Source organism: Corvus hawaiiensis, chromosome 24 (genome assembly GCF_020740725.1).
Source record: "Corvus hawaiiensis isolate bCorHaw1 chromosome 24, bCorHaw1.pri.cur, whole genome shotgun sequence".
NCBI classification, from domain to species: domain Eukaryota; kingdom Metazoa; phylum Chordata; class Aves; order Passeriformes; family Corvidae; genus Corvus; species Corvus hawaiiensis.
The window spans coordinates 8,078,404-8,211,852 of record NC_063236.1 but is presented as its reverse complement, the minus strand read 5'-3'; the positions used below and the strand labels follow the sequence as shown (position 1 = coordinate 8,211,852).

At 57.1% G+C, this 133,449-nt stretch overlaps 3 protein-coding genes and 2 long non-coding RNA genes across 9 annotated transcripts; 1 reads left to right on the top strand and 4 right to left on the bottom strand.

Moving 5' to 3' along the window:
- Positions 1–2,291: 2,291 nt before the first annotated feature.
- On the bottom strand, positions 2,292–5,898 carry LOC125338035 (promotilin-like). Its single transcript, XM_048328345.1, has 4 exons — positions 5,741–5,898; positions 4,303–4,425; positions 2,956–3,152; positions 2,292–2,295 (listed from the first exon to the last, which is right to left on the bottom strand). Exons 1-4 carry the CDS (start codon positions 5,855–5,857, stop codon positions 2,292–2,294), a joined length of 441 nt encoding a protein of 146 aa, XP_048184302.1. The 5' UTR covers positions 5,858–5,898.
- A 12,175-nt stretch (positions 5,899–18,073) lies between these two features.
- On the top strand, positions 18,074–22,410 carry LOC125338063 (green-sensitive opsin). Its single transcript, XM_048328400.1, has 5 exons — positions 18,074–18,646; positions 20,239–20,407; positions 20,680–20,845; positions 20,952–21,191; positions 21,352–22,410. The coding sequence occupies exons 1-5, from the start codon at positions 18,286–18,288 to the stop codon at positions 21,481–21,483; spliced, it is 1,068 nt and encodes a 355-aa protein (XP_048184357.1). The 5' UTR covers positions 18,074–18,285; the 3' UTR covers positions 21,484–22,410.
- Positions 22,411–23,942: 1,532 nt separating this feature from the next.
- LOC125338085 lies at positions 23,943–30,516 on the bottom strand. Its single transcript, XR_007208178.1, has 3 exons — positions 30,427–30,516; positions 25,342–25,442; positions 23,943–24,055 (listed from the first exon to the last, which is right to left on the bottom strand). It is a non-coding gene; the product is annotated as an uncharacterized LOC125338085 (long non-coding RNA).
- Positions 30,517–68,671: 38,155 nt separating this feature from the next.
- LOC125338084 lies at positions 68,672–96,989 on the bottom strand. 2 transcript variants are annotated; one of them, XR_007208176.1, is made up of 3 exons: positions 96,819–96,989; positions 71,886–72,122; positions 68,672–69,233 (listed from the first exon to the last, which is right to left on the bottom strand). It is a non-coding gene; the product is annotated as an uncharacterized LOC125338084 (long non-coding RNA). The 2 variants fall into 2 exon arrangements; XR_007208177.1 differs by lacking the exon at positions 96,819–96,989 and adding an exon at positions 82,105–82,552.
- Positions 96,990–97,612: 623 nt separating this feature from the next.
- On the bottom strand, positions 97,613–133,063 carry GRM4 (glutamate metabotropic receptor 4). Of its 4 annotated transcripts, none has more exons than XM_048328382.1 (11): positions 132,962–133,063; positions 125,961–126,737; positions 119,728–119,944; positions 113,183–113,318; positions 111,109–111,263; positions 110,545–110,685; positions 107,018–107,218; positions 105,903–106,039; positions 104,518–105,453; positions 99,698–99,944; positions 97,613–98,451 (listed from the first exon to the last, which is right to left on the bottom strand). In XM_048328382.1, the coding sequence occupies exons 2-11, from the start codon at positions 126,477–126,479 to the stop codon at positions 98,402–98,404; spliced, it is 2,739 nt and encodes a 912-aa protein (XP_048184339.1). In that variant the 5' UTR covers positions 126,480–126,737; positions 132,962–133,063; the 3' UTR covers positions 97,613–98,401. The 4 variants fall into 4 exon arrangements, with proteins under 4 accessions (XP_048184339.1, XP_048184341.1, XP_048184340.1 ...); XM_048328384.1 differs by lacking the exon at positions 132,962–133,063 and adding an exon at positions 131,953–132,058; XM_048328383.1 differs by lacking the exon at positions 132,962–133,063 and adding an exon at positions 130,619–131,076.
- Between the last annotated feature and the right edge of the window lie 386 nt (positions 133,064–133,449).

The following is a 133,449-nucleotide window of genomic DNA, read 5'->3' as shown; positions in this document are numbered from 1 at the left end:
AAGTTTCTGCTTCTCCTGCTCAGGCCCCTAAGGGTGGAAGGAATTTACTCCCAAAAGCTGAAGGTGTACTTTGCTGCGTGTTTGGACAACACAGTTGGTGCTGCAGGACAGGACAGGGGTTCCTGTGGTCTCTGTCACAACCTGCCCTTACATCCCGAGCTCCTTTATAGCTGGGACAACTGGGAAGAGCCACTGGAAGAATCCATGGCCAGGGTCAAAGCCGGCCCCTGCTTCTGCAGCTTATCTGGGTCCATAAGAGCAGAGGGAGATCTCCCAGATCTCCCTGCAGAGTCCCACACTGGATCTCCCTCTGGAATTTTCCACAGCGTCAGCCCCACCACCACCCCAGTGGGAAAGGGTCCAGGAAGCAAATCCAAGAGGCTCATGTTCACTTTCTTGCCATCACTGGGAAACTTTCCTTCCTGGGTGGCACAGGGGAGCTGTCGGCCTGGAAAATGACAGAAATGAAGGAGCTGGGAACAGGGCACACTGGAGGGACAGCTCTGACCCACGCTGGAGCTTTTGGAGGGGGTTTGGGAGCAGTTTGCCCCTCAAGGGGGAATTATCCTTGTTTTCATGAAGCAGAATCAAACCTGGAGTAAAGGTTTGGGTATCTCTGAAGTAACAAGGCAAGAGGTACCCTCTGAAGCAAACAAGCCTCTGCACACTGGTGTAAATGTGCCACAGCTCCTCGGGTGATTCCCATGCCAGCTCTTCCATGGATATCACCCCTCTGCAGACTGAGCTCCTGCAGCCCAGGCTGCTCTCACTCCCAGCCTAATGGAATGTGTTATTTCCCATCTCCTTCCCACTCAGAGTCATTACAGTGATTCCACAGCTCACACTGCCTCAACAATACTGGGAGCTTCCTGGAGCTGAACAGTCCCTGGACAAGGAGTGTGCCTTTGGATCAAACATTAGAGCTGTAATCTACTCCACGCTGTCTGTTCCATTATCCCTTGGGAGCTTTCTCCTCTCCCGAGGGCTGCTTACGGCAGAGTGCTCCGAGGGGTGTTGTTCCAGCACAAACAGAGCTCTTGGAACGAGCTCAGCGAGAACAGAACTCGTGTTAGGTTGGGAGGATAAAATTGGATTGGAATTGGATATATTCACGTACATACCATTGATCTCATCCACCCGTACTTTACATATGTTGGATTTCCTGCTGCCAGCAGAGAGGAGTAGTTCTCAGATAAGCCAAAGGTATGGAAATGGAGAGCAGGATGTTCAAGTGGAATTAGGGTTTCACCTCAGGGTGTGCTTGAGAGGCAGGAGAAAGGGCAGAGTTTGGTGCTGTTCCCTCACACTGTGCCTGGCACAGCTGTTCCTCACCGTGCTGGTGGATTTATAGCAGCAGGCTGATAGGAGAGGTTTGGGCACAGGGAGGGGCTGCTCTCAGGACTCCTGCATTCTCCAGCGGCGTGGGAATGTGCCAGAGTGTCCTCCTGGAGCAGGGAACTGGGTTAGGGACACCCAGGTCCCCCCTCAACATTGCTCACCTCGTGTCACCAGTTCGGCTGGGAGATCTGGTAAAGGTTTGCCTCAATGTCCCTTATTGCCAAAAATGAGGGCTAAAACTTCCTAGTCCTCAAAGATTAATTCTTTGGGCTTTGACACACACTTTGACAGAATCCCAGAATTCCTGAGGCTGGAAAAGCCCTCCGGGATCGTCGAGTCCAAGCTGTGCCCGATCCCCACCTTGTCACCAGCCCAGAGCTCTGAGTGCCACCTCCAGGCCTGCCTTGGACACCTCCAGGGATGGGCACTCCAAACCTCCCTGGGCAGCCCCTGCCAAGGCCTGACCAACCCTTTCCATGAGGAAATTCCTGCTGCTGTCCACCCTGAGCCTCCCCTGGCCCAGCCTGAGGCCGTTCCCTCTCCTCCTGTCCCTGATCCCTGGGAGAAGATCCCAAATCCCCCCCGGCTGCCCCCTCCTGTCAGGGAGTTGTGCAGAGCCACAAGGTCCCCCCTGAGCTCCTTTGCTCCAGCCTGAGCCCCACCCCAGCTCCCTCAGCTTCTCCCAGGACTGACTCTCCAGACCAGTGCTCAGGAAAACAGGGATATTGTCCAGAACCTGGAGCCTTCCCTCTCTCCTTTCCCACACTGGGCACCCCCCATCTGTTAGAGAAGCTCGCAGGACAGAAGACACAAATCCTCCATTTAATTACGCTGCACATTTATTATCTCACCTCAGATTTTGTTAATCTCTCTCACAGATTTCATTTACATAAAGTGGAGTCTATCAGCTTGAGCAGCTCCAGCGCTTTCTCTTCTGATCCTGCAGATATCAGTCAGCTAAAGAGAAAAGAGAGAAAAGCACAAGTGTCCTTAAATCTGGCATTCAGTGTTTCCAGAGCTTTATGTGTTGTTTCCTCCTCCTCATCTCCCCGGCTGAAAGCTCAGAGGCGAACTGGGATCAGCACAGGCAGAGCAAAACAATCCCACAGGGACAGCGGGACCCCCTTTCCTGGGCTTGAACATCCCAGACAAGGCACAGGCGCAGCTCCATCCCTCAACCTGCAGGCAGGAAGAGCTGCACAACAGCCTGCCCCTGGATATTTGCTGCTGCAATTCCCACACACAATTTCCCAAAGGAAAAGGAGGATTTGCAGCAAAGTGGAGCATAATTAAGTGTCAGTGTTAAGCCCCCGTGCAGGCAGCGAGGTGTTCTGAGCCGGCTGCACGTGCTGAGCTGCCTTGCAGGTACAGCTGCTGTTATAAGCTCTGCTGGAAATTGTTCCCTGGACACTGAGGACTTTTTGGGAGGAGGAGGACGAGGAGGAGCAGGGAAGTGGCAAACAGAGCTGCTGGGAAGGGTTGTGCTGCTGCTGACAGTCAATATCAGCTCTAGGGCACAGGCAGCACCTTAGGAGGGAATAACCGTCCCAGAAGGGTGCACACGGGAGTGGTTGGGATCTGAGGGCTCCGCAAAGTGAGCAAACATGACACAAAAACCCTTCTGGAGAATATAAATATCTCTGTGCTGATGAGCTGATGAGAAGAAGGAAAGGCAGAATTCCCAAGGCAGAAATCAACCCTCTGACAGTACCGTCTGGGGTGTCCTGTATCAGCTCTGCCAGCAGTTTCTCCAGGACATCTTGGTATTTTTCCAGCTGCCTTGGGGTGAGCCAAGCTCTGACAGGAAGGGCCTGCTGTGGAGGAAGCCAGAGAAGTCGGAAGAAAAAGCTGAGTGGAACAGAGGGAGGGAGGTTGGGGTGCTTTCACCCCACTTGGATCGAGTTGGTGTGGAGGGTTTAGGGTGGAATTGGAGGGAAGAAGATGATCCTCATATGGGAAAAAGCAACATTTTGAAGGCAACACACTCTTGAGTTGTTCAGAGTGCTGTTGCATAACCCGTGGGCTGGCTCAGAAATCCAGATAAAGGCACCTCCTGGCAGCAGGGACTCCAAAGAAAATGATTTCTGAACCTTCTAATCCTCCACTGTGTCGCACATCGACCCTTCCAGCCTGAGCCTGCAGAGCTCCTGCCCCAGCAAGAGCTGAGGACGAGCCGTGATCCTGCTCCAGCCTGCTGGACTTGGAGCCAGCTGTGGCTCAGATGTGCCTGAAGCAAAGAGCTCTGTTCTGGTGCTGGTCAGCTCTGGGGATGTGCTGGGTATTTCACACTTTGAACTGGGCCTTTCTGCTGTTTAAATCCTGTTACCGAGTGTTGGTTCATCACGAGTGCACATTAAGCTGTGCCTTGGCCAAATTCCAGCCTGGCTGGTCCTGCTGCCTGCCCCACTGGCTCTCTCCCTGTTTGGGGGATCTGCACCCTCCTTTTGGTGGCAGAGAATGGCCGAGCTCCCCGCAGGAGTGGCTGCCCACACAGGGAAAAAGTTCCCTGTGCTCAAGTGGAAAAAGCACAATTTTCAGACTTGGCTCACCAGGTAAGACTGCCTTTGAGGGCTTAGCCTGGCACTTAAATCCCTAAAATTGCCCATTTTCTGCTCTGTATACAGACGTTGGGCCCAAATTTTTAAATAAGGCCTCTCCAGTGCAGAGAACTGTGGGGTCAGAGGTGACACTGAGCAGGAGCTGAAGCAGAACTGGGAGTTCCTGCCTTGCACCTGGCTGGGCTTCACTGCCTGGCACAGACCGACCTCGAGCTGTTCCCATCTTCCTAAGGGAGAAGCAGTTGGGTCTCAGTGGTGACCTGGCTGCTGAACAACCAAGATAACTTATGGGGTGGAGGCAAACTTCTCTCTGATGTAACCGGGCAGGCTGGCAGAGGACATCTCTTGGACTCCCTGTCCCCTGCATGTGCTCGTGGACTTCTCGGAGTCAAATGGCTCCACGTACCTGGAAGGTCTTGGCTGCGGTGACATCCACACCGGATTGCTCAGAGAAACCTTCCTCCTCCAGCTGCTGCAGAGGGCTCAGGGATTTCTTCTGCCCTGCCTTGTTCCTCTCCTTTTCCTGCAGCTTTGGAGCAGAGAGCAGAGGGGGCAGTTGGTGATGCAGGGTCCCAAACCTGCTCTGCACTGTCCCCACAGCCAGGAATCCACAGTGCTGGGCACAGAACCAGCGGGATGGGAGCTCTCTGCACCGCCCAGAGCCAGGCTGGAATCCTCTTGGGAAGGGCCCATCAGCTGTGGCCAGAGTGGCCTTTGGGGACTGAAATTCAGCAGCGTTGGGGGCAAGGTTGGGTGATGGGGTGGGGTGTGAAGGTTGCAGTAAACAGGACCCGCGTGTGGGGGGATCTGTGCGGGGGAACCCTGTCAGCAGGACAGGGGAGCTGACAGCACTGGGACCTTACCATGGGAGCTGACAGCACTGGGACCTTACCCAGCTGTCCCCAAGAACTTGTCCTGGCTCTGTTCTGGAGCTTTGCAGGGGAGTTGAACTGAGAGAGAGAGCCCTGTGCAGAGCCCTGTGCAGAGGTCACGTTTTCCCAGCCTTTCTGCAGGTCTGTAATGTCAGCCCCTTCCCATTTATGGGGCTAAACTTGCCTTCAGCACCCTCTGGAAAAAGCCAGAGGTGTTTTGGAATATGACAGACGCAGCAGGACACGTCAAACGTGGCACAGGCCATGCTCAGCGTCCAGTGTGCGAGCACAGGAGGAGCAAGGACAGCCTTTGGGGGACAGATTTCCCCTTTGTTCACCCAAAAAACCCCCAAGTCCTGGCAGACATGGAGCTACAAGGGCTGGGGGGTACAAACATAGCCCGTGTGGGTCCCCATCCTCCTCACGGACACGGAAGGATGCCTGTGCTCCCCAAAAAAGGCAATTGTTATCCAGGGATGGGTGTTGGAAATGGGATTTCTCCCGGTATCCACGGGCTCGGCGGTGCGGGGGAAGCTCGCTGGGGCTGTGTTTCAGAAGCTGCCGCCTGACACCTTTCAACGGTATTTGTTTCACTTCAAAAGGAAAAACGTTCTCTCGGCAAGTCCCAGAGGTGACAACCAGCCGGGGGATGGTTAATTATTTGTTACAACAAAAGAGCCATCACTGTGCTGATGGGAGGCTGCAGCTGCTCTGGAAGAATTCCAGCACCGAGGAAAGGGAAAGGCCCCCCCAGGGCCTGCAGGTGACACCCCAAAGTTGTGTCAGACCTTTGGTGGAGGGGTCCAGGCTCTTCCTTTCCATCTCACACCTTAAAAATGATCTGTGTCCCCCCAAAGCCCTGGATTTTGGGAGAAGGATATCACCGTGTCTCCTGTTGATGGTGTGCACTGGCAGTTTGGGTGATGAGGGTGGGAGAAACCTCTCCTGGTTTATTCATTCCAGAGGGGTTACCTGCATTTTCTGGAAGTCACTCTGGGTGAAGAAGGGCATGAAGCCTTGGGTCTGCTCAGCCAGCACGGACAGCAGGGACACCAGCAGCAAACTGGCCACCACCTTCCTGGAAACCATCCTGAGAGCCTGGACAACACGGGAAAGGAGACACCGGGGCAAGAGTGGAGAGGGAGGTTTGACAAGAAACGCCTTTGGCTCCGCACCAGCTGCAATCAGCTCAGCCCCAGCCCACCAGAGGGATATTTACTCTTCCAGTTGCTCCTGAGCTGAGAATAGAAGTGCCTTGACTGACAATTCTCTTCTCAAACCTGTTTGTGTAAACAGATTTGTTCTTGAGCAACATCTCCAGAGATTTCAAGCCCAGCCCTTCAGGACTGCTCAAGCCTCCCTGAGGTCTCGAGCTTCAGCCCTGCAGCTGTGTTGGTTTAAGACCTGCACCCATCCAGAGCAAACCCATCAATCCCAGCGCCAGCACAGGACACAGAGATGCTGCAAAGAGAAAAACCTTCAGACAGCTGTTTTGTTAATTTTTGTTTTGATTTTCCTCACCACTGGAAACCTTCCTGGATGGACTGGATCTTTTAAGAAGTCTCATTGAGTCCAAGGGAGATGGGAGAGGCATTTTCTAGCCCAGCTCTGTCTGAGCCTGGAATAAAGGGCTTTAAAAACCACCTCTGAAGTGATCTAACTGTGACTTCACGTCAGGAAAGGACTTATGTAAACATTGGATGTTCTCTTTAAATATTAAATTATTCTCTCTGGACAGACTTAATGAAGTCTGGTCCCACAGCTTAACTTCTCCACCTGATTGGAGCCTGATCCTTAATTAGTTTCAGCAACCTCTTGGTTTGGGCATTATTGGGAAGACATTGTTAGGTCAGATCTGACTCCTGAATTAGATTTCCCATAAATATCAGCTGGTACTGAACTGAGGGCCAGTGGAAGTTAATGAAAATTCCCTTTCCACAGCACCCGGCAGCCACATCCTCTCCTTTCCCTGGGCACTGCTCAGGGCAGCACTGGTGCCATCTCCCCTGCCCACCCAGCCTGGGCCACCAGGGCCACCTCCTGCCCCGGGACATCCCAGGGTGTCCCAGCCCTGTTTCCTGCAGGGTTCCAGGCAGGAATTCTCAGGCTCTCCCCTTGCAACACAACCTCAGCAGCATCAATCTTTTGTGCTTTTTCATTTGTTCCATTGCTGCAGTAAATAAATAAATAAAATACTGCTGAATACAGAGAAAATAAACCAAATCACCTCCTTCATCTCATCTTGACTATCCCTTTGGGAATTGAATCGCTCCCTCTTCTCCCAGAAGAACACCCACACAGACTTCTCCACTCAGAAATATCCCTGCTGAATGGTCCCCCCTTGCCTGGCAAGCAGGACCTGTATTCCAGCCCAGAGATCTCTGGCTCAGCACCTCTCCAGGCGGAGAGCACTTGGTGGATTTGCTTCCCAGCTCCAAAGGGAGAAGAAGAACGCAGGAGGATCCCGAGTTCAGCACTGTGGGCACACAGGGCTGGGACAGCGGTGCCAGCTCTGCTCACCCCCCAAAACCCAGTGCCAGTGTGGGGGCTGGAGGGGTGGGCAGCTGGCACAGCAACAAGACAGGACATTCACCTACCGAGCTGTCTCCCAAAAAATCCAACCATTCCTGTCACTAGGACCTGTCTGAGAGTCATTTTCTGCCTGCTCAGAGCAGCTCCCTGAGCGCAGAGGGCACTGGGGCTCCCCACGGCTCTGCAGCAGTGCCCAGTGTCTGCCAGGTGCCCACAGGAGGCAGGAGCTGCTGGAATCGATGCTCCTGAGATGGGGATGAGGAAAAGTCACCTTCCTCCTTCTTTCAGCATCGGTTTTGTTCCCTCCTCCTCCTCTGAGCTGGCTCTGCTATGGCCAAGAGGTGCCAAGACCTACCTGGGGAGTGCAGCCACGGGACGCTGGAGGTCGGAGCTCTTCTCCCTCCTGACACCCCTGGATGCTCCTGCTGGTTCCCCTCCCTTTATAAACCCGTACAGGCACTGAAGCCACTCACCGGTGACCCTGTCCAGCTGCCTGGCCTGCATGGAAACGGCTTTCCCAGGCAGGGAATGTTGTTATCTGCACTGGAGTTTGCCGAGTTCCTCGTTTCCAGGCAGATCCCCTTTGCTCCCTCCCCAGCTTCTTCGGCTGTTCCCAGTGGTCCCACAGCTGAGGCAGATCTGCTGCTGCCTCAGTTTCCCCACCTCTAAGATAGAGAAATTCCTCTCTCCTGGCTTGTGTTTTTACATCCTGAGCCTGCAGGACAAGGTTTTTAGGATGTGAATGTCAATTATATTTCTAATTGTAATTGCAAATCACAATAATTTCAGAAGTTGCCACTTTGAGTCTTCAAGTGGCCCCTTGTCCCATCCTCACTGAGCCTGGTACTGATCCCCCTCAGGAACACAAACCCTGCACTGTCATCCCTCTCCAGACAAACGAGGTGCTGAGAGAGGGAGGGAATTGTGCAAGAACTCATCCGTGCTCTCCTGGGACCATCAGCCAGGAGCTGATGCCAGAGGCTTTGGGATCAGGCCAGGCACATCCCGGTGCTGTTCCTGAGGGAGTCTGGGAGCAGCCAGGTGAGGGGAAAACGAGTTGGGAAGCCATGAAATGCTCCTGCCTCAAACGGGATCCGTGGGCTGTGAGAGCGGGGAGCGGCAGCATTCCTGCCTGCCTGGGGAGGGATATCGGGAACAGCGGTTGCCCAGCCTGGGGATGCCATTTGCCCCCTGGCCCCATCGCAGCCAGTCAATAGGACACGGGCACACCAGGTGTCACCAGGGGCCTGCTGCTGTCACAGCCGTCAATAACGCTCGATTGGGGCCGCAGCCCTCCCGAAAACCTCATGTCCAGCACTCAGGTGCTTCCCGGATCCCTGGGCATTCGCTCCGGCTTATCACCCCCTGTGCCATGGAAAGCTCCCAGAGACTCCAGCACAGCTTTGCTCCCTGCAAACCTCCCTGGGAATGTGGCAGAATGGAAAGGATGTCACCCACAAAATGTGGGGTTTTCCCCTCCCTTCTCTAAACAATTTGCACCGACCCCATCTGACAGCGGTTCCCATTTTAGTTGACTTTTCCAGTCCTTTTTTCGCATGGTGATGATGGATGCAGCTGACGAGTCAGCAGATGGTGCTGGGAAGTGACAAATTAGTTACCAAGAAAGGTCACTTTTCCAAAGCACTAAACTTTCCCATGTCTTGTCCTGCTGTCCCTCCAAGACGCGTCCGGCTGGCAGCTTTCCATCCATCTGGGATGGAGCCTTCTGCCTCGGGAAGGACAACCTTCCAAATCAAACAGAGGGATGAAAATTAATCATATCTGTATTAGCTGCGTGCAGCCTGCCAGCTTCACCTCTTAATTATGCAAGAGTGCTCCGACAGCAAGGAATCGTGGAGCTGGAAATAAAGGATCTGACTCCAGGTCTGGGAGCACCAGGGCAGGTGGGAGCAAGAGGCACCTCCTGCCTCTGGCTTGGCCCAGCCCATAAAGGCAGCTTTTGGCACATCCTGGTTGCAAAACAAGGATAAATGAAAATTAAAAAATCCCAGCTGGAGGTCTCCCTGCCAGCGCTGTAATTCCAAAATTCCATCCTGCTGCATCCCTGGCACAGTTTGCAACCTGCAGCCCCCGAGACTCCCCTTTGGGCTCCGGTGCCAAGTGGCAGCAGAGGTTAGAGGCTCAACAAAAACATGATGTGCAGGATGGGCTTGTGTGCAGTTCTGCTTGGTCCTAAAGTGAAACGTTTGGAATAACTGGGAGTCGTTTTCCCAGGAAACTGGCACTGGAAGTGCAGCCCATTAGGCCTGGTACCAGCTGCAGTGTCAAGGAACAAGGGGCAGAACGAGCTGCCCGTGCCAGCAGCACGGAGCATTTGTCTCCATGTCTGTGCTTCCCCCTCCAAGCTGCTCCAGGCTCGGGGTGTTTGCCAAAGGGATGCAGGAGGGCAGGAGATCGGAGCCTGATGTGGAATTGGAGCCTGGGGAAAGCACCTGGGGGAGTGGGGAGGGCTAAAATCTCACCCAGGCAGGCACTGGGCGTCCCCAGCAAAGCTTCCAGTTCAGGGCTGAGCATCAGAGCTCCAAGAGCCACCAAGGGCCACATCCTCCTCTTCCCCCACATCCAACACTGCTTGGATGGAGCTGGGAATGGGGGACAGGACTTTGTGCAGGGCCAGTTGTTCCCACAGCCCTGCCAGACCCACCATTAGGCTTGCAAAAATCCCATCCGCTACCCCCAGTTCCCTTCCTGGAGCCCACAGGAATCCATTCTCACCCCACTCCCATGGAATTATTTTTGCTTGGAGGCAGATGGGTCCAAAACCTCGCACAGGATTGAAGGGCTGCGGTCACACAGCGAGGTCAAGTGGGAAGGAGCTCATTTTGGGCTGAAACCTCCTTCTCCCAGCCCAGGCACATCCTGCAGCTGCTGCCCCTGCGTGGATGTGGTGCAGATTTCACAGGCTCCTGATGAATAAAGCACCAGTGGCAGATTTTAATGCCATTTTCCAAATATTAATGCCAGATACACCTTTGCAGAACCACAGGCTTAAAGCACGTGTTCATTTGCAGCGTGAATGTTTCAAGGGCCCGGATTTCCCCCTTCCTCTCCCCATCCCACTTGGATTCCTCCCCACAGCTCTGGTGTAAATCCAGGTAATTCCTGGCAATTCCTGGCTGGGTGAGGATCAATAGGAAGGATTCAGCTCCTGCTGACTCCCCAGACCAGTTCAGCTCCTGGTTCTGACAGCAAAGGATGATCTCAGATTAATGGGGAATTTGTCTCGTGGAGTTTCTCCCTCTCCCACTCTGGAGGCTCCAGGGGCTGTGGGCACAGGGCAGGGCAGGTGTGGGGAAGCAGGGGAAGGTTTGGGGGAGCAGCAGAGGGTCAGGAGCCTGTCAGGGGCAATGATCTCACTTCTACCTGTTCTTGTGGCCCCTCAGCACCTGCAGCTCCCAGAGCTCCCCCGAGGAGCAGCTCCGCTGCAGCAGCTCCATCCCAGCAGGACTGGGATTCACAGCCCAAAATTCACACCAAAGCCTCTCTGGAAAACCTGCCCTGAGGTGACCTGGGCACCCCAAAACTGGGGAAATTCTGCCTGCTGCCTCAGCTTCTCCATGGAAGTACAAAAGAGAGGGAAAATGGTTTTCTGGACAGAGCCTGGGTGGTTTTGGCTTCCCTACAAGGGCTGGAGGGGACAGGCACTGACCAAAATGTCCTATCCCATAACAATCCTCTTCCACTGGAATTAACAAAAAAAAACCAAAAAACCCCACATTTTTAAAAACCCCTTTTTCTAATAAAACAAATGCGCTTATAAAAACTTTCTCTTGTCTCAAACAAGGAAAAAGAAATAAACAGGAGAAAAACATTTCCTTGCCTCGTTTCTCTACATTTTTGGTCACTTCTTTGCCACCCGCTCCCGGATCTGGAAGAAGTGAAGAGAGAAAGGAGAGGAGGTGAGAAAACACGACGGGATGCAGCTCAGCTGTTCCCATTTTGCTTTTCAAATCGGAGCCACCCGGTTTTCACTTGAGGGCTCAGGAATATTTTTAGGAATGGTACAAAATGCAGCCTCACGCCCAGGGAGGGGCTGTCACTGGATTGTCCCGTGGGGCTGGGTGATGTCCCTGGGCACCCCACTGTCCTTTTGGGGTGCTGTGACCCCAGGCAGGCGATGGGGGAGCCCAGCCAAGCCCTGGGCTGAGCTCAGAGGCAGGGAAATCACTCAGATTTCAGCCGAAGAGATCCCTGCCGTGCTCACAGGGGATATTTATTCGATTTGATGAGTAGGAATTCAGCTTTTCCACACTCCAGGCACCCACTGACCTTTCATTGCCTCATTCCCTCCTTCCCCTGCCCTGTTCCCATATCAAACACCAGTGGAGCAGGTTAAGCACTACAAGACAACACCAAGGCACCAGGAAAAGCCCCAAATGCTTTTTTGGGGGGCTGCTCACACCATCCCATCAGCAGGAGGAGGATGGACGATATTCCTTCTCCTCCATGGGATGCCAAGTCCAGCCCCATGCAGGTGAAGGGCTCAGAAAAGGCCGGGCTGGCTGCTGGCAGGTGTTCCCCTGGCAAAGGGGAGGTGGGAGCAGCATCCAAGCACCGGGATCTGCGGGTGCTCACTAGGGACAGCGGCCACTCCTGTGCCCATCGAGGGGGACAGAGGGGCAGGGAAAACAGGCAGGAGGGAATAAAAGCAGGGAAAGGAAGGAGAGGGGGGACAGAAGGGCAGGGAAAACAATTGGAGAGGAAGAAGAGGAGGGAAAGAGAAGTGGGGGGAAGAAAAGGAGGGGGGAAAAGGAGAGGGGGAAAGAAAGGCAGGGAAAATAATTGGGGAGGAAGAGAAGGAGGGAAAGATAAAAGAAAGGGGAAACAAAAAGAAAAGGGAAAACAAGCAGGGGGGAATAAAAGGAGGGGAAAGAAAGAAGAGCAGGGACAGAAGGGGCCCAGCCATTGCTGTGCTCAGCAGTGCCAGCTGCCAGCAGTTTTCCCAAGAGTGGATGATGCCCGATGCCCAGGATTTATTTGGTGCTCTCCCTGGAGTCTCCCTGTTCATCCCAGCACCCCTCAGCAATCAGGGGCCGTTTATCTGCCACAGAGGAGAAGGGTTCTGGCTCTCAAGGCACCAATTCATCCTGGGAGGAACAGGGAGGCAGAGTTGGATGGCTTTTGGAGTGAAAAAGAGACTCAGACGTGGCAGATCAACGAGCTCCCGGGTGAGGGATCCCGGGAGAGACCTGGGGACAAGGAACAGCAGCACATCCATCCTGGCTGGGGTATGGCAAAAAGATCTGCAGAGCCACTGGGGCCTGGGCAGCCAGGCCTGATCCCAGCACAGGGCTCACTTCTGATCAAATGCCCGTTTAATCCGTGGATATTTTGCTTAGGCGCGGAATAGCAACCTCAGCGCAAGCCTCTCAACCACAAAAGCTTTAGAGAGCTAAACTGTAAAGATTGGGAATTAAGGGGAATAAATATTAATGGAAGGGCTGGGAAAATCCATCATTTTTCCAGACAATCCTGCCTGTGCTCCTCTGCACGAGGCTGTGGCATTTACGGCTCTCTGGAGCAGGAGCTCCACGTGCTCGGAGGGATCGTGCAGGGATGGAACTGCGGCACGAGCCACGCAGAGGCTGGAGAGAGCCCACATCCCACGGGAGAGGGAAAAGGGAGCCAGGACTGCCCAAGAAAAGGGTTGTTGGGCCCTTGTATGGGACTCAGTGTGCAGCAAACCCTGCGCCAGTGTCGGTGGCTGCGGGTCAAGCCCAGAGCGGCGCAGCCGGAGCCAGCGCCGTTACATAAAGGGCTGGAGAGCAGCCCGGCCTGGGCTGGATGGGAGAAATGAATCCAATTACAGGATGAAGGGCACAGGGAGAGGATGGACACATTTGGTCTGGAGCAAATCCCTAAAAGGCTTTAAAGCAGGGATGGCAAGAAGAGGACGAAAATGAATCGCGGTGCAGGACACGCGGCCACCACCAAGAGGAGTTGGGGTCTTGGAATGCAGCAGGAGGCAGGAAGGGGGCTCTGCACCTGGCTGAGGGAAAAATACCACCAGGATGTGGCTTCTGTGGGAGTTGGGACACCAGTTAGGCTGTTCCTGGGGATGTTGGAGCGAGGAGCCAGCCCAGCCAGGCACCAGGGAACAGCCCTGCTGGGAAGAGGAAACAAGCAGGCAACCCCCAAATTTCCTCCATGCTGATTCCCATAAAATTATAACCCAGCTGCCCGTGTCACAGCAGGCTCCAGACTTCCACTGAGAAAACCAAGGGTTTGTATTAGAAAGAGAAAAAAAACCAAATTGACCCAGTTATGACAAAACGAAGCAGCGCGTTCACAGCGTCACTGTGGAGGCCCATGAGCAGCCGCAGCGAGGCCCTCGGGAGTAGCAGGATTCCACTTCAGATGAGATTTACAAATTAAAAGAGCTGGATTATTTCTGTGTGCCTGAACCCCCTTTCCTGGCGGCTCAGCCGGGCTCGAGCAGACACTGTAGGCTAAGGGGTGGTGCCGTGCACGTGCATTCCTCGGGAATGCGGGAAAAGCCTTTCCTTTGCCTCTCTGACTTTGCAGTCCAGCACCTGCCCCTGGTCAGGCAAAGGAGGAGAGCTGGACACAGATCCCTGACCCCCATCTCCCCTGGCAACTCCTGCCCAACACCTCAGAGAGCCCATAAACCAGCCCAAAATCCAGACTGGCTCCAGTTTGCAGACGGGAAGATCAGAGCGGCGTTTTTGCCATCGCCCCTGGCAGAGCACGACTTGCTCAAGGAACAGCCCCGGGAGCGGTGCCGGAGCTGCCGGGATTTGCCGGCTGTGCCGGCTGCTCCTCGCTGCAGGGCCGGGGGGACTGTCTTGCACACCTGCCCACTCTGCCACAGCCCCGGGTTGTCACCGAGGGAGAAGTGTTGACAGCACCACACGGAGCGGAGCGGGTTAGCAGCTGAGCCGGGATTGCTCAGCTCCTTGGCAGGGAAGTGATGGGGCCCAAAGAGCGCCTGTGTCTCCAAGGAAATCCTACAGCGCTTGGAGAGGCATTACCTGGATCAGCAGTGGGAGGAAAAGGCTGGGAGATGACAGAGCTTGCAAATACCAGGAGAAGAGGTTGGCGTGGGGGAGCTCTCCCCACATCCCAGCTGCTTTATGGCTTGGGGGGAGAGCCTAGAGCAGGATGGAGATGGAGAACCTGCATGGAAAACAGGAGCTTGGGTCCCTCCTGCTCCAATTTTGTGCATGAGAGACAGGAGACAGCCTGCTGTGCACGCTTATTTTTTGGGGCAGAAGCGAGGGCACCTCCCCATGCACCCCCAGCCCCTGCCCTGGGTGGGTGCTCGGGGCACGGCCACTGAGCCACCGAGCCACCAGCCATGGCCAGGTAATCCCTGCTGGGGGAGGGCCGGCCCAGCGAACCCAATTGTAAATACATCAGTGTCCTCCTTCTCCCTGCCACACGTTTAAATCTATTTGATCCACTCTAATGGATTGATCTACAAGTTTGTGCACACACATCCTGCTTTGGACGGGCGGCTGGCAGCGCCTCGCCCATCACGGCCTGTCAGCTCCGCTCAGCCTCACCTCCAGCGCAGAGCGAATCCAATTACAGGATAAAGGGTTTTCTTCCCCTCCATATGGTCTCTATAACGCTCTGGCTTTATCTTGCCTTAACCCCTTTCCTGGCGAGGGAGCTCACAGCCCGCCCTAAGCAGCTCAGCGCCGCAGCCCTGGGTGGCTGCTATGTGATATGGGAAACGGGGTCTTCCCAGGGCACCCAGCGACACCTTCCTCCCTCTTTTCCTGCCCACTGAGGAGGAATGAGCCCCCACAGGAGGGAGATTCAGGGCAGCACTGGTTACAAAACCAGCCAGAAGCACAGGAGTGAGCTCAGCCTCGCAGGCAGCATCGTGCTCACGGCCGGGGTTCACGGGGCTGTGCATCAGCCCAGCACCACGAGCTCAGCATAGATGTTCCCTTCATGACTGATTTGTTGTGCTTTTGCATTTCCCTCCACCTTGCTCTGCCAGGTGTTCCCCAGGTGCCCCTGGGCAAGCAGCTCCTGTGCCTCCTGTGCCCAGCAGGGCTCCGGGAACCCAGCTCTGCCATGTGAGCTCTGCCTGTCGCTGATCCCTGTGAACCGAGCGTGTCGGCTCTGTGCAGGCCGGTTATTTGATTATCATTATCATTCCTTGCTTTACACAGGACATGAAAGCCCAGAGCAGCTCAGGGCCCCCTCACGCCGCGCACGAACAAGCAACAAACGAGAGACAATCTCAGCTCAAAGCGCTTGGCAAAGCAGGAAGACCTGCAAGGGGCAAGAAAAGCCTTTTCTTGAGGACAAACACAGAGGCAGCAGAGCTCTCCTCCCGCATTAGGCAGGGCCTGGAATTTGCTGTTGTCACAGAGTCAGCGCGGAAAACAACCGGGAGCTCTCCAGGAGAGAGAGCAGCCCATAACTTTCCCCGCTAAGAGACACCAAATTAAAGCCGTCTCTGCAACAGGGCTGCGGCAGGAGCCAGGTTGCATTCAGGACACGTCCTGGAGGGACCAGCCACCCTCACCGGTGTCATTCCCTGCTCTGGGTTTATTCAAGGCCTTGGCCATTGCTCCGGCTGCGCTGACCTGCCCAGAGCTCTAAATCCAGCGGCCTCGGGGCAGTGACCCAAGGGGACATGTCCATGAGGACAGCTGGGAGGGGACAGCCCTCTTACAGAGCACAGGTGACTCAGGCTTACCTGCTCCACAGGCAGCTCCCAAAAAGGGGAAGGGCCTGGTCCAGGTCTCGTTGATGGTCAGTTGACGGTTCTGGTCCAGTTGTCCCTGTGAAAGATGTCTGGGAACCACCCACGAAGACAAATCTCCTCCACACTCAGCTGCCAGGGTGAGTGGAGAGGATCTGCTGAGCCACGAAAGGTCCCTCTCCCAAAAAGCGCAGCTGAGTGTTCCCCCAGCACCCAGACTCCGCGTCCCTCTTCCCCCCTCACCTTCCTTTGCACCACCCTCAACTCTTGACTCTTTAGGAGAGGGCGGGACACCCCAAAGGGGTGCCAGGAACGGATGGGAGGTGACAACTTTCCCATGGGATACCCACGTCCACATGCAAAACCTTGGAGAAGCACCAGAGCTTTGGGCTGCTGGTGGCACTGGTGGCGAGGGCAAAGTGTTTTTGAAGGTGGGGCATCAGAGTGAGATATTGGAGCTGGAGAGTCGCCTTCTCCCATGGGAGTTGTGAGGGACACACTGGAACTGAGGTGGATGCGCAGCTGGTTGTGTGGATTAGAATTTCTGGACTCTCCTTTTGGTATTCAACTCATTCTGCAACAATGTGCCTGATTTTTGTACATCTGGAGCCTGACCATGGCCAGGAGGGGCAGGAAATTCCTCCAGGGAAAGCTTTGTGAGGTGTAAGGCCATGGCACTCCTCTGCTTTCCACTCATGCCCTCAAGGAAGACCTGGAGCAGAATTTCATGGTGAGATGATTCCAAGAGTCACATCCATCCTGTGGGGAGCCCTGGTCCCGGGGCACCTGAGGCTGGCGTGACCCACTTCCCTGCACCACGTCCTACTTCTGCTCCCGCTGCATCTCCGCAGGCGGATCAGGGATTAGGACACCATCCATCCCAACGCCCCCTTAGCCTTCCGCTCCTGGCCTCCAGCTCGGAGACGCTCCAGGCGTGCAGGAGACCTCATTCATCCCACAGGACAACGGTGACTTTTTCCATGGGCCGTGCCTTGGGGAGGGCAGTGAGGAGGAGGAGGCCCAGCTTACCTCGTTATCCGATCAGCTCCCTTAACGCCCCACATCCCCGGGATTAATGGAAGAGCTTCCCTAAGGCGCCTTAGGCAGGTCCCCTGGAGAAGGAGCACCCATGACCCAGAAGGAGGAAATGGTGAAGAAGAACTTGGATGAGGTGGAGCGTTGGTGCTCCAAGCTGGCACTGGCTCTGCTGGGAAGGGTTTCCCGGGCTCGTGTGTGCTGGGATGGGGATCCCACACTCCGTGCTGAGAGCCTGGGAGAAGCTCCCTTCCATCCCTCTTGCTCTCGCAGGCTGGGCTGGTCTCTCTGCACTCCCTGGAGGGAGTTCAGGACATCAGCGGTGTCCTTTGCCCCAAGGCACAACCAGGGGTGTGATCAGGTTCACACAACCAAGAGCCCTGCCCCAAAACGCTACATTTCCCAAAAAAATTACCAACTGCATTACCTTTGGATGGGGAGTGCTTCCCCTCCTACCTTTGCCCAGCTCCAGGCCCTTGGCTGTGTCAGCAGAGCCTGGATTTTGGATGGGGACACCCAGCAGCCCCCACACTGAGCCAGACACCCGAAACAGAGCCCAGCCAAGAGCTCAGACCCACAGAGCTCAGTCCAGTCCTCCCCCAGTGACCTCCTCCCCAAGTGGGGCAGAGCTGGCCACTCCCCAGTCCCCAGGTGGTCACACGGAATCCTTCAGCCACCCAGGGACACCCAAACCTGTGACACACCGTGGGCCCCCAGCACAGCCCCATTTCCGCGGCAGCCACTCCCAAACTCCCCACTGCTCCTCCCACCTTTGCCCCTCTTCCCAAGGGCTCCCCACCCCATCCCTTCCTGCCCCCTTAAACAACATTAAACACTTAATGGCAATTAATACGCTTTAATGCAGGTTTTGGGGCCAACTGGCTGCTTAGAGGGTGCTTAAACCATCAACCCCTCTCAATCCCGTTGCCCTTGTCATACAAAGTTAGCCGAGCCCCTCGTCAGCCTCCCCCCTCCCTCGAGGAGGCCGGAGGGTATAAAACCACCCCGGGGCGCGGCACCGCCAGCCCCCAGCGCGGCGCAGGGCAGGGCACCACCTCCATCCCCTCACCTTTTGCTGCTCCTCGTAATTCATTCATTTTTGTAGATCGGAGGGGAATCCTCTCACTGCGCGTTTTCCGCATTGGGAGGGGGTGGGGCTTCCCTTTTTTTATTAATCAGGGTCAAAACGCAATTCATTGCAGAAAAACCCCTCCGGCAGAGCAGCTCCCGTAGCGAGGGCAGGATGAACGGGACGGAGGGGATCAATTTCTACGTGCCTATGTCCAACAAGACAGGGATAGTGCGGAGCCCCTTCGAGTACCCGCAGTACTACCTGGCCGATCCCTGGAAATACAACCTCGTGTGCTGCTACATGTTCTTCCTCATCTCCACCGGCTTCCCCATCAACTTCCTCACCCTCCTGGTCACCTTCAAGCACAAGAAGCTCCGGCAGCCCCTCAACTACATCCTGGTTAACCTGGCAGTGGCTGACCTGTTCATGGCCTGCTTTGGCTTCACCATCACCTTCTACACTGCCTGGAACGGCTACTTCGTCTTCGGCCCCATGGGCTGTGCCTTGGAGGGATTCTTCGCCACGCTGGGAGGTAAGGGCTGGAAATGGGGGCTTGGGGCTTCTTTCTCCAGGGCTTTGGGAGCCCGGTTCCATCCCTTCGTGGCACTGCTGGGATGTGAAGCATCGTTCCCCCTCATGTGGGGCTCACCCTGCTCTTAAAACTGGGGAGGAAAACAGATTTCTGCGTGTTTGACCTCCTCCATGGCATCGTGGCAGGGAAAGGAAGCCTGGGAAGGGATCCTTGTTTGCAGGATCCAGCCTGGGGTCACTTGGCCCTGCTGGTCACTGGGGTGTCGCACCAAGACCTGCCAGGGATGACCGCAGCATGTTCCTGAATCAGCGCCAAGCAGCTTGGACCAAGCACAGGCTTGGACTTGATCACCTTAGGGGTCTTTTCCCAACTTTCACAATTCCATGATTATTTCTTTGCCCAAAGGCTTCCCTTTTTGGGGAAATGGAGGGTTTAGAAAGGGAAGAGAAATCCCTCAGGAAGGGAACCCCACGGAAGAGCTCCAGGCAGGGAGAGATGAGAGAGCTCAGAGCTTCTCCAGGAGCAGAAGGAAGGGGAGGAGGATGCAGGGGGGTTCCCAAGCTCCCTAGGGATGGCTCAGCTCTTTCCCAGCTGCACCAAATTTGGGTGCCCTTGGGATTTTCCTCAAGGCATTTCTCAGGGACACAATTACCGCCAACACTTTGCCCTGTGGAAAAACAGGGAAAATTCACTCGGCAGCCAGAACCCACGCAGCCAGCCCTGCCCACGCCACACCTCGTGATGGATCTGACAGCCAACAGTCCTGGTTGGAGAGATCCAGAGCCACCACGGGGACTTTGCTTTCCTTCCCCTAAACGAGGCCACTTCCCACAATGATGCTGCTCTGAAAATACACATTTTAAAAACATGGATATCCTGCCAAAGGCACAGCTGCATGTCCTGATCCAAGCCAAGGAGCAAAGAAAGGCTTGGTTTTGGGGTCAGAAGACCCCAAAGTCTGCCCCATTCCTGCTCAGCGAGCCTCTTGTACCTCTCAGAGGAGGAGGAGGCTCCTGTTCCCAGGGAAGGAAGCTGGCTGGGAAGCAGCGGCTGTGCGAGCAGCAGGTCCCCAGCGAATCCCAGCACAGGGTGTCGTTATCAGCAGCTTATCACAGCTGGGGGCATTAGCAGGCTTACAGCACCAGCTAAACGCTCCCAAATCCCCTGAAGTTTAATTATCCCTCATAAATACATGTGCAATTTTGCCCACCCACGCAGCCTCCCCTCCCTGGGCCTCCCCCTGATCCAGCGCCAGCGGAAGGCTCGTGAAATGCACATTTAAAGGAATCAACAGGTTTGGAGGCATCTGGCAGCATTGCTGGGAATTGTGCTTCCCCACGCCCAGGTGGGATTCACCCCCTTGATTCTTAATTTATTGAAAACCCCACGGTGATCCCTCCTCTGCTCTGAGCATCCCCTCGGCTCCCAGAGCTTTTGCACGTTTCGGGTGGAGGATTCCCAGTTATTTAGCAGGATGCTGCTTATCCCACGCCGATCCCCAGCTCCCTCTGCTCTCTTCTGGGAGCACCAAGGGAAGGTGGGGCCCAGAGGGGCTCTGACCACTCCGTGGGCTCTCCTTCTCCTCCCTGCAGGCCAGGTCGCCCTGTGGTCCCTGGTTGTCCTGGCCGTCGAGCGCTACATCGTCATCTGCAAGCCCATGGGCAACTTCCGCTTCTCTGCCAGCCACGCCGTGATGGGCATCGCTTTCACCTGGATCATGGCCGTTTCCTGCGCCGCCCCGCCGCTCTTCGGCTGGTCCAGGTGAGTCTGAGGATCCCCAGCAGCTCCTGGATCCCTCCATCCACGCAGAGAGCAGGTGGCTCCTGGCAGGGAAGCGCTCGGCCTCGGAGGAGGGAAATGAATGCCCCGTTCCCGTGGGAGAGAGGGAGCGTCACAACAAGCTGGCACTGCGCGCTCGAGTGGACCCAAACCACCTGCGCCACCCTTCCAGCATCCCCCGTCCTCAGGGAATTCCATCCCTGTTGCCCCCAAGGAGGGTCCCGGAGCAGATCCCAACCTTTCTCCCTTGCCAGGTACATCCCGGAGGGGATGCAGTGCTCCTGTGGGCCCGACTACTACACCCACAACCCTGACTTCCACAACGAGTCCTACGTGCTCTACATGTTCATCATCCACTTCATCATCCCCGTCATCGTCATCTTCTTCTCCTACGGGCGCCTCGTTTGCAAAGTCCGGGAGGTAACGGCCGGAGGGGACCGAGGGGGGCAGGGCAGGCGGCTCGGGCAGGATGGGGGACGTGGGCCAGGGGTGGAAAGCTGCCCCTCACCACCCTCTCTGTCCACAGGCAGCTGCCCAGCAGCAGGAATCGGCCACGACCCAGAAGGCGGAGAAGGAGGTGACGCGGATGGTGATCCTCATGGTGCTGGGCTTCATGATGGCCTGGACGCCCTACGCCGTGGTGGCGTTCTGGATCTTCACCAACAAGGGCGCCGACTTCACGGCCACGCTGATGGCAGTGCCTGCCTTCTTCTCCAAGAGCTCCTCCCTCTACAACCCCATCATCTACGTGCTCATGAACAAACAGGTGAGATGCCCCGGGGCTGAGCAGCACATCTGGGGGCTCCTGGGGCACGTTGCTCCTTCCCAGAAGGGGTTGGATCTCAGTCCATCCAGGGACTCCTGGTCCTGCAGCATGTCCCTACTGGCCCCCCAGTGCCACCATTCTCATTTCTCTCCCTCCCCAGTTCCGTAACTGCATGATCACCACAATCTGCTGCGGCAAGAACCCCTTTGGGGATGAAGACACCTCCTCCACCGCATCCCAGAGCAAGACCGAGGTCTCCTCTGTCTCGTCCAGCCAAGTATCACCTGCATAGACCATGGACAGTTTGAACTGGGGTGACCTGCCAAGCTCAGGGACCCAGACAGACGCCCCACAGACACTCCCTCGTGCCCCGGCCCCATCCCCTGCAGGAGAATTTAGCTGTGCCCGTCCTGCCGTAGCATCCCCCACGCAGACCCCACCCCACACATCCACAGGGACCCACACGTGGCACTCTGAGCTCTGCCACTCTGAGCCCGGGGAGCCCAGGGCCCTGCCCCAGCTCCCAGGAGCACGTCACCTCTGGGGGACTGTCCCTACCTGTCCCCATTGGGTTCAAACAGCAGCGGTCGGTGGGGACCCCCAAACCTTTTCCTGCCTGAGCCCCACTCCCCACCAGCATCGCCCTTCCCTGGGCTCCAGAGGCTGGCTCAGGAGCATCCAGCCCTCTTTTGCAAAAATCTGAATATTCTGGCAAAGCCCCAGGAGCAGGACCCTGTGGCCGGGGTGGCCCCACCTGCCCCTCACCAGGGCACAAGCCCAGGGCTCTCCGGAGCCGCGCTCCCGCCCAGGGATTCCCAGCAGGAATCGATTCCCGCAGTCTCTATAAATCAACATAACAAACGGAGCCACGAGCGGGCTCCGCTTCCAGCCCGACTCCCTCTATCCCCAAGACAACACTGTAGATATATTTTTTTGTCTTGGAACCTGTAAATATTTGCTCATGTCCTTTGAAGTCTCTATCCCTCTCAGCCCTTTCCTTTCTCCTCCTCTTCCCGATTCCAAGGCAGGGAAATCCCCTTCCACCTCTGCTCTGGCTGGACAGGCACAGCCAACCTTGGAGGGTGGGGCCGGGACCGGAGCGCTTTCCTGTACATATTTTATAAATAAATAATCTCGTGTCAGCACAAGGACGTCTGCAGTCAAGGAGTAGGGATTAAAAAAATAAGAAATAAACAGAAGCAGCACAGAGAAAAACACAGATGCTCAGTCCTTGTCCTTTCTCTTGGGCTCTGGGGACAAGATGTTGGTGGCCAGCTGGGGGAACACGAAGCTGCTCTTGGAGACACAAGCCTGGAGCTGTCCCAAAAGCCGTGGGAAGGGGGATCTGTGGGTGACACCATCCCCACAAGGTGACAGCCCCGTCAGCTGGAGCGCCAAAGGTGTTTAGAGGCAAAAAGAGACAGAGAGGGCACAGCCCTCACTGCCCGGCTGCTGGTTTCTATCCTTTAATATTTAAGGTTTCCCCGTGTAGCCTTAAATGAAGCTTCATCTGAGAGCTTCTCAGGGAGTTCGAGTTCTCCTTCCTGCAGGGCCCTTCCAGGCAGCATCATGATGGAATTGGCAGAGTCAGGGAAAAATTGTTCCCTGTGTCAGGGAATTCGTTCTGGAGTGGCTGGAGAGCGATCCCCGTGCCATCGCTGCCAGAACCTCGCCCTCCTCCCCTCTCTTCTCAGCTCACACCTGCCCTCTCCGGTGTTTTTCCTCCTTTTTGGGTCCAAAGCAACCAAAACCAGCGAGAAGCCCCTGGGATGGGAACACAGGGATAGGAACCACCTTTTGCCCCAAAGCAGCAGGGCCTGGGGAGGGGGAAGGGGGCAGCCCCAGGCCCGGCTTTCCGGACACCCTCCTGTCTCTGCACCCACCCAAATTCGGGGTTCCCAGCCAGGATTGCCCCGGAGCAGCTCCCACACCTGTGCTGAATAATTCATGGCCACTCTGCCCATCCCAGGAGCCTCTTTTCCTTCCCCACAAAGCCCCGAGCCCGTTTCCTTTAGTTCCTTTAGGGGCACTGGGGCTGTTTCATGGCGAGCAACCGAACGTGTGGAGGAGCCCTCGGCATCCCTTACCTCCCCTCGGACTCCGGACTAAAAAGTGTCCCAGGAACAGAGCCCTGGGCCTCCTGAACGGGCCTGGCCATGTATCCCCCGTGTTTGGGATTGTTTTTAAATGCTGCAGCTCTAGCCCGGGGCTGCTGCCTGTGGCTGAGGGCTGAGGCGCAGCGATGCTGGGAGGACCCCCAGGGAATCCACCAGGAATCCACAGGGAATCCACCAGGAATCCACACGGCCCTGGGTGAGGATAAGAGCAGTCTGTGATCCCTGGCAGGGAATTCTGGGTAGCCTGGGAGTGGGCTGAGGCTTTGCAGCCGAATTCCCATGGGCAGGAGAGGCAGGGAGCAGAGTCCAGCCCCGTGGTGCTGCGGCAGATTCCGGCAGCGATTCCAGCAGCAATTCCAGCAGCGATTCCTCCTGGCTGTTCCCACCTGCACTGCCCATCCAGCTGCTCTCCAGATGTGCCACTGCCCACACCACCATGGAGAATTAACCCCAGCAGAACAGTTTTACCTCCATGGTGCATCTGTCCCGCTGCAAGGGACATTCCCAAGGTGGATCCTGCCTGGAGTGTGCCCGGGATGGAGTGAAGAGGGGATGGAGGTGTCCAAGGAACGCCTGGATGTGGCACTCAGTGCTGTGGGCTGGTGACAAGGTGGGGATCAGCCACAGGTTGGACTCAGTGATCCTGGAGGGCTTTTCCAGCCTCAGGGATTCTGGGATCCTGTCGCTCTCAGCAGTGCAGGCAGGTTGGGCTCATCCATGGTGCAAAGGAGCTGCTGTGTCTGGAAGCTTCGATGGGAGTAGAAAAATAAACCTGTCCTGAGAGAAGGACCCCTCTGCAGCAGCCACTGAGGATGAGGATGGAACTCATTCCCCTTGACCAAATCCCTAAAAAACCCCAAAATATCCAAGCTCAGAACTGATTTCTTCAAACCATGGGGGCAGGGGAGGAGCAGCCACCAGACAACCAAAAACCCAAACCTCACCCAGCCCAACAGACCCAACCCTTCCATGGCACAAAGCATCTCCTTCTTTTCCATGGATGTATCCGGACACTGCATTTGCAACCAGCAGGGCCCATCCAGGCACCACCCCCCCAGAGCAGGCACCACCACCTGCTCCAGCGCCGCTGGCCTGGCCCTGCTGCCACCAAAATTCAGATGCAAGCTGAGGAAAGCAGCCAGACTTATCCAGGGAACTGAGACAGCTGGAATCTGGGGCCCAAAGGGCACTTCAGTGTCTGACTCCCATCCATCCTTCTGCAGCTGGGATCGTTCCTCCTCATCCCAGCACTGCCGTCAGCTGGTTTAGGAAAAGTGCAGTAATTGGCTCAATTCATTTTAAATCAGTTCTCGTTTGTGCAAGCAGCACTCGGGGAAAAGCGGCTCGGAGTTAATAACATCCTGATTTGGAGCATCCTCAGGGATGAGGAGGGGAGTCTCAGTGAGGAGCTGCTCTTGGTCTTTGCCCCATAGCCCTGGGCACAGACAGAACCCCCAAAAAAGGGGCAAAACAGGGTCCTGGCCCAGTGCTGTTCCCCACAATCCTCATCCTGCCCAGGGCTGACCCCTCCAGGCTGGAATGGCACTGCCTGGATTTCTCCCAGGACATTTTTATCCCATCAGTGTAGAAGGAACAGCTCCGTGCCAGAGGGTCTGGCTCTGCCCATTTGTCTCTGCCAAAGGAAAAACATCTCCTTGTCCAGCCACTCCAGCAGCTCTGGGAACAAGATTAAAACCCTCAAACACTCCCCCCTTCCCTCTGTGCCATCACACACAGCGCTGGAGGGGCCAAATCCCTCTCTGGGGTGCCCAGATGCTCATACCAGGGGGAAAAGCTGCTCCTTAAGGGAAAAACTGCTGGAATTACATCTTGGGAGAGGCCAGGATTTCCCCTGACAGGGCCAGGGGGACCCTGCACAGCCCCAGCAGCCCAGAGAGACCCAGGCAGAATTTGCCTCCCACCCAGGAGGGTGCACGAGCCCCCACGTTTGTGTCACATCCCCAGCCCGAATCCATCACGGCCGCCTGTGTCACGTTAGCAGCAATAAAAGGATTCAAACAGCAATTCCTTACTTTTATGAACAAATGGCCCTGGCTGGATGATTCAGGCAGCATTCAATTCCCAGCCAGAAAGTGTCAGCAAAAATCCCGGCCCCTCGCATGTAGGTGGATAACTGCAAATGAAAGGAGGGAATTATTAGCACTTAATGCTCCGTGGGTTTGCACTCCCCGGTGCTCCTCTCCGGGAGATGCCAAACGCTCCGGTGCTCCAACAGCTGGGGGGGCCTCCCAAGGGGGGCTGCAGGGATTGGGGTGATGCCTTTGGGCACTGGGATCGTCCTCATCCCACTGCCAGGGCCCTGCTCCAGTTCAGCCCCTCTAGAGCCCTTTTCTCCTCCAGACTTTCCCTTCCAGAACCCCTTTTCTCCTTCAGCCTGTCCTTTCCAGAGTCTCTTTTCTTCTCCAGCCTGTTCCATCCAGAGCCCCTTCCTCCTCCAATCCATCTCCTCCAGAGCCCCTTTTCTCCTCCATCCCATCCCATCCCATCCCATCCCATCCCATCCCAAACCCCTTTTCTCCTCCAGCCTCTCCCCTTCAGAGCCCCTTTTCTCCTCCATCCCATCCCATCCCATCCCATCCCATCCCATCCCATCCCATCCCATCCCAAACCCCTTTTCTCCTCCAGCCCATCCCCTCCAGAGCCCCTTTTCTCCCCCCACGCCCCCTCTTCCATCTCCTCCTCTCCCATCTCCTCCTCTCCCATCTCCCCCTCCCCACCCTCCCACTCTCAGCTCGCTGCAAACACCACAGGAGCCTCAGGGACCCCAGCCCCTTGGTGGGACAATCCCCCCAGCTCCAGAGGGATCCAGGGAGGCTTCCCCATGCCCCTGGGGCTGCTCCTGGCCGTGGAGAAGCACGCTCCAGCCTCCTCCAGACTCTCCATTTCTCCTTCACCCAGGCTGCCCATATTTTTCTTGTTCATCAGACTGACAAATGGGCAGAAAACAGACTCCTGGCGATTTCCTGCATAGGCTGCCCACTCCTCCTCTCCCCTCGGTGATGACTGAGAGCTGAAAAAGCAGGAATAGCATATGAATTCCCTCCCTGCTTTAATAAATACCTCTATTACCTTGTGCTTTCCCCCAGCTCACTGTGCAGCTCCTGCTGCCCTCCAGGCAGACGTGATAAACCAAAACTCGCATTTCTGCAGGGAATCAGCAGCAGGGCTCAGGCAGGCTGGCAGCAGCAAGGGAGGGGTGAACCTCCCACCTCGGGGGTCTGGCTGCAGCTTTGCGTCATCCCACGGGGAGATAAATTAATTCATTTATTACTGAAGGGGGGCTGGAGTCTGTCTGGGCCCTTTTTGGACACCTTGTCCTGGTCCCGGCTGGAGGAGGGGTCCCACCATTCCCAGGGGCTTGTCCCAGACACCTCTGTGCCCCTCAGGGTGAGCCTGGGGTCTCCTGGAGGAAGGGAATAAGGACAAACCCTGCTAAAATCTCACCCAGAGGGTGCAGGGGGAGCAGAAGTGTGGAGGGAAAGCTGTGACAGCAGTGATCTGTGCTCTGGGCAGAGCCCCACGCTGGATTTCTCCTCCCTGGGCCTCCTTCTGATCCCAATCCCTTCCTGGGGCTCTCAGGACACCCAGGACAGGACGTGTCACTGTCCCTTGACCAGCAGAGCCCTGAGAAGTGCAGGAACAGCCCGAGCATCCCAGCGGGATGCAGAGACCTCGCTCCATCCCCACCCCACCTGAGGGACCACAGGTAAAAACCACCGGCCTTTTACACCCCCAGCGCTGCCAGGAGCCCCTGGGGGCACCTCTGTCCCCTCTGCCACCCCCAGCTCAGCCTGATCCGGCCCTGCCGAGCGGGCAGCGCCGCTGTCCCCATCCCCCGGGCACGGAGCTACAGCCACGGCTCCTCCTCCCCCAGGGCTGGATGGATGGCGGTGCTTTGCAAAGCCGGGGGAAAAAAACACCTTCAAAAGGAGCATTAGGAGGTGGCAGCCACCCAATTTCCCCCTCAGCCAGCAATTGCTGTGTCTCATCCGCTTCCTGGAGTCTATTTAACTTCTAAATTTAACAAGCTCCTAAACAAGTGGCAGCAGCAAGTGGCAGCGCCCGGCTCCCACCCTGCGAGTGGCATTTGGGGGTCCCGCCCGGGAATGGGAAATTTCTCCAATGTCTCTTTGATTTATGGCTCTCGTTAATTCTCCAGGAGGGCCCCCGAGCTGCCCCGAGCGCACCGAACCTCCGAGGGATAAATAATTTACCAGATGGTTAAATATTCTTTAAGGTCTAGAGAACATCAGCAGGAGCGGGGATTTCAGGGCGGGGAGCGACACAAAACTACAAATTGAGCACAAAAAGCAAGGGGGGAATGGCCTGGAGCAGGGAAGGGAAGGACTGAGACACCCCAGGATGGGAAGGACCGGGACATCCCAGGACATGGAGGACTGGGACATCCCAGGACGGGAAGAACTGGAACATCCCGGGACATGGAGGACTGGGACATCCCAGGACGGGAAGGACCAGGACATCCCAGCGCTGCTGCAGCGGGATCAGCACAGCGGGCAGTGGGATTAGCTGGGGGTTTTGGGGGAATATCCCACCCAGATGTGCCCTGCCAGCTGTGCAATGCAGATGTGCAGTCCTGCCCTGTCCCTGCAGAGGAAAGGATGAACTGGGGAGCAGGGAGGGAAGGGAGGGGCCAGCAGGGAGGTGGCCTGGCCTTGCAGGGCTCGAGCAGAGCCTCGTCTGGTGCCGGGGGATGCTGATGCCCCAAACAGGCACTGCCTGGTGCCCTCGGGGGCGGTGCTGGAGGGACACAAGGTTTTGCCAGCAGAGCCTTGGTGAATTGTGGTGCCAAGGGGATCTTTCCACCTCCTTTCCTCTTCCTCCTCCTCAGGGATCAGGGCAATTCCCAGCGAGGAGCCCTTGGGCTGATGCTGGAGGGAGATCACAGAGCAAAGCCAGCGCTGGCTGAAGCTGAGGTTGGAAAGGAGAACCCAAAAGCTCCTGCTGCTCCTCGCAGCACATTTCAGCCTCGGCTCGGGATGTTTTGGGCTCCCCAGCGCAGCGGGGCAGCCCCGAGCCCCGCGGCTGCCGGCGGAGGTAGATGGCAGCAGAGCCTGCTCCTTGCGGCAGCCGGGATGCGACAGCCCCGGCCCCGGGCGCTGCTCCGCCGCCCCCCAGCGCTTCCTGCCACCCCCCGAGCAGGGATTTACAGAGCCGGCTTTACTCCCAGCTCCTTTTCCCCGCGTTTCTCTCCTGCAGCACAGTCCGGCGCTCAGGACTGAGCTGGATTTCTCCCTGGTTGGGATGTGTCAGGGGTAGCTGAAACCCTCCTGCGCCCGGTGCCTGGCTCTGCCCTGCCTCTCCTCCCTTCCTGCACCCCTGGACAGCCCCACAGCAGCCAAGCTGTCACCCTGGGCTCAGATTTGGGGGTTTGGTTTTGTTTTCTCCGCTGGTCCTTTCGGGGAACACACGGAATTCTGCCACAACCTGTCCTGCTCGTTCCCCCCTCCCTCACAATTCCAAACCCGATCTCGGCCCTTCCCGGTATTTTCCAGGTGCCTGATGAGGCTCAGCAGGTGATTAACAAATTAAGTAATGCTTTAGGGAACACTTTTCCCCCAAAATTCCTGCCAGAGGGGCCCCACGGGATCCCTGCTCCCTCCGGGATGATGAGCAGGTAATTTCCCTGCTCAGTCCCCATTCGGTCCCTGTCCCAGGGGTTCATCTCAGCTGCCCCTAATAAATAGATAATTAATAATTCACTGCTGGCTTTATGAAGTATTCATTGCCCTCGAGCTTCCCGGGGTAATTAAGCATCCTGCGAGCCCACCCGGCCACAACCCCTGCTCAGCCCTTCATTCATCCTCCCCACACCACTCCCTTTAACTAAAGAGGAGCAAATGCCAGAAGAAAACTTTCCCCTCCCTGGGACCCCCTGTCCCCCAGGAGTTTCATCCACTGCACCCCCAGGGATGCATTTCCAGGATGGGACTGGCACAGGCAGGGACAATCCACATTTCCCAGGACAACGAGGGATTTTCGGCAACTGCCTCAAGAGAAACAACTTCCTCAGAGCTCTGGGCAGCCCCATCCTGACATCCTGGGGCACCCTCGCCCCCAAAACAGAGCCGTGCAGGGGGGCCCCAGCAGAGAGCCGAGGCTTTCTCCTTTCCTTACACAAATAATTCCGAATTTTACCCCTTCTCCCCACCCAGCAGCAACGCCCCCACCACTGAGTCACCCTCTGCAGCTGCCCAGCTCATCCATGCCCACCTCGGGCTGCCATCACCCCTCCGGACCCTCCCACCCCACATCCCTGGGCACAGGCAGAGCTGAGCTCAGGTGTTGGGCTCTGCCCAACTTCGGGCAGCCCCACAGAGGCACAAAGCCCCTGGGGCAGTCCCCATGGGCGGTCCCAGCACGCGGTGACACAGCCGGGGACAAGCCCAGGCGGGAGCGGGACCCGGAGCTTTGATGGAGGTGTAAAAAGTCCCCGCAGCCTCCGGGGCTGAGTCAGCCCCTCTGCCGTCCGTAATTCACAGCAATAAACTGAGCGGAGCGAATCCGGCCGGCATGGGGGACGGCAGCTCCGGGCACGGCTCTGGGAACATCCCCCAGCCAAACCCAGCACTGGGGGCTCTGCACGGGTCGTGCCAGCCCCAAAGGAGCGGCTCGGCAGCCCCACAGTCCCCACACACCTCCCCCGGCCCCGGGTGTCCCCTCCTTGCTGCTCATCCCTCCCTCATCCCATCTCCGCCCTTTCCACCGCTGTTTCCCCCAGCTGGGCACCCTTCCCTGGCTGCTTCTCTTCCTTCTTCCCTTCCCGGCGGCTCATCACCATCTTTTCCTTGGTTTTTTGGAGGCAAGCAGAGCTGCCAGGCTTGTCACCCGTGCTGCTAAAGGTTCACATTCCCGGGATCAGGCCTTACCCTTTCCCGTCTCTCCCGGTGCCTCCCCGGCACAGCCGTGACCCGGCTCGTTCCTCGGCTCGTTCCTCCTCGCCTCTCGTTTCCCCTCGCCTCGTTGGGTGCCTAATTGAATCCCTGCCCTGGTCCCACCACCTCTGCCTTGCAAAGCCTGGGCTGCAATCCCTGTTTTCCATGGGGGCCATCCCGGTGATCCCAAAGTTGGATTCTCACCCAGGATGGGGTGGGCGATGAGACCCCAAACACGGGGACGAGGCACGTGCTGGTGGCTCCTCCAAAGGGGCTGAGTTGTGGCCTGGCACAAGTGATGGTGACAGGAATGGACGTCCCCGAGCTGGAAAACCGATGGGGTTTTATCTGCAAGCACTGGAGCATCTCCAGGGACGGCATCCTGTGCGTCAGGAGAAACAGCAGCTGCAGCTCGGCCCCTTTCCATCAGCACGGGAGAGGGGCTGTCCCCAGGGAGTCACTTCCAGCACAGCAAATATCCCCTAACAGGGGCAGCACGTGGGCAACAGCCAGAGCCGGGGATGCCGGCCCCGGGCTCAGCCGTAATTCCCCTCCCGACTCCAGGGACGCTTGTCCTGGCTGCTGGAACCGTGTTGAGGAATAAATGTAATAAAACTGCTACACGGCAAAGGAACAGCGCTGCTGCTCGGGGGGGGAGGGCTGCCCAGGCAGTGTCAGGCAGGAGGGCCGAGCTGCACATCCCAGTGGGAATGTGGGATGGAACTCCAGTGCTGGAGCCAGGACACCTGTCATGAGTGGGTCTGGGGACAGCAGGGCAGTGTTCCCAGGTGTCCCATCCCATGGCCACGTGTTCTGCTGGTGCCAAAATCCTGCTGGAGCCAAGCCAGGACAGCCTCCAGAGGCTGGAATTTGCTCCAGCACGGGACACACCATTCCCATGGGATGGCATCAGCGCTCGGCTCCAGTGCTGGCAATGTCACCCCTCATCATTTCCAAGAAGCCTGGAGGGCTGTGGGGATGAATCAATACAAATAACGGGTTTAGAATCTCCACATCCCGTTCCCAACAGCATTGGGGCTTTAATTGGAATCTCAGGAAGGAGGAGCTCAGGTCAGGTGTCCCCATCCTTTTTCCTCTCGTTGTCCCAATCCCCCACACCCCCCAGTGACGGATGCTGGGGGTGAAGCAGGGACAGGAGCTGGAGCTGGGATGGATCCCTGCTGTCCAGCCTCAAAAAGGAGTCAGGGAAGAGGAGCTGAGGCTGCAGCCAGGACAGACCCCGGACCCACTGGAGCGGGAGCCTCGTGCCCAGGGATTGAGCCCCACGCTGAGGGCTGTGGTGGGGAGGGGCTGGCACGTGGATTTAGGGCTTAATTAGAGCCTGTTAGAATTCCAAGGGTTTATTCGGATCTGTGCCCGAGTGTCAGAGAGGAGAGGGACCCTTGGGGCCGAGCTGGGACAACAATCCCGAGCTTTACTGAGTCCTGCCCGTTTAAAGGACCAAAGAAAGGGGGGGTTTTCCCTAATTCCCATCCCAAGAACCTGCAGGGAATTGAGGGAAGGGTCTCATTCTGCCCCTGCCCTGAGTTCTGGGGAGTCCTGAGGCTCCTGAAGCCGGGGGGTCCCACGCAGGGGCAGCTCCCAGCATCGGGCAGTGGGGGCTGGATAGATCCATGTGGTGGGCACGGGAAGGGACCAAGGGCCGGCCACTGGCACATGGCCAGAGCAGGACTGGGATGCTCTTTTTTTTTTTTTTTTTGAGGGCAGCCGCCTCCTCCTTTTCCTCCTTTTCCTCCTTTTCCTCGTTCTCTTTCTCCTCCCTCTCCGGGCTGCAGCGCTGGGGCTGCTGCCTCCCGCCTGCGGTGCAGATGGCCCAGCATATGGGCAGCCTCCCCTCGTGCTCGCACCTTGTAAGCAGATTCTGTCAGGTTTAGAGAGGAAAAGCTTAATTAAGCAGTTGTGTGTGTACAATTATGTCCTTAATTATCTCCGCGTTTCACTTCTTTGTTGTTCCCCGTTTGCGAGAAGTTTGGTAACAACCACAGACCACCGTGCCCTGCAGCAGGAGCTTTTCCTTCCCTGCTTTCTCTTTTCTCTCTCCTCCTGCCTCATTTTAGGGTTTTTCTGGCTCAAGGGAGCTGCAGGCCGAGCCCTCCCTGGCCGGAGAGCCGGGGCTGGGATTCCTCGACCCCAGCTCGGTTCGCAAAGCAGAGCAGGTTTCCAGCAGCGCTGCCCACACAAAGTGCGAGGAGCTTTTTAGCTGCTCAAGAGCTGCTTTAGCCCAGGTTTATCATCTCCCACATTTGTGCTCCAGCAGCCCCAACACCCTCGGGAATAAACAGACCCCGTGAGGGCATCATCAGGGTGATGCTTAATTGCTGCCACACCCCGGGATTGCCACCCTGCCTAATTAATTCCTCTAATTACTCCATTCCCTCCCCCATTTCCCAGCTTGGGCAGCAAGACTGGCACATCTCCAGGGGCATCCCGGGGTGCCCTGGTCCCCTCCTCACTCTCGGTCAGGATCTGGAGCTACCTGCAGAGATCAGGGACGAGAGGTGGCACAAACAACCGGCTAATTTGTGGTGGTGCTTTTATTTTATGCTCAGAGCACTAAACAGCCATAAACATCCCGAGCTGGATGATGGAGCTGGGAGTGTTTTTATTGTTTGTAAGTCCTTGAAATTTTGCCATGAAGCTTTTATTAAAAGTAACCCCGAACTCTCGTTTCTCTAATTGAGGGTATTTCAAACCCCGCACGCCTGCATTTGTACCCAGGTATGTTTCTATCACCACCAGTTAATTTTTATTTACCTTCCAGTGAAACTCATCTTCCTCCTTAATTCCCAAGCCCGTTATTTGCTTTCAAATCAGATTTGGACCCAACAATCAGCTGCATATTTAAGGTGCCATTAAATCCTCAGCTCTGCTCTCACACCTTCCAAACCAGCCGGCTCCAAGCACAGCAGTGACCTCCCCCTCCTCCTTTTCCAGGCATCCCAGCGGGGAAAATGAATCTTCATCCAGCTGAGAGGTGGCAAGTGCCGGGAACGAGCCCGTGGAGAGCAGCGGGAATGATGGGGGGATGCGAAGGGAGGGGGTCGGAGGAGTTTGGAGGGGAAGAGGAGAGGAACAATCGGTCCCCTGGGGGCACTGAGAGGGATAACGGGGACGGAGGGATTTGGCTGGCTGGGAAGGGAAGGGAAAGGAAGCTCTGCGGAGGGTTCAGCGGTGGAGGGGGCAGACGGGGGAGCTTCAGGAGCAGGCAAAGCTCAACCTCATTCATCCCTCACCCCTCCGGCCCCCTGCTCTCTCCCATTCCCAGGCAAAGCTTTGTGTCCACGTCCAGACGTGGCAAACAGGGTTGGGGAGTTGACCAACCCCTTCCCCATCAGCTTGGAGGGAAGCCGGAGGGGCTGAGGACTGCCTGGTGTTCCCTATTCCCGAGTTTCCACCAAAATCTGCCAGTTTGGAGGGGCAGCAGGGAGCTCCCGCCGCTCCGGTGGTGTGTCCGTCTGTCTGTCTGTCCCTGAGCTGGCCCCGGGGCCGAGCACAACGTCTCCAAGTGGGGCTGGCGCAGCTTCTCCCCCAGTTCCCTGTTCTGCTCCCCGACTCCCTTCTCCGCTCCCCAATTCCCTGTTCTGATCCCCAGTTCCCTTCTCCTCCCCCCAGTTCCCCGCTCCGCTCCCCAATTCCCTGCCCCGCAGGGAGGAGCCGGCGTGCGGGGAGCCCCGGGCAGCAGAGCCTTGATGTCGGTGCGGGGAAGCCGAGGACAGAGGCGGCTCGCGGGCGGTAATTAAACACCCGGCGAGGAGGGCTCTGCCGCCGGAGCGCCCTTTCGTCCCTCTGCCACAGCGCGGCTTCCCCAGGGATGCGGGGAGGCACCAGAGCCTGGAGGCTTTGGAGGTGTCTCCCCCCAGCCTGGCGCTGGTTTTGGGGTGCAGCGGGGAGAGGATCCGGCAGCATCAGCATCGGGACCAACACAGCCAAGTCTCTGCTGCTTCTACCCAGCCCCAACATCCCCATCGAGGCAGTTTGGGATGCGGGGCATGGCTGGAGCACAGGGCAGGGAAATCCCCTGCACCCCAAACCCACATCCGTGAGGATCCTGACGAGGCAGATTCGGGGAGACCAGGGCTCACCTGGCCCCGCTGTCTCTCGGTTATTCCCACTTCCCACTTGCTGTCCAGCAGGAATTACACCCTGCAGGAATTACTCCAGGCAGCGCCGGCAGCCCAAAGCAAACACAATATTTTAAAGTCCTTCCCAGCCTAACCATCCCCAGCGCTATTAATAACACTTGTAAGGAGTTGTTCTTGAATAGATATGATTTTTATCTTGACAGCGTCTCCCTAAATCATTTTTATCCCCACGAAGTTTGCGAGGAGCGGATTTTCTGAGGGCCATTTATCTTGGCAAATATCCCCACCCCTGTTCATTGCTCACTCCCCCGTTAGTTATGGACGGGGCTGTTCCCCACCCTCAGCTCCCAAACCCTCCCTCCCTCCATCCCCCCTCCACGTGTGTTTTATTGGTGGCAGCAAAATGAAATCAAATCCTCAAATCTCTGTGGCTGAGAAGCTGTAGGGAGGTGGGAACGGGGTGTGAGCTCGCTGCCAAACATCCCCCTGGCCTCCCTCCCGCCGTGTCTTCAGCGGGAATTGCAGGGCGTAAAAAGGCACAGAACTCCCCTGAATTCCCAGTTTTTCCCGGCAGAAAAGCGGCCGCAGCCCCCTCGTTGTGGCAGATGGACAGAGGCGCCGGAAGAGCTGGAGGCAGGGAAGGCAGTGGGGGACATTCCGGCTGTCACATCCATCCCTCGCTTGGGGAAAGAGCCTTTTCTAAGAGGAGAACTGCGGGGAAAGGAGCAGATTCTCTGACAGAGCTTAGGGAATACCGATTCTGCTGGCAGATGGCCCGGGCTGCTCCCCCTGGGGGGATGGACTCACCCCGGGGGTGCTGAACTCACCCGAGAGGTGCTGAACCCGTCCTGGGGAATGCTGAACTCACCCCAGAGGTGCTGAACTCACCCAAAAGGTGCTGAGCTCTCTCCAGAGGTGCTGAACTCACCCCGGGGATGCTAAATTCACCCAAAAGGTGCTGAACTCACCCCAGAGGTGCTGAACTCACCCAAAAGGTGCTGAACTCACCCCGGGGATGCTAAATTCACCCAAAAGGTGCTGAACTCACCCCGGGGATGCTGAATTCACCCAAAAGGTGCTGAACTCACCCCGGGGATGCTGAATTCACCCAAAAGGTGCTGAGCTCTCTCAGAGGTGCTGAACTCACCCTGGAAATGCTGAACTCGCCCCGTGCTCGGGCTGGCACCCGGACCCCTAAGGTGGGTGGAGGTGCCTGTTGGAGCAGGGTTTGGGCTGCAGCAGGAGCAGGGACAGCACCGGGACCCTCGTGGGTTTCAATGCCTGAGGGCAGAGCATCCCCTGGCCTGAAAGGTCCCACCCAGCCCCTTGCCCTGCCCTCCAGCCCTGCCGAGCTGGGGAGAGGCAGAGCAGAAGGTGGAGCAGCCCCAGGCGAAAGCAGCACAAAACTGACTCGGAGCGAGAGGGGAGGAGGGAGGAAGGAGCAGCTGAGAGCCAGGAGTGATGAAATATTCCAGAGCTCGATTAAGAAATGCCAGGCAGGGCCGGCGGAGCGGCAGCTGAGCACGCAGTCCCGCTGCAGCTGGGCCCGGAGCAGGCGGCTCCAGCGGGATTGGCGGGGTTTTATGGGATGTGGCACTTTGCCATCCCGCTGTGCAGATCAACCTGTGCATGACTGGAGCCAAGCAACCCCGCTCCTGTTATTCCCAAAGGCTTCTCAAACCCTTTAAAGGAACACCTGTTACCAGGCCCCGGTTAAGGGCTCTGCTGGGGAATGCTGGGGCTGCTTCCACACTTAATCGCTTTTGCAGGAGCAGAGGAGGGGAGCCAGGAGAGCCCAAGGGCCTGCAGGCAGCAGAGCTTGGTCCCCACGAGGATTTGGGGGGCCGGCCCCGCAGAGACCACCTGACACAGCTGGAGCTGGAGCCTTGGGAAGCTATTCCCAGCCTGCTGCTGGCTTGGAAAGGCTGGAAATTTCCAGATGTGACAAAGCCCGGCCTCCAGCCAGCCCGAGGGGGCAGCGCTGACCTTTGCGGCTCAGCTGGAGCCACAGAATGAGACTCGTTCTCTCTTCCTCCCTGACAGGGGTTTTGGTGGAAGACAGGAGTGCCCTGAGCATCCACATGGCCAGGCAGGGCTGACCCGGCATTCCTGGGGCCGGCAGAGTTTGGGGTGATGCAGCCGCGGCGTTCAGGCTCCGTCTCATCCCACTCCTCCTGCCAAAAACCCTCTCCCGGGAGTGCCACCAAGAGCCAGAGGCTTGGCTGCAAGTGCCACACTGACAGAGCTGCTGGAGAGCTCCCGTGGCTGTCGCTGTGCCGAGGACATCGGTGCTGGTGGAGTCCCCGTGGCTTTACAGGATGGAGCCTTGGCGTCCCCCGTAAGGAGCCACCCACACTGGGATCCCTGCAGAGCCGTGCCAGGAGCTGGCAGGAGGCTCTGTGCCACAGCCACGTCCTTTAGGAAGGGCCAGAACCCTCAGGAAAGGGAATTCAGTGATCTGGACTCGCCCCCCTGGCCCGTGGTCTGGAGGAGCAGAGGGACGAGCAGGGCTCTGCCCGGGAGCAGCCAGTGGGTGCCCTGCGCAGGGAACGGGAATGGCTCCTGCTGGAGGAAGCTTTTCCTCCCCAGGTGTGGGCAGGAGGTCCCTCCCGGCTGTCAGCAGCGCTGCGGTGCCTGGCAGTGGGTAATTAAGCCTTTTATTCGGTGCCTGGAGGCGCGAAGGCATCAAGGGCTCTCATCAAAGCAGGAACCCAGCGGGGCCGGCTCTGTGCGGAGGAGAGGGAGAGATGCCAAAGCTGCCTGGAAGAAAGTTTGGGCTTCATCCTCCTCTCCCAACTCTTTAAAACCACCTTGTGAACAGCTAATCCACGTTCAACCGTGTTTCTGCAGCTGGGCAGAGCCAAACCCTCCTGACAGCCGGGGCAGCCCCAGCAGCTCCATGCTCGGCACTGCTCCTCACCCTCAGCCCTGCCCTGGCTCAGGATCCGGGGCCAAACATCCCATGGATCTACGTGACAGAGGGAATTTCTCTCCCTCACCCCAAACACCGCCCTCTGCATGAGATGTGACCCAGGGGCTCCTCCCACCGGCTCTGCTGTGACATCTGGGGACACCCAGAGTGAAGGGACAGCAGCGGCCACTCACAGAGGGCAGGAGGGGCTGTGCCTGGGGATGGGAGGACGAAAACCACCCCAGAAGTGCTGGCAGAGGTCCTGGCTGCAGCCCTGCCACACACACAGCTCAGTGCACGGAGAGGGGACAGGTCCTGGCTCTGCCCCAGCCCCCCAGGGGGATTGGGGACCCTCTCTGTCCCCCCAGGAGCCCCCGCCAGGCCAGGGCTCTGCCCCCCTCGTGTTTTGGGGAGCAGGAGAAGCACCGAGGGGATGTGACAAGAGCTCCAAGGCGGAGTGAATTTTCCAGCTCTCGGATACAAGGAAGAATCATAACGTCATTTATCATCTTTAAAGATACGCAGAGTTGGCGAGAGAATGAATTCTTCTTCATAACCCAGTTCCCAGGATATTTTTACTGTGCATCATAAATTATAATACCTTTTTATTTTTGCTTTATGGCCTGTCCCCCGCCAATTCTGGTGATCTACATCCTCATCCCCCCCAGTGCTTTAGGAACAATCCCTGCCTGTCTCTCTCCTCCTCCCATCAGCTCCCCAATCTCTATCCTTCCACCAGCATCTCTTTTTCCCCTTGTCCGCCCACGGAGCCGGGGCTGGGGAGCTGTGGGAATCACCAGGAGTGGACAGCGACATCTCTGAGCTGCTGCAGGTGTAGCCATGGCCACAGCTCTGCCCCACGGCCCTGGCAGCAGCAGGGAGGGCACCGCCGTGTCCTGGCAGTGCTGAAGCAGCCCAGCGGCTCTCTCAGACCTCCCTGGGTGGCCGAGACAGCCCTGAGCACCCCCTGCCCCGTCACAGATGGGGACAGCCCCGCTCCAGGTGTTCCTGAGAGGGGGACAGCTCTGAGCTTAGCCTGGCCCTGCCCTGATGCAGCCCTGTCTGGGGAAGGGTTTGGGGTCCTGTTTGGGATCCTGGCTTCATTTACACCTGAAATTCCGAAGGGAGCAGCCCAGTGCGGGTGAACTGACACCGAAGGATGCAGCCCTGCCTGAGGCATCTCCAGACATCCCAAACCCTGGGGCTGACCCTCCGAGGAGATCCCACCTGCCCAAGGCTGCCCTTCGCACCACGCCCATGGTTTTTATCCCTGCAGGAGCCCAGGGAGATCCCACTGCCTGCCTCAGCATTCCCATGGCATGGGACCCTCCATTCCCAGCAGGACCAGCTCGGCTGGAAGGTGCTCAGGGCTGTTTCCACAGCTCCTTTCTTTGCAAAACCTCCTCCCTTTAAGGAAAAATCTGTTTACAAACCTCGCTGGGTGGGGAACCCCCCGTGAGAAAGAGGGGGGACAGTGGCCAGGACTCCTTCTGTGGCCTCGCACCCCTCCCGCAGCTCCCGCGGGGGGAATCCAGCCCTAAAGCAGGAGCCGGGGAGGAGAGGTGAGTGTTTATCCCTGAGAAATGTGGAGATTTGCCGCGATGAGGCTGACTAAGAACATTACACTCGCCACGCTAAGCCGGAGAGCCTCGGGGCTTTGCGCGGGGCTCAGGCGCTCGGCTCCCGGCAGGGAGAGGCTTTGGGCATGTCGGGATTCACAGGAAAACAGGCGTCTCTTGGGAAGAGCCGGCACGGCTGACGGCACAGACAGCACCGCATTTCCCCGTGCTGGGCAGTGTTTCAGGGCTGGGACTGCGTTCCCCGGGCCCAGACGGGATTTTTAGGGCTAACAGAAAATCCTAATCGTAGTCATTCCCGTTTTCCAGCGTTTTCGCAGCAATCTGCAGCCTGAGCTCAGCGCCTGGGTGTGGGATGTGTCTCCTGCACAGCCCCACGTGGATAAACAAACCTCCTGTGCCCCCAAATCCGTCATGGGGGTGGGCAGGGAGGAGCAGGAGCCGCTGGGTGTGCGGCCACACTCGGAGCTGCGCTTGGCTGCCGGTCCCTCCCCCACCGCATCTGGGGCTTCTCTGGGAAAAATGAGAGCAGGGGAGCAGGTTAACAGCCGGGAAAATGATTGCTAACAACGCGGCCAGGGGCTTGTTCCGTCCCGTTTTATTGGAGCCTGAGTGATTACTCGCAGGTAGTTAAAAGGCAGGGCCGTGTGTTACTGCCGGGATGCTCGGCAGGGATGGGAGGCTCATTAACGAGCAGCTCCGCCGGCTGCCGGAGCATCCCCAGGAGCATTCCCGGGGCTGTGCTGGAAGCTGGAGCAGAGCAGGATTCAGGGAGCGTGTCGAGGGGGTGGAGGGGGCTGGGAACGGACATTCTGCTCCGCCAGCGCCGGGGCTGAGGTGCCCGGGGCAGGGAAGGGACACGGGGATGGGCTGGGGAACAGCTCAGGGCAAATGAACACCCAAAACCTGGGAAGAGGAGGATGGAAAAGGCTTGGTGGTGTCTGCCAGGGGGGTTTGGTGGGGTGAAAGTGTCACCCCAGCCTTGTTCAGCCCTGGTGCACCAACGTCCGTGTGCACTGGGCTCCGGGGCTGCCTCTGAGCTCGGCCAGGTCTGGGGTCCCAAACTGAGACGGGACATAGGGAGGGGACAGAAAACAGCTCTGTGCGTGCCTCAGGGCATTTCCAAGCGGATGGAGGCAGAGCAAGGCCCGTGGTGCCCGGGGACAAGGGGGCACACCGGCCGTGAGCCCTGTGAGGAGAGTGGGCCGGACGAGGGGCGGCTGGGAACAGGGCAGCGGTGACAAATGAGTTTAATTCCTGGGCAGACACCGATGAGAGGGGGTGATTAATGAGCCCAGCACCTCGTCGTGGCCGCGGGAGCTCAGGGAGATATTTTGGCGGACGGTGGAGCAGCAGGGACTGGAGGGTGGAGGCGGCAGCTGAGAACTGAGACCAGGCAGGAGGTGACAACCACCCGCAAAGTCACTCTCCCTCCTGCCCACACTGTCCCTCTGACCATCTCCCAGGTCTGGGTCCTTCCCAGAGGTTAATGGGCAGGATTAAAACCCTTCCATCATTTCTCCTGTCCTCTCCTTCTTATCCCATCAAACACAGAGGCTGGCACAGCTGCTGCTCCAGGGATGTGTCACGGGGCTCCTTCCCCAAGCCGATGTGCCAGCACTGGACTCTGCCCCTTCCCTCTCTGCCTCTGCCAGCAGGAGCAACGCAGAACTGGTTAAACTGGGAGCTGGGCTCCTCTCCTGCTGCATCCACTGGGAAGGATCAGCATTCCCAGAGATGCCACGGGCACCAAGGACCACCAGGAGCCTGGCTGGGAGCCTTGGCTCCAGCCCTCCTCCCCAGCCCTGTCTGGAGCTGCCGGTGCCCCCTACTCCCCGCCGGGTGTTTCTGACTCCCAGCCCTGGTCTGGGTCCAGCTGGCTCCTCCAGCCGAGCGTGGAGCCGGCCCTGGGCTGCCGGGCGTGTGCCAGGAGCAGCCCCTGGTGCATTGGGCACAGCAGCTGCTGATGCTGATTAAAAAGTGAGAAACCCAGTAATTACCAGGCTGTGACAGCCCCTGCTGCTGCTGGGGACACGGCAGGGGAGGGGCCGGCCAGCCCGGGGGGAGGCTGGATCCCTAATTCCTCCCTGGATCCCACAGGGGTGTGGCCGAAAACGCTGCGTGTGCTCATCCCACACTAACCGTGCCCGCAGGATGCACATTCCAAAGGCAACAGGCTCCGTAACGGGATGTCCAAATCCACAGGGATCCAGCACCACGGGGGCTGTGCGTGGCTGCTCCCGAGGATCCGGCTGTGCCACACGGCAGGAGCAGGGACACGCTAAGGACACGAGTGTCACCCTGCGTGCGCCTGGCTCTGAGCTCCTCCACCCCGCACTCGTGTCTCTGCCAGACGGGACACACCTGGACACGTGTGCGGCTTCCAACAGATCCCAGGGAAGCACATGGACACACCTGAAGCCCCCGGGAAGTCCCCAGGGATGCACACGGACACACCTGAAGCCCCCAGGGAAGCCCATGGACACCTCGTCCCCTCAGAGCTCCGAGCAGCCTCCCCACCCAGCCCAGCCTCCCCTCATTGATATCCACGGGTGAATTATTTATTAGAAACAGATGTTAGAGTTTAAGGAGCGTTAAGAGGATACCCTCGGCTAATCAATTTATTTTTAACTAGTTTATGTGTTTATTACTGCCAGAATTTGGACTTCAGCTGCCGGTTGGAATTATCCCTCGTTCATCACCTTGCGCTGCTCAGATGCTTGTGCTGGGTCCTTGGGGACCAGGAGAGAGCCATAAATCTGCTGTTTCCTGGCCAGGGGCTGGGCTTGTTTATTCCCTCGTTTCCATATGCTGCATAAAAACCCAGGCACGGAGCTGGAACACGCTATGAGCTCCCCAAAAATGAACTTTGCCTCCATGGGCAGCAGCCAGGCTGGGCTGGGAGAGGAGGGAATCTCCTGGGAAAGGTGAGGAGGGAGGAGTGGGGTGAGGTAGAAGGACTCCAGGCTCTTGGGAAGGAGTAGAGGTGGACTCTGAATGTCTCTCTCCATCCCCCCTGCTCTCCGCAGCCCTCCAGGCAAGTCCTTTAATCCTCTGGGAGCACCCTGGACGTTCCCAATGCTCCCAGTTTTATGGGAATGTGGCCCCTAAAATGCTCTGAAGGAAACTCTGGGATGAGACCACGCAGAAGCCAGGACACATTAAGAGGGTGCAGTTTGTGCCCCACAGGTGCCCGGTGCCAACAAAGCCCAGGGGTTCTCCAACCCCTTTAAAACGGATGAGCAATTTGGGAAGCAGGAGCAGGGAAAAGGAGCATCCTCCAGGCTCCAGCCACGACCTGGAGCTCCCAGTGCCACCCTGGGCTGTCACACCTGCCCTGGGACATGTCTGGGAGGTGCTGGCCACAAAACACGAGGGCAAGGAGGTGAACACACAGCCCTTATCCCATGGGATGCCCCTCTGGAACGCAGCCAGCTCTGTGCTCCCTGCCACAGCCATCCCAAAGCCCTGGGGAACCCAAAGGATCCCCCAGCCCGTTCATCACCCTCCGAGAAGCACCGAAGTCTTAAAGAACCTGTCAGCCATGAGGGACTCGAACATTTCAGCTTGTCACCATTTCCAAGAGATATTGGGGGAGAAAAAAACCAAGGAGGGGAGATGCTGGAGGAGGAGGAGGAGGAAGATAAATTGTCCCGGGAAGGAGGCGGAAGGAGGGAGATGGGAGCCACAAAAGCGAGGAGGGGGTGAGGCTGTGCTCGGAGCGCAGCAATTAAAGCCACCCTGAGCTCACCCAATTAAACCGACTGGAGAGAGGAGGAATCCCAAAGGAAAATTTCCCGGCAAATTGCTCGTTTGTCTCTCTCAGTCTGTGATGCCGGAACGCTTTCGTGTCAGCCAAGCCACGGAGCTGAGCCCTGGGGAGAGCAGAGAGATGTTGGGAATTCAGCAGGCAAAAGGCATCGCTTCCTACAAAAAGTGCCATAAATCCGAGTGAATCTGATCCAGAGCTCCTGCAGAGCAGCGAGAAGGGACCGGAGCAGGAGGGACGGGGGTGGATGGAGCACCTGACCCTGCCTGGTGTCGGGATGGAATTCCTGCCCCGTCACTGCGCTGGTTGCGGCTCTGGGGACAGCCACCCCCGTCCAGGGAGCAGCAGGACGGTGTCGCCAGCGTGTCACGCACGGCGTGTGCTGCTCCCGTCCCTCTGCACGAGCTCCTCAGGCATTCCCAGCCCTCACCCCCGGCCCTGGCCGCTCCTCCTCCGGGCTGCCCATAAAGCCAGGGGCAAACACGGACCGGGCGGTTTTCCCTGCTCGGTGCCAGTGTTTAAACCTGGAGCTGTGGGGACCAGGGAACGCAGGAACACCGAGCTGGGCACGCCTGAGCAGAGCAGAGTTGTGGCTCCAGGGAGTTCGAGGAGATGCAGAACCCCGGAGTGCCAGAGCCGAGCCCAAAGCACGGAGCAAAGGGAGGAGGCAGAGCAACAGCTCCGAGGAAAACAACCCCACCCCTGAAACAGCAACCCCTGCAAAGCCAGCGCTCCACGGCAGGCGCTGAGGAGCTCTGGGACACCCGTGGGATGGGTGGGAGCTGGGTCACACCCTGAGGCTCACAGGGTGCAGCCAGGTGTCCCCCAGCAGCTCCCACAGCGGGCGGGCAGGAGCGGGGGAACAACCATGCTGCCCCTGACCCCTTCCTCAGTCCTTCTTCCCCTTCTTCAGCCCTCATTCCCTGCTCCCCAGCCTTCATTTCCCCCCTCCAACAGCTCCTTCTCCATCCCCAGTCCTCCTTCCCCTCTCCAGCAGCTCCTTCCCCATCCCTAGTCCTTCTTCCCCCTCCCCAGCCCTCATTCCCTGCTCCCCACCGCTCTTTCCCGTCTCCCCTCATCCAACACCGGTGCCCAGCGGGCTGCAGCCGCTTTGCCAGCGCCGGGCAGTCACTCAGGGCATCAGCCTGGCAGCGGTAAAGGGCCGTGCCTGTGCTCCTGCCAGCCCCAGCACTGCCCCTTGTCACCGCCCGGGCCCCGATGCCGCAAGATTCCGGGCATGATTTCCCCAGCCGCTGCTGGAGGCGTCGGGAGCCGCTGCTCCGACGCTGTCCCGGGGGTTTCGCTCTGTTGTTCGCGGTAAAAATCTCTTTTTATGCTGATTTTTCTGTATTTATTCTCCTTCTGCTTCTCCGAGTGGTTCCCCCTCCGTGGCTGGCAGTGCCCTCATGGACCCTCTGCCAGAAAGCATCAAACGAGGCAGGTGTGGAACAAGGGCGGGGGGGGGGGCTCAGCACTTCTGGGAGGCTCCAGCCTTTTGGCATTCCTCATAATCCCTGGCCTAGCCTGGGATTCATCCTCCCGGCCCCTCTGCTCTCCCTCCAGCCCCCAAAATGCCCAGGGAACTGCCCAGAGCCATTCGCGTCCTGCTCCTTGATCAGAGAGGAGGAAAAAAGCCCTTTTCAACCTGCACAGAGCTCAGGAAATAATAATAACAATAATAATAATAGTAATAATAATAATAATAATATGTGGGGATGATCTATGGGAACTTGATTGAGGCAGGAGAACCTCCCCAAGAGCTCCACGGACCCCGGATCGCTCTGCCTGACCCTAATGCGGGCACCCAGGGGTGCAGCACGGCGGGGTTGGGCTGCTCAGGGCGCACCCACACACCCAGTGATGCCATCCAAGGGTGCCCATCCAGGGATGTGCTCCCGCAGCCCCAGGGAACACCTTAATTCACCTGTCCCTCCACAGTGCCCCGGGGGGCAAACCCAGGTGCTTGCAGGAGATTAATGACCTTGGCAAAATGTAATTACGCCCCGGGCCCGCGCCGTTAATGAGCGCGTATTCTCCCTGTCGATGTGCCTTAATTGAAAATGAGTGGGCGACTCGCGTGGCAGTGGAGTTGGCTGCAAAGCCTCGGCGCGGTATTAATTGTAGTAATTAGCAGTCACTTTAGGCTGGAGTCAGCTATAAATAGGGGGTCCATTAGTTTAGCACAGAGCGTGATTTAAAATGCAAATAAAATCCCGGCTCTCCGCGTAAATCACTCCTCTCCCCCAACCCCCCAAACCTGCGGGGCTGTGGTGCTGCGCTGGTGAGTTTGGCTGCTTCCAAAGGGAAATGATCCCATGGTTTGCCAGCTCGGGATCGTCTCAGCAGCCCAAGGACACCCCGGCACAGAGGTTTGTTGCCAGCAGTGACTTTGTTGGTGCTGCCAGGGCGATGGGCAGCCACCAAATCAGCCCCCCCCCCCCCCCCCCCCCCCCGCTCCCCCATCCCACACTCGGGAATTGGAATGTGCTGGATAAACCCCAAAATCCACACGGTGCAAAGCAGATCACAAAGCCAAATGTCTGTCCTGGAGCATTGGGAATGCTGCAGGGACAACGTTTTTGGGAAAAAAAACACCCAAGGACTGTGAAGACACAGGAAAAGGGAATTAAGGTCTGGCCGGAGCAGGCACCGTGCCAGGGTGGGGGTCCCATGGCCCCAGGCACGCTCTGGAGCTCTCAGCCCCTTCCTGCCATGCTCCATTTATTTGATTATTACCAAAGGAAGGACCAGTGAGAGAGGAAGGAGGAGTCATCTCTTACTAATGCAGAATCACTGAATTACAGCCTGTACAAGCAGGGACAGAGCAACACGCTAAAACAAAATCCTGGCTCTGAAAGATCCCCGAAGCAGGGCCACTAAAAATTAAAAAACAGACAGGAAAAAATGTGTTTTCACTGCTGGGCAGTCCTTGATTTAACAGGGACCATCCCACCCTCTGCCTGCTGCTGGGTCCTGGAGTTGTGGGGAAATCCTGAGTTGGAAACAACGATCTTGGGGAGTAAAAAAAAAAACAATAAAAAGAGTGGGGGAGGAGCAAACAGGCCCTTGATCCCAGGGTTTGAGAGGAGTTCCTGCTAATTACGGCTCCAGCTCGGAGCACGTTCCCCCTGCGGCACTGGGGACACGCCGGGCTCTGCGCTGGGACTCACCGGCGAGGCCAGCCCGGGACACGTCCCCTTCCCACAGGAGATGGCACCGTGTCACGCTGTCACACGGAGCAGCAGCAGCACGAGCGAGTGGCCGAGGCCAGCAGGGTGGGGGGAGGCTGCTCAGGGAGGGGACAGTGACCTTCTCCACGTGCCCAAAGCCTGGGGACCCTGGGGACCTTCTCCACACCCCGGGATTCCAGGCTCTCCTTGCACCACTTCAAACCACAGGGGACCCCTCTGTGTGCCCGGGGTGATGCCGCCCACCTCTGGCTTCAAGGAGCCAAGCCCTGGAGCTGCCAGAGCTGGTGGCCTTGGAGGCCAGAGTTTATCGGGATTCTGGCTAAGTCCAGAGAAAAAAGCCACCCCTGGAATTTCCTGTGCTTTGCTCACATGCAGAGCAGGGATTTGCCTCCCAGTGCTTCCCTCTGCTTCCACAGGCTCCGTGGAGCATCCACAGGCAAGGCCAGAGCGAAGCTGAGTATTTGTGTATCCATCCCAGCTGGAATTACCCTGCGGTGAAGAGGTGGGAGGAACCAACCCGTAACGAGGGTTTTCTTCACAAAATTCTCCCCCAGACCTCCAAGAGGAACTTCAAGGCCCATCAGAGACAGGAATGTTCAAAGCAGGCGATGGCTCTGCTGCTGCACGGGGCCTTCTCTGCAGGAATTAAAGGAGAACCTGGGATTCACACGACTCAAAAGCCCCTCAGGTCGAGTCCTTCAAGGGATGAGGCTCTCCCCAACCCTCCTGGAATCGTGCCCTCTCCGAGGGAGCCGTGGCTCCGCGAGTTTCATGAGCTGTGCTTTGAGAGCTGCCTCTCAACATGTCGCTTATCATGAGAGGGACAGGGGAATAAAGAAAAGAAAAATAGAAGGAATAACATGGAAATAAATACAGAAGCAGCTTTGGCATGGAAGGCAGAGCAGGCCTGAACTTTTGCTTGACTTGCTCTGGAAATTGCTTCTCCGCTGCCCGTTTATGCACATTAATTGAATGTCTGGCCTGGCTGTGCGTCTGTTTAAGCCCTCAATCAATCCCCTCCTGGATGCCTGTGAGACCAATAGGGTGGTAATTTAATAAAGGACATTTTCAGTTGGCTTTTAAAAGCCGGATTTAATTCTTCCTTAATTTTTAAGAAGGGGCGGTGGGAGAAGAGAACAGTGGGAGAAGAGACCCAGCAGCATTCCAGAGGCTGTGGTGAACTCCTCAGCTCTCCTGGTTGTTCCTCATCCTTCCTGAGACATGTGACAACCACCAGCCCTGCTGTGACCCCGCCGCTGCCAGAGCTCCCACGGGCTGGCAGCAATTTCTAGGAAGGAAGTTTTGGGATCAGCAACTTCCAGGAGCAGCCAGAGAGCAGCCGGGAGCCCGGCTCCTCCTCTCTCTCACCAAAACAACGGGACTGCCCTCACCAGCACCGCTGGGATTTGGGGGAGAACCCTCATCCATCCTTCAATTCCAAGCCCTGTTGGCACCGCAAGGATCAGTCCTCCAGCATCTCCAGAGATCCCAGGGCAAGACGAGTGCTCCGAAGTGCTGGGAATGGCACATCCATCTCCCGTGGCTGTTTCCAGCTGGAGACGCTGCCCAGTTCAGGGCAGCTGTTGATGCCTCGGGTGCTCTGTGCCTTGCAGAGGTTTGTCCGGGGGGAGCAGCAGGTCCACGCTGGATGTCTCACCGCTGGCTGGAAAACCAGAGGCAGAACAGCTCCTTTGGATTCCTGGAGTGTGTGCACCGCAGGAATCCACATCGTCCTCCAGCCCCCTTGCACTTGTGCTGCTGTTCCAGCCCAGAGCCGGTCCCTGCTGCCCTCGGACGCGTGTCACCATCCTGCTGCAGCGCTGCTGCTGTCCCTCCCAGCCCCGCACGGCTCAGCGGTGACAGCGCCGGCACGGCCACACTCCCCTCCCCAGCCTCCACCTCCAGCCTGGCCGTGTTTAATTTCCTGTAATCGCTCTCTTCACAGCCGTCCTCTCTAAACCCTTTATCTTCCCCCAGGCTGCAGCTCCCTCCCTTTGCTGCTTCTCCATTTCCTCCCTGTGATGCTTTGCCCAGAGCACTCTGAATTCCAGAGGTTTAAGCAGGGACAGGATCACGTCCCTGTGCTGTGCTCGGGACACAGGATTAGGTTTATGTCCCAGGGCTGCCTTTCCCTGCTCATTCACCCCACTCTGCCCACGCTGGTTCTGCCCAGCAGCACCCAATCATTTCCCCTTTTAAATCACGTCCTCATTAATCTGATTAATGTCCTCCCAGCTTCACACACCTCAGCTCCTGCCAGAGCCAGGTCTGCACTCAGGGCAGAGAATTCCTGCCACCACAGTGACCCCAAAGCTGTCCCTGGAGAGAGGCTCTGGCCGGACACTCCCTGAGCAACAGCCACACAGGAGAGGAACTGGAGGAGCCCAACGCTATAAATAAAAGCCATAAATTAAACAAGGCTCCTGCTGTTTAAAAGGGTCAAACGAATCCTCGGTCACTTAGAAATATCAGCTACTCCCCCAGACACAACGGGGGGAAGGACAATAACGGCCTGTCATCACTTGTAGTTTATTGAGTGGCATTTTGAAGGCCCAAACCTCACCCTGCTGCAAGTGTGGAAGCTCCAGCCCACGCTGAAAAACACCAACCTCCCCGAAAAAAGGCAGGTGACAACTGTCCCAGTTTTAGAGCTGGGCAGGAATTTTCCCAGAGAGAGGTTAATTTGGCATCCTTTGGCAGAGCCAGGATCCCAGCCCAGCCTTCCCAGGCAGGGATAACGAGCCCCACGCAGCTCCAAGGACAACAGGGACCCCTCCTTCATTTGGTACCTAACGAACCCGGCAATGCTTCCCAAATGCCAGTGCTGCTCTGAAACATTTTCAGCTCCCTGATGTTCCTTCAGTTGCTCACACCAACCTCATGGCACTGTGCAATGCAGGTGGAGCTGGGAAGGCCACAGCCAAGTCCTCCCCAACTCCCCAAAATCCAATGGCCCAGGAATGTGGAACAGACACGGAGGGTGAGGGGTTGGAGATGATTTCCTGCCCCACTGCAACTGCTGCCAATCACGGGCAGATTTTTCATTTCCAGGCTGGAAATAGGTGGGGAAAGGACCCGACTCAAGCTCCTGATGCCCTAGACTCTCTCCCATCCTGCTGGGATGAAACAACTTCATAGAATCCCAGAAGCACAGAACGGTTTGGGTTGGAAGGGACCCTAAAAATCATCTCGCCAACCCCCTGCTGTGGGCAAAGGAAACTTCCACAACGCCGTCCGAGCTCCTCGGTGGGGAATGAAGCCATCAGAGCTGGAGCTGCACTCCCAGCCCAGCATTCCTGGCACAAGAAACTCCTTCAGGTGCTGCTGAGACTTTGATGATGGAGCTCACCCGGAGCTGGGGACTCCTGGCAGTGCCTCCCGCTGGGCACCATCACCAGTTCATTGTTTTAACACAGGGGCAAGTCTGGATAACAAAGGGAAGCTCCAGACTACGGGGCTGTTCTGTCCCTGTCGCTCTCTGAGTAGCACAAATTTACTGACAGGTGTCAGATTTTCTTAATTCCTGCTCTCCTTAATTGGCCTCACTGTTAATAACAGCTCACAGCTTCTCTGAGGCTCCCGTTCCCCTCTGGCAGCAGCCACCACCTCCTTCCCCTTCTCCTTCACTTGCTCCTGTCCCAAACATCCCAGAGCCGGAGATCTGTGGAAGTTGAAACCCCCAGGATTGAAGCTGCCGTTAAGAACAGCAAAGGCACCACAAGATGTTCACCCCAAACCATCCCGGAGCCTTGGGACGTGCTCCAGGCCGCTGGGGCTTCTCCTGAATTTTTAAGAGGATGAATACCCTGGAAAAGTGGGTGTTCGCAAGAGCAAGGGGCACATCACCCTAAATCAGGAATTAAGCCTGGAAAATCCTTGCCCGGGCTTTGTAAATGCCCCCAAGCCCTGAGCTGGCCCAGGTGAGAGCCCCCAGGATGTTGTGGCTCCTGGGATCCAGCACTGGGATCCAGCTCCTCCTCCCCTGCTAGGGCACCAGCCCGGCCTGGCAGATGCTCTGAGCACAGACCCGCAGGCACATGGAGCCTTTCCAGCCCCAGGCTCCCGAGAAGACCTTCAGAGTGAGCAGTGCTGTCAACAAACGTATTTAAATTACAAAAAAAAACAAAAACAAAAAAAAAAAAAAAAAAAAAAAAAACAAAAAAAAAAAAAAAAAAAAAAAACCCCCAAACCCAAACCTGATGCGCTTTAAAATTGGAAAATAAATTAATCGCACAGGAGACAGGAGAGAATTATGAAAATCTACGTAGCCTTCCACGTTTTCCTCCCAAAATGAGGAGGTTGGATGCTCAGCTGGGGTAAATCTCCTCTAAGTGACACCTGTGTTAATGATCCTGCCCTGATTTACACCACGGGAGGAATTGGCTCCCTCTCTGCACATCTGTCCTGCGAGAACCAATAAATAAAACTTGAACAAAAAATTCATCCACCATTTATTCTGCTTAATTATTTAAACTTCAGATTCTGGAAATAATAAAGGAGTAATAAAGAAGAGATTTACCATCCAGCACAATTGCTGGGAGCACTCTGGGTAATTTCCTCCTTCACGTTTTAATCTCTCCCTCTCTTTTGCTTCCTTTTTGCCTCGCCAAATTGAATCAATTTATTAAAGTTGTTGCCAAACTGCTTTGCTCTGATGGGCTGGTGGTGATGAAGAGGAATGGGCTGCTCTGTCCCCCGTGTCCCCCCTGGGTGTCCCCCCTGAAGAAGGGGACACGTGGCCACCCTGGCAGCACTTGGCCACGTGTCGGAGCGGTAAGGACTGATTACAGGCAGACGTGGCCTTGGAGGGTGATGGATTGGGAGAAGGATCCAGCCAAGAGATCCCAGCTCCCAAAGAGGCTGCAGAATTCAAAAATTCTGGCAGAAACCTGGCTGAGCTTCTGCAGCCTCAAAAAGTTGGGATGGGCAAAGCCAACTTACTTTAAAAGAGACTTTATCTCTGCCTCCCTTGAGCTGCTGGAGCAGTGGCAGGAGGAGAATCACCTTCCCCACTGCCCAAAAAACAGCTGGGGACTGTTTCTGGATTTTAGGAGCTCCAACTCCTGGTGGTCTTGGATCCATCTCTCCAGCCTCCATCGGGACCTCACCAGACCAAAATCCACCTGGAAAATCCACACTGAGGATCAATGGACCCGCTGGCAGTGCAGGAAAGGAAAATACCGCCCAGGAGCTGATGAAGGCGGGTCTTGAGGACACGGGGGCTTGGATCAGGAAGGGTCCTGTTCTCCCACAGGCAGCGGGGCCGCAGGACCACGAGCAGGGGCAGAACCAGCAGCACCTCCCAGCACCCGGCTGCCATCACCAGGGCGGGTTCCAACCCCAGGAACGTGACAAACCCCCCGCAGCAGAGCGATGCAGGGCACTGCACAGACCCCTGACAATCTCCCTCGCTCTCCCCTGGCTCAGTTCCCGCATCCTTCCCGCGGAATGCTCCAGCAGCTCCCGCAGCTCCTCCCTCCGCCCCCGCTCCCCGCTCCATTTCCCAGCCCGCGTGTGCCGGCTGCCCCGGCGGTGACTCGCTCCATCTGCCGCGGATCCCAGCGCCCTCCGCTTCTCCTGGCCCTGCAGGAACAGGCTGGGAAGTGCCGGCACTCTCGTGTCTCACCGGGCTCGGCACTCTCGTGTCTCACCGGGCTCGGCACTCTCGTGTCACACCGGGCTCGGCGCTATCGGAGCGAGGGCGAAGCTGCCGCCGCCACCTCGCTGGATGCTGCTCGGTGGGATGCTCCAGCCCAGGGAATGCCAGGAGAGACAGCAGCTCTCAGAGTGCCTTTAAAAGGGAAAAGGAGCCCAGGAATTCCTGCTCAGCCCCTTCCTGCCTCGGTGGGAGAAGCAGCTCAGCCCTTCCAGCAGCTCCCCCACCAGGGCTGCACGTCCTGGGCCAGGTTGGAGCCCTGCTCTCTGTGCTTGGAGGTGTCAGCTGGAGGAAGAAGCAGAAACAGAGGCAAACTGATCTTTCCAAGGCATAAATCCCACCCAGGATCTCTCTTTGCTGTGCTGAAGGAACCAGCCCCAGCCACAATCTCCACATCCCGATTTGGAATCAGATCCATCGCACGCAGGACAAACACACCGCTCCAAAGAGCAGCAAGGCAGTCCCTGGGGACAGGCACCAGCTGTAAAAGTGAACAAAAACTGTTTGAGAAGATTAAAAACTGAAGATAAGGGCACAGACCCCAATTGCCACAGAGCTCCAGCCCCAATTCTCCAGCACTGAAGGCTGAACAAACAAAACCACGGCCTAGCCAAGGGGCTGGGGACCCCCAGTTCCACCCCCTTCCCCGCAAGCTCCCTGCAAAGTGGCTTTTCCTCTTCCCAGAGCCACAGAAATGAATTAAAATTTAAAAATACGGGGAAAATTATTCACCATGGAGATTCGGAGAGACAGCAATTAATTAATAAAAATAAGTATTGCTGATACTGGGCTTTCATGCAGCCCTTTAAATTGCAAATTCCTCTCGGAGCGTGCATTATTAATTAAATCATTTGCATCCACTGTGACCCTCAGACACAATTATTTATCCTGATAAATAATTTTTTATTTATCCTGACAAATCTTTTTTTTTTTTTTTTTTTGATGCTGATAAATAATTGGTGGGGAAATGTAGGGCTGGCAACGCGGCCTGGCCTGAGCCTGCCTCCTGCACAGCCCTGTCTGCCTCAATCAGCCTCAGCCCCTGGGCCCCCCCAGCTGATTTCCAACCTCTCTGAACACAAATAACAATTCTCCATCCCACATCCTTCCAGAAAAACGCTGTGGTTTTGGAGGAGCCAAGGCCCGAGGCGTTTTGAGGGCTGCATGGCCAGAAGGATGCTTGGGCTCTGTCCTTCCCAGAGCCACCAGAGACCCCGGATCCGCAGCTGTCACCCCCAGATCCTGTAGGATTTTCAGTGGATAGAGGAAAGCTCTGTCCTGGCTCGCTGCTGGACAGCACGGGCTGGGCATGGGGGGGGGCTCTGACACCCCTCGGACTCTGGACAGACCCAGGGCAAAGAGAGGCTCTCAATTGCCTGAAAAACCCAAGGCGGAGCCCGAGCTGGAGGGAAACGAGGCAGGAATTCCCTACAGGAACCAGTGCCGGCATCCCGGGGGGTCCAGCCGGGCCCTGTGATCCCCCAAGGGGGGGGAACCAACCCTTCGTGCAGCCCATCCCTGGCAGAGGGGAATTCACCACCGCGGAGGGAGCAGCCCCATCGTTCTGACGAACCTTTTCCCTCTGGGAGCAGAGGAATTGCGTCCTCCTAAAGGAGCCTTTCCCCCTCCCGGCCCGGCTGCCCCCGTTGTGGTTTTTTAGCCTTTTCTGCATCAGAGATTTGGTCTTTGCCGCTGCCGGGCAGGTTTTAAAGGATTTAAATCGTGAGGCATCTCCCGGTGCCAGCCCGGCGAGGCATAAGGGATGCGTTGAACCCGTGCTCGTTTTCCCTGCGTTTTTCCCCAAAAATCCATCTTGGCAGCCTCCCCCCCCACCCCCAAACCCATCGCTGGGTGGCTCCAGGGGCGGCCGCAGCGAAACCCTCGTTGCCAGAGCTGCTCCAGCGCGCCCGGCCCTTTGGTGTGCAAATTCGAATTCTTTCCATGCACAGGGAAGGGAGGGGGAGGCAGCGCTGGATCCCAGCCTGGCTGAAAAATGACACCGAGCTGCTCCAGCTGTTCCTCGGCCATTCCACGTGCCTGGGGTGAAGTGGTCCTCAGCGGCAGCGATCGCTCACGGCGGATTCCTGCGCCTCCTGCCCCAGCCTGAGGCCGGGAGCCGCGATTCCTGCCTGGGACGTGATGCAGAGGAGGGCTGGGAGGAAGGATCCGCTTCTCCAGGGCACGGGAGAGCTGCAGAAAACAGACAGAAGGACAGAGGGGACAGCGCTCAGCACCTGCCCTTGCTCCCGTGGCTCTGCTGCAGCCACCTGGACGCAGCAGCCCCGGGTTTGAAGCAACGCGGGTTTGCAAAAAGTCCATTTTCAGGAATTGCAGAGCCAGCAGCAGGCATCACCTGCTCTGGAAATTAAAATCCAGCTCCGGTGGAGGCTGTTTCCCCTCAGCTCCTCACCTGCGACTAAACTCGCTACAAGCAATTGGGTTTTGACACCCTGCACAATAAAATAAACAATGCACCATCCCCCCCCCGCCAAAAAAAAAACCCAAAAACAAAAACAAAAGCCAAACAAACCCCAAAAAGAAAAAAAAAAGCCAACAAACTAAACCCCAGCCTCGCACCAAAGCGATTGATGCTGTCAGAAGCAGGGAAGAGGCACCCAACAGAATCACAGAGCGAGAAGTTGCAAACCAGCGAGAGGTGACAAGTAATTATAGAACAGGGAAATGCAGAGGGAACTCATTTGGATGAGCAGCGACTGATTAACGGGCCCAACATTTATTTTCTTTATTTATGGCCTGGCATCAGGGAAAATTGATACAGAGCAGCCCATATACAACACGGCTGGTGACACGTTCAGCAAATGAAGAGGCTGGGAAGAAATCAAACTGAATTATCCCCACTGTTACTCAGCCCCCCCTCGCCTCTCCCACCCTCCAGAGGGAGGAGCAGGGGTGCCACAGCATCGTGCGGCATCTCGGTGTCCCCACGGCACGGCAGCACGAGGGGACAGCCAGGTCACACCCTCGTGGCCGTCACCTCCTGCGTGGTGGCCACGCAGCTCCGCTGTCGGCACGTCAGCCCAGGTGATGCTGTGAGAGCTCCCTGTGCCGAACCCTCCTCCAAGCCATCTCCCCACTGCGCAGTTTGGGGGTTAATTGGGGTGGGATTCAACCCGCGACCCTCCCACCTGAACCCCCTGGCACCTCACAGAGGCGCTTAAATCGGAAGCGATCCCAAGCCCTCTCCTCCCTCTGCTTCCATCTCCCTGAGGAGCATTAAACATTCAAATCAACGCTGGAGCTTTCCGCCCTCTGAGGACCGAGCTTCTCATCTCGGCAGGATTTGCTCCCGAGGGAGAAGCACGAGCTGCAGTGCCTGCTCAGGGTGCCGAGGGCTGGAGCATCGGGGGGGCAGCGCGAAGCCCACCCCGGAGCCCCGGAATCCGAGGAGAGCCGCCCCATTCCCAGGATAAAAGCAGGACCACGAAAGGCCCCCAATGGCTCAGGCGGCCGGGTAAAGGCTGTGCCCTCAGGCGGCTCCGCCCGGGGATGAAAGGCGGCGGCGGCTTTGATGGAAAACTCAGTGACTGCCAACAAAAGGGACTGCGGGGAGGCGGCACCTTGCAGAGGACCCTCCTCGGGCACAGCGGGGCAGGGGCACCCCCAGGAAATGGGGAGGGAAGAGGGCAGAGCCCGGAGACGCAGTGGAGCAGGCCCCGGTGCCGGGGTTTTTGCATTGGAAAATGGCTTTTTATAGAAACTGGTGAGCAGCAGTAAAAGTTCATTCGGAGAGGAGCGGGAGAAGCTTTCCAGGTGCTCAGAGCAGACCATCTCCTCCTGGTTTGCCTTCACAAGTGCCAGCTCTCGTCAGGATCTTGTGTTTTGTGCCGGAGCCTGAACGGGATTAGGACAAAAAGGAGCTGAAAGGAGAAAAGCTTTAAACTGGTTGAGAACAGTGGACTCGAGTTCATCCAAAACAGGTTTTAAAAATTTATCATCCCCTTCATTCAATGCGCTACAAACGCTCCTTTCTGCTGCAGTTTCCTGGTGTCACCCGGGCTGGGCACACCCGCACCTGCCCCGATTCCGCTCAGGTGCCCTTCCCTGTGCCCGGGCAAATCCCCTCTGTGCCACCTCCACCCTGCTGCTCACTCCAGGGCTGCCCAGACGTGGTCAGCACCATGGAGGGGTCTGGGATGTTCCAGCCCCCTTGGCTGAGGGTCAGCAGGTGCCACCTGCGAGCCAAAAAGTGCCGTTATCAGCCCCCGGCGTGAGCAGGGCGAGTAAAACCCCCGCAGTGTTCCCCCTGAGCTCAGCAGAGCCCGGAGCGCCTCTTTAAGGGGGACAGTGGGTTATGAAACACGGGTGATTTAAATGCAAATGGGTGAAAAAACACAAGTTCCTTTATTAAAATGGAAATTGCACTTCAAGCCGCCGCTGCTCCCCACAGCCCCGGGATGTCCCGGTGCCGGCAGCAGCCACATCCTGTGCCACCGCCTCGGCGGTTTGGGGGGACAGGGTGCCATGGCCAGGCTATGCCCGGGAAGTCATTTCCAGCCCTCTGTCTCTGGCACATTCCGCGTTGTGAGAGGTGTCACTCAGCTGCAGCTTCGTGAGATCAGCTGTCCCCAAAGTGCTGTGCTGAAGGGAATAATTATTATTTTCCCATTTCCCGAGATCTCCTCACAAAATTTATTCCTATAGCAAGAGGGAAAATAAAAAAATAAAGGCGGCCAGGCCTTTCTGTTCCTCCCTGGGACAGTGATCCAGTGAGGAGCTGGGATTTTTGGCACACTTGGGGCGCAGGGCAGAGAATCAGGGATGATTCCTCCCTTGCAGCATTCCCCACAACCCCCACTCCGTGTGACACTGCCCAACCTGCCCGCAGCACCGGGATCCGCCGCTTTCCCAACTCCTCCAGGAAGTCCTGGCTGTTGCCTTCAGCCACCAGCCAGCTCGAGTTGCTGGAAGATTATTAAGGATAGCAGGCACTGGAAAAGTCCCAAGTGGTTATCCTCTCTAGTAAGCCCATTCCCCCAGGAGAGCATTTAATTGCCTTTTGAAGGATCCCACAGCCTCTGCGGGAGCCTTCCTGACCACCCAACCATCCTGGCATTTATTCGTCCACGGGGCCTGGCTTGAACTTTGTTTTCCTTTCACTTCCTATTACCGTTCCCCTAATCCTCTCCTCCAGCCCTTTCCCGTCCTTCATCCCGCATCTCCCGCTCTGTCCTTCCCCGCTGTGGCTTTCAAGCGTCCCCGTTCTGATCCTCACCACGGGAAATGTCACTGTGAGACACGGCGGGGCTGAGACGGACCTGAAACCAAACCCGGCCTGTAAACAGCCCCGAGCGCCGGCGGGGGCAGCCGGGGGAGGGTCCGGCACGGCGGGGAGAGTCCGGCACAGCCAGGGAGGGTCCGGCACGGCCAGGGAGATTCCGGCACGGCCAGGGAGGGTCCGGCACGGCCAGGGAGGGTCCAGCAGGACGCACACAAACCCCTCATTAACCCCCATCAGGGCAGGGACAGACCCCTCAGCCTGGGCTGGGGGCAGTCGGCTTCTGTGCTCTCACCTCTTCCAGCTCCCAGGGTTTGTAGGAACGGGGATGGGGAGAGGAGGCAGGTGCTGGTCTCCCACCAGCACAGGAGCCTGAAGAAACCATGGGAGAGACCACAACTTTCTCATTTTCTGCTCTTTACAGAAGTACCCGTTTTGCTCAAGGCATTTAAAAATTTGTGTGTGACAAACCCAAAGGACCCCGCGAAGCCCCCAGAGCTCTGTGCAACTCTGGAAGAAGTTTTGCTGAGCAAAGCCCCCCGGAGCTGCCCAGGAGGTCCCAGTCTCCACTGACCACCCCAACCCTTCGGCTTCAGGACCATTTAATCACCGTTTGTAATTTAGCATCCCGCATAACCGCCTCATCGCCAGGCATCGTGCCAGCGTCGTGAAGCATCGCTTCATCCATCATTGTCTCCCAAGCTGTCTCTCCTGCCTCCCAGGCATCGTTCCTGCCCCTCCCAAAAAGCCACCAAGCCACTGAGCAGGCTCTGAGCCAGCGCCAAAGTTGCAGCTCCTGAAGAATGAGCCGGGCTTGCTGTTCCCTAATCGGGTCCCGTCTGCTGCTTGCAGAGCTGATGTATTTATTTTCATTAAATCTAATCCAGGGATGTTCTCCTCCTCCCACCTTCCCTCCAGTCCGGCTGCTGAAGCAGCAGGGCTCGGGAAAGGAGCCACCTTCCAGTTGATTTCTCATCCAGCAGAGCCAGGTCCGTGTTCCTGTCCCATTTAATTAGCACAGAGAGAGAACTGGGCTGCGCAGGGAGCAGCCGCGGAGCTGCCGCCTCCACGCAGGAACGGCAGCACCGGCATGGCCAGAGGCTCCCGCATCTCATTCCCCCCTTTCCTCCCACCCCAGCTTCCCCCGTGCCACCTGAGCCAGCGTCCCCAGGTAGAGCAGAGATGCTCCAAACTGGATTTGCTGTCAGTCCCCAGCTCCTCCCAGGCCGGGAGATGAATTGCGGCAGCTCTCCCTACCTGTCACAGCCGCTCCCAGGTGGCAGGAGCTGAGTCACGAGTGAAACGTGTCCCCATCGTCCCCAGCTCCCTGCAGCTGGTGGGAAACCATCGCTAAATCACCGCCCTCAGCTGCATCCATCACCCGGCCAGGCTGCAGGGACACGGAGGGGGGAGGTTTGAGGCAGATTTTCTGGGATAAAAACAGAAAAAAAACCCAGAGATAACAACAATTAAGGGCCAGAGAATCTCTGTGATCAACTCGACTCCAGTTCCAGGGTTGGGTTCAGCCCAGAGAAGCTGCGTTTTGGGGTTTGGTGGAGCTGGCAGAGCTGCAGAGAGCGAGCAGTGGGAGCATCTCGGGGTCTGCTGCACCAGCAGGGCAGGATTTAGGGAGCCAATATCATTTCCAGAGGTGCTGGAACAGCTCTGGGCTGGTGGCCTGAGCAGGGCCTGCAGCACCTTCACTGCTCAGTGCTGAGACGTGGAAAGGAGGGAAAGTTTTAGGGCCAGACAGAGCAAAACTCTTGTGTAAGCAGTGCTGGATTATGCAGCAGGAGTTGCAGGGGAAATGTCCTTAAATCGCCAGGAATCGCTCCCTGTTTGGAACACACCAATTATTCCTCAAACAAGGACGAGCTGCAGGCAATTGGAGGGGTTTATCACCCACACTGTGCAATGATGTGGCAATAAATAAATCCCAGAGCCAGAGGAAAGTGGCAGATTCCCCCCAGGAGCGAGGAAGGGAGCGGGACAGCATTTCTCGAGGGGGGAGGGGGTTGGGAGGGGATCAGAGGGACTCAGGGGGTGCCCTGGGACAGCTTTTCCCCAGCTTGAGCTGCAAAGAGATGTCAGGAACCCATCCCGATGCTCCCCAGACCCAGCAGAGCTGTCGAGCCCCACACGGCAAAGCCCCAGACCCGGTGATCCCCCTCACCAGGGGTTCTTTTTTATCTCGGAGCGTTTGGGAGGATGCCTGGATCAGTGCAAGGAAGTTCCTCCTGCCCAGCCCGGTTTTGGGTCAGGCCATGGACTGGGGCAAAACAAAAGCCTGAATTTCTCACCCCGTGTGCCACACTCACCTTGGAGCCGCTCCTGCATTGACTTCCAGAGCCTTTGAATCCACGTTTCCCACGCTGAGACCAGGCTGGAGCTGAGCAATAACAGGGATGCCATAAACTCCATCTCTCCCAGTAGTGAAATCCCGTTCGATACATTCTTAATATCCAATTACTATTTATGTAACATGCGGCAAAAGATTATCCCATTAAACCGAAATTAAGTGCTTCGTTCATTAATTAATACAACTTATTTCAAGTGCTGCCAACATTTATCCCTGGAAACGTATTATTTAAAACCAAAATGCACAAAGGAAGGGAAAGGAAGTTGTTTGCTTGCTGCTTTTATGTGTTCTCAGAGATGAGTTATGGAGCCTGTGCAGGATCCATCCAGAGCGCTGGAGGGGAATCCCCCAGGGAGCAGCAGAGGGAGGAATCCTGCTTGGAAATGGTTTGTGTCTCCCTGAGTGAGGAGCACTGGGAAGTTCATCCCTGTGGTTCCTCCATTTCAGCTGGAACAGAACAGGGAAAACCCTTCTTTTCCCAGCCTGGACAACGTGCTCCACTGGGAAAACCCAACATCAGTCCCCAGTTTCCCTGGGGACTCCAGGATGTCACCACCCCATGGATGTGGCAGCTCCCAGGGGGTCAGACCTGGGCTCAGCCCCATCTGTGGCTGGAGCTGCCTGAGCTCAGAGCCTCTTGCAGCTCTGTGACTGCTGCCACAGGACCATGGGCTGGTTATTCCATCCCTAAATTCCTTGGAGAGCCGCATCCCGATCCCACTCGACCTCCAGGAATTCCCCAATTGGCCCATCAAACCTCCAGTGCTGGCAGCAAGTGCTGGGGAAGAGCATGAAATCTAAATTAAGTCGAGAGTCTCTTTCCAAAATAAATTCCTCCTTGAAGAACCAAGCCCAGACTTCATTACGACAACTCAATTATCCTCAAGGCTGAGCTCCAGAGACAAGAGCTCCCCACGAGTGCTTCGTGCTCCCGTCACAGCTTCCCCTCCATGCAAAAGGGGAGGATCGGGAACAGCTGGAGCCTCCCCGGCACCGCCCGGAAAACAAATCACAGCAACAGAGGCAGAACTGGAGCTTCCCTGTGGCAGAGCCTGTCCCGGGCTGGGTTTCTGTGAGCTCCCTCCAGGGCCACCCTGTAGGGTGGAAAAGTGGAATTTGATCCCCGAAGTGCCCCCATCTCTCAGGAAGGGAAAGCAAACACGGACCACGAGAGCTGTGGATTCATTTTTAGGCCCATGGGACTCTCTCTGCTGAAGGAACTGTTCAGGTTTAATATTTTTGGAGTCATGTTTCACTCCTGCTCCAGATGATGTCTTTGAAAATCAAATGACTCTGCGGGCTCTGCAGGAGCCAGGGCACCCCGGGCACTTCTCTGCATTCCCAGATTGTCCTGCTGGAGCCTCCCTGCCAACCCCATCCCAAAATCTCCACTTCCAAGAGATGGAAACTCTGAGCAGCGACTTCCAACCACCCCAAGTCCCACACTGAGACCCTCCTGCTCCAACCCCAGCTCCAGCCTCCAGCGTCCATCCCTCTTCAGAAGCACCAAGGAACAGTTTCTCCCTCCTCTCCTCCCTGACTTCCAGCTGCCATTGACTCTGTTTCCATCCGAGCAGCAGCGTTTCATGGGCTGCTGGGGAGGTCACAAGACTTCGGGTTTTTTACAGAAATCCATCAAATCGCCCCAGAAAAAAAAAAAAAAGGCAACCAAAAAAAACCCCCCCAAATCCTGCATGAAATCTTCCTGTCTATTATTTTCTAGAGTGAAGGAAGGAGGAAAAAAATAAAAATAAGAATTTACAGGTAATTTCCTTGTCAAAAGTTCCTGTCTGTAAATACAATCAAGATAAGAGTGACATGGCAAATAGCTCCTTTTCTCTCCTGAATGAATTATTCAATTCGCCACTGATCCCCTCTAACTGCTCCAGGATTGCCTTCTGCTTCCCTGATTTATTTTACTTTATTTAGTTCCGTAGAGAAGCGCTGCCAATAATCGAAAGGAATTCAGGCAATTTCAGGATTCAACAAATCCCTCCCGCAGCCCCGGCAGCTCAGCCCGACCCCGGCTCCCCCCCGGATCCTTCCCTCCCTCCTCTCCAACGCTGCCGCTGATCCAGGATTTCTTCTTCCCCAGGAGCAATCCCTGGAGTAACCCAGATTACCCTCCCCTTGGAATGGAGCTGGATTTTGGGAGAGGTTGCAGAGATCCTGCAGGGAGAGGGGTGTCCCATAAACCCCCCTTCCCGTTCCCAAAGGATGGAGGAGATCCCGTCCAGCACCCGGGAATGGTGAGAACCCTGCTGAGCTGCCAGCTCTGCGTTGGACGATCAGAGCTGTAGATTCTCCTCGGTCGCGCCCTTAATTGCTCCTCCTTGGAGAGACCACAGCCCCCTTAGGGAGTGGGAATTCACCTCTCCGAACATCTGCAGGGAATTCTTTTTAGGACAGCCCCAAAATCCCGGCAACATCAATAAAGAGCAGCGCTGCAGCCGGCGTGGCAAGCAAGGAAATTGTATTAGTGCTGAAAAAAGCCTGCTCTGCAGCCACCCCAAAGCTAATAAAAATATGACTCGAGAACAGAACTGTTTCGGAGCCGCCAAATAATATCCAGAGGATGATTCAATTACAGGGCATTAGCGCCGGTCTGGCTGCGGAGCCCAAAGTTCCTCGGCGAGGTTTGGGAGCGAGGGGCAGGTGACGACTTCATAAACCCCCAACCCGCGGTGTGGGGACTCCAAAGAACACGAAAGGAGGAGCAGCAAAGCAGAAACCAGACAAATAAACCCCTCATTCGACTCACGAAACAAATCATGAGGATTTTTGTTCTTTTTCCCCGGAGCAGGTTTCAGCCAGGGCAGCGTTTCTTTAGGTTATCGATTAGCAATTAGAGAGGTGTTTTAGCTGCTTCTCGGCTGTGTCCGATACTCCCTCCAGAATTTCAATTCCACAAGAGCTATTTCCACCCGGCAGTGGGGGCCGGGAAAGCAGCACTGCCTGACCCCCTGCCCTCAGGCTTGCCAGAAAGCCTCAGGGAGGAGTGGGGAAGGCAGCACTCGGAAAAAGAAAAATAGTCTGGAAAGGAGAAGAAATAATCTCGGTTCAATCCAGCAGGAAGCTTCCCCCCATGGCTTTTGGGAAGGGAAGGATGCTCTCCAGCAGCTCCCTCCCTGAGGAGAGGGCTTGGGGTCACAGGGTGGTGTTGGACACGGGGCCAGGATGTGGGGACCTGCTGGGGCCTCTGTTACTGTCACCCACGGGGGGTGGCCCCACTAAATGCCACCACAATGTCCAACAGCTGTCACGGAGCAGCGCGAGGGGAGGCTCTGTGGGAAGCAGGCCAGGCTGGATGGGGCTTGGGGGACACCCTGGAGGATGTCCCTGCCCATGGCAGAATGGGCTTTAAGGTCCCTTCCAACCCCATCCAGTTGAGGATCCAGTGATTCCACGAGCGATGGAGACTCCCAGCGCCAGCCACAAACGCCAGCACATTCCAGCCCAGAATCGATGCAGGAAAACCGCCAGAGCCTCCAAGGAAAGAGAGGCCAGACCCTTTCTTCAACAGCAATTTTCAAACCTTTTTATTTGGTTCCTTGTAAAAAGGGGAAAATAAAAGGAGGAGAAATAACAAACTGATTTCAGATAATTCACTGGGGCTCCGGGTGCATTGTAAATGTGTGCTCCAGCCAACCGGCAATTTGATGAATTTCACAGCCCGCTTTTGTGTCGCTGCTTGCCGAGCACCATCCTCCACTGAAATTGTGGCTGCCTTAATGTTCTCTTTAGCACACGGCATAATTGCCCCCTGCAATTTGCTGCCTGGGAAGGTTACCAGGAAAGAAAGGAAAGGGAGAGAAGGACAACTTTGTTGGTGGGGGAGCAAGGGAGAGGGGGAAGAGACGAAGCTGATGGCGTTTGAAACACGATTTATTCCAGGGCAAGGGATGCCATTGCAGGAAGGCACAGGGGCTTCCCAGAGCGGGCTGATGGGGATGGAGCTCCCACAGGGATGGGATCCGACCCAGAGACATCCCTGCTCACCCTGTGCCCGAGGGGCTGGCGGTGTGGAGCTGGAGGAGAAACGGCCGCACCAAAGGAGGAAGAAGAGAAGGGAAGGAGGAAATCCCGGTGGAAAGGCTGGAGCAGGGTGGGGAGGGGGCGGCAGGCGGGGGCGGCGCGGCGGCGGCAGCCAGTGTTTATTAATTTTCTGCTTGGCTGCGCTCGGTGCCACAGCTCCGAGATCATGGAGCCGCTCCACACTCTATTAAATAATTCAATCTGCAGAGAATCCAAGTGTGTAAGCGAACACTCTTATGCGTCTTAAAATTTAATTGCGGACCTAAACAAGATGAAGTGCAAGGAAGACATAAAAGATATGAAAATAGATGCTGCAGCTTTTGTTTCTCCGGCTGCTCCAGCCCTGCCCAGGAACCTCTCCCCGTTTTCCACACGCTGCCGTTAAAGAGCCTGAGCCTCCTTCATCTGCTGCCCCCTCCCCTCTGCTATTTACAGCTGTGTTTGCAAGCAGCAGGCCTGCAAATCACTTAATATCCATTAGAGCAGCTCCATTCACCCTGCTGCCTCCTGCTCTGGCAGCCGTTCCCGTATAAATCCTCGTGTTCCAGGGTTTAGGGAATCAACTGGGAGCACTTGCTCCGGCCACCCCTTTGCCCGCTGGAGCCCACGGCCTCCCCCTTCCCAGGCTGGAGAGCATTTCCTTGCTCCTGCAAATCCTCTCCTTCCTTTTTGGAGGGAGCAGTGCCCCTCCACGCTGAGAGCCCGTAAACCAGCCCCGCTGGAGGGTGCAGGACAGGCGTGACCCAGGGCCTTCCTGCACAGGTTGGGTGGAGGGATGAGAGCATCCCACGCCCTGTGCCACAGCCCAGAAAACCTGGGAAACCATGGGCAAGGGCTCAGATTTCCTTTGGAAAGAGGGGTGAGTTCGTCTCTTGAGACTGGGGGATGAAGGAGAACCCATCACTTGCAGAGGCTCAAAACCTGAGGCCCCAAACCCCGGCAGAAACCCTGGTGAGCTCCTTCCCAAGCCAGCCTCACATCTGAGGTGCAAACAACTGAGAGCAGCCCTGGAGGTTCCGAGCCCAGCTGTGAGCATCAGAGGTTTACTCAGAACATCTGCAAGTGCACAAAACACCTGCTCCTGCCCCAAAAGCCACACGCCAAGCTCGGGGCTGGTCCCACAGCCCCAACAGCTGGTCCAGCACTGCTCCCACCTGCTGCCAGAGCAGCTCCCGCAGGGCTGGATCCCAGGGAATGGCTCAGTTCTCAGCCACTGACCTGCAAAGACCCCAGGAGGGGGGTTTGGGGTGCAAACTCAGGGCTGAGTGTCTCCTCTGCTGCACAGCCCTGCTCAGAGCTGCAGCGGCAGCAGCGCTGTGCAAACCATCCCCACAAAAATCACTCACACAGAGCGGCTGCATTTCCCTCTCCATGCTGGCAGATCAATTACAGCCCTGGCTCGTGGCAGGAGCAGTGAGCTCAGCCCCTCCTGCACCCAAATTGGTGGAATTTTGGCTTTGTTATTACACCCAGGCTCGCAGGTGTATTAATGTAATTTCTTCTTGCAAAGGGCAACAAGTGAGACCTCAGGCTGCTTTGTCTTCATTTGCTCAGCTGCTGAGCATTTTAGGTTGTTCCAGGGGCTGGTGGGATGGGAACTGCCACAAAACCCTGCAAAGCTCCACAGCTTGAACCTCATCAGCTCCCCAGAAGAGATGGGGGGTTGCTGGGTGGGGGATGAGGAGCTGAGACAGCAAATCAATATCAATAATCAATAAAACACGCCAGCTTTGCTGCAGAACTCAGCAGGCCAAGACACATTGGGACAGGGGACTGACAGCACCGGCTCCACATGGATGTCCCCAGTCCAAAATAATTGAGGGGGTCTCACCCAGCCCCCCACACTCCTCCTCGCCATCCCCCAGTGCCAGATCTGCTCCGACACTGACAGTGATTGACAGGGGCAGAGCAACAGGTGAATTAAACAGGCGCTGCTGCCGCCAGCAGTGGTGCTAAATGTCAGAAAAGATCAACCCTGGCGTTCCCAGCGTGGCTCTGCTCCCGCCGAGCGAGGTGATGGAGTGGAAATGCAGCCTGCAGAGAGGGGAGGGGAGCTCCGGAGGGTGCTGAGCACAGCTTGGGGCCTCGCCAGGAGCTGTGAGGTGGGAGCCATCAGTTTGGATCCATCAGGTCCAGGTCTGAGCCAACCCACGGGAGCAAGGATCATCTCCTCCCCCTGGACAGGAGGGACCTGCAGAGGCACCTCTGAGCTCTGCTTTTGCAGGTGCTGGGTGTCCTCGCTTCCCAGGCTGGGAGTGGTTCAGGACAGCAGCGCAGGTGTGAGATCTAACCCTAACCATAACTCTAATCCTGACCCACCGGCTGTTCCAGATGGAATCCAAGACATCCCAGTGCAACCAGCCTCCCAGGACCTGCCTGCCTTGTACAGCACCAGGAGCCAGGTAAAAACTTCCTGCATTCCACAAAGGATGTGCCTCTTCCCAGCTCCCTCTCCTTCCTCACATAGCACATTCCCCCAGGACAACCCGAGAGAAAATAAAATCTGTATTCCAAGGACACCGGGCCTAAAATAATGTTGTTTTGCTGTAGTGCCACTTTAAATCTCGAGCAGTTGAAAAACCAATTTGTGCTTAGAAACATTCAATTTGTTTGCAGGTGTTTTCCTCTTAAGTGGCACCGGGTAATCGGGGCTGGCAGGGGAGCCCCCGACAGGTGCCACAGGCCGGGGCACCAGCTGAGCCAGGGCCAGTGTGGGACGTTCCAGGAGAGTCCTGGGGCTGGAGCATTGGGAAATTAATTGGTCACATTAAACGAGTGGGGACAGAGAGGGGCTGAGCTGAGCATCCTCCAGCACGTGGTGTGTGGAGGGGAGACCCTGTTCCTGTGGATGTGGCGAGGGTGGAGAAGGACATGGGGGACAGAGAGGGACATGGGGACAGAGAATGACACAGGGGACAGAGGGGGATGAGTTAGGGTTCAGCTCTTTGCCCACCTGAGCGTCAGGAGGTGAAAGCTGAAGGAGGGGAAAGGGGCAACGGTCCTGTCCTGCTGCAGGAGAGCTGCTGCCAAGGGCTGCCGTGGGATGGAGCTGCCAAAGCGTGGTCTGTCCACGAGATTTCCTCTTCCCAGCAGGAAGAGAGAGTGACTAACCCCAAACCCAAGCCATACATCAACTTAATCGATGTCCCCGACACCCGGCGCCCCCCGTCCCTCACCTTGCAGCCGGTGCCCGGAGGTGTGAGGCTATTGATCCCCCGGATGCCCGTGTGATTGGAGTCCACAATCCAATGCCTGCCAAGTCCAGCCGAGCCCAAACCTCTCAAATCATGTTGACACGTTTAGGAGGTGCCGGGCGCTTCATCCTCCCCGGTCCGATATGTAATTATGTCCTTGTCACCGTGATGTAGGGGCTTGGCAGGGCAATAAAACCCCAGGGACCCCGCGGCCGAGAGCGGCCGCTCCGCGCCGCCGGCTGCTGCCAGTTCCTTGCTGTAGTTAGACTGCAGGAAATAGAGCTCAATAAAGCGGCGTGTGGATCACGGCAGAAAGTTTGTCTGGGAAAACAGGTGGGGGAGACGCCAGGAGCTGCTGCTGCCGCAGGCCCTCGCGGGGTTTGAGCATTACTCACTTTCTCGCCTTCCTGCTGCCAGCCAGGGAAGGGGGGGAGCAGGTGAGGGCTGGAAATGCAGCATCTAACCCTGCTCCTTTCATTCCAGCCTGATCCCACCGGACCCTCCAGAGACTGCCAAGCCCTCCCCTCTGCTTGTGGCATCCTGGAACCTGCTGGGGAACCGGTGCTTCCCAGCCTCTCTCTCTCCCCTGGGGGCTCCAGGGCAGCCCAGGCACGGTGGGCACAGCACGGTGCCCTCTCCTGCTGTCACAGCCTGTCGGGCTGGAAGGACATCAGTGGGTTTTAGCACGGCACAGCCAGATCCTCACCAGCCTCATGCTGGGCTGCAGCAGCAGCCATGGCAAATTCCCTCTCTGATTCCCTAATCCCTTCAAAGCCCTCGAAGGCTGCTTGGGAAGTTCCCACCAGCGGGGTGGGAGCTGGTGCTGGGAGCGGGGTGCTGGGAGGCAGCGGAGCTGCTCCTCTGGCTGATGTTCCCCCAAAGAGCACAAACAGTTCCCAGCAGCTCAATTCCTCCCCTCAGGGCTCGGCAAGCATAATTTTTCTTCACTAATATATCTTTTGCTTGATGAGCTGTCGATGGCAGGAGGATTTAATCTCCCATACCCTCGCTCTCTCCCAAATCCACTAAGGTGAAGGCACTTCATTACAGAACCACTCAGCTGTCCGTTCCTATCGATCACGCCTTGGCATGGGTGACCTTGGATCGATGAGCTGCCGATTTTTTAGTGCCTGTTTGCCCACACCAAATGCCAGCAGCGCCAGTACCAGCACCTGCACCCAGCTCCAGGAAGGAGCCTGGCACAGCTCAGGAGCTCACAGGCAGGAGCAGGGACACACAATCAACTCATACACCAGGATTTGCCATCTGGGCACAATTTGTCTCTTCTTCAAGTGGATTCAGGCCTTGGGTTTGATGCTTCCAAGTTGAAGATCCGTGTCCTGCTCCCAGGGTCCATCCCGGGCAGCATTGCTCCGCTGCAGGGCAGTCCCACTCCCAGCTCCCTGGGCAATTCCCCACCACAGCTTTGCCTCCAGGAACCCAAGATTCCCATCAGAAAAAGGGCAGCGAGAGCCAGGACAGATCCAGTGATGAGAGAGGTCATCCCAGGGGGGTGACAGAGTCCCTCACTTTTCTCCGGGACCCAAACCTCTCCCTGTAACTCTCTGGTGATTCATCCACCTCCGCCACGTCCCCTGCAAGCAGTCACTGCCTTACTTTTTAATCAAATCCTTTGCTTCCCTTCCCTTCAGGAGCCAGAGCCATTTTTCTATTACATCCTGATTGATCAGGCCCTCGCCAGCCGCTGTCAGCACCGTCTTGGTGCTTCATTTCCCATCCCCACACAGCGGGCTGTGGGCTGAGCCCGCTCGCTCCGGCACCAGCAAACAGATTCATAAATGCACATAATTAAGAAGAGGAGGCAGCGGGAAAATTGATCCTACTTTTGATTTGCTGCCCCCAGCTGCAAACCCCGCATCAAAGGGAGGGAGAAGCCAACGCTAACCCCAGAACAGGGGGGCAGAGGAGGAGGAGGACACGGAGGTGAGCCCAAAATGCTGCTCAGCGCCAGGAGAAAGAGACTCCATCCTTGTGCTGTGCAAAAAAAAAAGCAGGAGGAGAGTCTCCAGGGCGGCAGCGCTCCTTCGTGCTAATGAGCTGTTTTCCACTGTAAGAAACCGGGAGAACAAGCCCAGACTCTGCTAAACAAGGGCTGTGGCTACGCCAGGTCAGAGATCAGCCACCCCCCGAAGGGAGCACTGACAAGACGGTAAAAACACGGAATTAAACCTCTTTTCCCTCCTCCCTGCTCATCGCTTGGCAAATTGAACGGCTCCGATGTGTGCACTCGTGGCTGCAAAAGGCTCGGTGGTGCCTTGGGTGGCCGGGACACCCCTGGGATCACTCTGGGCTGGGAAGGGGCTTTGGGAGGGCGAGGTGTGCCTGTGTTCCGTGGGACAGCCCCAGGACAGGAGCCTGCCTGACCACTGCCAAACCCCCACACCAGGTGAAGACAGAGGCTGGACAAGTCCACCCTCACCGCTCTGTCACCAATCCCATCCCCTCTCCCAGCGCAAGCCAGGGACGGCTGGATCAGCCCCATCCCGCCTTTCCCGGCTGCTGGCGGATCCCTGCTGGCACGGAGCTGCCTTATCTGTGCTGGCAGAGGACCGCGGGCTGCCCTGCCATCAGCCACCAGCGGATTACGGGGGTTTATCAGTTTATTAGGGGACAAAAGGCGCTCAGCAGAAGGGTTCTGAGACAGTGCGAGCGGCTGATAAGAGCCTGCCCGGCTCCTCGGACATCTCGGCCACGTCTGGCACATCACAGACAGCGGGACCCTGGCGCAGAACGGGCGCTCTGGGCACTGGGGGCTCTCAGGCTGCTCGGGGAAATCCAACAGCGCTGCCTGGATGGGCGGGGATGTGGGGGCGGCTGCCTGGAAGCACCGCCCGCTCCCCCTCCAGCGCTGGCAGCGGGACCAGGCTCCCAAACCGGGGCTGGGGTCTGCTCCCCCGGCTGCTCTGCCTGAGCCCTGGGTGCGACTCTGGGGTACGGAGCCCTCGGGGTCCTCAGGGAGCTGAAAATGACAAAAAAGAGCAAAAAACACGGAGTGGGTGAAGCACCAAGGCAATGCCCGTGGCAGCACCAGTGGAAAATCCCCAGGAGGTTTTCATTTTCCTTCCCAAGTTTCACCCAAGTCCATCACTTCTCCTCCTCCTCCTCTCCTTTTTTTCCCCCCTCCTAGTCCTTTTAATTAACAGTGTAATGGAACTCAATCCATTCGCAATCTATTCTGGCAAGAAACCACCCTCCCCGGACTCCAAATGACCTGACTAACAGGGTTAGAGGCTATAAAAAGTGCCAGACAAAATTTTTAGCTCCCTCATCCTAATTATCTCCTCTGAGCACCACGACAGCGCCGTGACACAGCAGCACCGAGGCCCCCCCAGGCTGTGAGGGGGACACGCTCTGCCTGGGCACACTCCCTGCATTGCAAAGCTTCAAAAAGAAAAAACCATTTTTCCCTCAGGCTCCCATAACACACAGCCCAGGGCGACCAGTGGGAAACGGGGAAGGGTGGGGAGCGAGGGGCCGGCAAACTGGGCGAGCTGGTGTTTGGCACTCTGAGGGTGAGAGGGGAACGTGGATAAATAGGCTGGCAGCTAACGCAACTTAGAGACAGACAGGCACAGCAGGTAAATAATGATAATGATCTTCTAACGAGCTCGCATCTGCGCAGCACCTCGCCTCCAACTGAATCCCGAAATGCTTTACAAAAAATAAAATGATCCCAGCACGGTCCCGCAGCCCTTTCCTGGTTTGTTGCCAGCACTGAAGGGGAGTGCGGGGAACGCTGACTCCTCGCGGGGCTCAGCTGTGCCCGGCTCCGGGCCAGAGCACCCTCGGGACAATCCCACAAACGCACCAGGACCTTTTTGGAAAAGGCCCTCCTGCACGGCATCCTCGGATTTTTTTCCCGCCGATTACCTCCCAGCTCTGGGAACCACCATTTAGGAGCTCTTAGACTGGTTCTTTTGGGATGTGACCTAAAAATGAAAGTTTTGATCCAGCCCTTGGTTTCCTCCCGAGCTTGGAGCAGAAGCTTTCAACGCACCTGGTTTAGGGCAACCTCCAAATCCTGATCCACCTCCAGGTTAATCACCTCAGTAACCCGGAGCTGTTATCAGCTCTCTGCGGGCTGGAATGGGTGTGATTCCCCAAGCTGTGGGGGAATCCCGCCTCCACGAGCTTTGGAGTAAAAGGTGAGTGCTCAGGGCTCAGTTCCAGCCCAGCCCTGCTCTAATTTCCAACTCTATTTGTTCTATTGAGTGGTTATCAAGTTAAAAATGCAAGGACTATGGATTTCTTTCCAGTTTAAACATCTGAAAACAAATGTGCTAATGAGCAATCTGACCACTATAAAAATGATTACTGACAGCACTTCAAGGACCCAACTTTACTGCCTTCAAAAGCACCCAGAGCAGCAGAATGCAAGTGGTTGTCCCAGGGCCATCCATCCAGCCTTGGCCAGGGGGAATTTCCAGATGAATGCTTACAGGAGAATAAAACAGTCAGAGAGAAAGAAAGGAAAGCCAGGAATCAAATAATCTCTTGCCAAAGCTGCTCCAAGCCTCCTGCAACTGATTCATGCTTAAGAGGCCGGAGGATGAGATTTCCAGGTGCTCTGAATCTCTTCCACCAGTGCAGCTCAGCGTGGCAGAGAGCAACGCTCCGGGTGGGAAGGGACCCTCCTGGTCCAGGTGCAGCTTCACCTGGGGCTTTTCCTACCGGGAATTTCCAGGTACAGCCTCCCCGAGGGCTTTTTTCCTGCCAGGGATTTCCTCCTACACCCACCGAGGGGAAGGAGGAAAAGAGAAATTACAGAGCTACTGGGATCCAGGCTTCAGCTTCGAGGTATTGAACAAAGCCGTGCCCTTCCTCAGTGCCTGGTGACTGATGGTCCAGTTGGAGCTGCCCATCTGTTAGGACATAATCCTCACTGAAGGAACAAAGAGGGGCATTAAAAACCAAACCCTGCTCCATTTAAACACAGATTGGAGATTTATGGGCGTTTCAGCGGCCCCTTGTTCCTCTGGTGATTGCCCATTCCGGGCGCTCTTTGTTTTCACAAACAACCGCCCCTTCTCTCCGTGCCATCGCTTTAGAGCCAGGAAAAGGGACAGGTGCCAAAGACGAAGTTATTTAAGGCATCGTTTTATCATCCCCTGGAACGGACAGGAGGGACAGAGCCAGCCCAAGGCCACTATCCGAGCACAGATGGGATCCTCTCCCACGCCCTGGCATGGCCGCTTCTGCCCTGGCACGAGTGGAGCTGGCTCCGAGCATAGCAGAGCGCTGCCATGGGGACTCCCATCCCATCCCATCCCATCCCATCCCATCCCATCCCATCCCATCCCATCCCCCTGAACAGGAGGACGCCCACGGGCTGGTGAGGAATGCAAAGGTTCCACAGGGGACACATCGGCCTCATCCCCCGGGCACCGCAGGGCGGCGGGCAGTGCCAGGTCCCTGCCGGGAGCAGGTCAGGGATGAGGCTGTGAGCGATGCAGGGGATGGCACCGGTGACTCAGCCACCCCCCAGCGCTGACAGCCAGGACGTGCCACCGCAGCACTGCCACACGCACCGCTCAAAAGCTTTTCCTTCTGGGTGAGACTGAATGAGGCCAGGATTGCGGGAGGAGGAGGGGGAAGAGCAGGTCAGCTTCACCTCAGCTCCAAGGCGTGAGCAGGAGACTCCCACGCCGGCAGCTGGGCCAGAGCAGGCAGCTGGAAGCAGAGACACAGCTCAGGGTCACGTCCTGGCTTCATCACCGATCTGCTGTCCCTTAGCTTCGCTCTCCTCCTGCGTTTGCCCTCCTTGTCCCTCCAGACTGCAGCATCTTCCACACCTGAGAATTCAGAGCCTCCCTGGTACGGACGGCTCCAGTCCGAGGAAGTCGAATCCCTACAGTGGAATTGGTAACACAAAGAAAGTGGAAAATAAGGGGCAAGAACCTTCCCTAGGGTGGTTTCCTACCCATCCCTGAGAGCCATCAGCCTCACACAGAGGGGAACGGTCTCACTGTGGGTCTGCCCTGCACAGGCAGCCAGGAGCAGCCAGAATTCCCAATCCCAGGGAAGCAGCAGCGCACGGCAGCCCAGCCCGATTCAGAGGGCACGCCAGGATAGAGAACACACTCCTGCCTTCAGATGAATTGGAAGTGAACCACGGATTGCTAAAAGCATGTCAGGGGATGAAAGTGGCTCTGCTGCTGACTAATTGGTGCTCAGGAGCAGCCCAGCTTTGGGTGGCTTTGCCAGAGCCACAGTGGGCATCCTCGCCCTGGCAGTTCCAAGTCAGATTTGCTCTAAGCCCTCGTGCATTTGCAAGCCTGGCTGCTCCAGCCCCGCACTCCCGCTGGGAGCCGAGAGCCGAGGGCTGATCCCACAGGCTCTGAGCAGCCACCTGTCAGGTCCCCTGCCATGCAGAGAAAGTCGCTCCAGCTGCTCTGCCAGAGGCTCCCGAGGAGCCAACGCTTCTCCTGGCACCGACAGCCGGCTCAGCAGGGCCAGTGGGACCGGCAAACGGCAGCCACCAGCCCTGGCTGGCACAAGCACAGAGCCCACGCTGACAGAGCCAGAGGGGGCTGGGTTTAGAGTCACCTTGTCCCCAGGGGCTGAGACCGCAATCCCAAGAGCTTTTCAAACGCTGGATAAACCCTGCCCTCACGGCCAGCACGCAGGGTAAGGGAAATGGAAGAGCAAGAGAGGTTAAAATCCCTCCCGAGGGTCCCTGCACTGGCTGGGACTTTGTCCTGCCGTTCTGCCCAGGGCTGATCCCATCTCTCCTCTCCTTAGAGACCTCTGCCAAGTCTGGAGCTTCCCACAAAAGGCTGGGATCGGGCGTGTCAGGGCAGTGCCCAGCACCTCCCAGCCCTGCACCAGTCCAAACTCCAGCCCTCTGCAGATGAGTTCTGCAGAGGAAGCACCGAGTGTGGCACGGAGCATCCCCCTCACGTCAGCAGAGCGCAGCCAGTACAGCCCTCCAAGGCTCTGCTCCAGCCTCGGGGAGGAGGGGAAACAACTGCTTCCCTCTCATAAAACACGGATTTTATTAGCTAGGAAAGTCAAATGGTTTTGCAGGGAAAGCTGCCCACATTGGCCAGATGTGAACTACGAGACGCAGAAGCACCTCCCAGGCAGATGCAGCTCATCCTCTGAGGTGCTGCTCTGCAGAACATCCTTCTGCTCATCCCAGCAGCTTCCTTCAGTTTAAATCACCCACTCTCCGTCCCAGAGGGGTGCCCAGGCTGTGTCCTTACACCTGGGAGAGAAACGAAATCCAGGCGACCCCGAGCAGTCACGACAACTCCTCGCTTCCTCCTGACTCTCCCGAGCACCGGTCCCTGACAACTTCCCCACCTCATCCCGCAGTGCCCCTGTCCCCTTCCCCCGCGCCCGGCTCGCCAGGCTCCCATCGATCGGGGATGAATCAGGCGGCTCGTGGCGACACGGATCGCCACTTTTCACAAGTACCGCTCGCAGATCACGCAAACACATCCTCCCAGCAGAACACTTCAGAGAGCCTTCGCAAGCAATTAACGTCGCCGGGCTCCCGCCGGGGAGGGGGGGACATTAAAGGGAACGAGCTCTGTGCAACCACACAAACTCCGATTAGTTTGTTGACACCGGCAGATCGGTGCTTTCCCCTCGCTCGTGAGATTGCTCCCACTCCCCAGGGAAGTCTCCTGGAGAAGGAGCTGGGTTTGCTCCACCCACAGAGTCCTTCTCGGGGTTCTTTCCACACTCCGGTTTTGCCAAACTGGGGCTGATCTTTGGTTCCCAGCCCTGCCCACCACCTCCAGGCCGTCCTCACAGCCCCTATCCACCCCAGGAGAGTAGGCAGGACAGTCCCCATCCCTGGCATTCAGAAAATCCGGCTGTGCTCCTGGAGCTCAGCAGGACTCCAGCTCCCGTTGATCCCACAGGGATCAGACACCCTCAAATTCCAACCGGGCAATTCGTCTGAGCAATTGATGGGAAGAGTTGAACGTTCATTCCCTCACACCCCGTTCACCAGTGCCCCAAAGCCCCAGGCCTTCCTTTCTTCCCCTAAATCCGCAGGTTTGTGCCCTTCCTCCGTTCCTGGAGAGGTGACCTGCAGGGAGCTGCTGCCCAGCGGGCACGGGGTGATCCTGCCAGTCCAAACACCAATAATTACAGCACATTTACACCCCGCAGCTTGCACTGAGCTGAATGAACTCATTTAAGTCAGCAACAACGGGTCAAGCCAACAGTAACTTGTCTCCATCAGGCCTCCGGAAGGGCCAGGGGAGCTGCAGGAGGGAGAAGCCCTTTTATCCTAATTAAAGCACAAGGTGGCAGAGCTCAGCTCCCACCTTTCCAACACCTTCCACCAAACTGCTTAATCACAGGCAAACGAGTTTCTGTAATTACAGCAGGAAGGGATTTATCTTGGGTCGCAGAGGTGGAGTAGCACGACCTGCAGAGAAAGGCGGTGTCAGCAAAGAGGCTGCCGGACGTGCAGGGGGTTCTGTGAGTCCCTAAATCCCTCCCTGATCCATTCCAGAGCCAGCAAACATCAGTTTCTGTATGCTCAGACTCCAGGGATTGGCTCTGTGTGCTGTTTGGCACCAAAGAACTTCTCCAGGAGGGAGCAGGAGCATCCCTGGGAAGGGAAGGATCCGTGGCAGGTGGGCAGTTCCCTGCTCCATGCTCAGGGAGTTTTGCTCCTGGCTGAGCAATCCAAACCCAAATCTGTTTTTTCCTCTCAAGACAAATGAAGATGTTTTTTCCAAGCTGGAATGGGATTTGACCACTGGACTGATTTTTTTTCCTGCAGCCCTGTTCTGTCACAGCCTGAGAGAGCCACAAGGGCCATGGGGGCACTGAAAAGGGGCTTCTGCAGCAGCTCCCCCTCCTCTATATCCATCCCCTGCTTTTGCAAACAGCTGGAGAAAAGAATTCCTCAGCTTCACCAGGGCCTTGCCTCAGCAACCATGCTTAAGTCAATATTTATTCGCTGTATATGGCAACTTCAGTCGGGGACTCAGGAAAACAAACATGGCTGCACTCAGTGCCTGGGAAAGGCAGCGTTTGACTCAGCACCATCTCCAGCGACTTCCCAGGAAAGCTCTGGAGCTGGAGCTGCTCTTGGAACGCTCTGGAGCTGGTGCCGCTGTCACCAGCAGCCTAGGGACCTGCCTGAAGCCACCAAGAGCAACACAATGTGTGTTCCTCTGCTCAGGACTGGCAATTTAACCGAGCAGGAGGGGCTGCAGCCCCAGCCCCGTCTGATCGATGCTGCACACATGCAAATAGGCACAACGGCCTCTCTCCGAAAGCTCAGCAGGATTTCTCCATCTCCACAGCCTCTCCAAGGAAAGCAGGGCACGGAATTCATTCACGACAGGCCGCCACAGAGTCCATTTCCCAGGGCCCGGCTCAGCGTCCCTCAAAATCAAGAGGAAAATCATTTCCCTCAAGCTCTGGGTTAGGAATTAAGGGCACGCAAAGCACTCGGGACCCAGAGCAAATGCAAGGAAGGGGCTGAGCGCTCCAAGCGCTGCCTGTCCAAGGCTGCCTCGGGCAGTCCGGCTGCTCCCGGCCACCGGAGCCTCCCCTGCGCTCCCAAAGTCCTGCCTGGCAATAGCCTGGGAGCTGCAGATCTCATCTCGCTTCCAGAGCACGCTCCCACAGCAGCACACCGGCCTTTCCCAATTCCGTCCCCTTCTTTGCCCGCAGATTCTTCCCTTCCCACGGGACTTCCCACCCCTCCGGGCAGCTTTGCCTGAAGGGCTGAGCCGGGTCTTGGCTGCATCCCCGGGAATCCCTGTGCGTGGCAATCCATGGGCTCGGTGGGGAGCAGCTCCAGCCTTTGGATTAGACTGGCAAGAGCATTAATTAAAAAAAAAAACAAACCAAACTACTAGACCAAAACTACAACAGCAACAACAAAAATCAGGAGCTTCTGTTACACCCAGAAGCAGCAGGTTCATGCACTTTTGGAAGCACTTCTGAAAGGCAGATTAGATCGATGCAGAGATGGAAAGCACAGGCAGCACACAGGCAGCAGTCCCTTGTTTTATTCCACACAGCCTCACATTAAAAAAAAAAAAAAAATTAAAAAATTCTCCTAAACCAAAAAAAAATTACAGTCGGGAAAGCAGAGCAGGAACAATGATTTCTTGATTTCCCATATTTTATTTTCCCCACCAGCGATTTCCAGATCAAACCCACTCGCTTTCCAAGGCCCAGCGGGGGCTTTTTGCCCCCCCAGCTCAAGCTGAGCTCTTTGACTTCACACCCGACCCAACGCGAGCCCCCCACCCCAGAGCTGCGATGGCTCCGTGCCCGAACCGGGCAGGGGGACTCCGGTTCCCTCCTCGGCGGCTGCAGCAAAATAGAAACCAAAACCCAACCAATTTCATTTTTCTGGTCTGGGACAATGCCCCAGGTCCCGTCTGGAGCCTGTCCTGAGGATCCCGGCAGCGACCCCGCACTCGATGCTTTCCCCACCCCATTCACCCCCTCCACGCTCACCGGTGCGGGACTCGGTGCGTTAATTAAAGGTTAATGAACGTGCTCAGAGCACAGACATCAGTGCCCTCTACTGGGACCAGTCAGAAGGGTCTGTGGGGGAGCACTGGGCGCCCTGCGTAGCTCCCAGCGAGGGCTGGGTGTGCCCTGGCGGGGGAAGCGCCGGTGGAGGCGGGAGAGGTGCGGTACCGGCTCGGATGAGTCCTCCCCGCACGGGCTCCTTCCTTCCCATCCCCATCCCATCCCCATCCCATCCCCATCCCCATCCCCATCCCATCCCCATCCCCATCCCCATCCCATCCCCATCCCCATCCCCATCCCAATTCCCATCCCCATTCACATCCTCCCATCCTCATCCTTGTCCTCCTGCCCATCCCCTTCCATCCCCTCCCATCCTCATCCCCATCCCATCCCATCCCATTCCCATCCCATCCCCATCCCATGCCATCCCGTTCCCATCCCATGCCATCCCATCCCATGCCATGCCATGCCATGCCATCCCATCCCATTCCCATCCTATCCCATCCCATCCCATCCCATCCCATTCCCATCCCATCCCATCCCATCCCATCCCATTCCATTCCCATCCCATCCCATCCCATCCCATCCCATCCCATCCCATCCCATCCCATTCCCGGCACTGCCTCCCCGCAGGGCTCCCCCAGCCCCAACACTCCACATTCCAGGCTCTGGGATGGAAAGGTCCCTCATGGAGCACTGGGAGCACAGGGATGAGCCCGTCCCTCACCCCGAGCTGGGCTCCAGCCCCACCATCGGCCCGGCCGGGCACCTCCAGCGCTCCGAGCTGAATCGGCTGTGACAGCGCTCGGGAAAAGCAAATCCCCGGGGAAAGGGAAGGAAGGGGGAAGGTGGGCTTTACAATTTATAAAACCACTCTCAGTTTGACTGCATTAGCTTTGCCTTAGGCTCCAAAACACAACGAAAGCCAAGCAGCGAGGAGGGGAAAGAGGGATTGGGGGGGAGAGGGGGGATGGCAACGAAGGAGAAAGCTGTAATTGCAATTGCTGGAATTCACTTTTAATGCTGGCTGCTGAATACAGTAAACACACTCTCAAGTCCAGGGAATAAGCATTGATTTTTCTCTTTTTTTGCAAGTGTTCCAGTGAAAAGCTTCAAATCAATCCTGTTCTGACAGACACTTTTTTGCCTCTTGGCCTCCAATTACTCACTCTCCACATCCACCCTTCCCAGATCTCACCTTCACCAGGCACACCTGATGCTGAAGGAGCACTGTTTGATCCAGAATCTCACCCTGCACTGCCAGTGGGGCCAGAGGGGCCCCCAGGGATGCAAAACCCCAGCACAAGAGGGGCTTTGCCTGCAAAGCACTCCTGGGGACAAGGGACAGCAGGAGAGGAGAGGAGAGGAGAGGAGAGGAGAGGAGAGGAGAGGAGAGGAGAGGAGAGGAGAGGAGAGGAGAGGAGAGGAGAGGAGAGGAGAGGAGAGGAGAGGAGAGGAGAGGAGAGGAGAGGAGAGGAGAGGAGAGGAGAGGAGAGGAGAGGAGAGGAGAGGAGAGGAGAGGAGAGGAGAGGAGAGGAGAGGAGAGGAGAGGAGAGGAGAGGAGAGGAGAGGAGAGGAGAGGAGAGGAGAGGAGAGGAGAGGAGAGGAGAGGAGAGGAGAGGAGAGGAGAGGAGAGGAGAGGAGAGGAGAGGAGAGGAGAGGAGAGGAGAGGAGAGGAGGTGCATGGGGGTGTGGGGGTATTTTTCCCTTGTCACAGCTCCATAACACCACGGGTGGTGTTTTGAGGGCTCAGGCTGAAGCTCTGGGCTGGACACAGAACCCACAGGAACTTTTTGGTTGTTGTACTGAACCTTCAGCACCTGCTGCAGAAACACCAAGGACTCAATCCCAGTGGGAGTCCCCTCTCCCACCCGCCTCCCACACACCCCTCCAGCTCTCCAGGAGCCACAGGATTAGGTACCTCCCCAACGTTTCATTTTCCAGCTATGACTGAGCCAAGGCAAAAGGCTGGATTTTCATCCCAAGGTATTTGCAGCTTCCTGGCGATGTTTGGTCCCTGCCAGGTTTCCCAGAGGCAGGAGCTAAAGGGGAAGAGCTCTGTGGGAGATCCCAGCGAGTCCCACCAGCTGCTCAGTCCCTGCAGGAGATCTTCAAAGCAAGGCAAAAAATGTCACTTAGCCAGGGAACAACTCCAGGTTCTTTTGTAGCCTCTGCAGGGGGACAGCATCAGACTGCAACCTGAGCGTGGCACTGGCTTTGATTGTCTCCTGTGACTGAGGGGGGAAGATGTCATCGGGGTTTTGATGCTTCCCAGGACTCTAGCCCCTGCATGGCAGCGTTTTATTCATCTGCTCCACGAACAGAGGGAGGAATATTGGCTGGAAAGTCTGGATTGTGGGATAGGCACTGCAGGCCCCGTTGTCACACAGAGAGGGAACAGAGTCTCCTATAAACTCAAGGTTTACTCAGTGGTCTCAGAGGTCTTTTTCAGCCTAATTGATTGCGTGATGATGAGGCAAAGCTGATTCTTTGTCAAGTTTTAATTCCAGGCGAGGCTTAAACAGCTTCTCCTCTGCTCCCGTGGCAGAGGGAAGCTCCAGCTGCCCGTGCTCATGGCACAATCCCACACTGTGCAGGCACGGTGGGACAGGGCTGTGCCAGGGAAATGCCACCCATGCAGGGGACAGAGCTGTCCTTACGGCCTGATCAAACACATCCTGCCAGAAAGCCACAGCTGACATTTCCTAGGACAAAACTTTCTCCAAAGCAGACACAGATGGAAGCAGACACTCACATCCCACAGCTCCTGCCACACGTGCTCTCCCTTTTCCTCCCTGTTTTCCCCCCATGGATCAAGACCTCCTGGCACGGAGAATTTGCTCTCATTCCCAAGACCCAGCACGAGGAAGAGTTACCGCTGCAGTGACATGACCTTCAGCTGCTCACAGCCCAGACATTTCCTTCTGACAGCTCCCACATTCACCCTCGAATTATATGTACTCTATATGACTGTTAAGAATAATCACAGTATTTGCAGTGGTGTGTTAGGCACCAAATTATGTATAGGCAAAGCGATTAGAGAGCAGAACAAAGCGGTTGTTCATGCAGCTAATGGCCAAAGTACCACTATTTTCCATCAAGACAATTTGCAGCCAGCGTAGCATCTTCTCACTCCCCAGCCAGGAGCAGCTTTGCGTGAAATCTTCAAAAACAACTCTGTTATCACAAGTCTCAACAGCAGAGCTCGGAGGGGGTTGTAACAGCCTTGATAGTCCTTAATTCTTCTCACCCCACCGCCTTTCCCTCCTGTCCCAAGTGCATTCCTCTGGGAGACGTGGCTGAGCGTTGCCGCAGCCAAGTTGTGTATCCAGCACTTAATGGCATTAAAACTTCTGCTGACTCCCATCTTTAGATAAAAACCTGCTCTTTAGGTTTGTTTACTAAAAATCAAAATCAATAACTATCTCAGGTCACTGTCTTACAAGCCTTCACTCTCAGCCTCGCATCCAGATCCCTGTTTTCCAGGAAGATGCCAGAATATGCTCAACCATGCACAAAATCTGTGTTTTCTACCTTTGCCAGAGTATTTTTGTGGGTAAAACCTTTGGGTTCAGGTCACTGCTGAGGTCCTCCCTCCTTTTTTCCATGGGTCTTGTCCAAAAAGCCAAGCACCTGCTTTCTAAAGCCTGCCCAAGTCTGAACAAGGAACCAGAAGGAACGAGTCCAAGGCTAGAAGGAACTCTCCTGTGCCAGGCCCTTGGAAATGAGATCCAACACAGTGATGACTCCATCAAACTGAGAAGGAGAATATTTTAATGGCAGATTGTCCCATGGGGGTAGGAAGGAAACACCAGAACTTCTAGGGAGATGAGGAATCTCAGGCTGGAGCTGATGAGAACCTGGGACCAAGGATGGAGAAGGTGCAGGAACTGCGGGGAAGGAAGTGATGAGGCTTTGGGAGCAGGAGAACAGGAATGCTGGTGCCCTTGATAGCTCTGGCTCCAAGGTTGATGGAGCTGCCAGGAGGTACAGCATGTTCTCTCCTATTGATCTATCAATGTCTGCTCTCCAGAGGAGGGATTACTCACTTCTGATAACACAGCAAGGTTGCCTCTGATGAAAATCAATGGCTCTGACTACCCAGCCTTCATTTAATTACATCACGCTGTAAATCCAGCGGGAGCGGAGCAGGGACATTCTCCACCAGCACCTCTGCTCCATGTTCCTCTCCCCAGTTCTGCACAAGTATCTTCCCGAGGTTATCAAGATAAATGGCCTTGATGAGCGGAGTTTTGCTGTCTGTTCTGTGGCCAAGGAAAGGACACGAGGACTTCTCCGTCACCTTGGCCCACAGCTGGCAAAGCCAGCCAGCAAGAGAAGGACACCAGAGATGTGCAGGCACATTCCTGGCAATTAGCTTTGTGGGAAGGAGGATTGGATTAAGACTGAATGTGAGATCAGGCAGCTTTTTACAAGCTAAATAAGCAACAAGCAGTCTGAGAGAGATTTCTCCCCCTGTTTACAAGGCCAACCAAGGCCAGGTTAATTAATCTCTCTTTCCAGCTGCCCTCCTCACTAGGGCTTGTTCCTCACTTTGAGCAAAACACCCGAGACAGCTGCTCAGATCTCTCACATTGCAGGGTGATGAAAACAAAGGCACAGATGAAAATTGCTTTAGAGCTTAGCCTCTCACAGACAACAAACGTGCCCGTGCTGTAATTAGGACTAGGCATGCAAAAAAAAGAACCAGATCTTTGACTGGTGCTTAACCAGGGATAGTAAATAAAAATAACAACAATCCCTTCCCATACACACAGAGCACACACAGAGGCACAAAACCAGGCAGGCCTATTTTCCTGCAGCTCACAAAAGAGCGTGGTTCATCTCTCTTGATCCTCGCACAAAGGCAGATCCCAGCACAGGCTGTGGCTCTGTGCATGCTAAAACCCGGCAGCGACGCCCTATCAAAACAAGGCATTCAAAGACACTCTGCTGCCCCTGGGGAGAGTTTATACCCAGCACAGACACGCAGCCAGCGGCGGTTCATGAATCGCTCAGAGCTGTTCAACTCCAGCAGCCAGGGCTGCAGTGCAGAACATCCTCTGAAGCTGTGGCACAGCCCCTGCCACGCTCCCAGCCAGCAGCTGGACATGCCAGCACTGCCATTGGGAGCTGCCCTGCCTCCTCCTCCCCCTCCTCCTCCTCCTCTTCCTCCTCCCCCAGACACGGTTTAAGGCAGTTGGTGGCAGAGATAAATTCTCCCGTGTTTGTTTCAATGAAAAAGTCCCAATGTTTTCTTTCCCTCGCCATTAACAGCACAATCAGAGCCGTGAGGCCTCAGCCAGCCCTCCCCACACAAACACCCTCCATCCTCAGCTCATCCCAGCTCCTTTCCCAGCACTTACGCAGAAAACAGAAGGCGAAAGCCCAGCAGGCACCAGCAGCAGACACTTCCACAGCCTTGCAGTTAAACCCAGGAGCTGTGGTGCTTTAACACAGCTGGCAAACATCTGTGTGCGAGTCTCCTGTCTGGGGAGAGCTGCGGGAAGCTGAAAACCCTGAGTTTACTGGGGTTTGGGTAATGGGGTTGATAGGCAGCAGGATCTATCTGGCTGTCCAGGAACCTCAGTCAGCACCAGGCTTTGCCCTGTCCCAGGAGAACATTTCTGCTCTCACCAACTCCACAGACAGCAGCCACAAAAGGCCAAAAAAACAGTCCAGAAAGTGCAAGAGCTCTCCTGGCTCGGCTGCCTGGCTGTAGGAGAGCCTGCAGGTCCAGCAGGGCTGGCTGAGCATCTCTCACAAGAGATGTCTCCCTTCCTCCTCTGTCAAGGTCTCCTCTCCAAGCATGTCCTCTCTGCCAGCTGGGCACGGCTCTGCAGCCAGGCTTGGAGCAGGAGGCAGGTGCCAAAGCCTTGAGTCACCAGGCTCAGAGCCCTGCCAGAACCTGGGGACACAGGGAAGGAGCAGCCTCCGTGTGTGCTCGCTGCTCCTCAGGATCCAGACGTCATCTCCAACCCACTTGCTGAAGGCTGACGCGTTCTGGGGAGGAATAAGACACCCTTAGGAACAGCTCTTCCTCCTCAGCAAGGGTGTCCTGAAGGAATTGCCAAAAATATGTTTTTCTCAGGGTTTTTGTGAGGGCTCTCCTGGCAAAAGGACAGGCTGCAACCCCAGGGAAAGGGGCTGTGGAGCCAGGCACTCATCCTACAAACACGGGGGCAAAACGCTGCCTGGTCAGGAGTGGTCAGCAGGTTTCGCTTGGAAGGATTATGGCAGAGATTCTCAAGTGAGGGCTCTCTAAGGAAAATGACAGGGCAGGGAAAAACACCCTTAATTTCTAGATTGTCTTATTTCTTAGCCCCGTTGCTATCAATTGCTTTGAGATACGGCCATGGATACCAGCAGACAACTTGCACTCCTTATCCCTGGCTGTGGAACAACCCTAGAACAGGGAAACTGCTCCTGGCCCAGTGACCTCGGAGGTGAACTCCACTTTCTCTGCTGTCAACAGAAAGACTGAGCTCGGTTACCAACAGCACATTCCCAAGATTCTTGCCTCAAATGTGGCTCAAATTGGCTAATGCATTAGGAGATTACTGGGGTGGAAAGGGCAGGGGAGATGGACGGTATGCAATCACAAGGGCCTCGTTTCTCCTGGAAGCTCTATTAATGGACAAGGAGCCCTTCGGCACAGAGATAAGCCCCAGGCAGAGGGTAGCAGTGAGGAAGACAGAAGGAAAGTGCCTTCTGGGATTGATCCTTCCTGTTCCACTGGCACCTTGTCCCAGGCCTTCCCTGCATCAGCATTCAAGGGGACAATTCCCTGTCACACACAGCAACAGCTGACCGGTAATTAATCCCAATGCCAACACTGCCTGAACCTCTCCCACTCCTTCCACGTTAATTTATTTAATTTATTGCTGTATCATTGCCAGACCCAGTTCTCTCCACGCAACTGCAAAGGGGAAAGATCTGGAAGTTATCCCAGGGCCGTGTAAGACAGGAAATCACTTCCCACGTCCAGTCCTGAGGCTCGCTTTGATCATGTAAACACACACAAATCAATTGGCTGCAGGATGGATGCCAGAGGTGGGTGACAGGTATGCCAGGGACCCACAGTCACGGCTGCTGGAGCCTCTGCACCAGGAAGAACATCCCTTATCCTGGCTGACTTTGATGGAGGGATGCCAGCTGGCATCAGGGATGATTTATCCCTTGTCACACAGCTCCTCTGCAGAGCTCGACAGCAGCACTGGGAACACTCAGGCCCAGGAGCAAAGTCTCCTTAAGTGGGTTCAGCAGACCTGGGTCAGTTCTCAGCTTCAGGAGCCCCCGGCCTGGGATGGCATGGCCCAGAACGTGGCACAGCTCAGTCTGACTGGATTTAGTTCAGAGCTCCACACTCGCATCGTCTGCCGTGTCGTTTCCTTCCTCTGAGCTCTTCCAGCCAAGCTTGTTAAGCCTCATCACAAACTGTAAACCTCAAGCCCGAGTTCCATCACCGCCCCAAGCTCGCCACCCAAGCGTCGGGAGATTTCTGCATGACTCCAGCAAATCATTTAATCCCTGTACCTCATTTCCTCCGAGGGATCATTCCACCTCTGTTTCTCAATCTCTGGGATAAAGACCATCATCAGATTTAGGAACGGGGGGAGGGGGGGGGGAGGGTGGTCCCTGGGCATGCAGACAGGGTCCAGCCACGATGGAGATCCAAATGCTGTCCCTGCTCCCCTGAGGAGCCGCACCAGCTGAGGATTCATTCCCCAGTGACTTCTCCCTGAGCTCCAGCTCCCAAAGGCTGCTGACAGCACACGTGCTGCCGCGGCACGCGGAGCTGACTGAGCAGCTTATCGCCTTCTCCCCGGCTTATTACACCTCGGCAGCTTTGTATCTGGGAAAAAGGAACACTGGGAGCCCATCTCAGCGCCAGCTCTCGAGCAGGGCCCGCGCGGCTTTGAGAGCAGAGAGCTGAGATAAACACAGGCCTTGCTTTGTCAGGGGCTCTTTATCTCCCTGAGGGGTCTGTGCAGGCAGGGCAGGAGCGCACAGATATCTCACCAGGGCACTCAGGCTCTGTTCCGGCAGCTTTCCACAGGGAGAAGGTTTCTGTTCCCAGAAGAAAAGGCAGGTATCTGTCAATACCCTGAGTGGGGTCCCCAGCCCCTCCCCCAGGACGGACAGCACCCCAGTGGCTCAGCGTGCCAGCAGTCCAGGGCAGCAGAAGGATTTGGGGGGTGAACTTACATCCTCAGCTCGCAGGGAAGTGCAGACACAAGGGCAGACTCTTCTTCCCCTGGAGACCCCAAGGAAAAAATCCCTGTGGGGATCATGGAGGGGGGGCAAAGCTGGGGCACAGCAGTTTGGCCAGGGCTGCTGAGCAGAGGTGGCAGGAGCAGGAGCGGGTCCCTGTGCCCTGTGGGGTGCAAGGCCGGGCCATGGCAGCCACGCTGTGCTCGCTCGGGGGGCGGAGGCCACAGCTCCCTCCTCACTCCCAAAGCAGCTCCGGTGCCGACTCCTTTCTCCACTACACAAAGATGTCAGCTCTTGGTGACACCGAAATTGCGGTTTAGGGGAGCCCTGTACCTGTCAGGAGACAAAGCCCTGACCCTGAGGTTGCCCCCAGAGCTCTGCAGATGGCTCAGGCACTGCTGGTATGGGGTTTGGAGGTGTGGGGAGGGAGAATCCTCCTCAGCCACCAGCAGCAACCAACGGCGCCGTGGTGGAAGCAGCGTGTGAAATGCATGGAAATGGAAATGGCTCCACTCCTCCTCAAGGAGCCTCTGGCAAAAGGGCTGGGAGCTCAAAGCCTCTCCTGCCTGCTCCGTGCCATGACGTCCAGGAGGAGAGGAGAGGAGAGGAGAGGAGAGGAGAGGAGAGGAGAGGAGAGGAGAGGAGAGGAGAGGAGAGGAGAGGAGAGGAGAGGAGAGGAGAGGAGAGGAGAGGAGAGGAGAGGAGAGGAGAGGAGAGGAGAGGAGAGGAGAGGAGAGGAGAGGAGAGGAGAGGAGAGGAGAGGAGAGGAGAGGAGAGGAGAGGAGAGGAGAGGAGAGGAGAGGAGAGGAGAGGAGAGGAGAGGAGAGGAGAGGAGAGGAGAGGAGAGGAGAGGAGAGGAGAGGAGAGGAGAGGAGAGGAGAGGAGAGGAGAGGAGAGGAGAGGAGAGGAGAGGAGAGGAGAGGAGAGGAGAGGAGAGGAGAGGAGAGGAGAGGAGAGGAGAGGAGAGGAGAGGAGAGGAGAGGAGAGGAGAGGAGAGGAGAGGAGAGGAGAGGAGAGGAGGAGAGGAGAGGAGAGGAGAGGAGAGGAGAGGAGAGGAGAGGAGAGGAGAGGAGAGGAGAGGAGAGGAGAGGAGAGGAGAGGAGAGGAGAGGAGAGGAGAGGAGAGGAGAGGAGAGGAGAGGAGAGGAGAGGAGAGGAGAGGAGAGGAGAGGAGAGGAGAGGAGAGGAGAGGAGAGGAGAGGAGAGGAGAGGAGAGGAGAGGAGAGGAGAGGAGAGGAGAGGAGTTGGGATGGCCCAGCCTCAGCACCGTGTCCTGACCCACAGCTCTGAGGTCTTCCCAGGACACAGCTCACATCCCAAAGGAGAGGAAGATGAGAATGCAATGCCATGGCCAAGAGCCCTGCCTGGCCCTGCCACAGGAGCTGGAGAGGGAAAGGATTTAACCCAAAGAGGCCAAAGGCCTCAGATTTAACCCAGGCAGGCAGCAAAATTCAACCACGTTCAGTGCTCAGTGGGGTGAAGGCTCCAGTCATCAGCTCAACTTTGGGCCAGGGAGCCTGGCTTCCCTCTTTTAGCTCAAACTCAGTGCAGACTTCACCTTTCCTCCTCTAGCATGGATCAATCCATGGAAATGAGCTCCAAGACACAGCACATTGTTGGAATACGCTCAGAGATGCGGTTTAAGGAAATCAACGGCATCCGGGAGCCCCAGGCAAGCTCCCTGCAGAGAAAACACCAAGGTGGTGTAAAGCAGCTTCTTCTTTTTATTTTGTACCCCCTCGGGCTGAGGGGAGCCGGGAGGTGAGGGCGGGTGGGTACTGTTCAGGGGGCACTGCCCCACGCTGGCATCACCACCACAGCCTCAGCCTGCAGGTGAGCCCCCTGCTCTGACAGCAGAGCACACAGAGGGAGTGTTTCTAATTAAAAAACCCTCTGAAAGCTGCTTCGGAAAGAAATAATTTAAAGAAAAAAAATAATTAGGGAAAAAAAAAAAAAAACCACCATATCTCAATTGCGAAGTTCCTGCTGGAGCCGTTTCATTTCCATTTTGCACCACAATAGGAGGAGAGCAAACAATGGCTGAGAGGAAGCAGCCTGATTGTGGGGAGGAGAAGTGCCACGCTCGTTTTTCATCAAACGTGGGTGAACCCGATTTAAAAAAATAGAAAAAAATAGAAATATATCAATTTGCTCACTTCATTATCTCCCCCCCCTCCACCAAAAAAACATCCCCTCAGGACAGCTCATTGCAGCTCCTTCCCAGCCTTGCTCGCCCACAGCCTCCGACCTGCTCAGGCTTCTTCTCTCCCTCCTTCCTCCCCAGACTGGGAGATGTGGGAAGGAAAGGGGCATTCCAGGGCCACCATCCCCAGTGCCACCAAAGGGCCACCTCTGTCAGGCTGGAGCTGGGGAGAAGCGCTCGTCCCACCCAACAGCGGCGAAGAGGAGGGGAAGGAAGAAAATTCCGCCGGCATCACTTCCAGCAGGGCCGGGAGGGCCTCCCTTGCCAGCCGGGCGCCTGTTCAGGGTGACAGCTCCGGGTGACAGCGATCGGAGGGGATTCACCACCGCCGCTTCCAGCGTTCCCATGGCGACGGGCGCTAGGTGCAGCGTGTGAAACACTCCATTCGCTTATTGATTGAGCCGCCGTCAAATTCAATCACAAGTGAAAATGGATTTTTTAATGCGACTATTAGCTGCTTTTGAAAGGCAAATTGAGTTCAGTTATACCGAGTCAGCCATCAAAAAACAATTTGCCATCAGCCAGACGGGCCGGAGAGGAGCCCGGCCCGGAGCAGCGGCCGCGCGCCCGAGGATCGGGAGATCCGAGACGGGAACCGAGGGGAAATACGGCTTTTCCTCCTCCAAAATGCACTGCGTGAGGAAAGCGAGGCACAAGGCTGGGCTTTGAGGGGCTGGCATGGACACGGCTCCTTGTGGGATCCGTGGCTGGAAAGGAGCAGGGGGTTCAAGGAGCGGTTTTCATCAAAAACCCAAGCGGGGCTGCAGGACAAGCACGGTGGAGGCTGTCCCCAAATATTGGGGTGCACAAGGGGAGCCAAGCGAGAAGGACACACGACCCACGGTGCTGTGGTGAAGCCCAGGCAGTGCCACCCCCTCCCTGTGCCACCCCACAGCCACCACAACCCAACAGAGCTCATTTCCTTCCAGCCGCTGGAAAATAAGACTTTTCCCTCGCTGATTAGGGAAGAAGATTCTCATTACTGTGTTAAGTGAGGATCAATATCGCAGCCAAGTCTGAAATCAGCCCTGTCTGGCGAGGTGCTGAGCGCACCAGTTTCCCCAGTTTGGGGTTGAGCAGCATCTCTGGGGAGCATCCATGGCTGGATGGAGACGGAGGAAGGAGGTGGGACAGCACAGAGCAGTTTTTAACTGAACTTGAAGTTCAGACAAAACTCTGCCAGATGTGGGAGGACTTGCCTGTACGTACATGTTTATAAATAAAACCCTCTATGCGTTTAAAAATCCACATAAAAATAAATACATGTTCCCCCTACAGAACTCGAGGATTATAACGGAGCCCATTAATTATAAACCAAATATTTTTAGACTCCCTGAGAAGCCTCCAATAAATAAATAAAAATCCAGCTTCACTTTGGGCTGCCACCTTTCCTGATTCTCCTCTCAACCCCACAAGCAAACTCACAGGCCTTATTAAACACTTGCAGGAGCAGCCCTGGAATTTCTAGAGCAGCACAATCCAAAGATCTGCTTTCAAAGAGCCTCTGCTTCCCGCAAAGCTCCAGCCCAGGCTAATGAGAGCTTAACCACATGTTTGTGGCGGATGAAATAGTATCATTTTGCAATTATTATCATTCAAACATTATTTATTTAACCCGCAGCCACATTATATTGACTGCAGAATTGCTGTCATTTTTACTTTTGATGGCTCTCTTATTGAGCTGAGTGTGAGGAATTGTGTTCCGTGTTCCCAGTGTGGGGGAGGCTTTCCCTGCTCCCTGACCCTCTCCCCAGCCAGGTCCAAGTCTCTGCCCCAGAGCTGGTGGTGTTTGGTACCAGAATCCCCCAAAAATGGGCATTTTCCCCATCTTTGCTTCACCTTCCCCCACTGGCCATATTTGGGGAATTAATCCATTCTGACCCCCCAACACAAAGCCCTGTGCACCAAAGAGTTACAGATGAGGACAGAAGGTGGATTTGGTGTCACCCCTGTACCCTCCCAGCAGCTCTGAAAGCTCCTTTGTCAGAGCTGGAGAGGGGAGGCAGCAGCTGAGGAGCTCCGTGCACCCCAGGAAGTCCAAATGTGGGGATAACAGACAGCCTTGGGCTGAAAACCCTTCTCCAAGGAAGCAGCAGGATGAGTCCCAGCCAGCAGCCCTGGGGTTTGCAGCAACACAAACACCAAGGGGTGCACGACTCAGGATCTGAATGTCAGCAGGCTAAAAAAAAAAGCCTGCCCTCCCTCTGTCTCCTGGCCCTGGTTCTTCTCCCACACGTCACTCTCCTGAAGCCTTGCAAGATGTATTCACACAACAGGAAATCCAACATTCCCCTTCGCCTTCTTCTTTCTTTCTCTCCTTTAATTTTCCCCAAATGTAAATGAGGAAGTCATCTCTCCTCTGGGGATGAAACATCTGCCTGGAGAAGCTTGCAGTGCAATGCAACATATTTTGATCACTGCTCCATCTAATTACAGAGAAGAGAAGAGAAAAGCCACAAAGCAGGGTTTGGGACTGTTTTTTTCCCCAAAACACAAGGCATCTGAAAAATAATAGAAAAACAGCAGCACTGACAATCAGAGCAGAGGCAGCTTCCCCATCAGCCTTGAAAAACAGCACTGAAATACAGAACCTGCTTGGAAGGAGAGGGATTGCAGGGTGAGATGGGGAAAGACTAATTGCTCGTGCCAAGGACACGTGGGAATGCAATTGGAATCTCAGTATCCTCAAAGCCGGAGGCTGCTCCCGCCAGGCCAGAGTGGTCCAGCTGCACATCCATCCTTTGGGGCTCACCAGGGTCGCGTTCTCGCAGCTCCCTCACACCCACTCCAGAGCACAAGGGAAGGAGGGACGTGGGGGGAAGAGCCTTGAAGAGCAACCCACGGTCACAAGTTTCAAGACCCACCAAACACTTGGTGTTCAGGAGCCAAGATGCAGAAGGAGCAAAGGCTGGAGCTCCAAACTGGGATGCACTGGCTCACCCCAGACAGGGACAGCAATTCTGCTCCAGAAGCAACTCCAGGCTCTTCCAGAGAAGCTCTGGAGACGCTCAGACCCAGCTCCAACCTGGCACCTGCAGGGGCAGAGCCCTCGCATTGGCCTCGGCTCCTGAAGTGACAACGGGAGAGGCCTCAAAGGCACAGCAGGCAGCACCACCTACACCCCTCGGCGTTCCAGAGGGGCTGATTGCTTCCCTTGTTTATCTCTGAAAAAATTCACCGTGAAGCGCTGGTGGGGCGCAGCCTCCAGCCGCTCGGGGATGTTGCTCGCTGCGGGTGACGGAGCTTTTAGGAGTTCCAAATAAAGCCCTAATCATAATCGTTGCTGTTTCCCTGTCTTGCTCTTCAAGCTCAAAGGGAGTCCATGGCTAAGCAGCAACAAACAGCACCTCTAACGAGACCTTGCATGGCAAGGAACCAAGCCCAGCACCGGGGGAGCCTGTTCAGCAGCCTTGCTGGAGGAGCACTGACAGGTTGTTTACAGCAGCTTTCAGAAAGGCAGTGCAAAATAAACAGGAGGCTACCTGCCTTCCACCCTTCTCCCACCCGGATTTCCAAGGGAAAACTTGATTTCCCTCCTAAATGTTTCAAGTTTCCAGAGGAGGAAAACAAAACGCTGCCTGTGATGAATGGAGGTTGGCAGCTGGTGGGGACAGGTATGGCACTTCAAGCCGTGGGAAACCGGCCCGAAACATTCAGGCACCGCAAGGAAACAAAAAAGCTGATGGGAAGGATGCCCACAGACAGGCAGGGGGGTCCCAAGCCCCCGTTTTTCTTCACAGAGATTTGTCAGCAGCGTTCTGCTGGCAAGCAGGCCCCCGTCCATCCTGCCAGGCAGCTCTCTTCCAAAACAATTGCTCCGAGGATCGTCCTCGCCGTTTATTATCCTGCCTGAGTGTGAAGACACACAAGTGAGCAGCAGGTGCCTGTCTGGAGCCAATGGCGCGTAATGGTTTAATCCAAGTCCATCTGCACGTGGAGAATGGGCTGGAAGAGCTGGAGCCTACCGAGCTCATCACTGCCACCAGGAAAGCAAATGGATCCACTTCAAAATTGTGCCTGCCACAGACAGCCCGAGCTGCTCCTGAAAGGTCACATCCCTCCTCAGTGCGGGTTTAATCCAAGTCTTGTCTGTCAAGGAGAGAGAAAAACACAGCCCTGGGGCTGTCCAAGATGGAATTAGTCCTCCGAATCCTCCCCTGCGGGCACAGGCACGTGGGCATGGAGGGAGCGCGTTGTCACCTTGGCGGAGCGGTGTGTGCTCCCTCCTCGAGTGCAGCTGGTGCTGACAAGGTCAGAAGCAAGAAGAAAACTCACCCTGGGCTAACGGGAGGCAGAGAGTCGGAAGATTAGTCACCATCCCGAGACCCGCGTTTCCTGGGAAATAAAGCAGCTGACAAGGGGTGGAGGACATGAGAGACGCAGGACGGTGTGGGATTCCAGGCTGGAATTCAGCCCCTGGCTCTGCCCCAAATCCACACAGCCTCTGCTTCCCTCTCTGCACGTCCCGATTCTCCTCGTGCTCTCCAGCTCCTCTCAGGACACTGGGAGCTCTCTGGCGTTTGCCGAGGGCAAGTTCTTCCAAGCACAACCAAAATCCCCAAATCCCCCCAGGGTCAAAGGGAACAACTGGCCCTAACCCCTCCCAGGACAGGCAGACAGAGAGGGGCCCGTCCCCAGCTATTTCTGCCGTCTCCCAGGACACGGGAGTGTTCCCAAGCGGATGTGTCAGTCTGTTTGGAGCATCAATGTTTGCCTAAGCAAATAGCTCGGAAAGCTCCACAAATAGCAGGAGGGTTGGTTAATTGGGAAGAAGGCAGAGAACCAGAGAGCAAAACACACGCAGGCAGCACCAAAGGCGGGGAAGAGCACGGCTGAGGGGATCTGGCCACCCCAAGGGCACGTTTGCCCTCCATACATTGTTTTCTCCGGCCCGGCACCACTGTCAACAACACTTTCCGCATATGCAAATAGGACCATACTCCCGCAATTACACGGCAATCAGAGGCAAATTACATTCTTGCTGTTTACTTTCAGTGTCCTTAATTAATCCGGTTATTAGACGATTAATGAAGCTTGTTTGGTGAAAAACTCATAGCGTTTACAGCTCGAGCTCACGCGTGCAGCCGGCTGGCATCTGGCTCCGCATCGGCACGTGGGGCTGGAGGCAGCGCGGCCAGCGCCGGTCGCCAAGGCCAGCAGAGCGGGGTGACACCGGCCCCGCAGGGCTCGGAGTGGGGGCTCAGGGCTTGGCTTTTCCAGCCGTGCCTCCGCTCCAGGAGCCCAGTCCTGCAGCTCGAGCCAAGCGCCAGCTCCCAGCTCTGTCTGGAGACACAGCCCCCGCCTCCCTGCTCCTCTCCAAAGGCAGCAGGACCCACACCGGCAGCTCCCACCGCTCTGGAAGCTGCTGGAGAAGGTTCCCAGCCCCGTGCGGCCGCTGGCCCCCGTCATCCCTCTCCTCAGCCGGCTCCCAAGGCACCCTGCCCTCCCCAAAGGTCACCCCAGCTCGTGTTTGGTTAAGCTGCCGATAATGAAGTGGCATGTTCATCTAATGATCAAATTGCTGCACCACGAGCATGAAAGGCTGAGGAGAACTAATTAAGAAGCTCATTTGCATACTCCAGCGTTTCCGGTGCACGTATGGGGTTCCCATAGCAACCGGTACAAAAGCTGGTGATGGTGTGTGGGTTTTAGTGGGTTTTAAGTGCTGTTCCTTCCCTTTGTCATCCCCTGCAGATCACAAAGGCTCTGCGAGGAAGGTGCGCTGACACCGGGCTGGGAAGGGGCATTTCTGCCCAGCAAAGCGGGGGAACAAACGAGCTGCGAGCGTAGCAGGGGCTGAGCCCGCTCCCAGAGCCACCAGCTCAGGTATCTGAGAGGGGAGCAGGGATCTGGGGACTGAGGACGCTCTTGAACAGAAATCCCTGACCTGATCCTGCTCTATCCAAAACTCTCCTGAGTCGTTTTGGCCTCAGCTCCAGAGGGAAGTTTTGCAGGAGACTGCACCAAAACCCGCAGCATCCCTGAGCCCTGGGGAGGAACCGGCTGCGGGGAGCTCAGGGTAACGCCTGCAGCACCCGGGACACGGGGACACTGTGGGATGGGACCCTAAATGCTGCAGCCCAGTGTGGGAAGAAGGAAAGCAGGAGCAGCCAGGTGAGGGAGTCAGCTCCAGTCCCAGCCGGTTCCCCGCAGTGCGGCGCAGTCCAGCCCCGGCTCTTTCCATCATGTCACTTCTCCTAAGCACCAAGATTTCTTTTCTGCTTTGTATTTCTGGCAAGAAACCTTTGCATTTAGATAAGGAATAAAGCCTGGAATCAGATCTGAACTCTGCAGCAGAGATCAACATTTTAATGAATTAAATATATTCCAAACTAAATGTAACCTCTTAGCGCTCACAGTTTTGAGTGAGACTAACTTAAAGAAAAAGCCAGCAATCCAACTCATTTCAGCTCTCCCTGGCTGTGAACTGGCCACAGGCCAATCAATTATCTTGAATTTATTCGTTATTCAACTTCCCTCCAACAGCCAATTTCCAGGCTGTGAATTGCAGGTGAGCGGCTCCTCCGGCCGCGGCTGCGCTCTCATTCCAGACCAGTTTGCAGGCACTGGTTTCACTGGGCTGCCCAGCAGCCTGGCCCGGGGCCACCAGCGAGGCAGGACACTCCGGCTGGCACGTTCAGCGGCAGACAGCGCCGGGGGGGCCTGGAGGGACAGGGGCTGTTTGACATCCAGCAGCAGCGTTTACAGATGCAAACAGAGCCCGAGCATCCCCCGAGGGCTGCGCAGCGCTGTCAGGCCTGGGAAGAGAATTTAATTCCTCCCTGTTAATTCGAGGCTGCGCAGGGAGGGCAGAGCTGCTCCGGCAAGGCGCGTTTGGTCGCAGGGAGCAGATGCTGCGGCTGAAGGAAGCCCTGAATGCCCACAGAGCTGGGAAGGGGAGTTCTGGGAGTGCGGAGGGCAGGGGTGAGATCTCGGCTGTGCTGCCCCAGGCTCAGCCCACCCCAATTCCAGAGCCTGGCGCCTGGGGGGCAGATGAGGGAGGAGAACGATGCCAAGGACCAGCAGCGAGGCAGGAGAGGAAGCCCAGCTGGTCCTTCCTGCAGCCCCCACCACGGTCAGGAGCCCCAGAGCTCTCGCCCCTCCACTTCAAACACCTCACCTCGCTATTTCCCACTCAAACCAGGAGCTCTTCCTCTGTCCCCAGCCTACCCAGCATCCTGGAACGAGCTCCAAACCCGTCAAGCTGGAAGAAGTCCCCTTGCCCGTCCAAAGATTTCTCCTCCCCTAACATTGTTTTCATTTCCCCCTCCCCCCCGTTTTTTATTCTCAATAAAAACATAATTACAGGCTTTTAAAAAAAGCAAATTATAGTGACATACTTTAATTATCTCCAAGCAATGGAGGACTAAATTACACAGTCAGGGAATCGGAGGTTACCTAAAAATAAAAGCAAGAAGCTTCATTAAATGCTAATTGCAGCTTTCACCACTGAAGTGAGATTTCAACACAGACCACCACTGACTCACTGGGCCCTACAAGAGAACATTGGGGCTGGGGAGAGACCCTGGGGTACACAACTGGTGCCTCCATCCTGGCTCCAGCCACAGGGATTGCTCCAACGGGAGCTCCAAAGGCCCCGTTCTGCTGCTGGACCTTCCCCAGCCACAGGGTTGGGTGCTTCCACCTCCCTCCAGGGCACCCACTGTCCCCTCAGCCCCACTCAGAGGCACTGCCCACCTTCCCAGCAGCTCTGAGGGGCTCAGCACAGCTCCTCCAGTGCTTTGGAGCAGAGGAATGAGCTCCAGTCTTTCCCAGAGCTGGTCCTGCACCAGGAATGGAACCACAGCATCCACCTCACCTTTGCTGCCCTCTGCTCTGAACCCGAGTCCCACCTTGCTGCGAGCACCACTTGGCTCTCCTGGGGTGCAAATGGGTTCTTGGGGCTCTCCTTGTGGGCAAGGAGCTGAATGGAGCTCTGTCCTCCTGTCCTGTCCAAACCAAGCTCTGCTCCAGCCCTGTTCTCCCCATCCCCTTCCTCCAGATTTCCTCCCTGAGGAGCTGCAACAGGAGATCTCCAGGCCCAGGGGGGCCAGGGAGCTGATTTTCCCCAAGACAAGAGAAAGGAAGCACGAGGTGGCAGGCAGGCTGGAAAATTTGCAGGGAAATTATCTTGTTTTTCCGTTTCCCATCGAGTTGGACTAATTATGCCACCGAAGTCTGTAATTTGCCTCTCAGAGAAGAGAGTTAATGACTGGTTCCAGGCTGCTGCTGCTCCAGGCGGGGGCACAGCTCCCGCTCCAGCCCCCAGCTGTGCCCTGGGACCCCAAAAGTTCCCACTTGTCCCTGGAGAAGGGAGCTCAGGAGAAGAGCTGGTGATTGGGAACAGCAGCCAAGGACAACAGAAAGTTCCAGGAGGCAGGAAGATACGAGCAGGGAATGGAGGCAGCTGGCATCAGCCCAGGTTTTTTTCCTCACCACTTCTCAAAGTCCCAGAAAAAGTGAAAAATCTGCAGGTCAAGCACTCGGGGAACTCAGGCAATTATCGTTGTTTAAATTCAACAGCCCTTCACAGAAATAAGAGGAAAATCGGACAAGTGCTTTTAAAGCTCTGAAGGAGGCAAGGAGGGGAAACGATGGCACCAATTTCTGGACAGGCACCTCATTTAAAAAAAGAAATATATACAAAATACCCAAAATTAGGAATGTGATATCCAGGAATCAGAATCTACTCTGCTCTTCTCCCCAGCCACAGGCAGAGCTGCCCTCAAAAATATTGCACAAAGCAGAAAAGCAGAATCTGGATCCTCATAGGTCCCATGAACTCCCTGCTGCAGCATCCACAGCAGAACCTGGCTCGATCCCCATCCATCTCACTGGCTTACAGACTGCTCCCTTTTAATTAGTTCCCGTAATCAAAGAGGGGTTGAGAATTAAACAGCGCTGTATCATGGATAAAATTAACGAGCTGTGTTGGGAGGTCACTGCATCCACCACTGGAACGGGCTGGGAGGGACAGGGGTCCTTCGGCAGCTCAGGTTTGGAGTGACAAAAATGGGGCATCTCTGGAGGGCTTAGAGCACCTCCCTCACAGGCACGGCGAGGGGAGGCAGGTGGAGGCTGTAATTAAGTCAGAATCAGCCTTTCCAGTCATTATCAGGCAGAATTCGGGGTGAAAGCTGCTTGTGACACCATCAGAGCAGAATCCCCGAGCCAGAAGCAGCACCAGAGACATCAACTCGGGTTTTCTCGTAGCCCTCTGAACCAGGCAGTGCCTCACATCCGATCCGACAGTGATGGATGCTCTGGGAACAGAGCAGTTTTTTCTCCTGAGAAGCTCTTTTGACAAGTATGATCTTATCAAAGTTCCGAGCTTTTCATTACGCTGCTTTTTTCCCCTTTTTTAACTCCTGCCTTCAAGCCAGGCTCTGTCCTCCGTGCACAGGCAGGAGCGGCTGCGTTTCCCTCCGGCACCAACGCCTGGCTGCAGCTCCTGTGGGGCTCAGGGCACCCAGGTGCCCCCCACAGAGCCCAAGATGAGAGCAGAGCTGTGATTAGCACACAAACAGGTCTAGAAATGTGCAAAATAGCGGGGTGGCATCACACAGGCTCAGAGAGGCACTTTTGGGTTGGGGGGAACAGGCGCAAAAGGGACGGGGAGCCAGCCCAGCACCCCCTCCCAGGCCAGGTCACCACTTTCACTTACCCAGAAGCTGGAGGCACCCAGCACCTCTCTCCGCCTCCTTTCCCCCTCTCCCAAAAAAGAGGCAAGTCTGGACCCTCCTCTCCTGATCCAGCAGCCAACAAGCACAGCCAGCCCCATTCCAAGAGGGAAACGCTTGGAATGCCCAGTCCAGAGACTGAAACAGCAGCAGCCAATGCACCAAACTGCCCCAAAAAGGCACAGCCCAGACTCTGGGAACAACCACGTCCCTCACACACAGGGCTGAGCCATCCCAAGGACAGGCTGGAGCCAGGAAGAGGAGCCCTCCCCGCAGGGTGGGCAGAGCTGCTTTCATTAGTCCTCGTTAACTCAGGGTCCCTTAGGTTGGAAAAGCCCTCTGAGATCCTCCAGTCCACCCTTAACCCAGCAATGCCAAGGCCACCGTGTCCCCAGGTGCCACATCTGCACACTTTTTAAATTAATCCCTCCAGGGATGGGGACTCCAGCACTTCCCTGGGCAGCCCGAAGGCTCGGGAAGCCCTGGGAAATCTCCTCCCCTCTGCTCCATCCCTGCAGCCTCTGCCCACAGCTCGGGGAAGAGAAAACAAGGAGGAATCAGCCCTTTCCACCCCAAACCTGCCCCAGTGCCCCGTGCCAGGGACATGCTGAGCTCCCCTCTCCCTCTCCCATCCCATCTCACACAATTTGAGCTGCCTGGGATCTCCAGGAATGCCTGGAATGGAAGGACACCAAGCCCCGAGCTCTCCCAGAGAGTTTGGCCACCCAAAACCTTCCCTGCCACCTCCTGAATCCAAGTCACCAAGAGACAGCAAACGCCGAGTGCAAAACCAGGGTCTTTTATTAGAAATCTCCTCGTATAAAAATGATCATGCTCTACACAGTCATCGAATAATTCATAAACATCCAGGCACTGAACTTTGTTTTTTTGTGTGTTTTTGTTTTTTGACTGGTCAGTACATAAAGCAGACATATTTCAATCCAAATGGTCATCACATACATTAAGGAACCACCTATAGAAATCAGCACTTTGAACACAGTCTAGGTTTTATTTTATTTTATTTTGCTGTCTGGTTTGTGGTTTTTTTAATGTAAATTTTAAGTATTTTTATTTCTTTTTCCTTTTTGCAACATATAGAATTTGGTAGGATATGGGGTAGAGAGTGAAGAGGGACGGAGGAAGACAGGAACGGAAGAAAACGGAGGATTAAAAAAATTAAAAAGAGAAAACAGAAGGTTCTGCACAACCACAAACAATCTCACAAATTCCAGAAAAGGGAAAATGTTGGGGCTCTTATATTTTTTTTTTCTTTGCCAAAATACAGGAAAAAAAAACCCCAAACACTTGCTGAAGTCCGTCCCCTCTTGCCCGTGCTCCGTCCCCGCGCTCCGCTGTCCCTCTGTGGGAGCCATGCATCGCCACCGTGGGCGCTGGAAGAGTTTTACTGTTTCTTTATGAATTTTTTGCTGCTGTTGATGGCGTTTTTCCCCCGGGAGATCTGCCCAGTAGCCCCTGCAGGAGCGCATCCCCCGGCTGCCACCTCCCTGTCCTGTGCCGTTGTCCCTGCGAGGAGCTCGGCTCCCTCCCGGTCCCTCTGCTCCTGGAGCTAAATGGCGTGGTTGCTGTAGCTGACGTAGGTCTGCTTGGTGGCCAGTGCTGGAAGGAGACACAGAGCTCACGTGGATCATCAGCAGAGGCCACCTTCCCCCCCTGGCTCCTGTCCCACCCCCCTGACCTGCCCAGGAGGTGCCACCAGGGATGTGACAGGGTTTGCTCGTGGATCTGGACAGCGCTGGCACATGGGATCCCTCCCTGAGCTGTGGCAGAGGGGCTGAGCCCCACAGCAGCTGTGGGGGCTCTCTAAGGATGGTTCATCCCAAGGAGAGCCCCCAGGACATGCCATGAGACCCCGGGACGGGAATGGGGTCTCAGCCTCCCACCCGCTTCCCTCAGCAACCTCCCACAGACAGGCCCACGGGTGCTGCCCTTTCCCAAAGCTCAGCTTGTCCCAGCCAGCCCTCCCAGAGCACGATTTGGGGTCCCAGCTGGGCGTCCCACACCCCTGGCCACCTCTCCACGGCAGCTGGGTGTGGACCAGCAGGGCACAAAACTAACCAGCCTGGCTGCCCCCTCATCCAGGGGGTGCCACAGGGACACAACCCTGCTGCCATCCCCCAGCTTCCCCAGCCCTCCGACACAGCAGGAGAGGAGGCAGCGATGGCTCCAAAGCCACCACACGTCCTAGAGTGGCACTGGGGGGGCACAGCCAAAGCCACAGAGCCATGAACCCTCCCACTCCCTGCAGAGCTGTGCCACTGCCCTCGGTGGGGACAATGCTCTGCTGAGACCCCCACGAGGTCCCCAGGCACCACAGGGTCAGCAGGCACAGGGACACCCTTCGGCCAAGGGCACAGGCAAGTGCTGGCACAGATGGCACAGCTTGGGACACCCTGAGCAGCACAAACGTGTCCCCACGGAGCCCTTGCTGCAGGTTTCCAACTGGTGTTCCCAGATAACAATTAGATAGAGCAGAAGGAATTGGAGCTGACAGAGCTATTTGTTAGCTGCGATGTTTTCGTAGCTGATCTGCCCGTATCAAAGCCCTGTGAATTATTTATTCTGTTGTTTATTTAAGGATACGTGACCCGGCAGTGACAGAGTGAAAAATGTCCCCTCGGTGCTGCGCTGACGTCCCCCTGCGCCTCCCGCCCCCGGCGCTGCTGCCGTGCCTGTTCCCTGCCTAGGCACAACGGGAGCTGCCAGCCCTGCTCACTCCGAGCTCCCCCAGCCCCGTGGGACACTCTGGAGTCAGGGATGTGCAGATGGAGCTCATCTCTCCCCGTTTCCGGCATTTACGATCCTCAGAGGACCCCACTGCGAGCTCCTGCGGGAGCCACCTCACCTTGCGTTTCCAGGTTTTCGCAGAGCTCCGACTTGGCCTCTCCGTTGGGGCGGAACCCTCCCTTCTGAGAGAACTTGTTGGACATGGTGGCCGCTGTCACCACCGCCTTGAGGCTCCGCTTGCGCTTGGGGACGTTCTGCTCCGGGTGGAAGAGGATGATGTACACCTTGGGCATGTAGAGCATGCCCAGGGACACCGAGGCACTCAGACTCACCGAGATGGTGAGCGTCGTGGTCTGGATGTACATCTGCAAGACACAAGGCCACCAGCTGAGATCCCCCCAAGCCGCTACGGGATCCAGAAGGGAAAGGAGGAAACAGGGAAAGGAGGGGAAGCTGGGGTTAAGTGAATGGAGTGGGGAGGCAGGGCTAGAATGTCGGCAGTGCTGGGTGTTAAACGTGAGGTTTGACGCTCCACCAGCCTCAGGGTGGGAGCTGCAAGGCTGGTGCTGGGCACAGCAAGGACACTCAATCCCAGGGCACACCCCACTCCCCTTCTCCCTTCAACAGGTAATTCCCATTCCCCATCTGACTCCTGGGCTCTTGTCATGTAAGTCACATATTACACACCGACGCTGCCTTTTTGCAGTCAAAACTAATTTCACGCTCACTGTCCAGGACTAACAGTGACAGATGTTTTGCAAAATGAAAGCCCATTAATCTGACTGTAGAATAATCCATTTTCCTATGGAGAGCAGTTGGCAGGCTCTTCTCAAGCCAGGGCATCTGAAGCAGGTGGCAACTGCCGGCAGGGACCCCCTCCCTCTGTGTGTCCCACCTCTCAGGGAGGCCAGGAGGGCAAGTCCCTGCTCCGTGGGCATCCCTGCTCTGCCAGCATCTGGTTCCTTCCTCTGCAGCATCCCCTTCTCCAGCAGGCTGTCCATGTGCTGGGGCTCTGGGGCTGGGCAGGGAGGGGGCTCTGGGTCTCCAGGTGCCTTTGCACACTCCTGCTTTGCAGGTCACTGACAAGGCTTTGCAAGGAGCCTTAAAGCATTTCCTGAACTTCACCGGTGACTCAATGTCCAGCAATTCCCCTGCAGGTGTTTCACAGGTGGGATTTAACGCCCTGTGAGGAGGCAGGACCCTGAGGAGCCGGGGAAGCTTGGGGTCCCCACGTCCCCGGAGGCTTCACCTGAGGGTTTCTGAAGTGAAAAGGCGATGCAGGGCACACGCTGAGGCAGAGGCTCTGCACGGCTCCCTGGGAGGCAGCTCATCCCAAGACTGAGAGCTGGTGGGACACAGCTGCTCCAGGACCCCCCCAGGACCCGCAGGTCCCACCTGTGATCCTGCAAAGCCAACCAGCACCTGGCCCAGAGCGCTCCGACTCAGCCCCGAAGGGAAAATGCCACCGAGCTTGCTCTGAGTCAACTGAAAAACTTTGGTTTGTCCCCAGAATAAAACCTCCTGCTGTCACACGCGCCAGTTTGTTTGTTCCACCTTCTCTCTCTAAGCAGTTTTTGGAAATAAAAATGTCATTTCATCAAGCGAAGTCAAAACACATCTCTGTGCCAGAATATGTGTGCTTTTTTATTTCTTCCTTTTTTCTTTTTTGCCACTCCAACTCTCCAGCCTCTACCACGGCTGTCCTGGACCGGCCAGGAATGAAGGAAACATTGGGACCCCAACTCCAGGCACCCCCCAAGCCCTGCCTGGGAACCAGCACAACTGTGCCCAGCACAGAGTGACCCCGGTGGGGCACGGCTGAGCTCAGCACCCCTCATCTCCCTGGCTCCCTGCCCTCCCAAGGAGCCTCACTTGCCAAGCCAGCCATTTCCATATTTTGTGCCTCGGCAGTGGCTCCCCCTCCCCGTGCCTTGGGGCTCGGAGGCGTTTCAGCAAGGAGGGAGGGAGCAGCTGAGCTGAGCTGAGCTGAGCTGAGCTGAGCTGAGCTGAGCTCAGACGTCTCTGTGCACGCTCCCCCCTCACTCCTGGGCTGGTTCTCCCAGTGCTGCCAGGGACTCCCTTGTGCTGAGACCCCGCTGCCACCAGCCCCAGCTCCCCACCCCACTCTCTACCTCCTGCAGCACTTTTGGGGTCTCACAGGGCCGCTGTGGCGACCTTCCCCCTGATGCTGCGTTTGCCAGGAACCGTTCTCCTGCCCACTCCAGCCTCCGCAGCCGTGTCTGGCTGCAGCAAACCCCTCGCCAGCTCAGACAGGAATATTTTAAGCCTGGAGCCTCCACACAGGCGTGCAGAGTCTGCTCAGTTAACCTTTTGCCACTGCAAAGAATGACCATTTCTCACAGTTTCACTTCCTACTCTCTTAATTGGCTTCCAGCCCAGCACCCCGCTTGGCCCCTCCACTAACGACACTGGAGCTTCCTCTGGAGCCCCGGGAGGTGTGAGCTGTGCTTACTGAGGAACTTCCAGCTCCCGCTGCCTCGTGGGCTGGATCAAAGAGCACAGCCAGACCTGGCTCAGGGCAATGACGCTGAGGGACAGCAGTAACCCAAAATGACCCCACGCAGGCCCCCAAAGCCAGCGCTGGGCTCAGCCTTGCCCAGGGCTGGGTGAGCCCATCCTGCCCGGGGAGCAGCTCAGGCTTGAGGCACAACCCAGGCTTGTGCCTGCCCCACAGCAAATCTCAGCATTAATTGGAAGCTGCCCCCACTCTAAATCCACTCCTGGCTCCGCTACAAGGGGTTTTTGCATCATGGTGGGTGCTGGGAAAGGACAAACCTGCTCAGCCCTCCTCCAGCTCACCGAACACCACTGGACAGTCCCTGTCACTCCTTCCCTCTCCCTCTTTTCCTTGGCTGAAAGCGAATGTGATAAACAGGGAAGCAGACAATGACTCCACTGTTCCGCTGCTGCCTTATCAGCACAGGAAATTGTCTCTTTCTTTAGATCCTCTGTTTTCGCTATTTCTGTAATCCGCCGGGATCGGCAGGGATAAGAGGTTCTTTCCAGAAAAGGCTTGGGGGACTTGTTACAATAATATGCCACCTCCATGTAAAGTTCTGGGCACGAGGCAAAGCAAATTAAAGTAAAAACAGGGATCATCATCCAACTCCTCCAGACCACGAGGCAGCCTTGGCTGCGGCCCTGCAGCCCCAGGTGGGGTCGGGGCAGAGGTGCCAGGGGTCCAGGGGTGCGGGTCTGCCCCGTGGCATCCTTGGGACTCCAGCCATGGGAGAACAGCCCAGACAATGCTCCTGGATTTTCTTTTCCCAAGTGTGCAGATGCTCCACGGAGCCCAACGGGCCCTCAGTCCCAGCAGCGATGGGGTGAAGGTGATGGGATCCCCCCGCACGGTGAGCTGGGGGTGCCCCACCAGGCACCACGTGGGTGATGCCAGTGCCAGTGCCCCCAGTTGTCCCCCCAAGGACACGCTCAGAGCCAGACCCTCTCTGCCAGGACTCCTTTTTGACCTTTTCCACCCCAGGACTACAAACCAGGAGCTAAAGCAGCAGCACGGCGGCCCCGAGCACCCGTTCCCTTCAGCCTCCTCTGAGTGCATCCATCACCCCTTGGACACAGCCTGGGGACACTCAGAGTCCACTCCATGGCCCAGGGACACTCAGAACCCACTCGCATGGCCCAGGGACACTCAAAGCCCATTCCCACACCGGCCCAGCAGAACTCCAAGCTGCAATCCCAAAGCCCCGCCACGGTTGGCTCAGCAGGCTTGAGGCAGGGCCGGGCTGTGAGACAGAGCTCCGTGTCCGAGGGGAGTTGGGAACATCACTTTTTCCGCCTCTAATCAGCTTGTTAGCAGCCTAATAACAGAGCAGGCCTGTGCATCACAACCCCCAACGAGAGGCACAGCCTATTGTGGAGCTGCTGCCTGACAGGCAGCGTTCAGCAGCCTTAAATTATCCCGTGACAAGCTGCAGTGAAGAGGTGAGCAACCTTGCGCATAATCTACAATCATTATCATTTCCATCTTTATTACCCACAGTATGCCAAGCACATTAAGGAGGCTTTCAGGGAGCTTTTGTTTTGCAATAATTTCTTAAAAAATCTGCTTTCTTGTTAGTATCTCCCCTGCCATCTCATCAAAATGGAAATGCTGCAAAAGGCTCCATTTATTTCCTTTAATTCTCCTTCACACTTGCAGCCAGCGAAGGCCTGGTGGGACTTTTTGGCTGGGCCAAGGTCAGAGGTGGCTGGGTGGACTCGGCCTCCTCGAGGGATGGATGCTCTGACAAGAGACTCTCCAGGACACAACAAACTCAGGTGTCCACAGCAAAAGCTCCCTCAGCAAACCTTTGCAACAGGTGTGTCCTAAAGCCACGGTGTCAGCAGCGTGGGGACACACCCGCGGGGTCCAGAGAGGGATCCGGGCCCTGGGACACCCCGGGGATTTCCAAGGAACAGCAGCTCCAAGGTTTGTTCATCAGAGCAGCGCTGGGCTGGCAGGCGGGAGCTGTTTGCGTTTGACAGAAACGTGATGATTCCTGTTTTGGCTGGCAGGCAGAGGGATTTGGGTCTCATTCATGAGATTTTTATTCTTTGTTCTTAATCCCTCGCACTTGAGCACAGAGCCTCATCCAGGCTGGCCTTGGTCCCATGGGAACTCTGCACTGGGAACAGGAGCCGGCTGGGCAGCACTGGGTCCCTTTCTGTGTAGAAATTGTGCTCATGACACCAGGGACCTGCCCTGGGGGTTCACCCTCCCTCAGCCCCCCCAGCAGCAGCCTGTGCTGCTCACTGCCCCCATCTGCGAGGGGCAGCAAGGCCAACAGAGCACGAGAAACTTCCCACCCCAGTTCCCAAGCTGGCCAGGCTGCAGGGAAGGACTCCTCTTGCTCAAGACACCACAGCCTCTGCCAGCTCTGCACACCGGACACCAGCCAGGCCTCTCCCCTCCTCCCTTACCTTTTCCGCCGACTGCGACGTCCCAAAAAATATCGGGATGAAGGCTAACCACACAATGCAAGTCGTGTACATGGTGAACCCGATGGGTTTGGCTTCGTTAAAGGTCTCCGGGACCCCGCGGGTCTTAATGGCGTACACAGTGCAGGTGACCATGAGGAGCATGCTGTACCCGAGCAAACAGATGAGGGACAGGTCCGAAATGTCACATTTGAGGATGCCCCTGGCAAAGTGGGGGTTTGTAGTCCGCTGGTCCTCGTAGTCAATGACAGAGTGGGACGGGTCCACGATGAACCAGATGCAGACGCCGACGAGCTGCAGCGAGATGAGGCTGAAGGTGATGACCAGCTGCGACGCGGGGCTGATAAAGCGCGGGGCGCTCACCGACTTCTTGCCCTGCTCGAAGATGCGGTAGATGCGGTTGGTCTTGGTGAGCAGCGCGGCGTAGCTGATGCTCATGCCCAGCCCCAGGAAGATGCGCCGCAGGGAGCAGGTGCTCAGGTCGGGCTCGGCGATCATCAGGAAGGTGGTGGCGTAGCAGAGGAAGATGCCCGTGAGCAGGACGTAGCTGAGCTCCCGCCCCGACGCCTTGACGATGGGCGTGTCGTTGTAGCGCACGAAGGTGATCACCACGAACAGGGTGGCGATGATGCCCACGATGGCGATGAACACGGGCACCACAGCCCAGGGCGAGCTCCACTCCAGCTTGATGATGGGGATGGGCGTGCAGCTGGTGTGGTTCTCGTTGGGCCGCTCGTTGAAGTGGCAGCGCTTGCAGTGGAACTCGTCCAGCTGGTACTGGTAGCCGTCGCAGCGCTCGCAGTGCCAGCAGCAGGGGATGCCCTTCACCAGCTTCTTCCTCTCGCCCGGCTTGCAGGGCAGGCTGCAGATGGAGCTGGGCTGCTGGCTCCCGCCCCCCGGCCACAGCATATTCTCCACCTGCGGGGGAGACAGCACCAGCCCTGCTGAGGGCACACTGGGCACCTGCCGGGCACGCCTGGGCACAGGGGATGCCCTGCCCTGCCCGGATCTGGACCCTCAACCCATCAGCACATCCCACAAAGGGTCCCAGCCCAACCTGGCATGGGGGCAAGGAGGTGGTGAAGCTCTCCATTGGCCTTTTGGGAAGATTCAACACCAGGAACCCAAAATGAAGCCCCTCCTTCCCTGAGGAAACCCCATCTGCTGCGGTCTGGCTCCTCTTTCCTGTCCCATACCCGGATCCCTGGGGTGTGGTCACACGTGCCGAAGCACAAGTGTGTACCTGGGGACACCTTCCCCTTTGCCCCCACCACCTTTGGCTGCCTGGCTTTGCAGCCAGGGGCTCCCAGACTCTACGTGGTGAGAAGAGAAACCTGCAGGACCTTCCCCTTGGACCACAGCCTTACCTTGAGGTGCAGGTGGTCTGTCCACTGCCCGATGACTTTGTACTCAGGGGTGGAGTTCCTGATCTGGTACTGGTAGATGTCGTAACGCCCTGGAGCATCTCCGTTCTCATTGAATGTCACAGGAGTCCCAGCAATGCCTGCGGGAAAGGGGAAGCTCGGCACCCACAGCACCCACAGCACCCACAGCACCCCCACCCTGCTGATGGGGTCCAAGGGGGCTCTGGTTTGATGCTCCCCCCTCGCTGCTTCTTTTAAGAAAGGGGGAAAAGGAGCTTTAAAAGGTAAATCAAGTGAACTCTGCAATAAACACTAATGAAAGGAAGGAAGAGAAGAATCAAGCAAGAGGGGGGAAATAAATAAAAGAGGCACTGTGGAGGAGATCAGAGGGTGGAGATAAATAGAAATAATAAGGGGGCCAGACAGAAAATGTTTATTAAGGAGACAGAGCAGAGGAAAAGATGTGCTTCCAGAGGAGATCTGAGACAGACAAGGGCAGAGCAGCAGGAGGCAGTGGGACCTCTGCCAGCTGGGAGGGAGGAGCTGGCAGGGGGAGAGCCTGGGCAGGGCAGCAGGTGAGGGCAGGATGGCAGGGTGAGGGCAGGGCAGCAGGTGAAGGCAGGGCAGCAGGTGAGGGCAGGGTGAGGGCAGGATGGCAGGGTGAGGGCAGGGCAGCAGGTGAGGGCAGGGTGAGGGCAGGGTGAGGGCAGGGTGAGGGCAGGGCAGCAGGTGAAGGCAGGGCAGCAGGTGAGGGCAGGGCAGCAGGTGAGGGCAGGTTGAGGGCAGGGCAGCAGGTGAGGGCAGGGTGAGGGCAGGGCAGCAGGTGAAGGCAGGGCAGCAGGTGAGGGCAGGGCAGCAGGTGAGGGCAGGCTGAGGGCAGCATTGCTGCCGGATTACGCTCCAAAGGCTCCCAGGAGATGTGGAAGCTCAGACCTTCCTCACCTGCTGATCTGCTGCCCTCTCTCCATGCTGCACTTGCAGTGCAGCAGCTGCCAAATTGTACCACAAATAAACCATGGGTGCTGCTCCATGACCCACACTGGGGACAACCAGAGCAATGGGGGACAACCAGAGACGCCCAGGGCCACTCCTGCCAGCGCCGCGGGGGGATGGCACACCTGAGAAGTTGACGTTGCGGATGTACTTGAGCAGCTCCACGCCGTCCACCGGGTCCATGCGGGGGCACAGCCCCACCTTGCCGGGGCACAGGTTCTTGTGCATGTTGTGCAGGGCGTGTCCCATGGCGTAGACGGCGTCGATGACAAACTGCACCTTCCCCTCCTGCTCGTACGAGGAGTCCTGGCCGATCCGCTCCCGGTCTGCGGGGACAGGGGAAGGGGGCTCCATCTCCTGTGCCCCAGCCATGCCCCCCAGGATGCGTCTGCTGCACCCAAATCCTCGCAAACAAGCTCACCCTGGACTGGAGCAGCTGGAAATTCCAACTTCATTCCCAAACCTGCACACCCAGGGCACATGCAGTCAAGGAACATTCCCTGGGGAATACCCAAGCAAACTCCCTGTCACATGGTTCTGAAAATGTGGGTGCTGGCACCCTGCTGTGCTTCCAAGAGCCCTCGGGATGTCATGTCCCAGCGCCATGGGACATCCCGAACTCCCAGGTCCCCCAGCAGGACACGGACTGGGCTGTGACCAGCGTCCCACCCTCACCCCTGTGTGCTGCAGCCCTCCTTCATCTCCCAGGAGTTTCCACCAGCTCAGGCTCTACCAGTGGCATCAAGGACCGCCCAGGCAGCATCCATCACTGGCTGCCTATCCCCCATCTCCCTCCCAAAGCCTCCTGTCACCCCACTCCCCTCATCGCCTCCTGCCACCCTCCTGCCTCGCTGACCCCACAGCCTCCCCGGCTGGCAGGATCCTGCAAGGATCTGGCAATTACCAGTGACAGCTGCCTTCCCCCCATCATAACCCCATCTTAATGGGATCAGAAACATGTTAATGACTTAGCAGAAGACACCGATTAACGCAGCACACTGTTAATTATGGCTAAGAGAGCGTCTCCCAAGGGGCACTACTGCTACGGAGAGCCCTGGCCTCTGCCCCTCCATCCCCACCCCCGAGGCATGGCCGGGCATCCTGCCAGGCCACCAACAGGAAGGAGGATTTGTCAGGGAGCCGAGGGCACCACTTCCCTCCTCTGGAGAGGCGGCACATCCTAGAAAGCCACGCCAGGGTGCCCAAAACTAACTCCGGCTCCACCACGCAGGGACGCGCTCTGATGTGAGATGGGATTCACAGGGACAGCAGGAGACCAAGCACCAGCACCAGGTGCTGATCCCTTCCTTCCCTGCTGTGGGAGAGTGAGATGAAGCCCCAGTGAGAGGGGATGGCCCCATGAGCCACGCTGGAGGTCCCTGTGCTGGCACCTGTGCCACTGACATGACACTAAAGCGAACTGATAACAAACTGACCGACAGGAAAAGATGATATCGGGGAGGTGAATTCATAGCCCATCCTTCAAAGTTATAAAAACGCTTTTGGAATGTGGAGATTACTCATGCAAAGCCCGGCAGGTGATCCCTCCTTCCACATTATTGACAGGAGCCATTAATCTTCTCCCTCAACTTCAGGCCCTTCCCCATATTCATGTCCGAAGGCGCAGACAGGCCACTCTGTCTTGTCAAGATAATTACCCATTAAAAGAGGAGCTGTAATAGACTGTCCAGGGGAGCTGAGCCCATGGGGATGTCACAGCCCTGCCACCATCCACAGCACTGTCCTGCCCAGGCGACACACGGGACCCAGGGCTGGTCCCTCACAGCTCCTCAGCTTCCCAGCAGCCACCTCAATCCTGCACGCATCCCAAAATCCAACCCGCCGCAATGGCACAGGCTGTGGGGGCTGGATTTTCATCCCTGTGCCAAGGCTGAGCAGCGCAGATAAGGAGACATCCCTGGGGGCTGTCCCTCTGTCTGTCAGCACCTTGCCCCAGGCCCCAGCTGCTTTTTTCCAGACGGGAATTAGGCCAGTGCACAGAGGGGCAATGTGGAGCAGACAGCTGAGGCTTGTTCCCAACCTGGAGACAATAAATCTCTGCCAAGCTCCAATAGATGAGGGCCAGGGAAGGGAGGTGACCTGCTGATTATAATAGCAGGGTCGTGCATCGTTCTACAGGGCTGGTAATTAATTTTCAAGAGTGTGACGAGGCTCAGCGGCCCCCTCAGAGGAGGGACGCAGCTCTTCCCCGGCGGCGGGTGAGACGGGATCAGCATCAATTCCCAGCACACCACCAGGCCCGGCTTCTGGCAGGAGTTAATCAAAATCTCTCTCAGCACATCTGCGGGGAGCTGGGGATGGAGAATCTCCAAATCTTGTGGGTGCTGGTGGCAGCACCCAGCACCTCTGGCCATGTTTTTGGGCTGGGTGAGCCCATCTGGGAGCAGAGACAGTCCCTTCACATGGGATGCTCATGGCAAACAGCTGGTGGGTGCTAGGGCTGCTCCCAGGGGTAACACAAGCAGCTGCCACCAGGAGTTCCATCAGCTCAGCCCTCGCCTTCCTCCCAGCCCTCCCATCCAGGAACGGGAGCCAGGAGCTGTCCGGGTCAGGGTGGGATCCTTCGCTTTGGTTTTTGGGGTGGAATAAACAAGCCAAGCCGGCATTTCTTGGGCATGTTGGGTTCTACCCAAACCTGAGGAAAACAGCCCCAAGCTAGGCATTTGCATCAGTCCTGCAAGGCAGGAGCTCGTGGATCTGCAGGGGCAGGTGATTTGCTTCACCAGGTGTTAGTTCCCTGCTCTATCTGCCAAGCAATCACTCGGGAGATGGTTTATTTGCTGCCAAATTCCGATGATTTAAAGACAGCTCCTCAGACATTTGCCACGTCGTAGTTTCAGCTGCTTCCACTGACACCTCGGCCCTGAAATATCACCTGTTTAAAAGCTACATCATGGTGGAGATGAGGAGATCAGCGCTCACAGGACCTGCTCATGCATCTCCTGGTGTCGAGGGCTCTGTGAGGCTCTCGGGAAGGATGAGGAGCTCTTGGCTACCCAAGGCCATGGCCATGGGCCAGTTTCCTGGCGTGTCCTTGCTACTTGCCCAGCTCACACCCACCCAGATCACCAGCTGAACCTTTGGGGAATGCCTGCAAGGTCGAGGATGTGGAAGCACCATCCCGCTCATCCTCAGTGGCGAAAGCAGGGGAAAAACAAAACCTTCACCATCCAACTTCCCAGGCACAGCCAGGTCCCTCTGCCTGACGGCACACGATGGCTTCAAAAGACATCCCTCCCAAGGGGATGAAGGGACACGCCAATGTCCCCAAGTCCTGCCACGTCGCAGCCCGCGAGCCACGGCGCCCTTATCTGTCTTCAGCCGGTGCCAGGCAGGCAGTAAATCTCTCCCATCTCTCAGTAAACATGTCACCTCCCCGAGCCTCCAACCATCACCTGACAGCAGCGCTGTCAGCAAGACAGATCCCCGGCTGCCTTGTTTACTGCACTCGTCCCTAAAGCCTCTTTTGGCTGGAAATGACTCAAAATGCACAGTGGGGCTTGAGGAAGGAGTCGGGAGCCAGGAATTGAGCTCTGACAGGATTCCCACCAGGCAAAAACCCCACGCTCACAACCAGAACCACACCCCACCATGAGCTCCCACCCTCCCACAGCAGCCCCCCAGCTCTTACTGGTGCATTTCTTGATGCTGCTGCCCTTCCTGAGTGCGTGCCGGCTCAGCTTGCAGTGGAAATTCTCCTCCCAGAACTCAGCAAACCAGATGTTCCGGCGGTTGTTGTCCAGGGTCCTGCTGGAGAAGTAGCGGTCGAAACCTGCCCGGGCAGAAAGTGGATGGAGGGGATAAATCAGATGCATCACACATTCCCAAACTCCCCAGGCAGAGGGGAAGGGAGGTCTGGGAGCGATGGGGACACATCAGTGTGGTGGGATTGGGTCCAAAGTGCCACTTGGGCAGAGCTGCGAGTGGAAAATCCACTCAGGGAAGATCCTCTGCAAAGCAGAGACTTCCTGGGACTTTGAGGGCAACAGGAAATGCCTCTCCAGGTACAGTGGTGACAAAGGGAGAGTAGGGAAAACATGGCATGGGGAAAATAAGGAGGTGACTGGTGGGCAAATCAGGAAACCCTTCAAAACCCTTCCAACCCAAACCATTCTGTGGTTCCACGATGGTTTCACAGCCAAAACCTGCAGTTAAGGAGGGAGAGCTGAGGGGACCCACGAAGCACAGCCCATACCTCTGACTGAGACCCGCTTGGGCAAGATGGTGACAGAGCCCTCGGCCACCTCCTCCAGGTGCAGGACAGGAGCAATTTTGGAGCCCCAGCTGTCCGAGCCCATCCAGATGAAGTGCCCTGTCTGGTTCGCTCTCTTGGCTGCCTCCAGCACCCTTCTGTGGAGAGAAGCAGCAAGAGCTGAGCCACCAACTCCGTGCCTGGCCCAGGGAAGTGGGGATGCTGGCACAGTGCCGGTGGCATCTCCTGCTCCAGGCACAAGTTTGGGACCAGGCACAGCCTGGTGTATATGGACACACAAAATCCAGAGGTGCCACCCAGCTCCCGCACCCTCTGTCCTCCCAGCCCAGGCACCCAGGCTGCTTCTCCCACTTCATTTGCATATTTGCTGACTGGTAATTGAATTTCCCCTTAATTACCCAACATTAAGAAAGGAAAAAAGAATCAGGTTATGCCGCAGCAGGCAGGGAAAGCAGCAGCGTGGAGAGCACGTGCTCCCAGCATGGCCAGCCCCAGCAGAGGAGCAGCCAGTGCTGCCAGCGCCCAGCATGGAGCTAAACTGGGCTCTGCTGGGCTCAACTGGGCAGCTGAGCAGCGGCTGGGAGCGGAGATGCCATCGGTCCTGCTGAGCATCCCTCGTGGTGCCAGACACTGACACGCCTGCGCGCTCCTCCAGCGCCAGCCAGGCCAGAAACTCAGTGGGAGGATGGGAACGGAGCATTCCCGGATCTGACCCTCCGGGCTCTGTCTCCCAGGGCTCAGTGTCCCCTCGGGGGCTCCTGTGGGTCCCCAGCCATGTGGAAGCGGGGCCCAGGGCAGCTCCGTCTCCCCGTGCCGAGCGGAGGCAGGTTGTGACTCACCCCCCGCGTCGGAGCTGATCATTTCAAGTCCAGATGGTGTTTGAAACGCGTAATAAGGGAAAAAAACCCATAGAAATCCAGCAGAGAGTGCAGACGAGATGGGAAGAGGCAGGCGTGCAGTGGGAGCCGTGCAGGCTGCTCCATGCTCATCCTGGGCTGCCCTGGGCTCCGGGCACGTCCCTCCCTAGGACAGTCACAGCCCGGGTCCCACTCTGTGATGAGCAGCACCTCCAGCTGCCCCTGGTCCCTGTGTGGGGCAGGATCTCCCCAGGGCAACCCCAGGACCTTCCTGTGGAATCAGTGATTTAAATCCACCCTGAGCCAGGCAAGAATTCCAGCTACAACCTTCCCAGTCCGTCCTTCCCATCTTCCAGGCTCCACAATCCAGGCTGGCACAAGGGTGGGGATCATGGAGAGCTAAAGCCAGATGCTGCAGAACCCCACTGCCCAGAGCTGCAATCCCATTTGGATGGGTAAATATTTCCAGAGCCCTGATAACGAGACCTGCCATTTATCCTGCAAGGCAAATCCCTTTTCCCTCTCACCCCCGCCTGATGTCAGCTCCACAGACATTTCTATTAAGGAAGGAAAAAAGAAACTGGGAGACTTTGCACATCTGATGTAAACTGATTTAAACTTGCAGTTTACCCACATTTACATAATGTTTGCTGATTAATAAATTAGACACTTAGGAAATCAGGGGTAGCTCCATGTGAATCATTCTGCTCCATAAACAACGGAGCCGCAGCCACTGCTTTGCCTGCAGAGCAGCTCATCACCCTCAAGTGTGGCCACGTCCCCAGCCCTGCTGGGCACAGAGTGCTGGGGAGGTCCCCAAAAGGTCCCTGAAATGTCCCCTAGATCTGTTCCTCTGCCACGCTGAGGCTGGGGCTGCACAGCAGAGCAGAAGCAGCACCTGGGTCCTGCCTTGGCCAGCTCTGAGCAGCGCCTGCGTGGTGTGAAGCAGCGGGTCGTGATATCCAGGGCTTCCGAAACCAATGGAAAGTGGGTTTTCCCTCTGTTGAGCTCTGTGTGGCTGTGGTTGGGTGGCAGCCACTTGCCAGGTGGCCACTCTGAGTGGGTCCCCACTGCAGACATTCCCTGCCACACCACACAGTGCATCCTCTCCCCACTGCAGAGACATCCCGGTGCATCCCAGTGCATCCCAGTGCATCCCTGCCCAGACCTCCCTCCCAGCCAGGCCGGCCCCTCCACACCTGATATCATCCTCGTTGGCGAAGATGATGACGGCGCGGGCATGGGAGGTCTCCAGGAGGCGGCGGATGATCTTGTCAAACTCGCCCGGCTTGGGCTCCCTCGGGATCTTCACGGACTGGGCCACGCAGACCCCGCCTGCGGCAGAGAGAGCCCTGGCACTGAGACACCCCCTGAGTCCCTGTCCTCCCGGGATGGCCCCTCTCCCAGGGCTCCTCAGCCCAACAGGCAAAGGGGGTCTCTCCAGCGCTCCCACTGAGGGGCTGAGCACTTCACCACCTCCTCAGCCCAGACCCCCTGGCCACCACCCAACCCCCTGGGACACTTCCCCCAGCCCTCCCCTTACACCTCCTCTCCCCCTGCTCAGTCCTTCTGCACCACCTTCCCTCCCACCCTGCATCTCCACAGCTCCTCTCTGCCTCCCACCCACTCCTCTGGTACCTCTCACCTTCAGCCACCACCACATCACACTCTGAGCATCCCCAGGACAGACACAGGGTCCCGTCCCAACAGCTCAGTGAGGATTTTTCCAGCCAGTTCCAAGCACCAGCCCCTCCCCAGCCCATGATTTGCAAAGGGTTCTCCACATGGAATGGTCAAACTCTGGCAAAACCATCCCATGGGAAGAGCAGACAAGCCCTTCACCCCCGAGCAGCCAGGCCCTGCAGAGGGTTTATTCCCATCCCTATGGCACTGGCCAAGTTCCAGCCCAGCTTTCCAGGGAGCCGTTGCAAAAGCAGGTAATTAAAATTAAAAGAGACAATTGGAAGAGCCCCCACTCTTCACTGCTGGGCTCCGAACCTCCAGCTCCGCAAAGGCAGAGCCCTCCTGCTCCTGCATTTCTGCAGATGCCAATAAAGAGAGAGATGGGAGAGAAAATTAAACATTGCGGGACCTTCTGGATGTAATTGATGGTCTCAATTTGCATAGTAAATGACACGGCTGATGCCTCCTGCCACTAACAGATCGCAGCTTAAGCAAAGGTCGCCATAATTACCACCCGGGGCTGGGGGAGATTCCCAGAGCACGGCCCTGGAGAGGAGCAGGACAGGACAGGGTGGGGACAGGCTCCAGGAGGCTTTGCTCCCTATGTGGGGCTGAGGGAAAACTGGGGAAATTTGGCCCCTTGCAGCCAAAAAGCAAGAGAAGGGCGATGTGCTGGGTGCTGAGCAGGCAGGGAAGGCTGCAGGGATGGGGGCACAGCATCCCCACCCCGTACCCACTGGTCGGGGCCTTCCAGGGGTTTTTTGGGGTTTGTTTTCCTGTGGTAAGAAATTGGGCCAATTTGCTGTTTGTTTCCCATATGGGGAGCCAGATGGACGGAGAGGAGGGATTTGGATAAACAGACAGATCAGCCAGGCGAGGAGGGCAGCAGCAAGCAGCGCCGGCAGGACAGGAATGTCCCAGCCTGGAGACACTCACCCTGGTCACCACCGAGCCCCCGGGCAGGCCAGGGTGTCACAGCACACTGCCAGGGGCCACCGTGCAGCTTAATTACAGTTTCCATGGCAATCAATGGAGAAAATCCAACCAAAGCAGCAGTTTGCAAACACTGCAAGCCTTCCAAAAGCCCTGGCACAGCCAGGCGGGAGCGGGCACACGTGAGTGGCAGCTGGGGGCTGGCACGGGCATGCACGTGAGTGCCACCGGGCACTCGTGCTAGGGAACATGTTCCTGCAGAAGAAGATGGGTCCATAAATAAACAAGAAAAGTGGTTAAATCGATGGCAATTCAGAAATGACCATGATGTGATTGGGCTGCTCTGCTAAATCAAACTAATGAGGAACGAGGAACGCGGCTCCTCCAGGTGACAGCCTGCAGGGCCGGGGAGCCCCTCGCTCCCACAGCAGATGCTAACAACGTTTTTGTCTTCTTAATTAATGAAAACTTAATCATGAACAGCAAGAAGTCCAGGGGGTCAGGGGGCAGTGGCAGAGCTGTGTGGTTTGGGGAGCTCTGTCTCTCAGCACCTGCATTATTCACACCCCCAGCACCGCAGGCAAAGGGGATTTGCCAAGTGATGCTCCCACCGTCTTCGCACAAAAATCCATTTAGTCCAAGCACTCCTCTAAAGCCAGAAATCAAAGTGAGGAGGTGGCGGCAATGGAGGGGAGGCGACCACTCTCTGTGCTCCTGTAGGATGGCACAGCACTGCTCCCTGCCTTGGGACACAGTGTGACTCTGGGAGAAGGCAGCAGGTGAGACATGGGGACCCCTCTCCTCCCCAGCTTTGGGAAAGGACCAAAGAGGGGCAGGAATTACAGGGATGGGGAGAACATCCCACCGGCAGTCCGAGGATGCTCAGAGGAGATCTCGCGCATTTCGTCGCTGGTGGCACAGGACACAGAGCACCCGCGGCAAGAAACAGCCTGGAAAACCCAACCTGAGCCCGCTTCCAAACCTCCCCTTCCAACGCTGCCTGCGCCATCCTCAGGCACGCGGCCCTGTCCCTCCCATCCCGGTGGGATCTCGCCTCCCCCGGCATCGCCAGGGCGCCGGGGACTCTCCTGATGCCGCTGGGGGTAACCCTGTTGTCAAACACGGGGCAGGCTTTAATCTCCACCATTAAGGCTCGACGGGAGCGCAGCCGCTCTGGCTTCCCCTCTTGATTGCCGGTGTTTAATTAGCTCGGGGTTCAGGGGGTTCTGCCAGGGCTCCCGCAGAGCCGGCGCCTGCCGAGCTTGGAGCAAGCAGGGACCCGGCTCAGCCGTGCTGGGAACAGTGATGTGGATGTTTCCCCCACCCCGGGCACCCCGAGGAGGGATCAGGCTCTGCACAGCCCGGCAGCGATGGCATTCCGTGAGCAGCTGCCTACTCCCAGCTCCCGTCCTAACTCCAGCCTTCCCATGAGATCCCCAAGCCCAGAGCCGTAACTGGGAGTGGTGGGCTGCTCCCCTGCCCCGGGACTCGTTATTTGTGTCACTTCAAAGCCTCCAGGAAGCAACTGATTACAGGAGAAGCCATTAGGGACAGAGATCTGCGCCCTCTCCTGAGTGTGGTGAGACCGAAACGCTGCGGTCAAAACTCCTGCCTCAAGATTTGGGAGTGGCTTTTTGGGGGTCGACCTCCTGGTGCAGCCACCGCGAGTAATGAACCCGGCTGGAACCAGAAAGAGACAGCCAGGGATGTCACACGGGGATGAGCAAACACATCACAAGTATACATCAGGCTCTTAGCTAAAAATATGGAGAACTCAGTGAAGGATGAAACAATAGAGGGGGTGGGAACGGCAGCAAAATTGATCCAGGTACATGACTGAGGAGTCCTGCGCTGGGCTGGGAATGTTCCCCTGTTCACAGACCCAGCGCTGCACATTCCAACCCTCGGCACAACGCGTGGCACACGCTGGCTCCGTCACACCCACGTCCATCCCAGGCCTCATCTCCACGAGCTTGGAGACAGCAGAGACCTCAACAACGCAGAGCCAGAGGCTCCTGGCTGGGTCTGTCCAACCACCAAAATGATGCCACGGGTCAGGGGCGTGGGGAGATGCTGGACAGAGGGGCTGGAGGTGGGGACACCAGGGACACCTCGATGCTGGCCCTGCTGCGCACCTTGGCGCGCAGTGGAAATCCAGCTGACAGCCACTGCCAGTGCAGGGTGCCCTGGGGGAGTGGGATGGGTTTGGGGAGCAGAATGCACTTAAAACCCTTAAAAATGGCTGAAGAAAACACATCCTTTGCAGACTGAACATCTCTGCAATGCTAAAACCCAAAAAGCAGCACTCAAGTGAACAAGAACTCTCCAGCCACCAGTGCAGCCACCAGCAACCTCCAGAGGCCAACAGCATCATCACCAGAGTGACTGCAAATATGGATAAAGATATAAAGATAAATGAATAAAGATGTAACAGCCACCCAGGTCAGCCTGTCGTGGCAGCCCAGGGCCAGCCCCAGTTGCAAGAATAACCCATCTCCAGGGCGAGTTTCCTCCCCACATCGCTGTCAGAGGTCACTTTGTGCCTCAAGCAGAACCGTTTTCCACTGCGCCGCGAAGCTTCAACGTGAGGCTCTGCTAAAAATTGAAACTGAAGGTCAAGTTGATAATGCATCAGAAAGCAAACAGCTTGAGTGCGAGCTGCTAACGACAGCAATGAGCATTATTGCCTGATGGAAATAAAACCCGACTCTGAAGGCTCGGGCTCAGCATGAGAAATGAAGCAGAGCGCTGTGGGGAGAGCGGGAGCTGCTCACCCTGAGCCGGGTGGGTGAGGAACCCCCCGGGCAGAGCCAGCGTGGGGGGCTGGGGACGGGGCTGGGGCTGTGCCTGGCAGTTCCCCCACCATAAACACCCCCACGGGGAATCTCCACCACTTGACCAACAGCCAGCCAGCCCCTGGCACAGGCCAGATCCTCACTCAGCTGACAGCCCCGACAGGCTGGAGGCCCCTGGAAGCAGCGACAAATCGCAGGATCCTTTAGGCTGCTGGAGAAATGCAACTGAGAGCCAGAAATATCCCACAGAGGGCACAGATCCTTCACCCCTTCCCGATGGATCTGTGCTGGTGAAAAGGTGTTTGGTGCCAGCAGAGCCCTTTGCACAGGGGAAGACAGAGAGGTGAAGTGGGCTGAGCCTGGCTCTTCCTCCAGCACGGCATTGCCACCACAGCTGGCAGGGCTGGGGAGGTTCAAATACATAAAACAAAGGGAAAAAAAAGAAAAAGCGTGGGTTTGGTCCAGCCTCACCATTATTCACGGCTGTGGCTCTACTTCCATGGGCAGAGCAGCGTGGCTGACACCCCACGCTCGCTCCCAAGGGAGATGCTCCAGGGAGCAGCTCAGAACCCACTCGGGGCCCCACGCTCAGGCTGGCACAGGCAGCTCCCACAAATCCCCGTGGTCCTGCAGCGCGTCAGGGCCGCAGCATCACCTCTGGCACCACACGGGCTGCCCTCACACCGCAGGCACCGTGGAAATCTGCTTTTTGATAACTAAATTATCACTAATGCACATAATCGCCAGGTTATGTGGATACCCAAATTACAGGACTGCCGCAGCCCCGGATTAACACGCGGCCGCTTTGGCTCCGTGTGTGCTCCTTTACTCTGCAATTACGCTGTCAGATCGTTAACATCTGGTTAGAGGAGCTCATGGGAACCACAGGTATCTCAAAGGAGAAGAGCTCGTGCCGCAGCAGGGCCTCCAGTCACAACCACCGCTCCTTATTGGTGCTCAGTGGAGGAGCAGCGTGGATTTGAATCGTGCCTGTGCATCCCCCCGGCCACCCCACAGATCCCCCGGGGGGCTGCACCTACGGAAGGGGCAGCAGAGCATCCCCCAGCCCCTCCCCAAATGTGCCAGGCGCTGTTACACACGCCCAGCACAGCCCCTTTGCACCTGCAGCTCCACACATCCCCTGCAGCCACCGCTCGGGAGCATCCCCAGGCATCGCTCCTTGTGAAGCCACAGCCCCGTGAAAAATATTCCGCTTTTCAAGTGAAAATCCTGAAGAGCAGCTCCCAAGTTGGATCCCCAGATGGGTTTCTCTGCATACTAAAAGCACAGCCGGCTCCGGTGCCAGGGCACGCGCGAGAGAGGCGGAATTAACGCTGCTCCTATTTATAGGGCTTTGATTAGGAGCTCGTCACCTCGAAGTTTTTATTCCCTTTATCCATTTATAAGGCCATAACGCAGTTTGACTGGCTCCAGATAGGCCGGTGTCCCACCGACTCTGCCAGAACCTAATGTGCCATTCAGACACACTTAAGCCTGTAATAAGCAGCAGCCTGCGCCCTGCAGGGGTTTAACTGCCTCAAAAAACACCCTTTACCTCCCATCTCACCCTGAGCAGTGGGGCCGAGGTGATGCCAGAGCCACGAGGGACCCCAGTGCTGTGCCAGCCTCTGCCTGGGGTCTGGGGGCAGCTCCGAGTTGGTGGTAGCAGCACCCACAGCAGCGATTCCCGGGGCTCCTCGCCCATCCCAGGGTTGATGTTCAGATCCCCACAAGCTCCTGCGCTGCTCCCGAGGCTGCTAATCCCCCCTGAGCATCCCAGAGCTCCCGTCAGCAAAACGCTTTCTGCCTCCAGACAAATCCTCCCAAAGAGTTTTGCTGAGCACGGACTTTCTGCCTGTCCAAAGCCCATAGACAAATTAAAGCACCTGCCCTGGGGGATAATTCCACTAAAATTGGGTGAAGCTCATGGTGGTGCCAACTCGATTTTCTGTTAAAACCTGGGAGTATTTGTAGAAGTCTTGTCTTCTGGAAGGCGCCCAGCGCCGTGGCTCAGGCACAGAGGGAGGGGGTGAGACCAGCTCGGCAGAGCTGGGGAGCAGGGAATAGGATCTCGAGATGCTTCCCAAAAGCAGCCTGCCCTGCAGAGTGGAGGCAGCCCAGGATTTCTGGTCCCAAGCCTTGCTGGAAAACTTGGCTGCTTGTTCGGGCAGCCCCAAAACCCACATTGCTCCAGGGTCATGCTCCAAACCGCACCATCCATCACCTCATCCACATCCCAGCTCAGCTCAAGGAGTCCAACCAGACACATCCCTCCATCTCATCCTTTTGTCCTCCTGTCACAGCTGCTCCCATCCTGGGAGAAATCCACTCACCATCCTCCCTGGACTTTTGGATGAAGGCCTCCACCCCGCTTTCACCGTAGCTGCCCTCGGAGGCCAAGGTGGAGACGTAATTCCACTTGAGGGCTTTGACAATGTCCACCATGGCCTGGGCCTGGTAAGTGTCCGAGGGGACGACGCGGGAGAAGAAGTCGTAGCGGCTGTTGTCGCTCAGGTCCGGCGCCGTGGAGGCGTAGCTGATCTGGGGGATCTGGGGTGGAGGAGGGAAAGGCACAGCGTCAGGGCAGGGAGGTGGTTGATGATCTCCACCCCACGGCCGTGCCCACGCTCCCAAAGCGCTGCTCTGGGCCAGAGGGAGGTGGGAATTGAGGATGAGCATGGGGCAGGTGGAGCGTGTGCCACCATCGGGTGCTGCAGGGGACATCGGGGCTTGGGGACCACCTGCAGCTCAGGGACACCCAGCAGGACCCCAGAAGGGTTTTCTGAGCATCCAGTGTGGGAGAGACCACAGAAAAAGCCGTAATTCTGCCCTGGCCGGCACTGCCAGGGTCTCCCTTTGGCTTCCTCCCCAGGAAGGACAGATCCAACCCTTCCTGCCCCCCCTCCCCCAGCCCTAAATAAGCCCTTTAAATTAACCAGAGCCGCCGCACCTCTCCGGGCACATTGGAATGATTTAGCACCGCGGGATCAGCGATGTTTAACACTTACACAGCACTTTCCATCTCCAAAACACACCACACATCCTCATTTATCTTAAAGATGGAAAAGCCTTATTAAATTATCAAGCCCGGGTTCTCCCCACCAGCTGTGGGAATCCGAGCTGCTGCAATAAGCCCCAGCCACCTCACTGGGAGCCCGGCTGGGGAGCTGCATCCCAGGGATCAGATGTGCACCCGGGCCACCTCACAGACCCTCCTGGGTGTCCCGACCCTCCTGGCCCCACTCCACCCTCCTCCAGTCCTGCACCTCCCAGTTCCTCCTTTGTTTCTCTGTGATTTCCCCTCTCCCACTCCTGCCTCTCTCTATTAAATGCGATTCCGGTGTTATAAACCCACGACTCCACCTGAATGCTAAGAGGCCCCCGGAAAGGAGCAGCCACCCTTCTACCTGCCTGCGAAATAGGAGATGAAAAAAGGGAGAGATGGAGCAGGAGTGGGAGAGGGAGAGGAAGGAATCTTTATCAAGGCACAAATAGGATTACTCCCTGTGACAATCTGCTTTGTGCTCCGTTCCGAGGGGCTCTGATCTGCTCGTTGGGGATCTGTGACTGGAGCCGGTGCATGAGACTCCATTAAAATTCTGCTCAGCAGGTGAAGTGCTCGCCTGGCAATCACTCACCCTGGGAGGAGCAGGGGGGCTGCTCCAGCCCAATCCCACCTCTTCCCTGCAGGATGGACACGCGCTTGGGACGGAGGCAGTGTCCACAGCATGCCCACGAGGGCACAGGCAGCAGCAGTGCCCACATCAAAGGCGATTTGGGGGCAAGGATGCACCCCATCCCTTCCAGAGGGTCCTTTCCCAATGATTTCCCCTCTACCGAGCATTTTGGTTTAACCTCTTCTGCAGGGCACTGGCGATGGAGACTTCCCAGTTTTCCCCATGCCATCGCCATCCCATCCAAGCTCCGACAGCCTGGGATTAACCCCAGGCCTGCCCATCCTGCTCCAGCCTCAGCTGGAAAATAAAGCCCAGAAAATACCTGTTGATCCACAGGCTACGGACTGGAAACTGTGTTTTAATAAACAAAAGGAAAGGGCTTTTTTCTCTCGCTCCTCTGCCTTGGATGAAAGTGAAAATAAAATACCAGTTCCCAAATGACCATTTCATAGATTTCTTCTGCCTTTTCTCCCCTCTGCCTTTTTGATAGCCCAACTCCTGGCACCAGCTATTTTCTGAGATAAAAGACAAAAGTCCTTTTAGGTACATAAAAGCAAAACGCAGGCAGAGAATTCAAGGTTCTTAGAAAGAAGGATGCAGTGGGAAGAGGGAGCTGGAAACATATCTCAGCTGCGTATTTGGGCACTGGTGGTCCCTTGTCTGGCTCATCTCCAGCCTGGGACACTGTGTTGAGGAGAAATCAGTGGGACCAGCTCTCCTGCACCCCAAGAGTTCCTTGTCCCACCAAGAGTGGGGAGTGATCCCAGGGCCAGGGGGCAAAACCCCCTTCCTCCTCTTGTTTTGAACCAAAAACCATCACCCAGAAGCACCCCCAGCCTACAGAAACATCCCTTGGGGTAACAGAGATGGTGGGAGTGGGGGTTGAGGGTCTCATCCTGCTCCCCCAGGGGCAATGGACTCCAAATGCACTGGAAAAGCTGGATTTGGTACCCATCATTATCACCCATCGTTAATGAGGCTCAGGAGCTGCTGTGGTGTTTTCTCCACCGGTGGGAGACAGAATCCCCCCAAACTGGGAAGAATTAGGCAAAGGTGGCGATTTCAGCACATCCCAAACCAGACTTAAACCATCAACGTCAACATCACCCTGAGCAGGCAGGAAGGAAGAACCAAAAACCAACCAAAAACCAACCAAAAACCCCAAAACCACTGCAAAGCCAGAGCTGGGCACACTGGTCAGGAGCACCCCATGAGCAGGGGCTCCTGCACCGGGACCCCCAATGCCACAAACAGGGTCAGGAGCAGCTAATTCTCTCCCCATAATTATTAATTTCATGCATATCTTATGCAAACCCCTGGTTCGCCGACAAGATGGAATTGATTTAATTAGAATTTCCATCATCGAGCCATTTGGATGGCAGCTTTTAATTAGGGAGAGCGTAAAGCACCGCAGGGCCTGGAGCAGCGAGGGGCTGAGCGGGGCTGCTCGGAACTCAGCGTTGGGATGGAACAAGCCGCAGCCCCGTCCTGCTGCCCCTTCCCTGGGCACGGGGTCAGGCCCAGGATCCTGCCCTCAGCACCTCCTTGGAGAGGGAAAAGGCAGAGATAAAACTCTGGGAAACACAGCAGGTGCAGGAGGATGCTGTCCATGATCCCTGCCGGACCTGCCACCACCCATCCCACGCCTCCTCAGCAAGCCGTGCCCAGGGACCCCTCACAGCTGGGGGCAGCCCAGGGGAGCCAGGCAGCTGCAATTTGTTTCAATAAGCCCAATGAAGAGCAAGGAAATGAAGTGGCAGCAGCGGGGGATTAATCAGAGCCTCCCCCGGCCGGCTGCCACCTTCCCGCTCAGTGAAGGTTATTCACCCGCTAAGTGGGGACGCATGTCCTGAATCGCTCCATCCCGCTGCCCCCACAGCCTCAGGGCACCCTGACACGAGCCGGGGGGCTCAGCACTGCCCGAGGGGCTCAGCACTGCCCGAGGGGCTCAGCACCAGGGCCCGACCCAGCTCTGCACCCGCCAGCCCCAGGCAGCGCAGCCTTGTGGGCCTGCAGGTGCCGAGTGCCCGGCTGCAGCACGGGCAGCGCCGTCCTCAGGTGAATTATTCATGTTGTACCACAGCCCTGCGCTGCGGAGAGCGGCTGCCACGGAGGAAACTATCACCTCAAAGTGCCTGGCACGTGTCAAGCCCATCCTCTGGCTGCTCACCTCACGCTGAGCACTTGGGCTCCATCTTGTCACAGGTCTTTATGGATGGGGGCGAAAAACACACCTCAGACCCCAGTGCAGCTTTTTGGGGATCACATTTGAAGGAGAAGGGCCTGGTTTCCTTGGCACCATCACCACCGTGGTGGTTCAGGAGCCAGTGGGTAGAGCTGGGGCTGGAGAGGCAGCAGCAAGGGGTGGGAAGGAGCTGGAACGTGCCAGAGCGCTCTGGCAGTGACGGCAGAGAGATGCTATCGCACAGAGCCGGGAGCACAGATTTGGGGAGAGGAATTTCTGCAGGCAGAGCAACGAGGAGTGATGAAACTGGCTTGGACACAGGATGCCACATCTGCAAGTGGTTCCACTGATGTACAGCTTTAATTAGGAGGCGGCAGCTAACGAAGGACCCGTTATTTATTTATGTAGTGCAGGAGCAACAAAAGCCCTGGCAGGGAGAAGCAAAGCCGGCCTGGCGGGGAGGGCTGGGGGCTGTGCAGGGGGCGGAGCAGGGATGGAGCAGGGACACGTGCACAGGAGGGAGTGTGGGATGGGACAAGGGACCACAGCAGGGAGAGCATCATTTTGAGACAGGGAACAGCCACCCCCACTGTGCACACGGTCACAGGAGAGACAGGGAAAATCTGGGGGGGCTGCTGTGCCCCCATCCCAGGCAGGGCTCTGCAGGGCTTGTGTGGATTCCTCGCCTTGGTGGACTCTAATTCATTCCATGCCACTCGCTGGATATGCTGGAGCCCTCCCAGATGTGCTGGAGCCCTCCCCAAGAACCACTTGAGCCCTTCAGGAAGCAGAGCACTCAGAGGGCACTTGGAACACCCCACAGGGAGGGTCCCCCTGTTCCAGCTCCCAGCACTTTCCACCAGCATCCCCGTGCTGGGGGAGCACCGAGGGGGACAGGAGTGACACGGCAACACGGGGCCAAGCGGGAGCAGAGCTCCAGCAAGTGCCATGCCCCAAGGAATGGGCAGAGGCAGCTGCCTGTGCCCGAGGCAGCCAACGCTTTGCTGAACCTCGGAGCAGAGTCACCCATGCTTAAAGGTCAGCGGCGGCGTGAAATGGAAGTCGCCTTATTCTCATTTTAAGCATGTCCGTGCCATAAAAGCAGTGTTTGAGTAACAAAGAGCAGCAGCAGCACTCGGGTCGTGGAGGGGGGAAGAGGCTCCAGAACCCCCAAACCCCCAGCCCCTGCCTGCTGCAGGAATGGCTGTGCCCAGACAGGTGGGACAAGACCCCAGTCCCATGGGAATGGTGTCCCTGTGCTGGGGACCTCTGAGGAGGGCACCAACCCCCACACTGGGATCCACTGCTGTCTGGAAAAGGCTGAGATTTTCCTTATTCTCCTCTCCCAAGGGATTTTGAGGTCTCCATCCTCCACCTGCATTTCCTCCCTGCCCTGTTGGGCTGGGATCAGCTCTGGGTTAAAACTTCTGGGGCTCAGGATGCACCACCAGCAGCACCAGAGCCTGGCTGCTCAGCTGGGGCAGGGCTGCACCTGAGCTCAGTGACATCCTCCTGTACATGTCACAGCTCTTTGCCCAAGGACCAAAACTGGAGGAGAAGGGTGAGGGGGAAAAAAGAACCTAGAAAGGCTGTACTTGCCCCCAGCTCCTCTGACTGTCACTCTTCTGCCTCCTTCCCCACTGCCAGCCTCCCTCCTCCTCTCCAGAGCAAGTATTCAATCTTTTTGTCTCGGCAAATAGCTTTTAAGTTCCTCCCACTCCCTCTAATTTATATTATTTTAATTATTGAATAGCCCTCTCACTCATCGCCTGGAACATTAGCACGTTTTTTTTAAAAAAAAAGGGACCCAGCAAAATCAAACTCCATCAGCGATCTGGTTTTTCCGTCTCCACTAACAGCTTCCAGCCCTCCCAGGAGGGCACCCAGCTCTCAGCATGCTGGGCTGGCAGAGGAAGAGGGAGGGGGAAGAGAGAGAAGGAAACAGCACCAATCCTGCAGAACACAGGGGTTTCAGGGTGCTGGGAGAAGGCTGAGATGGGACTGGGGTCCCCATTGCTGCTGGAAGTGCAGAATATTCACATTTGTCCCTCATTTCTGCAGAAGGGCCCTTGTTCACACACTCTGCAGCCCAGGGATGTGGCTGGGGATAAATAAACGTACAGCAAGGAGGAAAGGAATTACCAACTCCTCAGCATTCCTGCAGCTGGCACGGAGCAGGAGAGAGAGCCCTACTCATCCCACCACAGCCCGAGCACCCCTGGGGCTGGTGGCACAGGACAAGTGTCCCCAGCCTGGCTGATGTCCCCCAGGCTGGAGCAGAGCAATCTCAGCTGTCCCCTGCCATCGGCCATCGCTGCCTCCAGCCCTGTGGCTGCCCAGTCCTCTGGCTCAGGTGGGACCTGACATTTTGGGGTATGACCCACACCCCTGATGGAGCATCCCCCATAACCGGTACCAAACCCGCCCTCAGCCCAGCTCCCCATCCAGCCCCCGCCACGGGGCGGGAGCACCAGCTCCACGAAGCCGGGGGAGATGAGACAAAAGTCCTCCTGCTCCGAGTGTCGTCACTGGAGGGGGATGGAGGAAGGGATCCCCGGGGACGTGGGGGAGGCAGGAGAAGCATTTTAACAACACCGGCTCTGCCTCCCCCCAGCTGCGGAGGAAGAGACACTTGTGGAGAAACGCTGCCAAAGCACCCGCGGGGGTTTTGCCAAGGGGTTCTCTTCACCTGGCCAAGCCCTACCTTGAAGAGCCGCAGGATGTTGGCCACCATGATGGACACGGAGCTGCCCGAGGCGCCGATGACGCCGACCACCCGCTCTGGCTTGGTGATGATGGGGGGTCCCCCACTGACACAGCGCACCTCGGTGCTGTCCTTCTCGATGAGGGCCTGCACGAAGGTCAGCGACTGCTCCAGGGCGTGCGTGTCCCGCGAGCACGTGTCCAGGATGCGGGCACCCAGCGTGATGTTGGGCAGCAGGTCGGGGTCGTTGTTGATGCGGTCCAGGGCGAAGAGCATGGCCTCCAGGCGATGGATGCCCTTCTCCTTCTTCAGCTCCCCGCAGGCTTTGCCCTCGGCGCCCCGGCCATGCACGGGGAAGAGCCCCCCGAGCGTGATGTCCCCGTCGATGCGGATGGAGTTCATGTGCGGGTAGCCCTGGCCTTTGGGCTTGGCGGCACCCCCGGGCGCCCACCCCCAGCTGCAGGCACTCAGGAGGAGGCAGAAGGACAAACGCTCCATGCAAAAGTGACCCCCACTCATCGCCAACGCCGTGCTGGGGCAGAGCTCGGGCTGGGAACGCGGCGGTCAGGGGGCCGGGCTGGGCCAGGCGGGCAGCATGGCTCCGGAGGGATCGCGCTCCGGCACCATCAGCAGCTCCCGACGGCGCTGCCGGCCCCAGAGGAGTGGAGGGAGGTTGGGATGCAGGAGGGTGCCGGGGTCTGCATGGCTACACCAGGGAGGAGAGACAGCGGCAGAGACACGAGCCCACGCAAAGCTTTGGGTCCTTCCTCTGGAGACCTTGGAGGGACAGGGGAAAAGAGGAGAGAGAAAATTAGGCAGGAGCAGGAAGAAGACATTGGCTATTCCGGGCTTTCATCAGGGAGCTGGCGGAAATTAGCACCGGGGGTCATTGCAAAAAATAGATTTGGGATTTGCTGGGTCTTTGATTCACCCCAGGGGTTTTGGCTTAGCCCAAATCGCATCTGGGCAGAGGGGCTGGTCAGGGCCTTGTGGACACTGCCCCACGGAGCAGGACAGGTCAGTGACCAGCTCGGGGGGGGGGGGGCCTGGAACTCTGTCCCGACCTGTCCCCTCTTAAGGGAACTGCGAGGTTGGGACAAGTCCCAAGACAGTGCTCAGAGTGGGGCAAACCCCACACACACCCCTAGCTCTGGTCACTGCCTATCTTAGAGCATCCCTCCTCTTTCCCAACGGGTTTTGAGCCCCACAAACTGAGCTCTGCATCCTCAGAGAGAGCCAGGCACTGCCAAAACCCAGCATTCCGGATCCGAGTCACAACCCAAAGCACCGCGCTCCTGCCGCTCTCCCTTCAGGCCACTGATTCCTGAACCAGTAGCTGCTTCCATTATCGACAGCTTCCAGCAGCAAATATCGACAGCACCTGAGCTGCCCCTGCCCCAGCAGCACAATCCCTGCCTCAGTTTCCCCCCAAGACAGGTTCCCCCTCGTGCCTATCCCCGCCATTGTTCACACAGCAGCTGCTGATGGATGCTGAGGGCAGCGCATGATTAATGCAGGCACCAACAGCAGCATGGAGCCGAGCAGGAAAATGCATTCCCCAGGCAGGACGGGCTGCAAGAGTGAGACCAAGGAAACAGCTTAAATTCATCTCAGCTCAAACCCAGAGCCGGCACCCAAGCCCACGCACAGACGTGGATGGTTCTGTTCTGCCGGACAGAACCTCACCAGCCCCTGGGTTGCTCCCGCTCCGCAGCCATCCCAGCCAGGAGGACCCTGGCTTCAACTCACCTCCATAAATTATGCACCTCCCTGCCCAATGCAGCTGCTTGAAGGCCCATCTCCAAAGCGATTCTGACAGCCGGGGCTTTTAAGGAACCAGAATCACCCGAGCTCTGTGCTTCCAAAGGCTGGGAATGCTGTGGCACATCACCAGCCCCAGCCTGCCAGGAGAGCCCCTTGGAGCGTGGCTCTGCTCGGATGGGGATCAGGGACACGGATCAGCCCTCTGCGTGGTCCTGTCCCCTCTGCAGGTACCACCCCACGCATCACCAGTGGGCATGGAGCAGGGGAATGTGGCTCCTGGCGTGGCCTGGGAGCGGGTCAGGCTCTGCCCGTGCTGGGGAGGAGGAGGATGGGGAGGCAAAGGGATGCTCAGACACCACAGCCGCCTTGGCAGCCCCACACCAGCTGAAAGCAGGTCACTTCTCCCACCCTCATCCCTGGAGCTGCAACATTTCTGCCCATCAAAGGTGGGATGCTCACACCATGGACCCGCTCCCAGGAAAACCCTCAGAGCCCACAGCAGCTCCCGCAGAGCTGGCAGTGCCCCCAGAGCCCACTGCCTTTCCCTTTCTTCTTTTAAGCTTTTTCCCTCTCTGTTCTCTCCCCTTTGTGGCTCCTTTGATCATATAATCTGAATGAACTGAAGGTAAAAATATCACGGCAGGCAAGAAGAAAGCGCAAATAACAGGGAGAGGAGGAGGGAGCTTGTTCGGATCCCTCACAGAATCATTGGGGGAGATGGAGCTGGAGCTACCCACTGAGCCCCTGCTGCAAACGGCCCAGGAAGGGGTGACAGATGAGCACCCCTGTTCCCTCCACCTGCCTCCAGCAACCCCTCAGCCACACACAAGTCACTGCTTCCACACAGCCCAGACCTTGCTTCCACCATGCCCGAGCCTCCCCAAAGCAGCTGCTCCACCGGGGGCACATCTGGAAGGAGATGCACATCTGGAAGAAGACACCTGCCTGCAGCAGGTACTCATGGAGCAGAGAACAGCCTTACCTACACGCTCCGGGCAGCGAGGGGCCAAAGCCGCCCTCCTGCCCCACCTGCACGGCTCCTGCCCCACCTGCGCGGCTCCACAGGGGCACCCCGAGGGTGGGAATAACAGGGTGGGACCATCACTCAGCGTGGTGCTTATCCCAGCCCCAAAGGAAGGAGCAATTCTGCTTCTCCAACTTCCACCAGTGAGGACGGAGCCTTCCCATCGCCCTCATCCCGGCTATGCCGCAGCCTGATCCGGGTCTGGGAAGTGGCGCAAATACCAACCAAACCGAGAAGATCTCCAGAGCCCGGCCGTGGGTCATCCCCTGCCCGAGCCAGGGTGGGCTGAGCAGCGCCAGGGCGGAGGGAGCCGGTGCCGGGTGCTGTGGGTGCTGCTGCCCCGGGACACGCAGAGCCCCGCGGGTCCCGGCACCCCGGACATGGGCCCGGGCAGCACGGTGGCATCCTGCCCCCCTCTAGTGGTGGTCACCGGGCCACCGGCATCGCCAGCCACGGAGGGCCCTGGAAGGAGCAGGGGAGGGCTCAGCTGGGCAGGCCAGCCCCTCTTGGGGCGACCTGGTCCAGTGGAAGATGTCCCTGCCCATGGCAGGGGCTGAAACTGAATGAGCTTTAAGGTCCCTTCCAACCCGAACCATTCTGTGATTCCATGAAATCAAACTCTGATTAAAAATTCCCCCACATCCCAGAGATCTCCTGCTGCAAAAGCCTCTCCAGCGCCTGGGGGAGGAACCGGCCATCCCAGGCATCACCTCTGCGGCTCCTTCCCGCAGCTCCTCCTGCACGACCCCGCAAGCACTGCCCAGGCTGGACTGTGGTGGGACACGCTCCAGACAGACTCCTCTCCGAGCAGACCCCGCTCCCCAGAGCTCTGCCTGCAGCAGGATCCATCATCTCCCAGTTCAGAGCCAGGGCATTTTCTGGGGCTCGTTAAACCCAGCAGAGGCTGAGCTGGTTATACAGCCCAGGAGATGCAGGAATAATCAGCCAAGAGCACCCAGCACTCACCTGCACGTCCCCATCCCCAGTGCCAAAGAGCCCAGCACCACCAGCACCAGAGACTCCAGCCCAGCCCTGGCACTGGGAGGGCTATGCCAGCTTAAGCCACACTGGATCCTACCAGCTCCAAAGCATCTTTTTGAAAATCAAGGCTATTTCTTTCCCCACCTGCTCTTCCTCCAGCCAGCAGGCAGCACAATATCCCAATTAGTGTACACTCACTTCCCGCTTGCAAGCAGCTACAGGGAACTTCGCTTGGCTCCTGGTCTTTTTAATTACAAAAGCTCCATGAAGTAGAGCAGAATTGAGATGTGGACAGAGGGAGGGGATGCCAGGTTAAGTTCTCTCCCAACAGGCAAAACCTTAAGTATTCAGGTCCAGTACCCCGGCGTTCGCTCGGAGAAGCAAGGCCACAGCTCAGCAGGCAGCAGTGAGCAGAGCCCCCGGATTGTGCCATCCAAACCCCCCAATGAGCTCCAAGATGCAGCCCCTGCCCCAGCAACCCCTCGATCGATGCACAAACCAATATCACAATGCTCGCACGAGCCCGAGCCCATCACCAAGGTGCCAACTCGTCCTCTCTGCACCCGGGTCCCGCCAGCAGCCAGCTCAGAGCCCCATGGTGGGCAAAAGCTGGGTACAATCACCCACCTCACTGCCCAGAAGCATCTCCTGAAGGACGCTGAAGTCCAAACAAAAGTGCTCCCATAGGGCGCAGATCAGATCCAGGGAATATTTATCACACCGTATTTATATATGTCCTTAACTGCAGCAAGCCCTCTCCTTCCGCCTCCCTCCCGCTGCCAAGCAGGTCAGGGCTAATCCCTCACTTTGAAGGATGGGATGGCGCAGCGGCGGGGGAAGGCGAGCAGGATCCAGCCCCAGAGCAAGCGGAGAGAGAACAGCAGCTCACCTTGCGGGCAGGCAGCGCGAGGTCTCCGCCGGCAGCCGGCGCAGAGCTCCAGCGGGAGCGGCTGGAAGGAAAGGGAAGGGAAGGAGCCACTGCTCGTCTCCGCTCCTGCCACGTGCAGCAGAATCCCGCAATTAATTTTTTATCGCCATCTGCAATTTGGGACCGTGCTGGCTCCGAGCGAGAGCGCGGCCTGACTGCCGGTGTCCGGCAGTGCCCGCGGCAGCACGCGGTGTCCCCGCTCCCCATCACACCTACGCCCTGACACTGCGGTCTGCCAGTGCCAGCCCCTGCCCACACTCCCCCGGCGGTGACTCCAGAGACCCCCATCCTGAGCCGGGCTCGGTGCGGGGCCATCCAGGGAACTGCAGGGAGGAAAACCCTCCGTGAGACGCAGCGCCCGGGAGGAAGAGCCGGTGCCCGCAGCGGGCACGAAGCCGGGGAGGGCGACGGGCGCGAGTTCACGTATGTTATAATTAGGACCTGCCACTTCTTCAAGCCGTTGCCTTTCTGGGAAGAGCTGGAAGGGGGTGGCTGAGCTGACAAATCCATCCTCCTCCTGCCTGATGCCAAAGTTGAAGCACGTGATGCTCTTTTTCGGGGAGCCGTTAGGCTCCTCCGCAGGGTGATGCTGGCCCCTGGGATGTAGGGCCAGGCCATGGCTCCACTCGAGCTTCGATTCCCAAGGGAAAATCCCCTTGACGCTGCTCTGACACCCCGGGGTGTAGCTCAGCACCCCTAACCCAGTGTCTGATGCCGTCCTCAAAAGGGTTTTGCCCGTAGCCCCCCAGCCTGGGGCAGCTGGAGCCACCGCTGCCCATGGGGACCCTCTGCCATCACGGAGAGGGACCACCCTCACCACGGCCCCCAGCACTGTCCCTCCAGCTCGGCCAAGCCGGCCAAAATCAGGCGGGATCTCTGCACATCCCATCGCACCGAGCCTCCCGGCGCGGAGGTGTCAGGTCACCGGGAAAAGGGTCTTGTCCGGGCTCTCCCCCCGCCACAGCCTTGCCCAGCGCATCCCCCAGCTCATCTCCCCGCTGCCTGGTGCGGATAAACGCTGCTTACAGGGAGCCAAGGCAGGGAAGGAAATGAGCTTTTTCTTTTGGCAGTTCTCGTGGCGTTTTCCCGAGCTCCTCGCTGCATTCAACAGATCAGCTCTGCTCCTTGCCTTCATCCTTCCATCCCTCCGTCCCTCCCCGAGCCCTGCCCGGGGCACACGGCCACTGCCGGTGGGTTCCTGCGGTGACCGCCAGCCCTGCCTCGTGCCACCCCCGGCGAGCCCCGAGCCACAGGTCACCTGCAGCGCGATGGCGATGGCAAAGGCAGTGACTCACCCGCAGCCTCTCCGTCGCAGCCGCCGCCGAAGGCAGCGGGCATCCCCCAGCGCCGGAGCAGCCCACGGAAAATCACCCGGCTGGGAGAGCACGGCAAACTCATCACACCGCGGGGAGGAGGAGGAGGAGGAGGAGGAGGAGGAGGAGGAGGAGGAGGAGGAAGAGGAGGAGGAGGAGGAGGCCTGGCGGGGCTGCACCCGGGCAGGCAGTGGGAGAGTTCTCCGGTTTTTTCTCACGGCTGCCAACTTCCCCAGCGGCTCCCGACGCCTCAGATCCGCTCGCCCGGAGAGCGCCAAGGAGCGGAAGAACACTCCGGAGAGGAAACCGACCCCGTGCTGGAGCGGGGCTCTGCCCGGCCCAGGGATGCCTCCGAGCGGTCGCTCCGGCGCCGGGGAAGGGTCTTATCCCTCACAGCCCCTCCGAGCTGCAGAGGCAGCGCCTTCAGCTCTTCGCCGCCCTCCTGTCCCCCCTGCCCTGCGGCGGCTCTGCGGGCGCTGCCCGCTGCGGCGAGGCGAGGGCAGCCCCCGCCGGCGGCTCGGCCCCGGTCACGGCCACCCGCCCCTGCCCGCCGCCTCCTGCCCCAACCCCTGCCAGCCCCCTCCGTCCGGACGATCCCCCCAGCTCCCCTCCCGGAGCCCTCGCCGGGCAGCGGGCACCTCTGGGGACAAAGGTGACAGGTTGGGGACCAGAGCAAGGGGTGCCCTCCGTGCCCCTCGCGGAGGGGAGCAGCGGGGCGAGGAGGGAGCAGCGCTCCGCAGTCCCCAACAATGAATAATGCGATGAGTGGGAGAGCGGGGAGCGCTGGGGGTTCCGGGCTGCAGCCCCCGCTGTCGCAGCCCCCCCCCCAGCCCAAAAATAAGAAGGAAAGGCGAAAAATTCGCCAGAGCGTTGTGCAGGGGGGGAGCGGCGAGGCTGTAGGACGGGAGAGTTGGGGGCACTCCAGCCCCGGGGGAAGGTGCGGGGGCACCGGGAGTCCCGGGGATGCTCCCCCCGCGCCGCCCGCACTTACCCGCGGGCAGTGCCAAGTTGGCGGCGCCGCCGGCCCCGTCTCCGCCCGGTGCCCGGTGCCGCGATCCGCCCCCGGCCCGGGGGCGCGGGCAGCCCGGGGGGGCCCTGCGGCGTGCGGCGGGGGCGGCCCCGGCCCCCCCAGCCCCGGCCGGGCCCGGGAGCCGAGCGAGCCGCAGCCGGGCGGGACCCGCCGCGCTCCGCGCACCGCAGCCGCGGCGAGGAGGAGGAGGAGGAGGAGGAAGAGGTGGAGAAGGGGGAGGAGGAGGGGGAAGACGAGGAGGAGGAGGAGGAGGAGGAGGAGAGCCGGGGCCGGGGAAGTTTTGCATGAAGAGGAGCTGGGAAGCCCGCCGCCGGCTCTGCCAGCCTCTTAAAGCACTAGCGCAGCGCGGGGACCCCCACCCGGGCCCCCCCCCCCCGGCTCCTGGCGGAAGGGTCCCCCCGCCAGGCTGCTGAGGGTCTTCGGCTCCCTGCAGTGACAGCCATCCTCAA

Bases quoted from the DNA above. Each gene is read 5' to 3' on its own strand.
- LOC125338063 (XM_048328400.1), top strand. From the start codon at position 18,286: ATGAACGGGACGGAGGGGATCAATTTCTACGTGCCTATGTCCAACAAG. The intron at 20,408-20,679 runs GTGAGTCTGAGG...CTCCCTTGCCAG, and splicing joins CCGCTCTTCGGCTGGTCCAG to GTACATCCCGGAGGGGATGC. The intron at 21,192-21,351 runs GTGAGATGCCCC...CTCCCTCCCCAG, and splicing joins ACGTGCTCATGAACAAACAG to TTCCGTAACTGCATGATCAC.
- LOC125338035 (XM_048328345.1), bottom strand. From the start codon at position 5,857: ATGGTTTCCAGGAAGGTGGTGGCCAGTTTGCTGCTGGTGTCCCTGCTG. The intron at 4,426-5,740 runs GTAACCCCTCTG...TCTGCTCCAAAG, and splicing joins GTGACTTCCAGAAAATGCAG to CTGCAGGAAAAGGAGAGGAA. The intron at 3,153-4,302 runs GTACGTGGAGCC...CTTCCTCCACAG, and splicing joins CCGCAGCCAAGACCTTCCAG to CAGGCCCTTCCTGTCAGAGC.
- GRM4 (XM_048328382.1), bottom strand. From the start codon at position 126,479: ATGAGTGGGGGTCACTTTTGCATGGAGCGTTTGTCCTTCTGCCTCCTC. The intron at 119,945-125,960 runs GTAGGGCTTGGC...CCTCCACCCCAG, and splicing joins ACATCCTGCGGCTCTTCAAG to ATCCCCCAGATCAGCTACGC. The intron at 113,319-119,727 runs GTGAGTGGATTT...TCTCTGCCGCAG, and splicing joins CCAAAAGTCCAGGGAGGATG to GCGGGGTCTGCGTGGCCCAG.